The sequence below is a fragment of the Vanessa tameamea genome, chromosome 26 (assembly GCF_037043105.1).
Source record: "Vanessa tameamea isolate UH-Manoa-2023 chromosome 26, ilVanTame1 primary haplotype, whole genome shotgun sequence".
NCBI classification, from domain to species: Eukaryota; Metazoa; Arthropoda; class Insecta; order Lepidoptera; family Nymphalidae; genus Vanessa; species Vanessa tameamea.
The window spans coordinates 3,276,338-3,377,825 of NC_087334.1; the positions used below are offsets into that span (position 1 = coordinate 3,276,338).

Sequence of the window (101,488 nt, forward strand, 5' to 3'; positions counted from 1 at the left end):
CTTCTAAATTAATTAATTTATAATTTGGAATTATTTTAAATTAAAAATAAATTTTGCAAATATGTTTGTTAATTAATATCATCAATGAGAATGAGATGATCGCTTCCAGGCTGTTTCAAATAACGAAAATATTTTTATTGTTATTTTACATAAAATCAATACTTGGTAAAATGAAAATTAAAAAAAATTATAATCCAGCTGAGTTTCTTTCACCGGCTCTTCTCCGGTCCGAGGTGTTAATTTCAGAACCGGTGGTAGATTTTTGACTACCAATAAGTAAGTGTAACACTTCCATATTGAATAAAGATTTTTGATTTTGACTTTGATAATGTGTTTACGAAATTACCTTGTTGAGAAAGTTATTGGGGAAAAAATAAAAAAAAAATACCAGATCATTATATATTCTCATTTAATTCCTAAAACTCATGAGGTAAACAACTCTAAGCTATTTTCGTACCAATCGTTTTTAATCTCAAACAAACTGCTACAGTTATGATTCGTACGAATTCAGATTCAAATAATTACTTACATACACGTAAATTTTGTAAAAACCTTAGAAATTTACTTAAACCTGTGAACAATCCATTTTAAATACTTAAACGGACAAAATACTGTATTCGATAGGGAAAATTAATTTAATTAATAATAATTTACACTATGTAATACTAAAATACATAAATAATTGATTAATTAAAGTTTGTGAAAGACGAAAACGTAAAAGAATCGAAAAAAAAAAACATGGACGTAAAATTAGATAACATAACAAGATAACAACCAATAATGTGTGAAATATTTATAATTATTGCAAAGAAATAGTTTGCGACGAAATGATATTAATCATTTTAAATAATCAACTTTAGGTGACGAAAGAATAAATGAAATTACGATATTAAATGTATATTGTTCTACAATCAGTGAACACACTAGCACGATAAAGTATACAAAATAACTTGAAACGATGACTAAATATTTATGGCACGGCCTTTTATCATATTAAATGACAGAAACTAATAACGAATAAAATGAAAAGTTTAATTAAAATAGACGAAAGTAATTATTATCTAAAGTATAAGATTGTATTGATTGTGTACAAGATAGTGCTTAGGAACGATAGGACAGGACTTAAACTAAAAAAATACTGATACAAGCTAGGAATGGGTGAACTATTAAATGAAAGTTCGTCGAAAATAGTATACATTACGTCGAACATATTACACAGTTCGACGATATTGTTCGTCTAACACTAACATGGGAATGGACTATGCAAGTAGCCGGGAATAAAACAGGAATGCAAAGGTTTTGAAATTATTGTAACTAATACTGATCTGATGGTGCGGAGTTTATTTTAATTTTATCGTTAAAATGAAATATGGCATTTTATGGCTACCTCATGGATCACATTTGTTAGCACTCATTTTCTGTACAACGTCCAATTCGTATAATTTATACATTAATTTTATACCAATATTCGTATAACAATAAGAATTTATTAACATATATTTTTTTTTCATATATTTCTAATCTTATTTACATTTTATAAAAATTGACGGTTTTTATATTTTTATTAAATACGTTCTTTTTTATATAAATTTGCGTGTAAAAACTAATTGTTGTTTGAAATAGTTTTCAATGAATTCTGCACACGTATCGAAAAATTTTTTAGAAATTCAAGATCTTAGATATTCAATGATAAATTTTATAAATTACTTTAATTTATTAAAAATATTTACCGTAATACATTTTTTAATTTCATTGTAAACGATTTCAAACTAATGTATTGTCATGATTTTACCTCCGAGGCACAAAATGGCGTTCTTAACCCAATTTCTTATTGCCTTCATTTATTTTACGAAACCTAAATTAATAATACTATTCGTAAAAATGTCTTTTCTCATGGGGAAGTAATAAATATAAATATTTTTATATAAACTATCATCTACATTGGTCAGGATATTAGGATACACACTTTGAACATGCATTTAATAATTACTCATTTCTAAAATCTCATCGCTTTAAAAACGTATCGTAGTTGTAAAATGCGTATAACTTGCAAAACATTTCAGAAATGAACAACGTATATACAACGCCACGCCGGCGATCCTCGGCTCGCGTGTGCGCATCTTCTCATCGTTATATAAATTTGGCACAATATTTTTTGCCTTTATCTTAAATTTAATCTCAGAAACTATTTTGCATCTAAGGCACAATAATTGAGGACTACATTTCAAGTTTTCACTACATTAACAATTTTATTGTTCAGAGTACCGCAAGGGACAGTTTTAGTTCATTTTTCATATAATATAGATATCGTTCTTTTTGTAGGAATATAAATTATGTGGACTCATGAAATATCAAGAAACACGTATAAATTTACATAAAATTCATTTATATCTAATTGAAACTTTAAGGGAAAGTCAATACATAACATTTCAGTATAAGCCGACACTGCAAAAAAGAATATTTCTTCGATTTATTTGTAGCACAAATTTCTGTCTTCCTACAATAAAGATAAAGTTCGATTTTCACATTATTTAGTCTGAACTTGTTTGTATAAGGTCAGTTGGTCGCACTAGTGGAGGGTCCAAGGTTCGCTTCTTGGTGTTTGTACTTGTGAGAGGTCATTTGAGAGAGACCGAGGACGGCGAAACCGCATTGCAGACAGTGGTAATGTGTCTGCTTCTTGCTGTGAATGCACTGAGGCTCGTAACCACATCCTGTTGAAATAAAATTAATGATTTTAATTATCACATAGATAGAATAAATACTTAAATGTCGGATCAAAGATAACTTATTTTATAGGTAGTTTCACAATCGCTTACCTTTGCCGGGAGAAAATTTCTCGAAGCCAGCAGCTTGTATAGAATCTAATTTTTGATGCTGCCTGCGGTGAGCCACCACCTTATTCGTGTCAGTGCATACGAAGTCGCACTTGAGACAGTGGAAGTGAGACGCTTTGTTTTGACCAGTACCTGAAATTATAGACGAAATTATTATATTAAGACATAAGGTGAGCTTAATTTTTATAGTGAGAGAGATTATATTATGACATGTGTATATTGAAGGAAAGCTATATTGTACATAACAAAGAGATTTACTTTATATCAAAGCTTTGAATTGATTTTGTATCTGGCTATTTGATTGGAAGAAAAATATATAAATCCTTGCAAATGCTAAAAAACCATAACAGGAATTGAAATCAAGTCCGTTGTAATATAATAAAGTAACGAGCGATTCACTAACAATGCTTACCGAATGTAGACGCGTGTGGGCACTCCGGCCTCTGACAGTACACGTTGGCTCGGTACTGCTGGAAGTCGCCGCCCATCAGCGTGTCCAGTCTAAAATCATTATTGAAAGATTACAGTCAATATTATCATTGATATTTAATTGTCCATACAAGTTATTAAATCATCGTTCCGTGTAATTAAAATCCGACTGATAAATTGAAGACTGTGAGTTTAGGGACTTAGCACTGAATCTTCATGTGCTTAATTTGTGTTTATAATTCATTCCGTTTTGCAACAAAAACTAATTATAATCTCAGTAGGATGGGTATCCAATTGACATTGAAGCAGCGTGGAAAAATAATCACCAATTCTTCTCTTCAAAATGAGAAGAGGTCTTAGTTTAGTGGATTATTTACAGGCCCCACTCACTACAGTGTCCCATTGTCAGTCCCGTATAAAAATTGATACTAGAATAGAATAATTCTATTACCTTTCGTGTCTGGCTGTGTGCTGGACAAATCTGGTTTTGTCACAGAAAGAGTATCCACAGTCTTTTCTCGTGCAGTGGAAGTGGGTTTGATGCTCCCTGTAATACAAGTAAAATGTTTAAATGACATAAATGTTTATTTAGTTTTACAACAAAGGCATGTTTTGGAAGAATAAAATTTTGAGATAAAAAACAGTATATACTTTATTCAAACTCTTTTGAATATATATTTATGCTTAAGAATAAACCTCTTCAATTTAATTAATGTTGAACTGACGCCCGTTGCAAATGTAGTTTGAACAGCGAAAGACCGGCAAGAAACTTAGTAGTTACTCTATAGAATCAATTTATTCTAGATGTTCCTGCGACTTCGTTTACGTTTCAGGGGTTGGTCTTCAGGTGGTAGGCATAAATTAACCATTTCCTTCATGGGGTTCAAGCTAACTTCATACCAAAATTCATCAAATTCAATTCAGTGGATTGGTCGTGAAAGAGTCACAGACAGATAATTATAGAAGGATGTTAAGCAAAGATGTTTCAGTAGACTGTTATATTATAGTCTATAATTCTCACCTATATCCACATTGTTGGTAAGCGCAGTCTTCATTGAAACGGAACCGCAAATAGCCTTCTGGGATGGGTTCGTCTTTTAGAACCCTCATGTGCGGACCTCTTGGTGTGTGTGTTCGTCTGCTAACATCAAATAAAGATCATGTTAGACGATTTGTGTATTACATTTAAATAATTCATTCAAATTATAGTTCAAGTGGATCACAGACTACTAAAAATATGGAAATATTAGAAAATATTTTTTTAGATACATTACATAGCTGATCGATTACAAAATGACTGGAGTAGATAATTGAAAACGACAAAATTGCAAACAAAATAGTTCAACTCACGTCTTAGCAATAAGTTCAGCTTCCTTGTCCAGACCTGGTGGTAGACCGTGTGTCTGGAGGAGACTCTGTTCGAGGAGTAGTTCTGGTGGGTAAAGCATCGTTGGGTACAACGGGAAGGCGGAGCCACTAGAAAAAACATTATTAGGGTTAGGGCCGTGGCACGTTGATATATATATGTACTATTTATAATATGATTATGTATATATAAGCAAAGAATCTAAGTATTATAAGGTATTCACCCCTGAGAAAACAATGCAACTTGAGCGAGTCCTGGCAGACCAGCAAGCGAGGCGGTGTACTGTTGCTGCATCTTTAACTGCTCCTGAAGGCTTCCCTTGCGACCGCCAGCCAGGTACTGCTGCAGGAGGAGGCTTTGAACTGCTTGGACCTAAGTAACAAAATAATAGTGTAAATTGGACACATCCTAAGTGCAATGATAGATTTTTGGAAAGATCATATTTTCAAAACTGGTAATGATTGTCTGTTTGGCTTTAACATTGATCATGTTTTGAATTAATTAGATTCAACAAAAAAATATAATAACCTGTTCTGCTGGGTTCGGAGGTCTTTGACTCGGTGAAGGCACTTGTGCATTCGATGAAGACGCAGTTGATGGTAATATGGATATCTCTGGATATTCTCTCTCTAAGGTTTCCTGCAAAAAACACATACCCTGTAAGCATTAAGCAAAACTTCAACACACAAAATTATTAATATCAGAATTCTAAAAATTGTTTGATATATGTATTGTTATAAATATATATATTTTTTGTAACTTACATAACTTACCTTAGTAGCAGCCAAGCCTACTGGTGCAGGCTCCATGTTGTTGCTGTGCTTCTTCACCATATGACTGAACAGTAGCTTCAGATCTACATAAGCTTGACTGCAATGCGGGCAGTGGTAGTGCAAATTCATACCACCAGCGTTTTTGTTCAGAGGACAAGTTTGATCGTGACAAGATGGCGGTATTGTCGGTCCAGACATTTTTGGAGGTTCGTAAGATTTTTTCTGGTCGAAATCTCTATGTTTCATTTCTTTGGACGGCGATGCATCATAGATGCTCCTCGGTGACGGTGATGATGTATTGCTTCGGAGATGAGAGGATGGGTAAAATGTTCCCGTCGCTTTGACTACTGGAATTAAGAGTCGGATTAAAGATTAAACGAAAATAGAACTTGGATATTTATTGGAACTCTTCTAAATAATAGTGTAATAGAAAAATTTAACATTTTTACAAGGAAAAACCCTTACCCGAAACGTTATCCTGTTCCCTTTCAAATTCACTCTTGATAGAGAAGTTAGTAGGAGTGAATAATTCAGCTTGCTCTTTCATAGAGGCGATACTATCAGCCGAAGCCCTTTCTTTGATAGAATAATCTTTGGCTTCCTCAAAAGATTTCTCGGGTTCCGTCTCACTTTTAATGACTGGAGTTCCTCTGCCGTGTTTGTGTGTAGCTAATGCTGAATATTGAGTCAAAATTGCGGGGCAATTGTTCCCTTGGATGCAATGGAAATGTGACCTCAATTGGTTTTTGAAACAACTTTTTCCACCGCATTGGTCAAATGAGGAGAAATAATCAAAACCATCTAAGAGTGGGGAAACAGCATGGGATTCCCTCATGTGTGTTTCCATGGTCATGTGGCTCTCTCCCGTAAAGCTACAGTTGAAGCAGTGAAGGTGAAGTCTTGTACCTCTCAAGTGGCAATTAGGATAATATTGGGCACATGATTCTGGTGTTGTAAATACTTCGAAATGTTGGAATCTAATGCGCTGCAAAAATTAATGAAACATTAGAATGTGATAGTTTGATTATATTTTAGGTATGACATATTGTATGAGACTTACGGGAAATTCTTCAATCGTAGCTATTACAGGCGATTGAATGACTGGAGGTAGTTGATTGCTCTTCGGTAGTTTGAATGATGTAAATATGGCTTGTGGAGTCACCTACAAATGAACACACGTTAAAATTTATTTTTTAATAATGCATTTAAGCTTTTTAAGCTTTAATGTGTAAATTTTACTTACATTATCAGTCCAAACTTCTACAACGCGATTCTTTGGAGGTCTTCCTCTTTTCCTACTAAACATTTCATCTAATGAGCTGGATGGGTTGACCTGTTGTGGTACTATTCCGGGATTTGGGCCAAGGTTCAATTGAGCTTGTAAGTTTGGTGCCAATTGAGACGAAAGGTTTGGTGCCATTTGGGCTAACTGAGCTAAATTTGGCGGAAGATTTGGCAAACTCGTTACTTGTCCGAGCTGTGCTGCCATGTTTGGATGTAGCTGGGCAGATAATTGTGGTGTAAAGTTTGGTGCAAATCTGGCCGCTAAGTTTGGTGACATTGGGCTTAAAATTGCGTGCTGGCGATGATGTTCCAACCGTCTAAAAGGTTGATCTTCTGATGACAGTATAACAGCTCCACAATTTTCCTGCAAATTGATGATATTTAGCTTATTTAGACTTTATTAAAGTTCAGCAATTTGAAAATATATTTTTAGAAAGTGTAGATATTATTGTCACCGTTTTTTAAGAATAACTTACCCAAGTACAATGATAGTGTGTAATGTCCCTAATGTGTTGGCATGCTGAGTTAGAGCATGGGTTGTGCCGAGTGTACGTAACAAAGTAAGCATCCGTCACTTGGTTCTGCTGCTCGTGTTCCATGACATGTTTCACCATAGTACTATGGCAACTGCAAAATATATAAACTCCAGATTAGACATAGAAATTTCCAGATTATTAAAGAAGTTTGCAATTTCTAAATACAGATTTATACTGGACGGCATTTTTCCCTAATTTTATAATTGAAATACCTACCTGTGAGCTAATTTACAGCCATCGGCCAAACAATGGTAGTGCTTATTGAAGGCACTACATTTGCTGCATTTGTCTTCGGCGTCTTTCCCTCCATTGAATGTTTCTATGTACTTCCGCGACACTTCATCCACTAAGGCCTGGTTCTAAGAAATAAGAGGTCTTTTAAAAATGGAACTTAAGGAACAGAAGCATTGAATAAATCGAGCATTATGTTTTGTAACTTAAATTAATAAATAATAATGTATTGTATCATGTAACTTACGAATTGTTGCGGATAATCGTCCATCATAGAACTGGACATATCGTCATCGCCATGAAGATTTCCGCCGGGAGAGTACATGCTGAGGTCTGCCCCTTGCTGCATTAATGCACTTTGGATCATCGATGTCGGTAAGCTGTGGATTTGAACATGTTGTAGTTATTAATAATTATTTATAATGTCTTCTTCTAATAAATATTTGGCAATATTATTACGAAACCTTATTCCCTCACATACTTGTTGGACAAGTTTCGAAAATATTTAGAGACCGGAATTTTAAACAAATCTTCTAATCTAAATACATAGACTTATTAAATATATTTAATATACATACCCAAAATTCATTTCTTGTTCTTTTCGCTCATGTTTCCTCTTATGAGTGAAAATCTGGCTGCTGGAGTGCAAAACATAGTTGCAGTGAGGTCTAATGCAGTGAATGTGGTTACAGGTCCTGCTGAACCTGCAGTCACGGTATGGACAGGCCTCATTCTTCATATACTTCTTGAAGCCATCTTTGGAGAGAGCCTCGTCTTTGATGTGGTATGTTTTGTGTTTCTCTGTAAAGTTTTCGAGTTCAGTGTAATTTTATAAATATATATATATATATATATTTTTATGTTAGAGGTGGCAAACGAGATAATAAGAATTAGTAACGATAAAAAAATCTTGTTTAATTTAAACTTTTTTAGGTTTTCAGATTTACTGTTCCATCGGATTTCATGCACATTCGCGTGCAAAATTAGAGAAAGCATAAGCTTGAACACATATTTGTTAACTATAATATGACCTGCGCAACTTAACGCAACGCCCTTAACAAGAGCTGTCGTGAAATCGATTAATCATGAATATAGGTTGCATAATATAATATATATGTTATTAATGATACACTCACCCATATCAGCTTTGTTTTTGAAGGTATATGTACAGCCAGGTCGTCTGCAATGAAAATGCGTTGTCCTTTGTCCAGCAAAGATACAGTGCGGAGCAGCACAACTCTCAGTGGCTCTGAACCTTTGGAAACCTTCTTGCAGGATAGCGGAATCCTTACGGTGGTAGTTGGCGTGCATTTGCACATCTGATGTGGATATATATACCTGAAATTTGATTGTCTACGTTAAGCGGACTTTAATATATATTTACGGAGACCAATTGTGTGACATATTTTGGCGTAATACAGAGTTTTAATTCCTTCTTGTTTTATATATTTCGAAGAGATATTAGAAATTGAAACTTCTGGTATTTTTAATAAGTTTATTATTGTATCGATGATTTTTATAATGATTGTAAAATAATCTGTTATAGATACCTTATCACAGCCATCTTGTATGCAGTGGTAGTGAGTCTGACTCCGGTTGTGTGGACAATCGCTGAACCGCTCCGAGCAGTCATCAAGTGGTGAATACCGCATGAAACCATGTGCTAAAGATTCATCGCGTTTCTTGTGCCACTGTAAATGGAAATAACATAACACTTTAATCATCTATATAATGTATACAACATTAAGAACTTAGAAACTTGAAACTTGTTACTTTAAAAAGGTAACAACAGAACAAATGCTTCTTAAATGAGTGAAAATATGTAGGTAATACTCATTTAAATGAGTACTTGCTATGTACACTTATTGAAGAAAAGTGTAGGACGCTTTTTACACCTTAACTAGACTCCAAGCTATCTCTCATTATTATCCATCCTCAGAAATAATACAATAAATAAAAATCACTTAACTTTAAAAATAAACAAATAATAATTAGATATTTTTCGTATCAATAAATGATTCCTACCTTAAAATGCCTAATCATTTCCTCCTTCTTACAGAATACTCTGGCAGTGCAGTCCATGCAGTGAAAATGCTCCCGATAGCCCAAGTCCTTGCAATAGGATGACCCGCATTCAAGCGTTGAACTATATCTGTAACGAACATTCAATTCTAAATACAAAAAATACAACAGTGTCTGATATGATAATATCAAACTAATTCTCCATTGTTATTAAACATCTCATAGAGGATTTCTGTAACAAAATCTTTACCTTTTAACATATCTGGAGTAATCCACGGTCGTTTGCATAGAATTCTTTCGAGCTTGATCCAAATGATTCAAGGCTGACAGCAGTCCTAAACAATAAAAAAAAAATGTATTCGTTACAAAAAATACTTATATTATGCTAATACCCAAAACAACAATAAGCGATACATTCAACCATTCCTTTTCCTCCAAACTTATTCTTTTGTTTGGAACAGCCAAATCACCTCCATGCATCATATTCAAACGAACAATGTTGTATTTTCATCGTGTAGGAAATATTTAATAACATCCAAGTCACTATCATTCAAAACGCCGCCGTTTGCGTTTGCGTCTTGAGCGGCGAACATTTTTAGTTCAAAAGGAACTTAAACTAGCTCGTGAAACCGGCCCCTCCCCACATCAAGTTTTGGAGTATCAAATAAATTATTATGGTAATTAATCAATGTTTTCTCCTAGTCACTCTGGGCTATGCCATTGTGAGTGATCGTTGACTCGTCTACATATATTACATCACAAAAGTGTTTTTGTAAATCAACTCTTTTAAAATGGCGGTAGATTTTATCCGTTAATAAAAAATGTTATCTGTTGGTATCAATAGATCTATTAAGTTCTCTTGAATTGAAGTATATCTTCGACTAAGTATCCTATCTTTGATTGCATAACGAGTTAATAGATTTAAAAGGTTTCTGTGAAATTGTATTGTTTATTTATACTTTCAGTTCCAACTTGCTAGATTGTTAATATATTTTCTTAGGTATTTAAAAATAAATTTAAAAACTCCAACACCAGCTCTGAGCTAAATACATTGTAGTAACAGTTATTGTATTGAAAATTTGAATTACTCGTTCTAGTACAATTGGACCTATGGCAGACGTGGCATGTCGAAATAAAACCTCTTCGTATTTTTTACAAAACAGTTTTGAAAGACGAATTAATACCTATACTTATGTAGATTAGCGTTCACAACACAATGGATGTTAACATACAGTTTGATAATTTGGTGTGTTACATAAGACGTGCATGAATACTCGTGATTGTAATAATAGACGAGGGACTAGTGAGAGCAGGTTATTATAAACGAGGGAGAGAGATCACTTGTTCTTAAGTTTCTTGTTTCGAGCGTTAATAGCTCACGATTTTGTAAGTGATTGTGCGAAAACTACATAGAAATGTGTATTGTTACGTCGATACGTGTGTGAAGCGGATTTATTGCTTTTAATTCGTGGATTTGATTTGAATGATAGGTGGAGAAATATGATTTTGGAACAATGGAGCTTTGTTTCAAACCCCAAAATAAAAATTGGACCCTAATTATACTTTTTGTTTTCATCAAAAAATTTGGTTCGTTCCGTTTGATGCGTTAAATACAGCATAATATCGACAAAAACTACATAGTACATTATTACACATAATAAAACAGCAATAAACATTAACAACACAATGAAATATAAACCAAAGAAAAAATCTCGTAATTCTGTTATTATCTAAAACACTCGAAAACTTAAAACAAAATCCCAGACAATCATAAACGAAATCCATCAAGCGTTAAAAAAATCCAACACATTTTAAACCAATTCCGACGTTATGGACATCTAATTTTCTCAAATGTAAATTCACATCATCTCATTTGACGGCTGCCACGATATAAAAATAAGCTCACGGGGAAAACAAAAAAGACAATGGACGCGAGACCGCATCAGATAATATTGGACATAATAAACATTTATACTAAGGTAGTTTTTTAGGAAATTTCGTAAGATATTGTGCCGGTTCATTCAACCGAAACAATGGGGTCCTCATAATGTTCATCGTAATGGGTTTTTGAATTCACTCAGTGGAACCATACGTTGTGATCGAAAGTCCTTAGTCTCACCGGATTCAGAGAATCGGGTGTGTCCTCAAACTTCCTATACTTTTCTAAATAGCTACCGGTTTCGAAATCTTTAATACAATGCGTCAATCAATATTCAATTGAAAGTAACAAATGACTTCGCCTGACCCTGATGAACTTTATATTTTTAGTGTTTTATAGTCAACCAATAAAAAATACCATAATATAAAAACAAGATAATTAATAACACTGTTTTATACAAATGGTATGTACTAACATGTTTATCGCAGGTCGTAATTTAACAATGTAAGTAGTTCGCTTTAAATAATTTTAATTGTTTCGGACATATTCAACTTAGCAAAAATAACCTTAAATCACGATCCTAATCATAAATTTAGAATTCGCGATTGACTTTAAGATAAATACATGATAAATTCAGTGTTCTTATTTTAATCTGTTCAAGATAATTTATGCGTTTTTTTGTTGAGATAAACCTTTTGTCTATTTTGAATAAAAGTAATTATTACTTGTTGCGTAATATATCTATATATATTTGATTACGTGATTCCGGATTTGATGTATAGATATATAATTAAAGTAACTTAATGATTTAAGATCGAGAAATAACGAGTAATGTTAAAACTGTTCTCACGATTCGTAATCTGAATGAATGCAAACTTCGGTTTAATCCATTTCTGACATTTACCGAGCGAATTGATGAATGTCAAAATTGTTTAATCTTTGACTTAATCGTCTTTAACTGTTATTTTATCAATTTGAACTTAAAACGTTCGCATTGAGTCTGCGTTTATAGTTTATTTGTTTAATAAATATCTTATAATTGCAAGTTGGATATTTCTTATAGATAATCCAGTCATTATGCGCTCTTACAATGAAGTAATACAGTTCTAATAAGAGTACATTTATTTTCCCCTTGCCCATCTAGAATCTGATTATTATCAACGAGTTCAATAACTGCATCATCAATTCTTCGCATCCGCGCTCGGTCTTCCATCTCAATTGACATTTATTCCCTGCAAGTATCTCTAAAATGTAAATGCGGTTATACGCACCAACCCACAACTCCATAACTTTGCTCCACCGAAATTTCTCGTTCACTCTTATACCGTTGCAATAAAGTTTATCTTTAAAATTACAAACTGTAAGACGTCCGTGTCTTTCGCCACGTACGTCTGTTGTAACTTGATACATTGTATTGATTGGTTTATTAAGAGCGTGTATAGATACAAGAGGTCTTGGTTAACTGGTGGGATGTTATAGTAAATTTCATAGCGCTATGAAAGAGGCAATGAGGCGGGGCGATAGTTGTATGTACGGACAAAGATCTGGCTATTGACACACACTACAACCACCTACTTTAGGCTTATTAATGAACGTGTACAAATTCATATGTAAATATTCGTTAATGTAAAGGCGTGTTGAAATATTTTAATGACAGCGCAAGTTAATAGAAACTTTTTAGATTTTTAAAACGAGTTGTACTTGTCAGAGTAACTTTTTAATAACAAAGTTTGTATTGACAAAGAAAATGATCCATAGTGCTTGCTTATAATAAATTAAAAACAATTACAACCCCGATTTAATTCAATTGACATTAATAAAACAAAAATGGAAACCACTCGAGACAGAGAGGCATATCAAGAATCTGAAGCCGTATAAAACAAAACAAAACGAAAAATGCCCTCAGATATTATTGATGATAAAGATTACAAAGGAAAATGGGTAAACCAAAAGAAATACAAAAACGAAACATATTTCTGAGTACGAATACATTTATGGAAGTTCCTGGATGTTTAATTGAATTAAAATAGAATCACATGTCCGTTTTGATCACAACGAGATGAATCATAATTTCCATTGTTGATTACGTCAATGTGTTGCCGTATTTTATTTTTCCTTGATAATATTTCGGCTAGATCATTTTACACCTTCTCGCCTTTAATTAAGGCTGACATTGGGTTCGACGTGTCCATATTTAGTGAATTATGGTTAGTTTTATTAAAATATTCGTTAAGAGATCCAGCGACATGATAATGAATTTTTATATCTATTTCGAGTATTCGATCTGATATTGTATGTAATATTTCGTTTTCCTGTACGGATACATATATTCATATCTCATTGTTATTTCGCACCGTGAGATCTTTTTGTGAACAAAAAGCGAGATCGGTTATAATTTAAAATGTATGCCAGTCTTTTTACGCTGATTTGTTTTCTTTAGATTTTTTTTTTTATTTCATCGTTTACGATAAAGGATTCAATTGTATATTAATTTATTTAGTGACATTTGTTAAAGCGATGGGTTTATTTATAGCTTTATGTTGGATCGAAGGTTTGTCAATACTACACGTAATGAGAGGCAGTCTTTGTCAGCGAGATTTGGTGAGGTTATTTTCAGGGTCATTTGAGAAACTACCTTTCAGGTATCATTGTAGAACTATTTCATAAATATTTAAACCATATATTTATGGGTCTCGAAATATAGCCAGTTAATTATTTCCCAGCCAATTAAAAAAAGAATGATCTAATTTAAATTAAACAAGAATATTCGTTTTAATAACATCATACGAACATTTACATTTGTTTTGTTTCTTCTACATTCGAGCTGATATATAAATGGTGTACAATAATAAAAACATTCAAAACTCCTACTTAATAAGGTCATAACTCATCAGCAATTCGCATTGTATCATCGGATACTTAATTATTCTTATTAAGTAAGTAAAGTCCATTAATTACTTAGTAATATGAAGGGAGACGTTTACACAGCGCAGGCGGTCATAAACTCTTGTCGGCGGATGAAAGAACGCAGATAATTATGAACGTACGCATGCGTAGATCAAATCAGGGACCATCGATCGATAAAGGATCGAGATGTGTTCAATCGATTCCCGATTGCTAGTTTTAATAGGAATAAACGAAACTACGAGTATACCACGTGGAACGAAACGATTTCGAATTTAGACTTTTTACAGAATTCTGTTTCTGTTCTATATTTAAATTTGAAATTTTCTGTAGCGATAAATAGTAATCACAATACACAATAGAGACTATAAATCTTCGGCTTTGTTCGGCCATCTCCGCCCCGCCCCGCGCGGTGATTGGAGTAAACGATTCCGCATGATCTTGTTTAGTTTTTGCTCTGTTTAATCTTTCTTGTACTGATGCTGCGTTCTGCGTTACTTTTCGTTTGTTTTTACAATCTCAATCGGAATGGTAGTCAATTAGAACGATCGAAACTGCCTTTTTTGTCTAATTCATCCCGATATGTATCAGAATTGTGGATGGACGTAAGTGTTTTAATTGGTGATGGACCGACGTCAGCTTTTAAGATAATTGTTGGAGCGTTTAAAGTTGTTTTTTTATCGTGTTTCGGATTCTGGACATGTCAAATACACGATTTAAAAAATTATCTTTTTTATCGATCGTCACTCTGGTATTTACTTTGTCGAGAACGAGTTTTATAGCTTAGTTGATACTAATTAGATTTTTAATTCGCTAGTTGCTTTTATATTGTTATTTTATTTTATATTCGATGGTTGAAAAAAATATACATAATTTAATACGTTGAATCCATTCAGTTAAGTCTCACACTTAATGAATTAGAATGAATTTTCAAATAGATTACATCCTGCGTCAATAGACACTTAAGCTAGTGTATACCAGCCTGTAAATGTCACATTACTGTGCAAAAGTTTGCTCTACTCTTAAGGAGTACGTCTGAAGCTAACTCCACTACGCAATCCCAGTTCTGATTGGTAGACAAATACGTGAAAATTTTTATCAGACACATGTAAGTTTCCTCACGATGTTTTCCTTCTCCATCGAGAATGATGAATTATGAACTCAAATTGAGCTCATGAAAACTCGGTTTTCTAGTTTCTTGCGAATTAGTTTTAGGTCAATTACGACCAGCATAGAGAAAATACCGAGCTCATTGATCGATATACTTTATTCAAACGATTTTAATTCAATACATAGTTTTTATAGAATAACTGCTCAATTATTGCAATAATTAATATAGTAAAATCGATATTAACATCTAATAATTATTTTCAACACAACGAGTCTTTTAGTTTTTTTCATCATTAATAAATGTATGACTTTACTCATTTTAGACAATCCAATTCGTTTGTGAATCGATTCTCAAGCAGATGATAATCGAAACATGTTCTCGATTCGAACGAGCTATTATATTTCTCGAGTTAAATCGATTAATCAGAAATCGATTCGACTGCCACTTTTTAATTCCACACAATCTCAATTCGAATTTAAACGTCGTTTATTTGTCAAATGTCAAACTTTAATATAAAATTCTGCCACTGTTAATGAATTAGCAAAGTAAGTAAATACTTATCTATCTATCTGTATAAATGATTGAAACAGCGTCGTGGATTCGAAAATTGCTGAGTCTAGGAATATGAAATTCAGGATAAAGATTTATCACATTCTGTAGGCACCGGGATTTGAAGATATAAACCATTTTTGCATATGTTAGGGATATTTTGTGCTAAGCGGAAAAATGTGTGCGAAAGATTCTATTACGTACTGTGATTATTAATATTCGACATAAAAATGCTACTTAGATGTTTTTGTTCATCATTTCTCAACAAATCTATATCTTCTGTATATATAATAAAATTGGAGTGTCTGTTTGTAGTATTGCAATAACCGCTTTTTACTAAATGCATATGTGTATACATACTGGACTGGACTGGACCGATTTTGGCGGGACTTTCACTGGCAGATAGCTGATGTAATAAGGAGTAACTTAGGCTACTTTTATTTTAGAATTATATATAAAGTCACGCTGCAATGTCCAAATACAGTCCAGTACCGCGCAGCCCTCGCGCATGTCACTCCGTCACGTCGGGTGCCTTAAATATCACAAAAGCTGCCTAATACAGAATTAATAAGTTGTAAATACTGAGAACTGAACAATAATTTTTTTGTTAAATTCAAACACGCACGGAGTCGCGGACACAGCTTGTGTAAAATATAATATAAAAGCATATTTTTACGCAGAATGTCGCACACACAAGCCACAAGCTACAGGCATATAAAGTAATATATCGTTTCGCGTTATATTTCTCGGAAAAACTAAATATTATCTCCGATCTGTTGAATAAACAATGAATAGTAATTTCTTATAAATCTAGGAACGATTTCGCTAAACGCGTATCACGTAGGGAATATAAAATTTACATAATAAACCATTAGGATTCTGACACGTGTATAAAAGGAACTTTACGTGAGAATCTTTTGACATTGATGATTTTACTGAAAAATATTTCATTTATTTAGTACTATATTAGTGATATTGGTCTAGATGCTCTAGTTGTAATAGCGTGGGAGGAGTGAGAGACCAGGCTATCTCGTTCAGAAGAAGACGGCAAGGTGGCCTTGCGTTGCTGAACGCACTTGCGCTTTTTTTGTAAGAAAAATCACATGGTCATCTTTCATCTTTGTATATATAGAACGTAAAGGCATTGTCGTATCGGATTATGAAAATGACGGACGAGCTGGTCCGTGTTTACGCACACACTAGTGTACTGTAATATGTCCTCTGCAGGTTAGACTCCCTTGTAAATGGCCTTGTCCAAAATTTTCTAAGAGATTATCATACTAAATGATGATTAATTTAATTACTTATTGTATGTCGATAGTTCCTTATCAGACCTTCATGAATTACAGCAATTGGAAGCGCTGTATCTAAATTTTACTATGAACATTTATTCACATTCAAAGAAGAATCATATCTACAATTTCTCCTAAAAAATGAGAATCAAACCTTTGTCCACCAAAAGATTCACGGCCATTACACTATACAATTGAAATAAAAAATAAAAACACATTAAATACGGCGAATTATTTTTACAAAGAGTTACGTGAAACGAAGTTGTTTTCTTATATTTCCGTCGGGTCGTAAATAAATAAAATTTAACTCCGCACAAACTTAAGTTATTCGGAGAAACCTAAGTTATTGCAGCCAGAACACGTAATCGAAAATCCTCGACGCCATTCCGATTTTACAGCTTTTTATCTCGACCATGTTTCGGGACCGCAACCGTAGAGTTTAGTATATCATAGAAGTGGCATTCGCTTATTATAATAGCTGTTTAATTGTTAACCGACTTCAAAAAGGAGGTTATTATTCCATGAACGATAATTTTAGTCTGCTATTGACATTTATTAACCATTGCAGATATTAAAGGGTTTTTATTAAGATCTACATATGTATATCAGTTCCAAAACTTTTATGAGTTGTCTTAACTTATTCGAAACATCAATGTTGTCAATTCTAATGTTAATCTTGGTCTATGCAAGTTGTGTCACGTGATAAGAACAATGCATTTTTTTTTACAATCGCTGTGTCTTAAGTCTAACTCAATAATGCATGTTCTGTGATAAGATTTTAGACGTGGCTTACTTATTAATGCAGATTTAAACACTAAATTTTATAATAAATTTAAGTATTTAATGTATTTTTAAATCTTTTAATGTATTGTTGTAATTTCGTAACCAGTGTATCTTGAGCCTCGGTTTGACTGCCTCGTTGATCTAGTGGTCCCGGGTTCAAATCGTCTGCTTCATAGACATAAGTCATTTTTCAAATAATTTTACAAATAGTGAATTAAATCTTCTTGCTATAAAATATTACACAAAAGTAATCAAGTAAATAGACCGGATATCTAAATTTTGTTACCATTTTGAATTTGTGTATTTCAAAGAATTCAATCATTGGTTTTCCAGAAATTATCAAAACACCTCACCTACATGGTCAAGGACCATATACAGTATCGTTTTAATACTCGAACGCAATAATAACGCTCACCTCAAATAGCTTTTTGTAACAAAAAGGACGACGCATGGCCGTATCACATAATGCATTATAATTTTATACAAAGATACAAAATGCGAGCCAAATGAATATGCAAAGGCGATGCGTACGATTGAGTTATTGTCATCGTCTGTATGTGTGCGTGGAGCTTTATTTGCATGAACTTTTCACATGAAAGAAGACGACTTTGTATGTGTGTGTGTTACCTTAGACCGTATCAATTACAGACACAAAAATATACTTTAAACACCAATTATCACCACGTTCCATTAAAACCTATCAAATAGTTATCCAAACGAATATACATTTTATAAAAATGACGTCTGATATCAATATAGTATAATTTTATTATATGCACATTGACTCAGATTTAAAAATAACAAAGGATCGACGAGAAAATCCGTAACACAATATGTATTCAATTTCTTATTATTTTTATAAATGCTTTATTTCGATTCAACTCATAAAGGTCATCGCATAATGAACTTGGCTTAATACATAAAAAAAAAACAACAAAAAATGTACTCCGGGCTATGTTGAGGGACCCTACGTTGCGTGTGTGCGTGCGTTGTATTTGTGAGCGCTGCGCACACGCAGGCATAGGAAGAAATGCATACTTTATGACGTCTGTTCACATTCTGCGCGGTGCCACAAAGAAATTATACGCGTATTAAATCCATGGAGGTGTGAGTCTTTTTTATTTTTTTTATACATATATAGGTATACAATGGCTAGTGAATCCTGGATTTCAATATTGTTCGCTGATTATTCGTATGTTGGACATTTTGAATCATAATGTTGGTACCTATTAAAATTTTAGATTTGAACTCATGTACAGGTTAACTGTTTAGTTATAATTTTTTTTTATATTACAATAATAATAGTAGTGATAATTAATTTTATAATTGTGTTAACAGTCTATAATAACTTTTGATATTCATAAAACCGAATCGACTCAAGTCAGTTAAAGTATAAGAGTCAAATTGACAGACTTGTCCGGCGGTAGAATTTCAACGGGAAGCCAATTTATTTAATAAGGAAATATTAATATGTTAGGAAATTAACGAACGAAGAATAATCTTAAATAAATTTTCGTTGTAAATGAAAACATGGTTGGAATTAAACTTATTAAATGGCCTCCATACATCTCCTGTTCCATTATCCAGAGGATACGATGCTAATTAACAAAGAAACATACACACATGTTGCTTTAAATGATCGTTCTGCATCCTCTCGCTTGTAGGAAGCTTGTAGTGATCTTGATTAGATATAGAACCAATAACAGACTGCTTGTTTCGGGAAACTTCGAGCGTAAAATGTAAACTATTGGTGAAAAAAAAATTGCCAAGTGGCAGATTCAAGCGATCAAAAACGTAAGAACATTTTCCGAATATAAGAACAAGTACCTTCGGTTATACATATAGTCAAGCTTATAAATGTAATTCATACGACAGATCTTTGCGTAAAGAGAATCTTTGGAACTCGTTGCATTTATGGATGTACCGTGCATATTACATGTGACAATTTTCAACCAATATATATTGGAAAATAAACATGTTCGTGTTTTATTGGTGGGATAGCTGGTCCTCGAAGTATTTCCGCGTCAAGCATCACTACTCCACACTTTGGATTGTAGCATCATTTTATACAGGCTTACTCAATAAAGGGTACTGATTGATGCTGAGATCAGGAATTCCACTAACAAATTTTAGATCGAATCGAAATAAAATCGTTGCCGGAGACCCGTTTTCAAATTCTACTAACACGATTCTGATTCGATCGAAGTTGAATCGAAATATTATATTAACCGATGTAAATATATAGAATTTCCCCAAGTTTCAATTAAACTGAGGTCTATCTTTGTAAGGGATATTATGATAACCATTATAATATCAGTAGAATTGCCCCCACTGCGTATTAACAAAACAACTCTTCAGATCTATATCATAATATACATAACTCGTCTTAGGCCATAGATTATATACAGTACAACAATTAATAGGTCTTTTTTAGACGATAATTTATCTCAAATCACGATAACAGAGGAATTAATTGCTTAATTTATAAACACGTGCTCAGCTAAAGGAAATGAAGAGATAACGTTAAGCCGCATTGAAGCAACGCGATGGGTTAATCTCCGAATTTGTCTTAGGAAACAATTAAGAGATCATTATTGAAAGCTATGCAAAGATCTAGATTATATTTACGAACTTTATAAATATAAATTTATAGTGTTTCGAAAATAGTTTTGATATTTGATTTCGATTAGTCGAGATCGTTGGATTTTATTATATTTTTATTTAGTCGCTGTTACCCGACTCCTTCGTTAAATATTAAATAATGTAGGATGGGGTCTTCTGTCTGTAAGGTTTGACTCAAAAAATTGATAGTTTATAACCTACGGACAATTTCACGTCAATTGTTCAAAGTATACCGATACGTCTAGTAGTCTACACTTTTTTTTTTCTGCAACGGTCAACACCCATACGGTATAAGTTCGATTACATGGCATTTGTAAGTCAGCCTACGTATTTGAGATTAAATATAATATTAATTATATAAGTAAGGTCACGGGAAACGCTCAGTCAATTATACTAGTTTAATTTTTTTTTTTAATTTTATTTATATAATTATTATTGAGGTTGTTTTCGCAAGATTTACAACACAATAAAGACCTCCGCTGATAATCGTTTTATTAGTCGAAACATCGATACAGAAGAGTGATTATTATAATCGATAACTAATTAAAAGCTCTATCGATTGATAAATCGATTACGAAGCAATCGAGAGCCTGAATTAGAAAGGATGTGATATCATTCGTTTTATTTAAAAAAATATTTAAGATTTTTGTACTCGGGTTCCGTATGACGGTTTTTTATTTTAACTACTTTACGATGATAAGTTACACTCGAGGTCTTAGTATATAATTTATACTAATATTATAAATTCGAAAGTAGCTTTGTCTTTCTGTTTGTTACTCTTTCACGGCCACACCGCTGAACCGAATTTGATGATATTTGGTATGAAGAATAAAATACATTGAAGGACATAGGATTACTGTTCAATGCCTAAAACCTAACGACTAACCCCTAAAACAGGAGTGAAGATGCAAGCGACCTTAAAGGCCTTCCTTTCCTGAAAGGATGGCCTAGCAGAGAAACGTTAACAGGTTATTATACAACCTAACATACTCATAAAAATATCTATTAAAATCGTCATGTTATTAGATTTTTTGAGGATTTTGTTATACACTAACAGAACTCTAATATGAATCTCTATTTAGTACGGAAACTAATATTTTATAATAAATATTCAGAAAACTTAATAATCGGACAAGATAGAAGCAGTGTTTTAATAACCGTAATTAACAATTTTAAAGTATAAATTATTGCTTTATCGCCTCGGGTTCGTTTCGGGGCCAGTTAGAGCGAGACAGCTGTATGTTTAATATCAATACAATCATAGAATGAGCGAGATAGAAAACGTGGGAAGTATAGACAAAATTGATTATTAATTTCTGATTTTTGAAAAATTATATAATAATATTATTATGGATCACTTAGGGTTACAGATTCGATTACAGAGAGAACTACAAGAGGTACTTACTTTGATTTCACTTACACGAATCATTTTTTAAAATTAAAACATTAATTAAAATTGTATGTGTATTGTATATATGGAAGCCTCAGTCTCTGCTTATAGACAGAAAATTGAATTGCTAGTGAGGAAATGCCTGTCCAGTAAGACTCTTTTTTCTAACTCTATATGAGAAATATTTGTTATACAATAATTGCATTGATATTACGTTCTATTTTTAAATAACAAAGTAATATTATAATTGCAGATCTTACATCGGTTTCTATTTTCAAATTCAATCAAAAATAAAAAATAATAATGAACGCGATATTATGAAATCCATTTAAATTGAACGCGACAATACCGAGTATAGAATTATAAACTCGATTAATATTAAAACGATTGTGTTGTGAGTGACATTGTGCTTGACATTAATTTCTTAGAAAGCCCTGAATTCATTAAGTCTAGAATGAATGAGAATGCAAATGAGTCTGACTAAATAGTCACTTGGTGTCTAGGATCATGTTTTGAATTCAGAACTTGTAACTAGAAATAGGTGTGAAGTATGCATTAGTGTGCATCGAATATATCGATTTTATTTTATAAAATCCATATCGATAATATGGAATCGAGAAATTAGTACCGTTGACAAAACGTGAACCTCGACAAAGTATATTAAATTAATCATTTATTATTACAATACAGTATCAAAACTATGAATATTATTTAAAAAAAGTTTAACGAAATTTTTATACTTTTTTTTTCTTGAAGGCTGATAAAAACTTTATCTTAGTCATCCTTAAAGCTTGTAAATAAGATTCAAAGACTAACAACTACAATCGATGTTAGTCTCCCAGGTGTTACAAAGCACCGCAGTCTCACGACAATAGAGCAAATCGCCGCGCACCGGACGCAATGGAACGAACTATTATACGGTAAATGGGAAACTATTTGCCTATTGCGTGCCCCACCGGCCTCGGAAACTTGGCTTAGGGGGAGCACAGACGAGCGGCTAAGACTAATTTGTCGTATGAACGAAATTGCATATCCGTTGTTTGAGTAAATAATATGTCAAATACTAGTCACAATAAATATATATATAACATAAATGTTGTCTGTCTATCATAATATTAAATTAATTTATTTATTAGTTATCTGATTTCGATAACTATAATAAGAATTTAGGTTATGTTGAATAAAAGAACAAAATAAAAAAAATAAAATTTTTATTTTGTTCTTTTAGATAATTTAAAATTGACCTTCAAATAAATTGACTCTCAAATAGAACAAACGAACTTTCAAACAATTCAACTAACAAACAGTATTGTTTAAACTTTATATAGGTTTATAACATTGCAACATTATTTATAAGTAAATTGTTTTCTAATTAAGATGTTTCGAGGAAAAATAGAACAAACGAACTTTCAAACAATTCAACTAACAAACAGTATTGTTTAAACTTTATATAGGTTTATAACATTGCAACATTATTTATAAGTAAATTGTTTTCTAATTAAGATGTTTCGAGGAAAAACACGCCTAATTCTATAAGGCTCACTACATACTTAAGACAATGAACATAAAAATATAATTAAATAATTTCAAATTTTATTTATAACAATAGACAATTTATAAATCCAAGATTTAAATGACAATTTTAACATCAAAACGCATTTTTAATTATAGAAAAATACTTGGAAAATACGAAACCATATACAATAAAAATATCTCTTATAATACCTAGCCTATATCGTATTAACAACATCTAACCCTATTACCAATTTAAAGCGTGACAAAAATACACATTTAAATGACCTAATACTGGGTCATATAAAGCATTACGAAATGGGTGTATACTAACTCGCTCCCAACGGCGGGACTCAATTGAGTGAATTCGTTCTATTGAGGAGATTAAAGCTGAGGTTTCCACAATTACAGCTGGGGGCCGTCGAGGAAGGGACCTAAAACTAGATGGATTGAATTTAACGTTTTTCCTTGTTAGTAATTTTGATTTACAACATTTTTATCCACTTATACGCGTCACGGTTTGTTGGTTGTTATTTTTATTAACATGAATCTATTATCTTGTCGTGTTCTAAATTTAAACAAATGTAATTTTGTATGAATTTTTATGAATGGAGAAATGATATCATTTAATAAGGATTAATGATGACTTACCTACGTCTACTTAATTAAAAAAAAATTGAATTTAGCAATGGAACACTTAATAATCGATTAGTTTTACTAATGAATATCAGTCAACACAGAACTTTCCAAGTTCAACGTCCAAAAGAACAAATATTTGTTTAGAATCGATAATTAAGACAAAACAGCCGAAATAGCCGATCACAGAATAAATTAGTGGCATGTCACATTTCACGGATACGTGTAAAGAATCCACCGTTTTGTGGTAAAATATTTTAGACTGTGGCGGTGCTTTCGAACTAATATTTTAATTATGTTTGTGGTGCATATAATTATTGGAACAGTTACGTTTTACTATTTGCTCATTTAAATTGAAGCGGGATATTTTTTAAAGGATTTTATTTATGCAAATGTTATATATTTAGATATTTTTTTAATGTTATTCCAACCTTCACTGTGCGTGTTGTAATGCATAAACAAAAAAATAGGCGATGGTGTGTCGATATAAGTTAAAATTCCATTTTTGAATTTAGTATAAATTAAATTGATGCTTGTCATTTGCACCTTGAATTAAAACTTTTCTAATATAAAAAAGAAATTTGATTATCGTATTTTGAAAATTGCCGCCAAAACATGTCAGCCATCAAGTTTTTAAAAATCCGTTTTTATGTATTTGAATTTCGAACGATAATAGTGTTCGTCTATATTTTATAATATAAATTTATTTATTATAAAATCGTATATATTAAGCTTATTTTTAAGAATGGAATACGTGATGTAAGTAGGCAATGCTAAAATTAAACAACATAGTAATTATGCTAATTTAATTATAAAAATACGTATGTTATTTTTTTTTAATTCTATCTTCAATCAAAAGATTTCAACTCGTGATTATATCATGTAATTTTCGTTACAAATATACAAATCAGCTTTTTAAATAATGCGAATTAAGTACGCATAAATTACGTTTTTACTTTAAGTCAATTTATCTAACCAATAGACCAACGAGGAGATTACTTCTTTACATAATCGTATAATAGTAACTGATGGATAAGATCCCACTGCTGGGCGGGGGGTATTCTTTAAATGAAGGATCTGTGTCACTGCATTGGAGCAACGTGGTGGAATAGCCGAGAAGATTGCGGGTTCAAACCCGGACAAGCACTACAGAATTTTCATATGCTTCATTTGTGGTTATAATTCATCTCGTGCTCGGCTGTGAAGGAAAACCTCGTGAAGAAACCTGCATGTATCTAATTTCATCGAAATTCTGCCACCTGTGAATCCACCAACTCGCATTGGAGCAGCGTGGCTGAGTATGCTTCTAATCTTCTCCTAAAAGGGAGAGGAGGCCTTAGCTCAGTAGGGGGAAATTTACAGGATGTTGTTGTTATGTTGACGGTGGAATAACAAGTAAGACCTCAAGAGGAAAGGCAGCCATAAGTGCAACAGTTAGAAGTTTTTTTTTTAAGTTTTATACATCGTAACGTCCGCTAATCTAAGCACGCTCATGACTAATTATGCTCTTAGTGTGAATTAGAACAATTATCGTTGAAAATGTGTCACACTGGAACGTTTTTCTCGTGTTTACACAATCCTAAGGTTTTCTTTTATTTAACACTAGCTTCATAATTGTCTGTATTTGTATTTATTTATGTATTCTAGTGGTTAATGTTGTGAACTATTAATATAACTAGGTATGTTTGTTTTTGGAGATAATCTCCGGAACTAATGATCCAATTCCAATGTTTTTTTTTTCTCAGATTGTTAAATTATTCCCGGGTGGTTTAGGTTATAAATTATATTTATATCATATAATTTTCTTTATTAATAAATTGTCGTGTGATGTTCAGGGTGGTAATTTAATATAACAAAAAAATATTAAAAAGAAAAAAATAATTTCGATTATTTATAAAGTTTAATATTATTTCTTTTGAGTGTTGCCATTTATAAAATGCTGATTTATTTATACGTCTTCTGTTATACGAGAAAGATATGTCGCTACGAATTGAGGCATAGGAGTATTTGCTATGTGATTATATTCGGTATATAACGTTATTGGAGTATGTTTGGTGCTGTGGGTAAGTTAAGGTCGAAAATCGCTTGAATATTAGTAGAGGACTTACCGCTAGCCTGGAGTTTTCTTTCTTGTGAATCATCTCCGTCCATCATCGATTGTTTTTGGAAGAAGTTCTAAAGATTAAAAAAAATATATATATACAAAAAAACTTTTTTTAAATAGTTGTGGTTAAGCCCGGTTTTTAAATAGTGATACTAGTTATGCCTCTTTTCGGAAAATTTAATTTTTTTTTTTTTTGGTAATTTGGAATTACATTTTGTTGCAAGTTTTAGAATCGAACGACTTCTTAAAAATATATATATTTAATAGTAGGTAGTTATTTATAAACCAACCATTTGTAAGTTAGCCAAGTCTTCGAGATTTTTTCTCATCAATATACTTTGCTGTTCGAACTCCGATACACTGTTGCCGGCGCTCGAAGTTGTCGACTGTTCCTGTGGGTAAAAATATTATAAAATAAATTATTAAATTATTTAATATGTATGTATATATCATGAAACGATTTAGATAAAAAGAAATATTATTCAATGAAATAAAAATGTTGGAAAACAAAAACTACAAAGATTTTGCAGGTTCCTCTTAATAGAAATTACATTTTAAACGAATTCTAGTTTTAAATTTAATTCAACCTTTTAACGCCGATTCAAAAGTGCTATTTAGCGCTCACATGAATGAAAACTTGCTTTGATTTAACTTAGCATTTAATTATTACATATTTATTTCTCAATATTAAATTTATAATAATAAATAAAAAGTGTTTTACAACTTTAATACCTGTCCATCTGTGTCTCTGGATACGCTGAGATCCAAGGTTTGGTCTCCATCATCAGAACTGCCTTCCTCCTCCTGGTTTTGAGATCGAAATAGCCTCATTGACTGTTGATTGATAATTTGAAGCGCCCTTTGCCTGAAAAAAATAAAAAATATTAATACTTTTCATAATTAGCTGATACTTATTTAACCTATAAAGTACTGGATCGATCTGTGAATTAACGGAAGAGTGTTGATTGATAATATTCACCTCTGAACTTCTATATCATTGTCTGGTGTCTTCGGAGGTGTAATATTAGTCGACCCCTCGTCTTCCGTAGCCGACGACGACCTCCGGAAACTTCTGTCAGTACCGTCACCAGAATCGTGACGTCGCTTCAGGCTCAGAGGTAGCTGGGTGAACGGTTTACCTGATAAAGACATCATTTGTTATTGCTTAAACAAAAAAAATACGATCAATGAATCATTATTATGTTTGCCATATGGAATCCCATCTTACCTTGAAGTGCCTCCAACGCTCTTATCTGCCCACTTATAGCATCAGCTACTTCGTTTGAAGACAGCCCGTAGATTCCGAGTAACTCTTTCATTGTGTTCATAGCGTAGTCCCTCAAGATTCTATTGCTAGCGTTAGAAGCGTCACCATTCTGCTGACCATCATTCTCGACTGCGTCCTGGTTCTCAAGTCTCTCGTTGACATTTATATTCTGACCTTTAATCTCGTCATCCGAATCGGATTCCCGTCTCCTTGGAGGAGAATTTGTCTTAATTAACTGGGATATAGCGAAAGGATTTTTGGCACAGAAGGTTTTATTTTGTAAATTACTAAAGTTTAATATTGTACGATCCTTGTCAGCGTCTCTGTTCATCTGTAAGCTATGTATATACGAACGCTGAAATGAATCGACTTTCTTCTCGTCTGATAAACTATTTTGGTAATTCGTTTCTATGTTTTCATTTGAGTCGGTACTTAATCTCCTGCTTAGATCGACTGCACCGCCTTTTAATAGACTAAAGTTCTTGACTCCTATCTTAGCGTAACTCGCTCCGTCTCTTTCATCCTCGACTTGTTCCGGAGTAGTTCTGTCGTTTCCATTAACGGAGCCTGTCTCACAGTTGGCGCCGTTCGAATCGTCGGAGAACGTCGTCGCGTTGGGAGCACATCTCGGCTTAAAATTCTTCCGTTTGTTCCTTTTTGGCATATTATAGTATGGAGACATGTCCGTGCTGTGTTCCTCTTGATGGTCGGAGTTCTCCGTGTTCCAGGTCGAGTCATGGTGCAGATACAAAGGTTCCTCCGGTCCAGCCTGCAGTCTTTCGTGTATAGATTCCTGGTGAGCTGCCATCGCAGTAGTCATCGCTCTCGGCCTCCGATTACCACGACTTAAAGCAAGTCCGACCTGTAACAATACGGGACGGTCAGTTTCATAAGATTACAAACAATAAAATTTGAATTCAACACATTTTAGTATCCAATAATAACAGTGATTCATTTTGGTTCGTTTTAAATTGAGACAATGTGTTGAGAAGAGACAATAGTCTTTTGTTGATGCTGAGATTAGCTGAATACTGAAGAATGTTTTGATTTCGTTTTAAAATTTTCTCTTCGTTGTTTGAAAATAATAAATTGATTTCAATGTATGTGTGTGATGACTGAGTTCATTCACCTTCGAACTTTTACTGGTATCGATTGAAAGTTGTATCGATTATTATTAATAGCTACTAGTTGTGCTCCGAGGATTCATCCGCGGTTCAGGATTATGCGTGCCTGTTTCGTACTGTTTGCTCTTGATTGACGTTTATGGTTACTACTGTTCTTCTTTATTTTGTAACATTATATAGTCAGTGAGGTTCCTTAGACAAAGTAATTTTAACAATTCCTAACATCGTCAATGCGCCACCAACCATAGGAACTGAGATGTTATGTCCCTTATGCCTGTATATAAACTGACATATTAACCCTTGAAACCAGAACACAACAATTATTATTTCTGACCACCCAGATATCCTCGCACAAAGCCCTACAACCAAGAAATGGAAATACTGGTATTTGGATAGTTATACAAATATCAAATATAATTTTGACTACTTTGAACTGTTACCATTTCTTCATTATAGTTGAAATCGAATAGGATTTCTGAGAAATACTTTTAGTATCTGCGATAAGAAATGACCTGAGTCATCACACGATATGAAAAATTCTAAATCGGTGTTTTTGGTACATTTAAATTAAACTTTTTCTTGCATTTCCTAAAGCGGTCCGGCGTCAAGGCGGCCGTGGGTATAGAACTTGCAATGAATTTTAAATTAATAGCGGGTTTTTTTTCATTAATTTTTTGTATCGATGAAAAGTTCCCACACGATTAATCTTTATAAAAACGTTGCATGTATATATAACAGTTTCACTATTTATTAAGATAAGGTTTTATTTATTTATATAAATTTAATAGATGCTAATATCATATAAATGTTATAAAATGAACGACTGACTTGGTAATACATTGCAACCAAAAATCAGACACAAATATATAATTCACTCGTAAGTTCAACACAAGAGTTTTTCACTATACCGTATCGAACCTAGTATCTTAGCGTCAACCTTACGAAATATTGAAAACCAAAAAACTTACCAAGGAATTAATTTTCTGTTCCGTTACATCCTAATTGGCTTAGTATGTATTTATTTCAGTCTTCGATCAGCCAACAGATAACCTAAAACAAAAAAAAAAAAACAAAAACTTTAAACGTTTTATTACAAACAAATTAAATGAACCTAATAAGATACTTTAAAAAACTTAATAATTTAGCAATATCGTGTAATAGAAAACATGTAGGTAATTACTCCAGTTTGGTAATTGTATATTATTAAGAAAAAATATGAGATTGCCTTAAGATTATTACAAACAAAGCGGTCACGGAATTCGAAGCTATAATAAAATCACCGAACACGCTAAATTCGCGTAAAATGATACGTATATAAAAAAAAAGCCGTCCCGTTTTCTAGACGAATCGACGTAATTCGCTGTAATTTAAAAAATATAGATAAAAAACACAAAGTATCACGCATCGATCAACTCGCTATGAAATTAATTATATTTAACATATAAGATCTGTTTTCGAGAAAACGAGCTGACGTGCCGTGGCGATAGAAAAAAAAAATAAACTCGTATTCGAGTCGAAATAAGTTACGTTGGTTTACAATTACTCGTTAAACTTACGGCCTTCGGGCGCCGTTATAATCGGACTTGTTATCAAGACGTTTTTACTTTACATTTTTTTTTAAATTATCGTTGTTTGTGACATTTGAATTTGATATTTACAATTTATAAATTTCCGTAACCGGCTTCCGGGTACCGGCGGTATATAAGCTAGTTCCATTAATATATAAATATGTAGTTACACGTCAAAGTGTAAAAAAAAAAAAAACGAAATCAATTTCGCACATAGAATATTAGTTCGGATTGTAACGCGGATTAATGGCCGATTCCAATATTTAACGAATTGTTTTTGTATATCAATAATTTCCAGTTCATTATTTAAGATTTCACTATCCGTTCATAAAACGAATCGTTTGTTGAACACACAATAACCGGACGTAAAACAATACAGAAAAGTGCTCAGAAGTAATTATTGATATAAGTATTACAAGAGTCCTTATGGTGAATAAGTCACTTCCTCCCGACAAAGCAATCAAGTAGAGATTTCAACATGGAATCAGGACGTGTTTATGAAATGATGCAGTCATTGTAACCGTCTTGATTGTCTAGTAGATATATAAGGATTCTCCGTAGGTTCTAGGTTCGACAACGGAGTTGGAATTAATAAACTGGATGATGATGGACTGATGTGGTCGCCTCGGTTTGCCGTCTTATGGATATTAGAGTGCTACAGTATATTTTACGTAATTGAAATCATCCTTGAAATTCGCAGCCGAGGCCGAAATTCTTTCAAGAGGGCAAATTAGTCATAAAAATATCTATTAAGTATAAAAACTAATAGCAACCCATTAATACTTGTATGTAATAAAAATTAAAAATTAATTTACACCACATATTAATGTACAATAATAATTTGCAGTTTCGAAACGCTCGCTTAAACTTGATATATCAAAATAATATTCCTAATACATTGTCCAAGTAAGCTCGTAGTTTACGATTAATAAACATTGTACAACATAGCTCAGGTGTCTTAACCTTAACCGAAGCTAGTGGGTTCAAAACTGAGAAACCGTAACCTAACTAAACTAATCTTTCACGTGATTATAATAAAATAATAATATTAATATCGTGATCAACGGTAGAGGAAAATAAGAAGGGGGGAACACGTCTTGAAGATGGTGGTATCACCTCCAAATCTCAAAAAGTAAGGAGTCCTTTTTGGCCAGCTGTGGGAAATTCATTGGATCGTTTATTTGTTTTATATTTTTACCTGGAATAAATTTATATGAATATTTTTTATATACGTTTTTTTTTTAATTGTACGCCCGATTGAATAATTACAAAAATGTAATTATCTACATAATTATTATATAGAAATAAATTGTTTTAACATGATGTCCATTGATTTCATAAGCTTGAGTTTTTTTTAAACAAAAAGCGTATCTGGAGTTTTTTTCGAGTGTTCGTTAAACATTCGATATATCATTTTTCCAAGTAAAGAATAAGTTAGTTAAGTAAAAAAAGCTGTTATGTTGTAGTTTTTGCGAATGATTTGTAACAAAAAACGGTTTACTAAATAAAAATATGTTATTACGAATAATATCTATGATTTAAGTTCTGCTAAGTTATATAAAGTCAAGATGGGATAAAATTAATTGATATTTACAATTATTTTGAGTAAATACATAAACACCTATCCTATCTACATTGGAATAAAGTGATTAAATAAGCTTCAAACTTTCTTCTAAAGTGGAGTGGAGCCTTATGTCAAGCAATGGGACCCACAGGCTGTTGCTTAAAAATCAAGACATACTTTATTCTAGTAAATTCCTGCTAGAACTTTTAAATCTTCGTTTTAAAAGATTATACCAACAATGACTTGGAATGTCTATGGGCGGTGGTAGTCACTTTCCATCAGGTGAGCCTCCTGCTCGTTTGCCAGATCTAATAAAAAAAAAAAAAAATTACCGAGAAAAATGAACAGATTCAGTATTTACTCTTTTCCAAGAATGACATACCTAAACCTAGATAATAATTTATTTACGTTTGCATTGTTATTATTAATAGTAAATAAAATGTAAGATATGTTTGTTTACGAAAAAAAATTGCGTCATACCCTTAAGCTTAGAACATGTTTCAAATTTCGAACGATTGACACGTATCGATAAAATCCCGTCCCTAGTTGTCACATCACAAGTTATTCGACATCGACAACTAAGAAATGTCAACATGTCACGTCACTCGCATTTCTAAGAAACAATGGATGGATTTAAGTTTTATTTTTGTATATGATTTGGTTGTTTGTATATATTTAGGTATTTATCGAGTGTGCTAAGTATGAATAAGTTTATCGATATATTCTTTATATGTACGTGATAGAATTTTTCGATTATTCGTTATCGATATTCGATAGATGTACCAAACGATTCAAATGTTTTATGAATTCATGTTAAAAATAAAATTGTATTTATTAAAGTCAAAATTATTTAACAAATTGATAAATAGCATAAGTCGGGCTGTAGCTTTAAATATGGTACCAGAAGGTAAATAATTGAAAAGATTTTTAAACCGTTAATCAATCGCGTATAGTAAATATAAATTAGATTTTAGATTTCATATTAAAATTGAGCTTTCTATTAGCTTGATAACTTAGATGTGTCGATACCTTAAATAACTATTAATAAACTTAAACACATTAAATCGTTTCTCTATCGATATCGATAGATAATCTATTTGTTACAGCCTTGAATATTCGTTACAGAATAGAGTCATTGTCTATGAAACAAAAAGTTTTATTAAACTCATTGTCTATGGTTATGTAAAGTGTAAAGGTCATGTAATTGCAATTACGTTCACGTAATTATTTTGTAAGGTATATAATGTAACATTTAGGGTGTCAAATCTATTGTAACTATGACTTTGATTGTACTTTTACTTTTTATATTGTCTTAAAACATGTGTTATATAACTCTATATATCAATATCTACTTGTACGTTTGTATGTAACTGAACTCCTAAGAATATTTGGACCGATTTCGATATATTGTTGTATGTATATGAATGATTATAATTATATACTAATTCATTTATTCATAATATTGTTAATAATTAAACAAAAGCACCATAAATTAACCAAAACCAATACCATTTTGATTTGGATAACAGAATGATTCACAATATTGGTGAAAAACTAATAAGTTAGTTATTTAGTATCATAATGTTATTATATATGTATCTATATATTCTCGTAAAATAAATTCAACGTCCAATTTTTTTACAAACAAAACAGGACGTCGCTCCAATGTAATACACCATACAGCCATGTCATATTGTGTACGAATTTAGTGGTATCATAAAAATTTAAGGCTTATTCTTCCATAACATCAACGAAAATTTAATGAGACACCATTTTATAAATGTATTAAGCTGTAAAAACTGATTTATTATAAATGTACCATTAATAAACTTCATGTAACCGAAATTCTTATGAAAATTCCGCCTATTAAACCACTTCCGTCGTCCTTCGGCCATCTTGTCCGCCATCTTGGTCCCGATCAATATTAATAATGCGCTCGCGCATGTAATTGTGACGGTTTTATTGTTATTATTGGATATTGTTTGGACCAAGGTTGGTGCAAAAAAGGCATGTTAAAACATTTATGGTCTCAGTTAACACGTTTATGGATTTACTCAGCTTGTGTACGTGTTAAGGATAACGCGGCCCTTCGGTGATCTAGCGTCATTATGAATTAATATATATTACTCGAAACATTTATACGTGTATTTAAATTCACGCACATATTGTCATACATAATAATGTTAAATCGATTTGATGAAGTAAAATTACTAAGAAGCTTGTAGTTTTAAGCTTAAAGCGCTTTAAGTACAGAGTACTATTGTAAAGGAAAACAATACATCGCTTAATAAACTATACCGTTGCATTTTATCTTAGCGGTTAATATTCCCTATTTACTAACAATATGTATTCTGTCATGTTTCATAGTTCTTCTTAAAGAATAAAAAAAAATACATTTAAAAAAGATTCATCGTTACCGTCAAACGGAACGAGATATTTGCGTGTAACAACGCAAATAATTAACGTCGTTACACGAACAATTTGCCATTGAAATGTAATCCTTAACACGTTAATAATAAAAACGTAATAAGATCAATTAATCGCAAACATTTTTCTTGTAAACGCATGCGTTCCAATTTCAAGCGTTTCCACTTAAATCCAAATCTTTATTGCGACAATTATTTATTTGCGTTAGAGGGAATTTATAATGAATCTTATGTCATGATGTTGAAGGGTCAATTTCGTTTGTTAATTAAATAATAAGTGTCAAGTCAATTCAGTTGTATGTTTTGATATGAGCTTCTTAGAACAAACTTAAGGTCCTCTTAATGTAACAATAACATTTCTGCGTTTACTTCTCGGGTGTTCGGTTACAATGATTAGTGTCGATTCGCGGATTTGTGCGTAGGACTTTTTATTTGATCGTGGTGGGTCTAGACGCTACACTTGGAATCGTCGACATTTTTATGACAAAGACGTATCGTTAAATGCCCAAGCTAAAATATCATATTAAAAATATAAGGTATTTTTTAAAACGTTTTATAATTTATTGTTAAAATTTTATAAATAACTAGTAATTATGTGTTTTATTTTATTGTAGCTTTATTATTATTTTATATAATATGATTGTTTTTAAATAAATTACGATAAAAAATATCGTGGGCGAATCTAGACGCTAACTCTGCATTACTTTAGTCTAGAAATGCAACGTATTGTCTTACAATAACAAACTCGACAAATTCCACACGAGAGAAATTCCTGCTGCATTAACACAGAAATATTTCAAGTGTACAATTTCATAAACAAATTCACTTTACTGCTGAAATATTATATATCCTATAAATATTTATCTTAAAGAGGCGACTGAAGTGTTAAACATGCAATAAACAAATTTCATTCGACACCAAAAAGGTTTAATCACTTTAAAAAAAAGTTTCAAACGTATTCACATCTAATAAATCTTAAAAAAAGAACGTCCTAACCGAAAAATGATTAAAAGGAAAAATAAAAGCGGTAGTCAGCCAGAAAAAAGGAATTAAAAATTCAAATAAAAGAATGGATTCCTTAAGATAATGCTTATTCATTCCACATTTAAAATCAAATTTTCAAATAAAGGCGAGGCGGCTGATCGAGCGCGACCGAGTGAGATAAACATATAACGGAACGTGTAACAGACAGAGACAGATAGCGTATTATGATTGACAGCTGAGAACGGTTAGCCTTGAAATATTTGAAACATTATATTATTATGAAGTACACTATCTTCGTTCAACACACGAGTAGAGTGGCCATTTGTGTAGTACAAGTAAAAGCTCGATAACGAGCTTTTTATTACTTACATCTGGCATCTGTAGTTGGGTAACTACATATTGTTTTAGTTTTGTTATAAATAGTTTTTAATTTTAAAATGTTCAATATTACAATACAATAGTCCAATTAAATTAAAACGCTTATAATGTTTTGCAATTAAAAATTAATTTAAAATAGATGATATATATTTTTTTATTTTACCTATTTCTGTCTATGTAAGTGTCCAATTTACTCGTAAGTCAACGTCTCATTACCCGTATGTATAATGACGGCGGTCGTCGCCGCTAGATGTTCGTTTTTAGAAACGTCGAGTTTCTCCGGAACACGTTTTAAATCATAATTCGAACGCCATTTTTGAATTAGAACGTTGACTTTTTAAATTTTTGTTTTGTAGCCGGTAAATATGTTTGAGTAACTTTTGAATTTAGAAAAGAGATTTCACGGTATGTTTATATGAATCGATTCTAAATAAAATATGACGGCATAGTAAGTCCGCTTTTGTAATTAGCGTAGCGTAACAAGCGCGAGCCGAGGTATTTTTTTTTTATCAACTTGCTTTTAGGCTGTTATAGGTGTAATGTTACATCTTTAGGTTCTTTGCTTTGAGTTGACAGCGTTTAATAGATTAGCTTCGGCATTCGGTACGGACAGTTAGTCACTTAGAAGTGGCTGTGGTATGTAATCTCTATTATTACGGTCATTCGTTTAATTATGGGCATCTACATTTTTAATCGTTTCAGTTTTTAATTACGTAATGACTTAAATATTTCAATAATTAACTCATGTGCATATTAGTTTTTATGGAATATTTATTATATAACTTTATAATAAACTTGGTTAAATATAGTACAATAATTTACGTATGCGTCGTCGTCGTGTAACATGTTTAAAATTCCCGGAAATATTGTTTTAGCGACGTAACGTAGCAGCTTGCGAACATCCGCTTCCTTGTAGGACGTAGAGCTACGAATCTCGTAGACGCTACGCCTGACAATAAAAAAACATTTCTAAATAAGTACTTGTATGAACATCACATAAATAAAATCTAAATGTTTACTATCGTTGTGTTAATAAACTATAAACGAATGAACTAAATATTTAAATATTGAATATGAATAATAAAATTAGTATAAAATTTACAGCCTTTAAATCTAATGTAAGCTATGAAATCAAAAGATGTCAGCCCTAAATCAACACATCAACGATTTTATTCACAACTAAGTGTTTGAATATTCAAACGGCACTAATCTGTTTTATCGACGACTTTACGGCCTATAATGATCACTTGTGGATCGGCTAACAGCACTCGTGCGAAGACGTTCTCTTTTTAAAATTATATTTAAAATGACATATCATCGAACCGTGACGTATAAACGGACCTTTTTAATTTTTTAAATGTTTTAATGGAGAAATGATTAGTGATTTTATAAATGCCATTTATAATGGCATCAATGTCATTTTTTGAATATTATTCTTGTATGTATGTTTAAGTATATTTTAATTGAATATTTCTGTTGAACGAATGATTACTAGCAAGAACACGATAATTATTATACGAGTACGATAATTTCATTTTAGCACACGGTGTACGATTTGTTTAATAAAATCGTACATTGTATAATTATATATAATATAAGCTTGTAGATAAATATTCAGACATCCATTTATTTTGAAGCAGCTCTTTACATCAACAAGATCAAGAATGCGTCACAATGGTTGCAAGAACGATAACGATATGATTGATCAAAATGCCTTAAATGTACGTACGTCCATTGTAGAATATTAGCGGTGTTTGAGATGAACACCGTAAATATTTTGTTAATAGACTTCTCAATTCATTTGAAAGAAATAAATGACCGATTTTCGTCACAATTTACTCTAAAATAAATTTTTTATATGTTGCGATTTTAGTCTTATTAGTTTAAGAGTTATTTCGAAAACAATCGGAACTTTTATAATTTAACTCGTTTTTAATGTAAACACAGCTCTATCAATTTGTAATCGATACCGGAGTTATTTAATTAGATCGTAATGCGCGTAGGTTGATATGCGTTATCTGTTTTCCATACGTTATTAATTTCAAAACGACGGGTTTTGTATGGGTTATTTATTAGTCGCCATCGGCGGTCGTTTTAGATTATACTAGCTTCATCTGACTTTACTTGAGTTAGATTTATATATATATATATTTTTTTTTTTTATATATTCGACCATAGTATTAACATTTTTTTATAGTTCGTAGTTAATCAAATTTTTTCTTTTTTTTATAATAATATGATTTATCAGTAATAATTAATTTTAATTAACTAACTAAAAGCCATGTCCGATTATATATTTTTTTGCTTAAAATGTCCGATTGTCAATTAAGGAGTAGTAATTACCAATGTAAATCAGGCATGTGTGATTCAAATATAAGCCACAGACAAAAAATAGACATAATATTATCATTAAGAAAAACTTTTTAATTATGTCAGTAAAATTATTCTATACTTAATAATTATATACACAGAAATAGACAAACAGACATATCAATAATGTTATTATATATAGAACAGATTATGATAAAACGCGTAGGTAGTAGAAATTAGTTTTATGATTTTGATTACCGAAAAAAATTAATGAACGATATTATTAAATTAACAGCTCGTATATTTAACGCTGGTAACATTCTGATAAGATTCATCGTTTTTGGACATTATAATGACAATTTCCCGCTTTAATAATTCACAGATTATTTATTGATAGTTGATGGAGACAGATAACATTTAAGTATAGTTTTAAATGTTTTATTAAGATATATTTTTTATTTATGTGCATTATTTGTTGTTTATTTCTAATAATATTTAAAATTCTATACTTTTCAGTAAAAAAATACGTTTCGTATGATTTCTAGCTTGTACCCTCCTTCTTTACCTTTGACACAGTCAGTTTGAAACGATAACAAAATCACCATAATCTACATTTAACATAATCACGTTCCGAATTTAAAATATAAAATTGTGACGAAAGAATTTAAAAAAAACACTAGTGTTCCTCTTATAAATATAAAACACATTCATCGAACGACGATAATTTTATTAACCAGCAACATTAATTATAATCAATATTAATATTCAATTCAATCCGTTGCATTCTCATAACAAAATGTCCCGATTTAAATATGAAAATGTTAATTTAACATCAAATGATCGTCATTTTCCTGTCAACGAAGGTCTTGTACGTTTAAAATGCGTTGGTCTATTCGCGATACGTGCTGAATTATAAATACAATGACTTATTGCAGTAAGGTGTTATATGTTTATTAAAACTATTGCGCACATTCTATTTTTTTTTTTTAATTAATAATTTATTCAAACGTCACTTATGTGACTAATGTCTTTGAATTCAATAGCATTGGTAGGGTTAAATAATTTTGAATTTGGAACATTAAATTTAATCTAAATATGGAACCAAGCGTTGCATTTGGAATGGTATTTTAACTAATTTATTAGGAGACGGTTTTAATGTTATGTTAATTTTGAAAAAAACGATTAAACCAATATATATAAAACTTATACGAGAAAACGCAGCGCGTTTTGAGGAAGGTTTTCGCATATAATAACATTATATGAGTAGCTACGGTTCGTAGTTGCACCCACTTTAAATTTAGACTTTTGCGACAAATATGAATTTCCTTTTCATTTGATATGAGAGTTACTTTGTTAAACCTTAACCTCACAACCGTTATATAAGGACAATAGGGATACGAATTACAAGATTTACAGGATGAACTTTGATATTAAACACGGTTAGAGTCGGGTTGCTTCATATAGTAGGATATCAATATTCAGTATGATGTTTATAATTATGATATCATTGTAAATAGTGATTTGTATCTATATGTATTTAGAATGATAAGTATTGAACTATTGCCATGGTAGTGCTTCTAGATATTAACATATCGGTTTGATGATGTTTAACATACGTTTCAACAATGCGTACTACATTAATGTATGAGAAGATAGACTTCTATGAGGAAGAAAGCGGTCAAAGTTTCTTTCGAAATATTCAGATTTCTTTAAGATTTTGTTTTTGATGGTAAGTCATTACAGCCCATAGACAAGGCGCAATAAGAAATATTAACCACTTTTACATCGCCAATAAGCCACCGATATTGTGAACTTAGATCGTATCCCTTGTGCCTGTAGTACACTAGCTCACTCACCCATCAAAACGGAACACAACAATACTAAGTACTGCTGGCGGTAGAATATCTGATGAGTGGGTGGTACCTACCCAGACGGGACTGCACGTTTCTTTACAAATAATACATAGTAAATATTGTAACATAATTTTTACTATGAATAAAATAATTATAATAATTTAATCGTTTTACATTACAATTAATGACATCATTGTATCATCCTTCAATAAAATGAGTTGAGTCATACGAATCTTATCAGATCTTTGTTTTTTTTTAAACATGTATGCGAGTTTATATCAAAAGTTAGAAAAATTAAAAGATAATAAACTGCTGGGCATAAAATATATATCACGTATTTGACAACTATGTCGCGCTGAAAAAGCCTTTTTTAGTCTGTAGTGGTCGATATTATATAGCATTCCTGTGTAATAATCCATGTATAAAACTTTATTGTATAAATTAATATGTTATCAGAATTTATATTCGTTTCTGAATGATTAATTTATTTTGTAATTATTTAACTTATTGTTAATAGTGTTTATTTGTATGTTATGAGATAGACGAACAAGTTCGGTTTAAGTTTTTTTAATATTTTCGTCAAATATTTGAAAGAGTAAGTGTATGTTCAGCCCTATAATGTTTCTCTATCCAGTATCATTATTTATCAATGTGTTGTTATTTAATTGAACCCGGCTATTTTTATTAATATATGTATGTACCCAAGAATTTAATTAATTTTTTTATGAAGTTTGAATTTATCAATCAAATTTATTTAAAAATCGAACAAAGTCGATCAGAAAAAATTAAGAATATAAAAGTTAAATTGTGATTATATTTTAAGATAGCAGATAATACACGTGTCTTGGACTGTATAACATAAAAAAAAAAGAATTATACAATCGGTAAAAATCGTACATCCGTAATAACTTAATACGATTATCACGAACTGTCAAATAACTTGTTTAGGCAAAGCATTTACGTCCGGTTCGAATTTTGCAATTAAATATTATTAGCTGTTAATCTTATTGCGAAAAGTTAAATAATTGCGGATTTATTTGTACATTAAATAAAAAATTGTAAATTTCTTTTATTTTAGTACAAAGTACGTATTAGACGTTAGCGTTTTGTGGGTGGTCGTGTTCCTTAAAGGCGATTGTATTTTTTTTTTTGATTACCAGGATGACAACCAGGGGCTAAAAGACAAGCAAATCTGCCATGTCTATAATTAAAAAAAATGTTGTTATTTAGGTACGTTGTTTATCTTTGTCGATAGTAATTGAATTCATAATGTTTTTAATTTTATATAAAATAAATATCAAAAACTATGACGGAATAATTTAAATATGATTATCGAAAAACTTTTTCTTTTTAAAATTTAAATTTAGAATAAAGTATTCGTAATTAAAAACGCGTGCTCAACAAGTCATTCGTCAAGCGACCGTCAACGCGACAACTTCAGTACAATTCCCGTACAACGGATGAAGAAATTCCAAGCAAGTTTTAAGATTACAATTTCGAGAGGCTAGATAATTCTCTATTAGCATACAAAGGAGAATTACCGTGCTGTGCGTCCGTGTGTCACAGCGTTTGTTATAAGGCCACGCCTTGTAGCTGTCATATGAAGCCTAATTAGGTATGAGCGTTGGCCAACTATTAGATGTTATGAATTGTTCAAAAAATCTTCACTATAAATTCTCATTTATCGTTAAACATTTTAAACATCGAATCATCATATAATAGCGAAACATTATTATTATTTTATAACTTTTTATTACCGCTTGTTGTGACGGAAAGGAAACAGTGCCAGTTAAAAATCTAAGAAAATTGTCTATGCGCAGTCGATTGACCATAAACAATGAAACTATTCAATATTTATGTAATAGAGCACCAGGAAGACATGGCGTGGTTTACTTCGAAGTCTGTCATTAAATTCCTAACACTTTTCACATTTAAATTCATAAATTTCCGGTGTTAGTGTTTAGTTATTGTCACACGCATCACGTTCGACCGATTGCACACACACATTCCTACAGACATACATTTTATTTGCCTAGCGACGGTTCAATTAACTTCGAGGCGAATACATCGAAACTTATTAATTGCCTATTTTGTTTTGTTACTACTTCTAGGTCAGAGTTGAGTAACGCTTATTTACGTAAATTCCTTTGCGTAATTTTTATCTATTGATCTCTATTTAAAAATAATAATTTACAAAACAACTTTTATAGTTTAACTTTTATCCAACGCAAAATGATCGCTATTTTGTAAATAGAACACGAATATTTAGGACTCAGTATGAAATTGTTATAATGTTTAAGTAACAGAGTACGCAATGAGAATTTCATTTGCTACACAATAGAGCACACACGATTCCAAATTCAAACTTTAAAAAAGAACAGAGCGTAGGTACGCGGCCACGCGAATTTCAAATATGGAACGCATTCTATTCTGATTTCGTATTCTTAATTCGAATTCAATTATTATTTTCAATTACCGTGGGCTGGTCGTGAGTCGAGTCGTGTACCATTGTCCTAGTTTTTTTTATTTAGTGCGAAATAGTTATCTTGTATTTGTGGAAAATATTACATTATAAAGTAATTCAATTTTATAATAGAGGTTGGTAACTTATAAACGGATTGCCAATTAATGTAAAGAATATTTTAATGTCATTATAAAATAATAGATTTTATAGTTAATAGTATTTACAGCATTGAATTAAAATTGTGAAAATGAGACGAAATTCATAAGGAACAAAATTAAATTTAAGATTGTTTTTAAAGTCAGTTATTTTATAAATTATTACTCATAATTTACGAGAAAGTGTTGAGTTCATCCATTGATTTCTATGCGTTATTAGTAGAAAAGAATAACGTTAGAGTTTTTTTTGTAATTTTTTGGTAAAATCTCTACATAATGACTAAGTTGATTATTAATGTTGTCTTGTAAAATAACGATCTCAGTTAAGATGTTCAAACTGATGACGTCACGTAGTAATTCGTTCACAATTTTTCATATAATAGACAGTTTTGGTCCATACGAGATTAACGACCTCACTAACCGTTCAAGTCAAATATCGCAACACTGATATTACCGGTTCTTTAAGTGTAATAAACTATTTTTTTAGTAATCGTTATTATTAGAAAAATACAGTAATATAGATTAACTTTTGAGATTAATTTTAAATTATTATTAAGATTTATTTTGTCTGTGTACGCTTTTTAAATCTTAACCACAGGATGTAGAAATATTGGATATGGTTTTTTTTTTTTAATTATTGGCTAAGAAGCAAATGCTGTATTCCACCATGAAGAAGATCGATACAATTATTATTGTCGTTGTTAAAACGATGTTTTGTTATAAAATAATTAATAGGAACAGAGATATAACAAATTATGTTGGCTGTTCAAAATGAACGTATTCGTTATTAAAAAATATGAATCAGTCATGAATCAAACAAGTCCATGTTAGTAAACAGTAGAAAAAATTAATCGGGTTCATTGACACGAGAGTGTTCCCAGACACTCGACTTTTATGAAGAAAACACTTCAAAACGCATATAACTATTTCCATACTTTAATTACATACACACCCACATTGGTACGCACACACACACACACACAAGTACTGTTAATATAGGGCTGGCGATTGCTACTTGGATGAAAATAATATCACCGCTGCCTATAAATTAAAGTATTAAATAAATAATCAAAGATATAAATTTAAACTTACTTAATATTTTGTATTTCGAACTCCGAATATAATGAAATGTCAGTGACGTATCCAGGATAATAATTTTATAGCAACACTATTTTCAATCACCACATTTGAATTTAAAAAATATATATATAAAAGGGAAATCATACCGATTGGTTAAGGTTTTCTTATCAATTTAAGAATCTACTATATCAATGACGTATTCATACTTAGCTCTAGCCCATAAAACTATTTGTGTTAATGCAAGTAGCAGCCCTAACACATGGCTTTTTAAACGAACCCAGTTGTTTAGGCCTGTCGAATGCATTATAATAGGTTACTTTCCTCCCCACAACGTATCTCTTTATTTCAAAGACTTAATTATTATAAATTACTCTTAAGATAATATTAGATTAAAGTACTGTTTATTTATAATGTATTTGGCTGTATATGTTTAATTGAAAATAATCTCTACCTAATACATGTGATAGGGGTATAAAAATGTTGGAATTTCCAAGTGGTTCAATAATACAAGATAAATACTAAATGAAACGAGCAAAGTCTCGTTATCTACTAGTATCAAATTAAAAAAAAGTAATTAGGCTCTTTGTTCGATTATACTTTTTATATATTTTTAAATATTGTTCATTATACATCTTAATCAACTCAACAAAAACTTCGTCTCATTATTACAAACAATAGTCTACTTGCGAGAAAAAAAAAATAAAGTAATTGCTTATTGTATCTATGGAAACGTTACGGGCAACACGCGCCACCAACAGGAAAAAGAACTCGTTCGACATTCAAATTGGTAAGGAATTTGAATACGCGATTGTCATTGGTTGACAATCAATCATTATAGGTTTTTGAAACACGAATTCCTTCGCGTTTTGATTCGATCTGTTCAATCTTACGTTGCTTATTGGATATACATATAATTATATACGCTTATTAGACGATAGATAATATCGCGTAGGATTTATTAATGGTTTAACTATTTAATTAACTGACAAATATAAAAACTCTTTGGTATTTTCGATGCATCGTTAAATTATTATTATATACGGTACCATACCTAAAGTTGTGTTAGTTTCTTATGTTTTATTGACTACTTGTATTTTTTTGTTTCAGAATCACGCTTACGTTTGGTTTACTATAATGTATATAAGGTCTTAAAATACATAAAGTCTTCATTTTGTATAGAAGATTACAAAGACTCAAATGGGATGATTATATATTATTATAAATGCCCAAAATATATGTCAATTAGAGAACAAATCTCATAATCGTTAGAATCGTCAATATTATTACAACTAACTCAGTGAAAACAAATGATCATTGGCACTACTGAGGGCCCTTAGTGATGTTATTATAAAAAACTCCGAATACATCGAGTGTAAAATCAAACACTCGATGGAAATATAAAATTACTTTTTCTCAATTTCTTAGTATTGACAATAAGATTTGGGAGCAATGCAAACACGCATCGGTTTTTTTACGTTAAAACTCTATTACGATAACGATAAAAAGGATACAGCGTTTGTCTTCTATGAATTAAAACGTTACAAACGATCCTAATATTTAATGTGGTTGGATGTGTTCTTACGGTATACTTTTTCATTTATTGATGGTAGGAATATAAAAAAAAAAATGAAATACGACTGAGTCGTATTCATTGTTCTTAATAAATTGTTATTACTGTTATTAGCCGTGACTGACTCATCGACTTATAAACAATATGAAAATACTTCAAAGCGTTGTTGTTTGAAAGAAACGCAAAACATCTATTTTTAATATTAAGAATATATTCGTTTTTAAATCAGACAATGACAAATATTGAGGCAATAGAAATTTATTTGGACAAATATAATATAATTTAATTCACATCGAATTCGTAACTACACCGATATTGATATTAAAAACAAAACATTACATATTCAAACTACGTTATGGAAACAGTAAAAGTTATTAAAATAATAAAAATAGTAATCAAATCATAACATCAAATCACGTAAATCTCCGAAGATTGCTCAACATTTGACGGTAAAGTAACAACAAAATTACCGACGAGAACGCAAGCACGATAAAATCCGTGAATGTCGGTAATTATGTGTTGTTTCACACAAAACGAGTGCTATCTAGATGGGAATAGATCTGTGGACAAGTTTACATTACAACGAAACGATTTGTTCGAAATTCAATTTATGAATATAATTTATTAAAATTGAAATACTATTTTTGAATTATTTTTTCGTCAAATATTTATTCATGAGTCAACGTATTTTCTATTTCTTTTTTTTTAATGTAAATATTTATAAACAAATTTAACATCCTGAAATTTCTATGTTTATTATACGATATTTAAAGTAAAAAAATAATATCAGATATTTTTCGATACGTTGATAATCTATATTTTATCGATACTAATGTTGCCATATTATTCTCTACCTCGTTATATTAATACCGTTAAACCACAAAAGATCTCATTGCAAACAACTTCTGGCAATTTTTTCAACGTCTCGTCATAATACGAACTGGTACACAGTTTTCCATCAAACCAAAATTTCTAATCGCGTTCTGACATAAGAATTTAGAGCGCTGTTATTACCGTAAGCGCCTCGGGCGTTATCGACTTGTAATTTTATAACGCGTATAAACCTACCTACTTACCTAACTTTTTATGAAGTATCGATGATTGTTATTTGAATAATAGTACAGAAAATACGATATTACGTCGTATTGTAATTGTAACTATTTCTGAATTCGTTTTAGTTCCATCGCAACGTATACAACATTCTATTTAGTTCTGAGAAATCATGTAACATAATTAGTTTGGGGCCTGTCAAGTTATTTATTACTAAATAACGATTGCTTAGATATCTGCGGTCAAGGGCGAACATATGTTAGACTTACTGGCCTCTCTGTTACGCTTTAAATCGATTTTTTTTGATTTTAATAGAAAGGTTGTTGAGCAAACACCATTTTTTGATATACTAATGTAAGAATTAATTACATCATAGGACAATAAACTTCGCGTTTGTAGTTACACGGGTTCCACTTGAACCCGGATAATCCTGCACTAATCACTAGTCGTAATCAAACAAAAATAAAAACCAATATCAAATAAGTCAAAGACACCAATCATATTATTCAATAAGAAATAATTAAGTTCCAAATTTAAACTAACATGCTTTTAGAAATAAAGATAAAAGAATAACCGTCACACTTTAAGATGGCGTTAATCGGTTAATTTGCATTTATTAGTATACATTGGATTCCTATCGGCTATTTATACTATAAAAGTCATTTGTGATGACCACATTATTTATTACTTATATTATGTTTACAATAAATTTTAAATTAAATAATTTAGACACTTTTAATGCTAATTTTAGTACAATCGTAAAATAAAATATTTTTTCGTAATGGTAACACAACTTACAGAATTATTTAAATATAATAGTATGTAAGAATATCTCAAATCAATTATTTTAAAAATGGAATTTGAAGGAAATAACGTTGAATGTATTAAAGTCATCTGGAAAATACGATATAAGAAAAAGCAAGAATAAATAAATTAAATAGAACTTGTATTAAATTCAGAACTAGACATCAAAAAGTGTTTTTTTTTTCAAGTATCTTTGATTGACTTATACAAAGTATAATGGCATAAAATAATAAAATGTGTATCATAAAAAATGATAATTTGCTGTTTGAATCACTTACTTGAAAGCATTTAATTGGTAAGCCAGTAGCCTAATCCCATTCGACTGTCAAAATTAATTCGATAATAAATTCAAATAATAATAAACATATTTATCGTATAAGTTTTTGCTAAATAACAAAACTTATTCTATTTATGAATTTAACAATTAATTCGGCAAAACTGAATAATTCGTAATTCGATTTTCAAAATAAAAATTATATTAGATTTTGTATCCAACGAATGATTTAATTTGAATAATTTATCGTATTCTCATTTTTAAATAATTAACAATTTGATAATTCAAAAATAGTAGTTTCACTTTTATTATGTATCTGTATTTATTGGTTAATTGATTTATTACTTTGATCGAAATCGTGTAAACAAACATAAAATTTACCTAGTTCAAGATATTTGCCGCTTGTTATCGTGTTGTTTCTATGTAAATTGTTTGGTAATATTGAATTATTTGTGTAATAAATTGAATTCGACAATATCTTGCGGAGATATTTGGATAACAAAAATGTATATATTCAAGGTATTCAAGGCAAGGTTCAGCACGTGCTAAGTATGGATAGGAAATTAGATTTGGAATATGTTTATTATAATTTTATTATTATTTATTAATCACGGCCACAATGTGTGTATGTTGTTGTAATATAATAACAAGGTTTTAATTTTTATGATTTCCAAAAACATTTGCAGTACATTTCGTAACAAAAACGAGCTAATCATTATTATTTTGTGTATATTTTGCGTTGTCAAAATTTAATTTAAACTTTGTATTAATATAGAGAAAATGTTCTCAAACTTCATTAATTGTCAAACATCAATATATCAAGTTGAAAACTAATGAAGGAACTCTAATGACACAACGCTTACAATGAAGCTTTCGAAATAATTTGCATTATACAGCGTGACACAAATCGTCCGAGATCATGATTAAGAATAACGTTACATGTCAACAAACAAACAAACTATGTTAAATACATGTGATCGATCCTGACATCGCATGAAATTAATTAACCGATGCAACGTCTTGCGCAAGATTATAGATTAAGAAAAAAACCCGTTCGACAATCCGTCGACTTCTTAGTGACAGATAAGTGATCTATTTACGAAATGCAAAACAATGGGACAGATAAGAAAAGGAATCGGTCACTAACCACCGTTATATTAATTCCTATTTCAAAATTAATACTCAATAACGGCTTTACCTATACCGTTTAGGGGTGATTAGTTAAACAGTGCTGTCTTCTTCTTTCGAATTTCGAATCAACGTTGACAGAAAGAGATAAATCGTTGTTTCACTACAAACCGCAAATTAATATTCATAATTACTGAATTGTCAATGAGGAAATACATATTTGAAATTGAATTTTCGTAGAGATTATATTGTTTGAATTTCATCAAATCGTTTCGTTCGTTTTCAATTATAAAAACTTCACAAAGTATTTTAAATTCATTTACAATTATCGACAAATACGACCAAGGTACAGATTATAAATAAAACATTTAAAATCTTACTTCTTGAATGTCAATAGTAAAAATGTATGTAATTGCTTAATTTCAATTTGTATTCTAAAATATATTGTCATAAAAATAATATTATTACGCTCGTTGCGATCTAATTTCGTAATTGAATAAGACCTTCGCAGCTTATCAATTTTCGACGAAATATAAAATAAATATAAGGACATTAAACACTCAATTCACTTTTTTAAATGTCGAATAAAACAACAGTGACAAAGCATTAGGCTTAATCGTTATTCTATGGCGACCGTATCGTGGTAGCTACTCGCTATGCCAACCGTACCAGTCCGTTATCAGAGTCGTGCATCGGAGTTAGCATTATTTTGAGAAGTAATTATTAATGTTAAGTCGGTTACCGAATTTCAGGTCGTTGCAGCACAGACTCTACCCCCCCGCTCCCACCGCCCCCCTCCCCCGGTCGCCACGCCACAATGAGCTAATGAATAATAGAAAAGTGGCCTGTCCAAGTAGCCGATATTGGCCGCTGATAAATGATGAATGCGTTTTCGGTAGAGATTTTTCTTTCTGAGTAATTATCGATTGTGTGGTCAGTACTTTATTTAAGGCGAAGCGTCGAGGTATTAAAGTGACGTGTGTGGCTCTGGCCGGACGTCTAATCTTTGGTTAAATTTTGAGAATTTCAAAGCTGTATACCTCTAATGGGAGACGTAAATGTTTTCATGCGTACATACGAAAGATAATAACCGGCAGAAAAACCCGAGTAGACGATGATTTCGGTAAAGAATTCAGCGCTCAACGTGCGCGGCCACTTTATTGGGAACTCCGACGTAAATTTGACAAAGGAATTTTATGAACGTATAAATTCGAGATGTCGGTCCGTCATCCGATCGGTACACTTTAATACTTGGCTCAGTTTCGGAGAAACATCGGCTTTTTGCGCTGCCGGAGATCGCAACTCGTTCAATTACAGACAAAATTAATGATTGAACACATTTTATACTTGTTATGTGTATTTCTGTACGCACACACGTACGTATTATAGAGGCAGGATCTCACAATAGGATTACATCGCCATAAATGGATCGGAATAACCAGTTATGACCGCTTATGATTCTCCTATGGGTTGCTTAACATTTTTGTATCTTTTGTTTCGAATAGAACTGTGTTCTTGCATTTTAATTTAGGCTTAGGGCGTATGTGTTCAGTTTATGCGTCGAGGCCTTACGTTCATTTATGTCAATGCGCCCTCGGACTTACGTAGAGCGTTTAATGAAGCTATTATTTCAAGACTCGGTCGATAACTTAACAAAAACGCAAAGTTATTACTAATGATATTTAGAACTATTTGATCTGTCGTCCAAGCGAAGCATAAACTAATTCGAATCGAAGCAAAAAATGTATTAATCACGAATCGGATAAGAAGCATAGATTGAAAAACCGTCGGCTATTCATATGGATGTACCGATTTATCATAATCCTTTATATAACAAATATATTCAAAGTTATGTCAGTAATATAAAACCAGTCAGGTAAAAAACACCGAATTCTTAAAACGCGATTGAGCGGCGCGATCTTAGTTGGAAGCGGGCTATTATCAATCTTTGTGAAGATATAAAATTACTTAACGATATTTTACAACCATTTATTCCTCTTTTATGGATTACCAGACCATTAAGAACATCAAACGGAAGCCCAACAAGTGAATATCTAGACGAAATAAATTTTAATAAACCATGTGATTCGATATAAAACAAGGCGTAAAGACCGGAGCCCGGAGCGAACGGGTCAATATTAAAAAATTAGGAACAATTCAAAAATCGAATCAAATTCGAATTCTAGTTAGAGAAGGACGCTCGTAGGGTTGATGACCCGTTGAAATGTCAGCATATATCAGTCTCGCTCTCACATCCAGCCCCTGCATATCTTTATCTCATTCTATGAGATGTTGATCTTGATACGTCACATTTTTAATAAACGAACTCCATATGACATGGCGCACGGAAATTCGTTCCAATGATTAATATGGCCGCCGCTTACGTATACAAAACTAATACATTGTTTTTAAACGTTATTAGAAATATTGATAGTTTCATGTCATTGCTCGTGTTTGTGATCGTCCGATAAACGATTGGGAGATAGAAAGTCTGTCGGGTATAGAATTGAATGCACGAGAGAGTAGACAATATGTAGGCAGCGAACGCAAAAAAATACAATCCGAATATCTTCATATCTTGTATGTATAAATGTCTATGAGATTATTTGTTTCGATTTTTTATTGTGTATTTGATAAGCAGTTTGCACGCACCGGCGACTATTAATTAGGACGTCTTTGCGGTTGAAAGACTTTAATAACGTAATAATCTTGTCGCCTTTGGCATTTTGGTATATTGCTCGGATTCTTATTTTAATTTTGACGTTAATAAGTACAGCAAATGGACGGACAAAACAAATGAAAAACGAGCGCGGTGATCCAACAAAAACCCCGTAGATGTGTACTAGACATCACACTGAGCCGCGTTTCATTACAACGGAAATAAAAAGTTCATATTTGACGTTTAACAAATTGTTCCTTTTTCAAATCGACCAATGAGACTATTGTATTCTTTCCTAATGGCATGTTCTATTTTCAAATCTCATTCTCTTTTCAAATCTTGCCCGCCTTTCAGATTCATTCGAATTTGGAATGTGTTGTTGCATACGTTTTCCCACACGTCTTTTTGAGTTGTTTGTCTTCTAAATGAGTTGATTAATTAGATGTTGCGTTAGTGCTGATTGTTGTATGTAGTATGACCGAGTCACACTAAAGTTCAAAGGGATATGGAGAGTCACCATCGTATGGAAGGCACAGTTGAGTTCACGTGTACAATCGCGAAGAACAATCGCGAAGCAGCGAAGCGTACAGTCGTACGGCAAAAGTGAAACTGATTTATAGTTATCAAATAAATTGTCGACTCCGCATTTAAGCACGGGTGGGCAGCGAGTGGCATTAAAAATTTAATCTAAAATATGCATCAGTAAAATCCTCGAAATGGCCAAATGTCGCGTATCTAGTCGAGCGGGAGATATTGCCGAAATGCATAAACATCAAAGGGGTTTTTGTTGAAAAAAGATTTAAAATTTTGAAGGGCGCGTCCCCCGTAGTAGGCAAAATGGCGTCCGAGATTATAATAACGATTTTAAAGTCCCCTTCGCTTTTTTATTTTTATATTTTTTTGGAAGGGTTGTGTAAGTGGACGCGGGGTCCGGTTGAAAATTTGACGCTAACACAATTTCTGAAATGGGGTGAAGACTCAGATGTAAAAATTTTGCACAATAAACCGTAAGATTGATTGTTATTTGAAAAACATGCAAAATACAATACATTTTGTGATTTATTTTTATCACAGATAAAAAAGTTTTTTTTTATCTATATATGCATCACGACTTAGTACGAAAATAAATGATAACTTAAAAATAACTAAATGACATACTTCCTATAAAAACTTCCTCATACATCTTTTAATTATATTAAAAAAAAAAAACAAATAAAAATACACGAAAAGCAGACAGACCCGTAAATTAAAGCCAGTTTACAGTTTACATAGATTAGTGTTTCACAATGGTCCCATCGAGTCAATTCCAGACGAAATCTGTAGCAATTGTCGAGACGGCTTATCAATGAAAATAAAAATAAAATCAAAAGGAAGCTACCAATTTGCTTGTTTACTGTAGTACGTTGTCAAATTACAATTCTATTTCTCATCGCTTTGAGTTTTATTTACTGCCCTATTATATGCCCGGCTGAACAGGCAATACTATAGGCTAAATCCAAAAAAAAATGTATATAAAAAAACCGCGAATGTGTACCTACATAATTCGAAAATGGAATAATTTCATATTTCCTCGTCTCGAAACGCAACACTATTTATTTAAAAACGTAATTCGATTTACAAACTTAAATAAAGACTTACTGATCAGAGACAATTTATTGGTGGTAAACCCACTCATCTTATTAGGAATCACTATGTTCCGTTTTGGAGTACGAGTAGAGTAGAGTTTGGGATAAGGCAATGTAGAGGTGTTAGAGGTGCAAGGGGCGTAGAATATATTAGATAGGCATGGTGGCGCATTGCAAAATTTTAAGTGCATCGGCGGTCACCATCATTACAATCAGGTGGTCTTTCCTTATATATATAAAAATGTAACAAGCGTATGTTAAAAATTATTTTTTCAAATATTTCTCATTCGTTTTTAATTTATTAAATTTGAAACACATCCATCAATTTCGAGAAAACGATTTCCATTAGATCACGCCATTTTTAGAATTACGCTCTTAGAAAATTTAAATAAAATAATAAATCATTTTGGCTTGCGAACACTTGGTATTTATTATATTATCTAAAGTTATTTATGTAATAATATATGACAGGTGACATTTCAACATCACGATTCTGAATTTTTAAATCTTATTTGAGATTATGGTATTAATTGATTATGCCATAAAAACCCAAACAAAATGATTTCTTTTTCTTTAAAACAAATTGTAACTAGTTAACGACTGGCTTTGTGTACGCTCTGGGTAGGTAAATTACCATCTCATACTATTACCCAGTCCACTATACCAACGAGGTAGTCAAATCAAACACAAATGAGTTAATGCTATCAATGATTTTATATATAAAATGCTTCTTATCAATAAAAACGATCAATAGGAAGCCTCAAGTCATACATAGCTGTTGTTTATAAGGCACTAGACCCATCTACCATTTTAGGCTTCTACCGTTATATTCTATAATTAACTAATTACAGTTGGTTTAGAAATTGCTTTCATCGGATACAAGCATATGACTGTATATAGAATTTGTATGCAGTTTGATTGACTTTACGTCTTTTAGTGAATCAATAAAGAATCTTATCGTCATTGTTTTAAAACAATGTTAATTTAACATATAAAATGTAAGAAAAATGTTTATTTTATTATTATAATAAAAACTCACAAAGTTGCTGCAACTCAAACATATTGTTACGAAATTAGATTATTAATAAAAACCTAGAAATGTTTTAACTTTAGACATCGAATGTCATAGGAGTTATTAAACGGATATCGTCATAGCGTTCCAATTTCAAATTAAAAAAAGAACAATCGGGAAACGCCAGCACGTCGCGGCGATAACGCAACGGATTCGAAATTTTAAATAGTTCCATATTCAAACGCCGATTTCAAATATGGCTGGCCGATTGTTTCCCGTTTTCGCTGGCAGTTTAGTCCGAGCGATGGTTTTTAATATGCGGGCTACGCAGTTATTGAAGTTTCACAATGGAGCAATATGGCTACTAGTATTACTGGTCGTATAATTGTCACTGCCTTCCTTCGTATTCAAAAATATATCTTAATGGGAATTGATTTTGAATTTTACTACTTTGATTTTTTGTATTTTGATATTTTTTTTTAGTGCATTTATGTTTTGCTTAGTTAATATTTTATCGTTTAATAAATTAAGTTTTTTGGCCAAGTATTACTGCAATAAGAAACTGATAAATCTAAATTTACGATCTGAGTTTTACAATTAATGTGTACTGACATTTTATGTATATTAAAACTTAACAGAAATGTCAGTGGAATACTCGTATACACTTGTCATGCGCATGAGCAATTTAATTAGCATTAACGTTATGCTCGGCGAAGGTTATTATCAAAACATAATCCTAGAAATGTTGCCGCGGAAACGTCGAAGTGATTCGGAAAATTGTAATCAGTATTCAGGTGCTAGATACGATTCCCGCTCACGTATCGGTGAAATTATTCCATACGACATCAAATATGTTATTACGACTTTCTATACCGTTTTCGGCGTATCAAGTGACCATTATCGACCGAAAAATGTATTTTGTTGCTTTTGCATAATCCTATGTTATGGACGGCACTGTTTCATCGCTTACGTTCGTAGAATTACAATTAATTTAATCTAGGTTAAAGGATAATTCGTATTAAGGCAGCGTGTCTTAAAACCGACGTGTTAGAGGCCTGGTAATTATCTACAAGTACCTATAGGCTATAATCGCGAAGATAAAAAGTCAATTATATGTTTAAAGTACAAAGAGAATGCGGTCCTTGCGCCGACTTGGTAATATTAATTCATTGTTAAAGTTATTTTTAAAGTCATCTTGTTTTACCAACAATTATTGAATACCTGCTATTTTAATTGATGTTTGTTCGGAAACAGTTAAAAAGGCAATAATCGCATTGTTACAAAGTATCTCACGAACCAATCATCGAATTCGGCCCGACTTGTTCTGACTTTTTACTCTCTAAATATGGTATTCATAAAATCCCTCGCCTTTTCGTAGAAAAATACCATCGTATAAACGAATTCTTAAATAAAATTACGAACAAAATTCAATATTTCGATGCCCGAAAAAAATGGTTTTCGAGACAATCGAGTTTCCAAAATCATATTTTACTCCGTTCGAGAGTTCCATAAATAATGTTAATGCGGTATAAAAGGCGTTTTTCGATGAATTTATACCCGAAAACGCTAGCGATCGGCCCGGGAAGTGAGTTGTTCATAAATAATTCAGTACATGCGAAACTCTGCCCGAAAAATAAACTTAAAACTTGAAATTTTAACAAACGCAAGATCTCTTTACTTATATGGGAACCATACATCTTAACCTCACTTAGTGTACGGGAATCATTATTTCATCGTTACGTAATAAAAAAAAAAAAAACCAAATCGACCGCTTCAATCCATTTCATATACAATTATTAATGACAATTAATCTTTAATTTAAAATATAGATACGTTTTTATGAATAGACGGACAATGAGAAAGACATGCAAGTCATTTCATACGAATTATGATCGCTTTGTTTCAACTTTGAATGGACAAAAACACGATTTTTAATATCAATACGTTCGCTATCGATTCTCGATTGTAATAATGAAGCGACGTTTTATATGTTTTAATTACGTTCAAGGGATTTTGATTCTTAATGATATCGCTTGAAAGCGATAATTGCTTGTTCGTATTAGTAATCGTGTGGATGCGTCGTCGGTTGTAAATGTCGATTGTAATTGCGAACGCATAGATTTGAGTTCTAATTAAGGTGTTAATGGTATACATATCGCTACGTTTATAATAATTACCGAGGCGATATTAGGCGCGTTTTGAATGTCAAACGATTACTCGGATGATTACGCAAATCTAAAATAGATTACTAAAACATAAGCATACTTGTATACCTACTAATCGATACGTAAGTCGTTTTGAGAATTTTTATTTAATTTAAATTTATAATTTAAAATAAAATTTATAACTTAAATTATTATTCAAAATCGTTTTGAATAAAGAATAAATAAAAGATTAATTTTAATTGTATTATTATTTTTAATGGAATTGCAATTGGTATTCCAAAAGAGAACAACAATTTGAATATATTTGTTTTTTTATGTCACTCAACTAAAAATAAAGTTAAATTTTCAAATCTAGTAAATATTGAATCGAATAAAGGATTTCATCAATTAAGCGGAATACTGTTCTGGTCTCTTTTAATCCAAAAAATATATTCATTCACGTCAAACTATAACCGAAACGTAAATACAAAAGTTTATAGCATACGAGTACATAAGTGCTGCATATGTGTGTGTGTTATCCCTCAGCAACGAGATTACGAAGGGGTGAGTCCAGTTCCATCATCAATTATTTCTGAATGCGCTCAGCTTTCCAATTTTTTTAAATAAACTCAAGGGTAGGGGGACACTAATAAAATCACATATGTGTATCCGCTGTAGACGCGTTTTAAAATATTTCAGAATAATTTTAAAAAATGTTGTCTATAAATAGTTAGGTATTAAAATAAACACAAGTGTTTCAAGCTGAATAATGTTTTAACTTTATATTTGAATAGAAATGTACATTAATTTAAAGTTATTAAATGCTTCATTTACAAAATCTAAATAAGACCCAAAGTTTAGCCATCTAAATCAGTACATTGCATATCTTTGCAGAAGTTATATACTTGTTAACTCATAGTTATTTTTTGTGAGACAATGTGACGTTTTAATCAGAATTAGATGTTTTAATATGTTCAAATTGTTAAATTAACGATTTTCAAACGACCTTTGGAATAAAACAATCGTTTTCAATCGATATTGAATTGAAGTATATTAATTGTAAACGATGTTTAGTTTAGGTTAAAGATAATTTCTGAACCGGTGGTAAATTTTTTAATTATTAATATTTTATAAAAGTATAATGTATAAGTTTCAATCAATTACATCAAAACCTATAACAAGAATTTATTCATTAAAACATTTTTCCAATTAGGATGTAATCACTCACTTCTTGGAAAAGTTCGTGACAATTCAGTCGTTTCCGTTGCTCCTTTTGTGTAAATTTCTTAACACGATTAGGACTGTTACCTGGAAATAAGAAACAAAAAATTAATTTCATGCTATTATATTTGGTAAATTATTTAATTTATAAGAGAATTTAATTATAAAATAAATTGACTAAAAATAATATTGCTGAATTTCTTTAGTCGTGAATATCTTATTTATAACCAATAGTAATCGATTCCAAATTTAAAATCTGATATATAACAGCAGCTACAATTCCAATACAAAGGAGTGGAACGAGCATGACGGTTCAAATATTTTTGAAAATGGAATATTAAGTGAAGCTATTATACGATCGAATGATTACAATTGCTTTTTGAAAGATGGCAGACACGTTACCCTGTTATTAAATTCTGTGTTTTTTTTTTTAATATTCGAAACATGAATTATTTGTGATTAGAAGATCTTAAGATTCATACACGAATAAAAATATATTTTGTTTCGTACAACATTTATTAGAGGAAGCAAAAAAATTGTATATTTGTAACATATTTTTAATATGATATTTTATCATATACCTACATATGATGTCATATAGAGTGAGATATTATTATAATATATAAAATTCGAATCTATATCATGAATTAGAAATCATACACATTTTAGATATATGAACATATTACATACCAATTTAATCATAAGACAAATTATATATTATACAAGCGCATTAATGTTTAATAGAATATTACTTTACGTTTTATTATATTATTATTATTGTTTTACTATTTTTTGTGATTTTTTTAACAGAAAGGCAGACAAACAAATGGTGGTAAAATTCCCCACTCATTAGCGCGTTATAAAACAATATACTATTCCGTAAGTTACTAGTTACTTGTGTTCTCGGTGCACATCGTCATTACAACACGAGCCATAGGAACTAAGATTTTATGTTCCTAGTGTCGGGTACACTGCCTCACTTACTCTATGTAATTTTAGGTTAAAGAGTAAAGTGCAAAACAAAGTTTTAATAATAATGTTTGCTGGTAGAATATCCGGGACCTTAACCACCAATAGGAAACCTTTGAACCAACGGGACTCTTAATAGGCATATTCAGTATGTTACTAAATTTTCTTCTAATATTAAAATATGATATGTCAGTAATAGGTGTCATAAGAAGTCCCCATTTGTAATGGGGGCAACGACTTGCGTATGCGCTGCGTGTGCTGTGCGTCAAGTGACCCCTTAATGCGACTTATTGGTTACTCATAAGTGCACGACTTGTTAGAATAAAGGCTGAATCTCTATTGGATATAGCGCTATACACCGCTATTACGGACTGAGATTCCGTTTTTTACATCATTGCTCACTCAATTATAGCATTATAATATATTTGACTTATTCTACGTATAGATCAAAACTGATGCAATGTTTAAAATATGTTGCTGTACTATATAAGTAAATTAATATTTTGATTCGAAAATCATAAGGTATTTAATATTTTTGAAAAAAATAAGCGCTATTTTTTGGTTAATTAATATTATTTAATTTCTCAGTGACACAGAAATGAGATGCACCTGATATGGTGTAGCGCTACTCGGAGCTATAATTCGGTGGACGGTTTGCATTACATAACGTACTACGTGTATTTGGATACTGCGCTTTATTATTTCCAACTGGAACGATCTCCTAAGCTCAGCTCACTCTCATTGGTTCCTCATAAGGGCTCATTGTGATACGACGGACGCAATAAACACCAAATTGCCAGTTAATCGAGCGAGTATAAAGTTTTATCATACAGTCTCTTATTAATGTCAATAAATTTTAAATTATAACGCATAATAACCGAGCTCTCGATGAACGAGCAATACGTCTTTATCATAGATGTGAAAACGGTGTTATTGAGATTGTCCATAGAGATCCACCCACGCTCAAAATAAAAACAGATCGCGGAGAGTTCCACAAAACATCATTAAATTCAATATTTCGTTTAAAAAGCACTCCACATATCTCGGTCATTAATCACTAAAACTACCGACCTTCAAGGAGAACATCGGAATAAAATCGGCAATCGAAATAAAGCACTTAAAGCGAAACGTCATTATCGCACAACATAAATAAAAAATAAAAACGCGGGAATCGAACGCAAAAATTGAATATCGAAGTCGATTTAAAACAGAATACGAATTTTAAAAATACGAGCACAGTCGAGCGGCATTAATTAAAAATTCTCGGTAGAATATTCAAAAATAGAATTCGCATTCGAACGCTCCTTGTACGGACTTGAAGTTTGAATTTGGAAGCAACAAAAGAAGGAGAGCGCGGGAGCAACCCTTTTAGCGCTGATAATCTGTTCCCCGGCCGTGTTGTGTTGTGCTTTATTTTTTATCTGTTGTCACTTTTTTGTCTGAACCGAGATTGTACACAACATTCTTTACTTCGAAACGAAGCTTTTTAAACTCGCCTCGAGACTTATTCCTTTTTTGTTCTCTTTAATAACGAGTCCTCGGCCGATTTAATTGATGAATGATCGCGAGTTGTATGTGAGTAGCTTTGGAGGTCAAAATGTTGTTTGACATTTGTGAATATATCGCAATTAAATCTAATTTCTTGAATAGTAATTAGTTTACTAAATAATAAAAAATATAAGTATATTTGGGAAAATTCCATATAAGCGTAAAGTAAATAAAAAATGTATGATTAATCAAGCGAAGTTTCTTTACGTGTAATCGTCGACTCGCAAAACACGTAAGATAAAATTCGATCGAACACAGTACTTGACAAATTGTAAGTAATTTTTGAAACGTGAAAAAATAAATCGTTCCGGCACAAAGAGTCTGGTCGCCGTGAATTGTTGAAATATAAAAATTTAAAAATAGAACTCAATCCTTCCGCCCTCGGTCGGGCGGTTAGTGCTTTACATGAAATATTATTTTATGGAATCAACATCTGCGGCCGCGGCGATGTGTGCGTGCGATGTATGAGGGGTTTATGTACACAAGTGAAATTACTTAAAAGTAAAACACTTTCAAGTGGATGGGAACATTTCAAACTCTGTTTTCACTCATGTTAATTTTAGATTTGAGTGCTCTTTCATTATAAAATATATTTGGTTCACTCGTAATGTTCCATTATATTATTATATTTTTTTACTTCAAAAGCATAATAGATTTTCCCTGTTAAACATATTCAAAAGTTAAAATTGCAATTAATATATTATTTTATAAAAGAGGAATTAATTCATTTTAGTCAGGCTTACCTTTATTGTTAACAATAAAGTCACACTATGACGTTATATGCTTTACTAAAAAAAAAGACATGAATAACCACTAAAATTAAATAATAAAAAAATTTAAATGATTTAATTAAAAGCTAGTTCCTTACCGCATAACACATTCCGTTTTACAATCCGTTCAAGTCGTCAAATCACTCGTCGCGGGTTCATTTTTGTGGAATTGGAACGTAAAACGAAACCCTACCATTTTTCAAATTGCGTTCGTCATGCTGCTCCCTTGCTTTTCTATACAAAGAGTTATCAATGTAACTGGACACAAAGAAATTTGAATTTGGAATTTTAAAAAATCTTCTTTGTATGTGTGAATAGTTTTTTCTTAAATTTACCTATCGGGTTTTGTTAAACACGTATATGTTTTCCGATATTCATTTTTATGAATTATTAATAAAATATAGTATTATTTTCTTTTAATTATTATAATTTTAAGCGATGAAAAGTACTTTTGAGGGAAAGAGCTGTCATCGATAATACTAATTCAAACACAAACCTCTGTCAATCATTTGACGCTTTAAAGCGCATTATTGCTTGAATCCCAAAACTATTGTGGGATACGCTCAGCTGTGTTAGTTTTCGGATTATATGTTTTTTGTCTACCCCCGTTTTTAATTTTAACTCTTTTGACTATTTTAATATTTCTGGAACAATTTTTAGTTTAGGGTGAGGGAGTGGGTGTTTTTTGGTATAAAGGGTTCTTTGACTCTACATGCGGGCGACGTTAATTTTATTTTTTAAATTGTATGAAACGTGCGCCTGCATTGAAAGAGTTGGATTTAGTTATGGTATTTTATCTCCTCTTTTATAGTTTTGAATTGGTTTTTATATCGAAATAAATAGGCTGAGATGGGACGCGATTGTTGTCATCTTATTTAATACGACAATGATGGACAAAAAATACATCAATGAAATAATTAATGTCTCATAATAATGTTATGTAGAATATTTTATGTTTTAAATAAATAACTCATTTATAAATGCCGCAAATTGTTGACGTAATTTTATTTTTATTTTTTAATTTAAAAAAAATCATTACTGTTGTATTGAAAATTCTAATATAGCATTATTTTGTTGTCAACTTAGTTATCAATTAAATTTAAATAACTAACTACTTTTAAATAATATTTATATTTTAAATGAAACATTCTAAATGTTAACCCGAACTTTGATTTAAAACAGATTTATGAAATAAACATTTCCCATTAAATTATAAAACATTTATAAATACTATAAAATTTCAATATCTATAATCCAGCACCATTCATAAACAAAACCACACAACCACCAAACGTTAAACGCTAAACTTTATCCTAATTTATAACGATTACGAACCAAAACCGAATCATTAACGATTAATCAAAATGGCTGTCAACATGACGTTTACAAAAAATGCTCACAATTAAAAACGTATAAAAACTGTATGGATAAAAAGGAAGGTATCTTTCGAGGAAAAAAGGCCAGGGTGAATGTCCTAAGGGATCAAGGGAAGAACGTCGCTTTGATTCTATCGTTTAAAGTGTTATACGATGCTGGTTAAACATGTATCGTTCATGTAAGATTCTCTTTTAATTCCTCAATGTATAACGAAATGTAGAGACAGTTGGAATGTCATATTACAGGATGTGAACTCAGAGTCTCTCTTTATGATCATAATAGTGTAAGAGATGGCTATGGAAAATCAATTGTTTATTGATAATTCATATTTGTTCCGATTAACTGTATTGTATATTTGGACAAATATTCTACATCTGTTCGTTATGAAAAGTTATATTAAAAACTATGAAATTTATTTTATAAATAATAAAATCGACTACTACTAAGAATAATTTTAAGATAAATATGAGATTTAATCGGGTTTAAATATAAATATTTTTCATAAAAAAGATCGATAAAACGATACGTAAAATTATTATTCACGAATATAAAAATTATTCAGTCTAAATTTATATAATTTTGTCTAATTTAAAATATAGCGTTCTATATATCAAATTCGACAGTAATTTTAAACAAAGAATAATTACCAATAAAAGTATTTCAATAAGATTACGTAAATATTAAGTATACGATCGTCTCTTGAACTAAAACAATATTACGTATTAGATCGTTAGTAAAAAAGTTAAGAAAACCGTTCAGCTGTGGCCGCGCATTCGAATAGATGCATTAACACGTCGATATTAAGGTCATTGTTGCATTTACAAATTGAATGATTGTTTTTCAAGTGAGTTTTTCATAAAATACCAAGTAACTTGATTGAAATGGTATAATATTTATGCGTCGCCTTCTTTTTATCTTGTTTCATAAAAACTCCTTTGACGAAATGTTTACTTGAACCAGATGTTTATTGAAATTAAATGATCGTTTCTTTTTACCATGAAGATACTTTGGGAGTTATTTTTAATGAATTTATTACCGAATGTAGATTTACTGGTATTGTGTTTTTTCTATGTTTTTCTTTAATTTTGTTACTATCCGCTAACCCAGAAGCAATGTTATTATTAAGCCTTCTTTATTATTAGTAGTAAAGTATTTTTTATGTAAGCCACTAAGCAAAGTTAGTCGCTTGTGGCGTTATAAGGGGTGGTTAGTATTTCTTACAGTGCTAACTGTTAACGTATCTTCACTATACAAAAGCTATGTTTGATTTTAATTTGCATTTCATATAATAAACGCATACATATATAATTTTTATTTTAACGGCTTAATTATTATATAACCGATTTTACTGTAATCAATAAAATGTTTTGTAGAAGCATCGTCAATATATTTTAGATAGCATTAATATAATATGTGTGTCTGTTCATTTCAGAGTAGAGTCATTTTGTACAAGCAGTAGTCAATTTATGACTGTCATAAACTTTATGATGGCGTTGTCAATAAACACTGGAGTTAAATTTAATATTGATGATAAAAATCGTTTCAAAATCTCTAACGTTTATACAATTGTAAATAAATTATTATTACTTACTATTATTATTTTGTATGAAATGTTTTCTATGTGTTAGTAAATAGATTTAAAATTACATCTTTACGTGCACGGTTTATCCAAAGAGTCTGGGTTAAATTCCTACTAAATACTCTTGCTTATTTAATAAATCATAACACATTAATTTCCGCTAATTCAAAATACACGTATTTAAATAATTTATAAAACGATTAGGATTACATTCGAATACTAGAATTCCATTTGAAATATCATTCGTGAAATAAACAATTCGAAATTCAAATATATTAATCAATAAATAAATAACAAATATTCAACATTATCATCTAAACTTGGCGAATTAATCTATTCCATTTTTGAACTAATTACAAATAAATTGTTATTTTAATAACAACTAATGTGTAACGTGACGTAACAAAGTACAAAATCGAACGTTATAACACGAACGTCTCGTGGAAAAACAACAAAACACAAACCGTAAATAGCGGGACGTTTGAGCGTGTGACGTCGATTGCGACGATTGTCACGTTGATGTGCAATATGATTTTATTTCAATCTATTCTCAATTTAGTAAATTTAATTTATTACTTTTGAAATATTAAAAATGCTTATATTTAGTCGCTTAATCGAGTTATTATTATTTGTTATTTTATATCTAAAAAAAATCTAAGTTAAAGATAACCCAATTGTTCGATTTTTTTTATAAATTGTCTTCGCAAGTTTTCCCAACATATTAAATGGATACAGGGAATTAATACAATAGCTCACAATATAAATACCACCATACAAACAAGTATTTATACAGACATTCTCTAAAGCAATTTACTCTTACAATATTAATATGAAAACACATTTATGATCTAGTGTCTGGAGTCTGGACTAACATTCCTCGTTTTGTTCTAGATCTGCGCAGACGCATAAATAACAACAATATTTCGTCGAGACTTAGAATAGTATAATATTAATTAACCTGAGCGTGTCGCGTATTTCATACGAACCGAGGTTTCTGTTCGTTTACGTGCGCGTGCGCACCTGTTCCGCACTCTATTATGTGTTAAGTTTATTGTTTTACATCGTTATTGTTTATATGATTGTGATTTATTTTAAAACATAAAAGGAATTTTGTTTAAATATGTAGATGTTTTGCTTTGACGCGAATAAGTTTGATATTTAATACATCTGCAACAATGCATTAATGTTATTAAAAATAATAGGAAGTTATAAATAAATAAGATCCCTTTATTCATTGTTGAAATATAAGAATCGTCATTAACTTAATGATTTATTTAACAAAGGGATAATTTTTAACATACAAGGAAATCATAAGCAACTTAACAAAGAGAGGGACTCATTAATTTTCAAAAACACAGTCGTGCCGTGCGTTATTACGAACGGATCAATAAATTACAATCATTTGCATATCATCGCTACATGTAACTTTTGCATGCATGTACCTACATGTGCGTGTACGATAAACCATGCGTACGCGATAATAGACTACGCGGAAAGCGAAACGATAAATCTGCGCGCATTTTTCGCAAACGCATAAAATCCGAACGCACTGTAATTGAAATTAAAAACATCAACGAAATATATCTGTCTCTTTTTACCGCGATATGTTTCTCTCTTTCGTGCGGTGCACGCGCCGGTGACACGATTTAATATAAACACCGTATTTAATTTTTGTTAATATTAGAATATCAACTCTATTGATATATGTTACAGTTCATTTTCAATAGACCATCGATGTGGAATTAAGTCTTTTGTTTAACCAATGACACTATTGTATCCACGACGGCGCTTGGAATGCTGCCTGTCTCGCTCGCTCGCGATAGCTCCGTCCCGCTCGGGCACATGTCAATGCAGTTTATTGTCGACGTTAATGGTACTGATTACAAATGTAAATTTTCAGTTCGCGTCGGCGTTGGTCGGCTTTTTTCTCTTGTCTCTTTATGGTATTAAATTGTAGCACAATTATTAATAACTTGTGATGTTATTTTTTATTTTTTACCAATCGTTCATTACTAGTTCTGAAATGTTATTTTTTTGCTCCGGCTTATTGTTTATATGAATTTAATATAAAACTTTTTATCAAAGATATTTCTGTACTCCTTATTAAACATCCCTTGTTAGTTATAACTTCAGTGCGGAATTGTTATTAAATTTTTCATTAAGTACATATTTTTTTTACGTTACGTTTACAAACATAGTTAAAGATTAATTATGAGTATTTGATATTACACAAAACATTATCAGATCGAACCTACATAATTTTGGCTGCACTCGCGATCACATCAACCACAATTAAACATTATAAATCACTGTAAAAAGAACCAAAAATACAACGTACTTATCTATTCGAAACAGTGTACTTTATTTATAATGGCCAATCAAAGTTGGTATATCCATTCGTCGATTCAATCACAAGTTGTTAAGTGTTGGGGTCGTATCGGGGTTCTTTATTAACTGGACAGTACTACGACTGTTTCCCAACCGAATACCGCGTGCGAAGCGTTCTCTTGCCAATTTTCAGAAAGACAGAACTAAAATAATTGCATAGGCGCCCTATTTCGAGACGAGACTAGTGTTTAGTTGGGCTATTCTAGCTATTATTCGGTCGATGAAATGTTAGTTTAGACGTATGGGTGAAAATGTTAGGTGAAAATCCGTTACAATGTAATATAATTTGTCCTATAAAAATTAACTGTCAAAATTTGTTAACAGATTTAAAAAACACAATAACGTGTAAATTTAATATATTTATAATATAGATTAAATATTTAATCGCAACCATTTTAAATAATCATTTATTTATTCACATGTGACAACTATTAAATTATTACCTAAATGACAGCACCTCATCACATAACACAGATACAAAAATATTTTTTAAATATCGAATGCCAGAAGTATGTGTCCTAATTTCAAACAAATCCCTCTGAAATCTATCCTTAGAATAATTACGAGTGATGAATAGTTTGATATGTGGTCGGATATATTTGTAATACATTCGTCTATTTCGCGTCTCGACGTGTCACGTGACATGCCCAGCGATCGCCATTATGTCACATGGAATTAAAAAAGTTATTTGTGAAAATTTATCATGTATGAACTATGAATTACTTTGTATTAAAATATCCATGATTTGTATCAATATATAAAACTTTCTCGTACCCCCTGTGAGAGGTCGTTTATCTTTATACATTGTACCTAAATGTTATACTAAGACAAGAATTACATTTCATACAATTAAATATAATTTTTATTAATTTAATTTAGTAATCATAATATTACTTAAGTGTATTTTTATTTTTATCGTTATAATAAATTCATTTAATCGTCGTGGTAATTTCCATAAATTCCCAGTTTGTATAAAATTTATAATTTAATTTTGGAACAAAGCGTTCTTATTCTATTTTTTATATCTGATTAATCATATAAAATACGATATATTTTTTGTAATTATTTGGGATAGGCAATACGCGGAGGTGGCATCGAATTTGGCATTGGCGGCATATTGCTTGGCACAGATACAATATATTACAGTTGAATGTTTACGTGCATTAATTCTCATACGATTCAGTTGACAATGCATTTTTAGAAAAACGTATTATTTGTGCCAAATTGGGCTAATATATTTATATTTGTGTATATTTACGTTATATTTGTTTTTGTATAAACCTGCGTATGTTGTTTATTTTTCGATACTGACACTTAATTTATATCAAATTTATTATGTTGTAGAGCATTCTAGCATTCTAGATGCTAGTCCGTTTGTATTTTATGATAGTTCAACAAACGTCTGTTTTTGCTAGGCTATTGACTTCCATTGGGGAATTTAAAGTTCAATTCGTTTTAATATTGATAGATCGGTTTCCTGCACCACGAAGACCTATAAAATATGTATATAGTATATACGTTTCCAATATTTAAGATTTATATTGTTGTTACTTTAATTACGTATAACTTTAAGCTCCGCGTTACTTCTAAAAAGATTATTGTAACAGAAATAACAATCGAACTCTCAAAGGTTTGAAGATAAGTGTTAAAAAATATCAAAAGTGTACGAACATTTCTAAAAAAGAATTAAACTCTGAAATAGGTATTTTTTTATAAACTTATGATAAAAAAATCAATACCTACACATTTTTTCCGTTAACATTGTTAACACCCATCAATACGTCATCGTAACATCGTACATAATCTTTATGGAGGCGGCCTTACGTCGGACGATCTCTCATATTTATGACGGCTTCACTTGATTCCAAGTAAACACGCGAGTTACTCGAATCGTTGAATTAACAGATTTAAAATGTAAACCTGCATTTCCTATCGCAAATTAGATTTCTATTAGAAAATAAAACGCAACAGAAAAAATTAGAGACTGTAAGAAAATAATATTCAGAATTATTATAAATCGAAAACTAAACATTTAATAGAATATCGTTCTTTTTTTTAATTAGTTTGATGTTTAAGATGTTCCTACAACAGTCTATCTAGTACTAGCAAGCATGTAAACGCGGCTCATCAGCAACAACCAGACGCGGCAACAATTACATTTGCACACAATGACGTGCAACGACAGAAAGAAAGCAATATAAGCTTCATGCTTTTCTAAATTCGTATACAAAGCGACGTTCGAAATACGAAAACGTATCAACCGATAGCGCTAGAGCGTATGCCAAAATGCCAGCGAGCGACACAAACAATTAGGAATGCGTTCTAATACAAATTCAAAATACCTATACGTAATACAATTTAAATTTGGAATACATTAAACGTAACATCATACCCGGTTTTTTATTCATAATACATTTTAAATTTTGATTATAATATTATAAATAGATAGGTGAGAATTTATTAGAGTTCGTTATTTATAAATTGGTTTAAATGTCACGGGAACAATGGAGTGCGGTGTCTATTTGAGATTGATGAGTAACGAATAATCCTCGTTGTTGTCGGAAGGCGGGAAATGTCTTGCGCAAGAGATCTCGTATGAGAACGTCAGATTACCGAGCCCGTATTATTTTCGGTAAACGATACGTATCTACGTCTGTTCCGAGTCGATGTACCGTTTAATAGTTTAAGCACACGATGTGTTACGGTATGAGTTATGATTAATCTTGACTGGCAAAGGCGATTTCAATCGGAGATCAGACATATTTTTTTACCCGCAGAATTCTAACTAAAAATCGTGATTGAAGTTCCAAAAGCCGAATTATAATCGCTCCCTCTTAATCGCCACTAAAATACGTCTTAAAATTCTAAAGTCGCATTCATCAAAAATAAGAAAATAATTAATACTCGTTTCGGAACGTGAACCGCAGCGCTTAGAACCGAACATAACAATAAAACAATACGGCGCTCGCAAAACCGAAACAAAACACAGAAAAATATGAATTCCGATCGGAACGGGCCCCGGGAAACAAAAGATGGCGGATTTTAATGAAATGAAATAAAATATAAATTCCTTTGAAGCGAGAATTCTTACATTTTTAATTTGCTGCCGCGGAACAGGAATGGAGCTAAAAACGGACAAATACCACATTCATAAACGAGCCGGGCGCTGATTGTGGACGGATCGATCTTAACTAAATCAATTAAACATTCATTTTTTTTATTAAACTAATAAAATTAAAAACGCAAAATACTTTTATGATGTCTATTTATCAAAACTCATTTGAATAAACTTATTGTATTCGAGCAGAATAGAAGTTAAAATATTTAAAAAAAAAGAACACATTCCAAAATAGCGTAATCTACTTTAAGTTAACCATAAAATGAAACATTAAAAACGAAATATTAATACATTTAAATATAGAACGATTTATATTTACCGATAAAATGTAATTTCCCACAATCTATCTATTTATAAATATACAATTTATGATGTAGAAATAATCCAGATGCGTTATTGAGTAGCAGGCGTTACCAGACGGGCTTACTCATGTGTTTTTTTATTTATTTTCTTAAACACTTATGAGTAAATTATGTCAGTCTGAACACGATATCTAATAAAAACTTTATCGACAATCTGGATATTTTACGTTTAAGATGAGTTATTTTAATGAATACGATCTTTGGATTTTGTTTATTAATACAATATACTTACTTACATACATTATGATTTTAAAGTTTTAACTTCGTTATTTTGTATAAGCTTATGAAACCAATTATAAACGATGTTCTATTGTGTGAAATGATACACGTTTATCTGGAAGATGATTTATTCATAAAAATGTGACTGAATTTTTTTTTTTAAGTTATTTAATTGATTTCATTACGTTATATAGCCAATTACAATTAATCAAACCAACATTCCAAATCGAAGTTTGTCTATTTATATTGGATTTGAAAATATAATTCAATAATTTAACAATAGCAATAAAATTTCATATAACAGGTAGATATAAAAATAAAAAATAAAATTTCTAAAAAACAACAAATGTCGAAACTCAACAATTCCCGGAATAACTCACAAAAAGCCGACACAGTTTCAAAACATCAATTCGGGAAGCAATAACATCAATCACGCATCGGAATTGATATGAGATTTTTATATTCGTACGAGCCGTTCCTATTACGCCCGTGAGGACTTTCGATGAAGCTATTGAGTTTTTGACTAACCCTATACGAAACAGGATATACATACTTCAATTAAGAAATTATATTTTGGTACGTTCGGCCCTTTAGGTCCGTAAGATCTTATACGTTATTTTATTGATTTAAGTTTGTTTTTCGATCATTCGTATCAAATTCCTATATTTCAGCGTAAGAAACTCAGAAATAACTATCTTCAGTTGCATTCTAAAATTCTAGAATTTGCGTCCTACTGAATCTTTATAATGTAACACAGTTTTACTTTTCCAGTTGATTTCGGGAATCTATAGAACAATCTCGAATGTCAAATGTCATGCGACGTTGACTCTAAGAAATTTAGTTATTAAGTCAGTTTGCAACTCACGAGTGAGAAGCGAAGTGCGTTCTTGCAGAAAAGCTGTGCTGGTTCAATAAAACCTTCTATCCGTCATGTACAGCGTATTGTTTGAAAGAGTGTCATTAGTTTAGTGATTATAATCGATTTAGTGACTTAAAAGGACATTTTCTTTTAATATTATTCATTATTATAAAACATCTTTCAATAGATACTGTTTACGTAAGTTTGCTAAACTATAATCACTAAACTAATTATCATATCTACGTATTTAAAGAGCTCCTATTGATCGAGAGATGTTGTTTGAACTTACGACTTTTTATATTTGTAGACGAATGATTAACTCTTACATTGTTTTTTATTACCCTGACTCGTTTAATTTGAAGCAAAACAAATAATTAGCGAAAGTTATAATAATTAGTGAAAATAGGCAATTCATTACACACTTAAAATACATAATGATTAGTAGAAAAAATGAAATAAATAAAAAATTTACAACTGAGTCAATTTAAATGAAATAAGAAATCACGTAACGAGATTTTAATAGATAAGAATTATAATTTCGTACAAAAACTCCGGTTATTTAATCTTATAAGACTTTAATCTTTATATGCAAAAACATTAATACGTAATGAGGTAAAATAATGATCAGAATTTACAATAATAATACAAAAACAATTAATAAAAAAATCAAAATATCCTGTATCGTCACCTCAGCACACATTCGCGAGACAATGGCGGGCGTGGCGGACTAGTGGGGGATAATTACCTCTCCCCCCAGATCCCTCCCCCGAGGCTTTCATTGAGCATTGTCTTCGAGATGTGACCTCTGACGCGGTGTTATGTCTCGTCAGAATGAGAGCGGTCCACGCGCGGGCACAGCCGAGTATTATATTATACTCGAGGCTAATTCAAATTAAGAATTCAAAACGGAAGAATTAATTAGTCACATTAATTATAAAAATCTAATTAAAACATACAAACACGTTTTCTCTGGTGCTTTTATAAGGTATAAAATTTGCGACAACACTCTTAATTTAAAATCTTTATATTCCATTTTCAAATTCTATTTTACCATTATTGTGCGTTCCATTATCAATTTTAAGAACTTTGATATTAACAAAATTATACAAATGTGATGAAGCCCTTACGAAAGAATTACAATAAAATTTATAAACGATAATTATTGTATAAATTTATTTCATGATTATCCATAAAATAATGATTCATTATCATAAAAATAATATATGAATACCAAACTTTTCTAAGAACAAATCAATCAATTTGCATCAACCGAAACGGGCACGTCTAGACAATTTTTAACTATCGAATAAATTCTATTGTACTGTCATTTGTATGAAAGGTGAGAGAAATCGCGACGGGTGAATTCTGTACGCGTGTGGTTACGTAACCACGTAACCTGGCCATTGTGTATGCTGGCGCGTGCCAGTGCAACCTGGGGTGGCGGGTCGCATACCTTGGCGTGCCATGTTGATAGTGGTCAGTCTCTAGAAGATATATGTCTTAAGATATCTATGTATTGTTCGCATTGTTTACTCTACCTCTGCTTATGACTTACTTAGAGCCAAACGTATAAACATTACTTTAATTTATTGATGATAAAAAAGCGTGGAGCTAATACTTGCTGACTTCCAGGCAGGATATATTACATACATATATAATTGTATTTAACTAAAAAGACTTTGTATTTTTAAATGTTGAAAAACAGTAACTACTGAGTTTATTGCCGATTCTTGTCGGTAGAATCTGCATTCCGAACCGATGGTAGCTTCACTTAATAAAGTTTAAAAGCCTACTTGTTTAAAGAATATATTTGTTTTTGATTTAATATAGAAAAAATCTTTATCATAAGGAATACGTCCTTAAATAGTTAAACGTAATAGACATATAAATATATATGAACAACATCATAACAAGAAACAAAATGGTAAACCCAAAATATATGAAGCATTAAATTGTACCTCGATATAAATTATTGCCAGTTTGGAAGAACACGTGTAACATTCAAACATTTCAAATTTCGAACGTCAGCGAAAGCTAAAAAAGCAAAACGTTCATATCTTAAACTCGTCGTTCTAAATTCAAAATATAAGTGAAGCAATTGAAAAACGAAACGAACTAACTTCGTATTACAAGCGCGTTCCAAATTTAAGAGTATTCAAATATCGAACGTCGGGACGGATTATGACGTGCAGGCCCGGCTGGAGAACGAATTATGTTTTCCTGCAGACTTAATTTTTTTTAATGTCTAAGATAAACATTTAAACAAATGCGTTTGATGTGTAACAAAACTCGATAAAGAATATTTATAATATTCCATCCGAGCTCATAAAACCATACATCTTAACTAAAACATTCAATCAACTTTTAGATTTGAATAAAATATTACCCGAACGTATAAAATCATAATATCGGACGCAGCTAGTTTCGTTTCGGCGGAGATATGATCCCATTGATTGATGGGTGACCACGCTGCGGGATCAAACTACCAGTTACCGTTGACCCACGGTAAGTGTTAACATAGTGGTCTCGGGGGTCAGAGTAGAATGGTAAGCGCTTGATCTAAGAGTGTTGACCCCGAATGTGTGGTTAGAATGTAGCATGTTTTGGACTTAATTAAAAATATATAAAGTAAGTATTGCATGTCACGACCGCCCCCGTGTTTGTCGAACTTTTAATTTTCAATCAGTGAATTGATTGAAGATAAATATTGATAGAAATTTAATTTTGTGAACATCACACCGAGATGTACTAAATTCAATTTTCGTTGTTGCGATACGTTCATTGTGTATTTTCCATTCGTTACAAATAGACTTAAATTAAAACCAAATACCCAGATACTGACGAAGCTATTTATTTGTATCGGTTATAATGTATTTTAAATTTACCTAGTAATCTGTCTATAGAGAATTTAACCCAAAAGTTCACGAAGAAATAACGGCAATCGCTCTTTGAACTTAAGTTATCTTTAAATAACAATCGTCGAATATGAATCTCATATTTCCGAAAATATTAAAAATAATCTTATTTGAGTGCGAGTAAAAATATAGAAAACTTCGAACGGTATCCGCCTAATTTCCTGAACGCATCAAATGTATCGTTGACTCAGGGCTCAAGAGCAGGCCACAGTTTTCTAAACTCAGATCTAATTTCGAATGTTCCCGTTCTATTTTCAAAACAGAAATTTGAATATGAACCGTCTATTCGATGATGGAACGCTCCCCGTTTGTAATTCGAAAATGAAACGTCTTGTTCTTATTATGAATGCGTTAAGGATGCGCAAGAGCATGCCTCTGACGGTTTAGTAACTGATGCATTAATGCCTCGAATGATCTCTCGTCTTTTTTTTCTCGACGCCCGGAGATTGGTCATTACACATCTGAATATGTGGACTCAACAAAAAGAGTGATCACGTTTTGATAAAAAGTTCCAAGTCTTGTGATGTAAGAGTGGCAAACGTGCTCTTTATGTTGTTAGAATTTGAAGTTTCCGGACCGAATTGAAAGTCTAAACCCGAGGCGTCCGATTGTACTATGTTTAATTGATTTTATTCAAGATAAAGTTGTGTTATTTGAATTTGAAGTAGAGCTCAATATTTGAAATCGAAAATTTTTATATTCGATTCAATTTAAAAGTAGAACGCCAATTAAGGATTAATCTTTAAAAGTTGAATTCCCAAACACGAAAAATCAATTTGCATCAAATGAAACATTTTGTACAATCTAAATTATTTTATAGCTTGTTACTAACTAGCAGATATCATTAAGATTTTTGACGTTATATTATTAATTACTTAAGTTAATATAAACAATCGAAATTCAAATAGTTTTATTTATTTTTAATCGTATGATGATGATGAATCGTACGATTAAAAATATTTTTTTTAATATTTTATTCGTATACTACCATCAATCGAAACTAATCAAATCAAATCAAATCAAGTTTATTCAAGTAAACTTCACAACCAAGCGTTTTTAAATCATCAATATTAAAATACTACCACCGTTTCGGAAAGCAGCCTCCAGCGAGAAGAAACGGCAAGAAACTCGCATAGTTGCTCTTTTCAAATAAACAAATTAACAATGCTCTTTTTTTTACAATAATTAATGTCCTGTGATGGAACCCGAGCCTGAATCCAGGCGTTTTTTTTCTAAAAAGTACTCTTTTAATGAATAATAAGACTTATTTAATAATTTAGTCTTAATAAACTTTTTAAATTTCGTAAATGGTAAATTATTACATTTCCCGGTATCTTATTATATATGCGTATACCATTGCCCAAAAACGTTCTCTTTACCGTATGCAAACGGAAAGTAGGGGTTACAAGTTTATTCTTATTTCTTGTATTAATAGTATGTATATCAGCTTTTATGGAATACTTTTGTATATTCTTCTGTATAAACATTATATTATCATAAATATATTGTGAAGCAGCCGTTAATACACCTATTTCTTTAAATTTTTCGCGTAATGATGTCCTAGAGCTAATATTTTAAATAGTTCGGATAGCTCTTTTCTGCAGAATAAATACTATTCCAATACCTGCTGCATTACCCAATAACAACATTCCATATGGCATAAGACTGTCAAAATTACTAAAATAAACTAGTCTAGCAGTACTTATGTCCGTGAGTTTTCTTATTGTTTTTATTGCATAAATGGCACTACTTAGTTTCCCTGCTAGGGCATACAAATGGGTGCCCCACTGAAGTTTGGAGTCAAGGGTTATCCCTAGAAAGGTCGTCGACTCAACAAACTCAAGCCTTTCATTATTCAAAATGACGGCAGAAGAATTTGATTTGACATTTGGCAGAGAAAACAAAATACATTTAGTACCAAATTATTTATGTAATAGCAAAACTCTTTCTATTTTTAGGTATACTCAAACTAAGAAACATATTTAATACATACATATACACATTCATATATTATAAGCTATTCCTAAGACGTAATTGTGAAGATACCTTTAAATTGAACACACACTCGGACCACAATTTGATAAAGTCATAAGAAACCATTAATAAAAATTTGTGTAACTATGTCATTATTATTTTTGTGTTATTTTCTTTATTTCTCAAGCATACGTCAGTTTGTAATTAAACTCCATATTCCTTAAACAGTGGAATTAACCCCAATTGAGGGATCGCTCTATTTAAATTACTCGTAACGTACAGCTTTGTGGAAGTTTCGACACGTCACTCGTAATCTATTCTTTTGCCTATGCATGATCAACTTTTTAAAAACATAATTTAAATATTTTGAAAAAAGAATTGAATACATTTATTATTTAACATTGGATTAAATAAAACGTAAATAATTATCTATCGCCTATTTATATTATTTATACACGATCGAGGTCGAAGCGTAAGTAGTGTAAAATGGAACTCGTTCCACGTTTGAACTTAAGTTGAAAATAGCGTTTGCATTTTATGTGTAACGGCCTTGGTTCGCAATTAAAATGTTTGAATACATTTTTAAAGGTTATAAAAATAAAAGTAATCAAATATGTTATCTAAAGACTCAGAAATTGTTTTACAAGTTTCGCCGATTCAGGAAATCGAGAAAAAATCTATCAATGAATTTATAATTACCGTATACTTGTGAATCGAATTTAAAGAAAGATTTAATATAACGTTTCCGGTCGTCGCAAATTATCTTTATAGTATTTTTTTAATGTAACATAAATATGTATTTCCGTTTAATTTGCCCTCGTATTATGTTATCTTAAGCCGTTATAATCTCATATTTAAATCAACAATGCAGCCATCTTTAAAACAATGAGCGTTATTGTCTGTTCTTAATTCCATTTTTGAAAAAATAATCCATTTCGCATTTCATACCAAGAGCTTCATTGATTGTATAATTGTATTCAAAATTGTATCTTATTCGTTAAAAACTATGGTACATTTTTAAGAAACGTAATTGCAAGCAGCTGGGTTTTTAATACATTAATTGTTTAAGCTGAAATGTATCTTATCTGTAGGTGAGAAGGGTTAGAATTGCGTACTAATTGGTTAATGACAATTGCATGTGTGGGGCGAAGGAGACGGATATACGATAAGAGAGAGAGGATAAAAAAATGCACGATTCCGCAATGTGTCCGTTTATTATGATAATTGTGAGACGACAAAATCGTATTAATATAAAATGTTACCGCTTTCGATGTGAACATTATTTATCCTGTAAAATACAGAATGTTACGCAGATAACATGATTAACATAATGTAAGTGTCAATGTAATTCGGTCGGATTTTAATTTAGCCTTTGATTAATTAATTACCTAGTTAATTAAGTTAATTGTACATAAATATTTTGGTCATAAATTAAGTTGAAAAACGTAAAAAGTTGTTCGTTCAATTTGTTAAGACATACAAGATAAATAATAAAAGATAAATAATGACTTAATTAACGCTTAAAGTGCATTAACTGTAAAACGACATCTAATTAAATTTTTCTGCAGTAAAAACTCAAAGGACATTTTATTATACTACACAAGGCGTGTCGGCGAAGCACATCGTTGTTTCTAGCTTAAAATAGGAGCTATAACGAGACAAAATTACCATCAAATGTCAAAAATAATAGTTTCCATACCGGTAATGGAGACATCAGTTGAATAAATTGCCAATCTGCAATTGTAAGTAACAATTAATAACCTGTATATGGTTCGGATCGGGATGTGACGGACGGACAGATGTCCGATTGTGGGATAGTGGTGCTTTTAAGATGGCTGCGCTAGTAATGGTTAGAGATGTGTAATAAATGTCTTTGATATGGCCCTATTAATATTACGAATGTGAACACATTTTATCAATACCGTAGTCATGTTAGAAATTTAATTAGATAAAATAAAATAGAAACTAATAAGAAAATGGGAAATTATCTGTATCAGTCAATACTCTGTGGTCGAAAGAACGGAATCCTTCGAAATTGGAATTCCACGGGCGATAAATTTAAGCGACTTCGAAAAACGATTGGCAGTTTTGAAAAATCGAAAAGTCTTTTATCGATAACCGTTTAAGTGTATTCGAATGAGTCACGTGACGTGATTCAATACCATTGTTCTGTTACAATACCGAGTACACGGGTCCGAGTAAATTAGGAAATGTGTTTTTTATTGGAAATCCATTCGGAATTACAATTGAAAGATATATATTATGATACACGTACGTTTCCAGTTAGCACCGTGAGAATATTTGAATATTATCGATGTCCCTTGAGCGGCAAGTACGAAATGTTTATGGACATCAACGCGGCTCTATAACAAAGAGCCAAGGAACACAATAAAATTAAACACAATTGTTTATGGTCATAACTTTTTAAAATATATGAACATTATATTCGGAATATTTACAAGTTACTGCTTCGTACGTTTCCCGGTTCGCATTGTTTTATGATTGTATATTATATTTTATATTTATATAGCGATCACGTTCGACTCACATTGATTGTTTGGTGAGGGTTGTGACGTCACCTCCGTTCGCCTGATAAGGCGGGCTTCCGGTCGAAATCCTGACGGGTGAATGGATGACCGAATGAACGGCTCGCGACCTTATCCGATGAAAGGACGATTTTTTTTTTCACTGATAAGGCTGGGCGTGTCGAATTCGTGCAACATGCATCCATAACTTATGTTTCTGTTGCATTTTTAGGTGTTCAAATTTGGTTAACATGCTGTACTAGTGTTTGCTGAATAACAAAACAGATAATTCTTATTTTACAATAGTAATTTCGTAAGATGTTTTCGCACTATCATAAAGTTAACAAAAACCGACTATAGTTAAGTAAATATTCATAATAAAAACTAAGTATATGATTACAAATAAAATACGAATGATAAGATACGGGATTTTCCTTAATCTTTTGAAACGTAAAAAAAACAGCTTGTTTTATAAAAAGCGTTTACATAATTTACGAAGAGCATCGATGCAAGTAAGGACCTAAAATGTTATGTCATTTTACGTCAAATTAAACACAGAAGTCCTAACCTAATTATTAAAATATTGAAATTCTATGTAATTTTGTTTTATTTCCTTCATAAAACGTATATATTTTTATAATTATGTAAGAATAAATTATTATTATTTATTGTAAAACATTTCAAATTACTTAAATATTGAAATATTAAATGTAAATAAAAAGTGAGCATTACTTGTTATTCCATCGTAGAATTTAAATTTAGAATACCGATTTGACGCAAATGAATAAAAATGAGAAATAAAATATAACGTGACATTTAAATTATTTTTAAACATGAAATGTTATTATTAGTTAAATAATGAAAATGTGTAGCTTATAATAGTTAATATACAAAAATTATAAATTCAGACAAATGTAGATGTATTAATTATTTGCCGTAAAGTTTATACGCTAACATTTATTCACATCATATTTATTTTAATAATGAAAATATATCGCTGAATACGAACACAAATTCTATTCATATTATTGTATGTATTTGTAGCTTACACAAATATAAATAAATTATTAATAACATTCTATAGTAATTATATCGTGGTACGCAGAGGTTGCGATAATTTCTTAGAAGCTAAAATTTATAGACACATATTTTAAAATAAAAAATAATATAATTCATTTATGACAACAGCCTGTCTGTTGATATTTATAAACCGTTCGATAAATAAGGATGAACACTATTGACGGACACACATGTCTTAAGATTTTCTGAAACACAAAGCTCTTGAAACGTAATTAGAGTAAGCTCTGTGAATTTGGTAAATTTTCTCATATACACATAAGAAATATTAAAGATAAACCTTATTAGGTTCAAACTCTTTTTCACTTATTAGAATATCAAATCGTTACTGTTCTGACATGACATTCTGTACAGAATATCATGTCAGCTTAAGAGAGTATTAGGACGTTTGTGTATTAACAGCTTTATATTGAAGTGACGTTAAAATTATCTGTAACTATTCGATCTGTACCTAAACATCTTTGAAGACAGTTGACAATTACTTCCAATCTAATATGTTACACATAACATAATTTAGCAGCCTGTAATTTCCCACTGCTGGTCTAAGGCCTCCTCTCTATTTTTCCAATGGGGTTTGGTTATGGTTATGTATAAACATAGTAGACTCTCATCGACTACGTGCAGGTTTCCTCACGATGTTTTCCTTCACCGCCGAGCACGAGACGAATTATAAACACAAATTAAGCACATGAAAATTCAGTGGTGCCTGCCTGGGTCTGAACCAGAAATCATCGGTTAACATGCACGCGTTCTAACATACAATTTTAATCATTATAAACTCGTACAACAATTTTATAAATAGTTTAATTTCAATTGTTTTAATATAATATATTTACTATTTTAGTTTGTAGGCTTAGTTTAAACAAATATTATATTTCGATTAAAGTAAACAATATTAAAATCGTTCGTTCGAATTTCGAATATTCGTTTAGGGATTATTCTGACTTTGAAACGTCTCTAATATGTTTATCTATTATTAAAATTAATCCTACAATATTTTAGAGATTACCGTGTAAATAAAAATGTAATTTATATTATTTACACTGTTATTAAAATGATTATAGATTTAACACAATAACAAATTTAATCATATTTAAGAAAACTATTAACTCTTTCTCTTGTAGCGTTAAAAAACATTTTAATCAAATTAGTTTGATTTGTTATCATTTATATAAGAAGCTTTAGTGAATCAACATGAAATATATGAACTACAATATTAATACAAGTGAATAGCATAAAATCAAATGGCAGAAACTATCTCATTGAAGTCTGATATTCCGATATAAAATCATGTTATGTTATATATTTTTCCAGGTTTAGAGTTAGCGAGTTTCATCTTAATTACAATCTAGTTTCCAAACCTCATGATTAATATGTTTAAGTAAGAAAACGTACAGTTAGTCGAATATCTTATAAGCGAGTGTCGTACATAAAGACAATATAATAGAAGCATATTGTATATATATAGAATCAATACTAATATTCGCCGAGATAGTTTAAAAAAAAACGGTTAATTTTGATATTTGTATGATTAGATTCTAATGAATAATCCTTCTTCGAAGTTCCCGAAATAATGCGCTGCATAAGAAGATGTAAACGTAAGAAATGATTCTGTTATAAAATGATATATTAAACATACTCCCTAAATTAATTGATGTAAATTCATGCATTTATGTATATTCATGAAACGATTTCAACAAATACGCTTACGTCGTTTTTAATTAATTATTATCTGTGTTAAGTTTAAAATTGAGACGAATTACATTTAAAAATTTAATTATACTTATTCCAAACTAAAAGCTTCAATGTGTAAAACAAATTTACTGGTTTATTAAATATAATAAATGATAATTATTATTGTAACTATAATTTAGTTTTTGAAATAAGAACTTTTATTTTATTTGTAAATAACAATTTGATTTGTCCGTTTATTTTATTGTTCTTTTCAATTTGTTGTGAGTTTTGATGTTATTGTATTTTCAACACTATTTATGCCGAAAGCTGATATAATGATGATTATTTTACAACAAATATAAATTATATAATGTATGTGAGTTAACGTTGTGTTTCTAGCATTCTTTCAGTAATTTTAGGTTTGTTTATACTTAGGTAATTGAGAAAACTTAAACACGAATCCAGAATTACTGGAGATTTTTAAGCTGCCTTATTATAGTCCTAGCTGCAGCTCGCCGTTTCTTTTTTAATTATTTATAAAGATACAAAATGAACTGCTACAGATTAGTAATATATTATTATTATTATCACACAAAAGTAACATACAGCATTCTTTTAGACGTTAGATTTATATTGAATTTGTTGTGTAAATGTATAATTATTTAGACAATAAAAACTAGTATTACTAAGAATATAAGTAATATTTTAACTAAATGTTAAATACTTTCTGCCCCGCGGTGTTAATTACAGATTTTTTTATAATTACTCAGCTCCTAAATGGAAGCGTGATGATTGACCGTCCATTAGAAAGGTACTTTTAAGATATCCAATGTAAATCGCGCTATCATTATTTATACGCTTATTAATAAAAAAAGCATATTTTGTTTATTGCCTTATACAAATTTATTTCGGTTATTATAAAACAAATGTTTTATAAAACTACTATGTTTATATTATTATTTGATGATTACTTATTTAATAATTATACAATTGGTAATTTTATTTCATTATCATATTTTATACGAGACATATAAAATATTTTACATTTAATAATTGGATTTAGATATAAGTATGTACCTACCTATAGACATTTAGATTTAATAACATCTTGATTATTATTAATATATTATAATACAATGTTTATTGATTAAGATGTTTTTAATTACTGTATAAAAATACGTTATATAAGTTTAGTTAATCAAATGTATTGTAGAGACGGTATAAGTTGCATTGGCTTTATTCTAAGTTAAAACATTGCAGTCTGCTTAATAAGTAAGTTTTACTCAATATGATATATCTAAGGTGTATTATTTATTTATGATTTTATAAGTTTAAACATACGCCGTTTTCAACGGTTTACGAAATATTAACAAAAGATAGGTATCTAGTATTCAATACAGTACCGCGTGATTTCTGCACGACCTATGACCTAAACATTTCTAGACACAGATCAGTTTGTAAGATATATATACTTTTGTAGCAACAAAAAAAAAACTAACGGCAATATTGACAGTCAAAATGTATTTGAAAGTATAAAATCTGTTTTAAGACTAACTTAACTAGAGATATACTTAATATTATTAACAAAGTTAGTTTTAAGTTAATTAAATTAACTTATCAACTATGAACTTAACAAAATTATTTAAAAAAAATTGTTTTTCTTATTGATTCGAGTGAATTAATAAAATCTATTCTAATATAAATAACACATTAAATCATAATCAAAATATACATAACTACTAATGAAATAAATAATAGTTTTATTAAAACTAAAGTAAATAAAAATAATAATACGCTTACCTTAATCTAAGACATCCAAACTTGAAAGCAATTCAAAACTAAATAAAAGTCACACACAATGTCACAATGAATCCAAGTTGATCACACACAGCAATAAACACACAGTTTGTAACGAAAAAGTTTGTACTAAGCGTTGATAACTTGGCTGCAAGAAATAAAAGTTATAAACCCGCGCTCGAGGAGCGCGCGAAAAATTCGAAAAAAGAACACGAAGTAAAATTCGGAGCTCGTAAAGGATACAGTCGCGCGCGCCTTACACACGCGACTGAAAAAATTGCCACAACCGCGTAAGACTTGGAAACTAAATCAAAATACTCGATAGGAGAGGGACGAGTCAGCGGAGGCCCCACCCTTCCCCCACCACAGCACGATACGCAAAAACATTCATAAAAACCACGCACGATTCCTCCGCGAAATTATTAATAATGTTTATAACTATACAAAAATGTAAACGATTACGTTTATATGGATTAAATTAAACAATTGCCATATTATAACTTTGACAATGTCGAAATATTTAAAACAATACTCGTTTTAAATTGTACGAATCATAATATAAACACGGATTGTGCTTATCAAAATATACGATTCGTCGGAACGCATTCCGTAACGCCTACATCTATAAATTTCATTGGATTACTATGTATGATGAATACTTTGACAGATGTCAAACTTTTCCCGCGCTCCTGGAAATTCGAAATATAAATTTTGTATGTACGTTTTACGTCGGAGCGACCGCGCTGTGCAGCCGCTCGGCCACGAATACTTCAATACTCGGCGGGTGCAAGAACGGGCGAGTTCATTTTTTTTCTGCCAAAAAACGTAAAGGGTCTTCGGTTGTTCGGCGTAGGGTTAACTGTGAGGTCGGACGAGATGTTTTTATGAGTGAAATTGGAGCGTAATGCAACGACGCGACCTTCGACCGATTGGTTTACGATCTGATTGATCGCATATGCAGCTCTACTTTTAATAATTAGCGATGATTTCTTTCAATGGCGAGTAACGTTACGATAAGTTTAGTAAAATTTTGTACAAAAAGCAAATATCTGTCAGTCATTTTATTTTATTTTTAATGATTTGTACTTAAGTAGGTACATAGCGTGTTTTTTTTGTTATATGAATATAACTAGTTAGCACGTATCCGAGTGCTTCTTCCTTCCCTTCATACGAGTCTGCTAGTAGAGTTTGCGATATGAGTTAATATATCTGGGAAGACTTCGCAGCTTAGGGTCAAGCATTATTAGTATGAAGTTAAATAGGAAACTTTGTTAATAAAAGGGCTATCTATTTTATTGACGCGATCAAATATGCAAAATTCCTTTATAATATTATTTTATCAATAAACTGCAAAACCTAAAGATTCTGTCAAGTTGCCCGAAATCATGGACAATCTGAAGTTAGTTTTCGAAGACGATAGCGTATGTAACGTGTTTTAATTCTTGATAGATATTCTTAGCGTAACAATGAAAACTTCGATAACAATAAACAATATAGCTATCCATTTAAATCAATGTTTGTTTTGCTGGATGTAATTCGCTGCTGACTATCAGAATTACTTTGTATTTCTCAGTAAAAAAATAAAGTAAAAATAAACTTTTAAGTTGATTCTAACAAAATTGATTCGATTTCACAAGTTAAGTCTTCGTTTTTTTATCAATAATATAAATAAATGTAATAATAATATTATAAAATTAATAAATCTCCAATGAAAATCAACTAATTCTAAGGCCGAGGTTTTTTATCATCTATATATTATTTTCGAGAATAATATTCTTCCTTTTTTATTATTATTTTATGGCACGAACTTTAATTATTTATTTATTGATAAATTTAAATTATTAAATGTTAAACGTGGTAAATGATCTGTGGCTTTTTTATAGAATTGAATACTTTGAACCGGGAAGAAGGTTATCTTTGAGAAGTCAAAAACTTGTGATACTTAGAAGTTAATACTTATTTGCGTTTACAATTGCGGTTACAATGCTTGTTTACTATTTCTTACAAATAAATCTATTTTGTTGTTGTTTAAGAATAAATGATTATAATTATATTTGTTTAGAAATAAGCCATTTTTTTTTCAATCAGCGTTCCATTTGGTTTTTGATAACATTTTAAAGGTAATGTATTAAACTTTATAATTAATTCCGAAATATTGCATCAAGTAATATTTTTTTTTCAGAATAAAATTGTTATTAAAAGCTTATGTTATTCTTTTTTTAAATACATACTTTTTTTATTATTTGAATTAATACTCTATTAATTTAAAATTTTAAAATATTTAATAATTGTTGATTTAAAATAAGAACACTATTTTTAACAAAACAACAAAACTCTTCCTTTCATAATTATTAACGTAAACTTGCTCCAATTACAAAGCCACTCTGATTACTAATTAATAATTTCCAAACCGGTGCTGTGGTGATGGTACTTACCTAATTATTTAACGGTTGAGGACCGGTTTTATAAAAAATAAATGGGTCTCTCGCTCATACGTTTAGTATGTATTGTATTGTATTGTATTGACGGTGACTGTGTTCGGATGGTATGAACAATACATTAGAAGACCTAGAATAGTGTCTTGTTTACATATAGGTGGCTTGTCAAATGGGTGTTGGGATTTGGTCACCAATTCCAACCACTCGTGGACATGGGCTCTGTAAGATATTAATCAATTCTTGCATGGCCAATTCGTCACCAATCATATAATTTAAGATGTGATGTACTTTGTGCGTGTAGTTACACCGCCTCAGTTAACCTTCAAATTTGTCAGATGTTATTTACACAATATGTTTATAAATTATAGTCTATGTGATATTCTGATGTATGAGCTATATTATTGTTAAGTTTCATTAAAATTGATTCAGTAGTTTTCGCGTGAAAGAGTAATAAACATACATACAAACTTTCGCCTTCATAATAATAGTAAGGATTTACGTACAAATGATCTACATGAAAATGTTTACTTTTCTACGTTTTTCTAACTTATAAGGTTACAAGATATTAAGCTGGGGAGCCCCTATTAAGTTACAAAGTTAACTTTTACTTGGAGTTCACACTCTTCCACATATAAAATAAAAAGGTATGATTACAATCTATTCTCAAAAACTAGGAAACATTAATAATCACGTAGAATTAACTTCATAACCGACGTGTTAGATATAAAATACTATATCCACGGAAAAATATGTTTTGCCAACGGATAGACTCGTCTACTAAGTGTACTAAGTATATAGTACAGAAATAAAATGATTACAAATACTATTGTTTGTTTTTTTTATTAATATTATAACCGAGCTTAGAATTATAATATGTTACATTATTTGGGAGTAAATAAAAAATAAAAACCGCACACTCAACCAAAAAAAGACTCAAATTTCAATATTATGTATTATTTACAAACTTTTTATTGTACTATTCTGTAACAACAAACGCGAAACTCATCACAGAACACGGTCGTCATAATAATTCACAACTGATATGTTACATTTAATCTAATAAATATAACATTTTTAACACAGTTCACAACAAACAATAAACGGATAATCATAATTAAAAAAAATTAAAAAATTAAATATTAAAAAAATTAAAAAATTAAATATTTTTCACCACTACTAACACCCACCCACACACACACACACAAATGTTATGTTCACAAAGCCAAGTTGTCTGTTTCGAGCGACTTGACACTTATTTGGCGGTTTAGTGAGCAACCTCATCATGTAGATATAATGTAACCAAGTGCGCGCCTTTTAAAAAATACCCTCTTTTTTATAACGCGCCCATAAAAGTATAACTTAAAAAACATTAATTACTTAAAAATAAATCATATAAATATAAAATATTAGTCTTATAAATGGCGAACTTATGTCGGCTTTAAGGATTGGAAACGAGATGTTTTAACATTCTATAAATTATCTGTGGACATACATTCGACATTATAAATGCATAAGTAACTGTTACATCTTCACGCTTAGAACGCTGAACCGATTTAGATTTAATTTCGTATAGAGATAGTTTGAGTATCGAGGAAGGATATAGGCTACTGTATTTCACCCCTCGAGGGAATATAATGAAGGTGACGGCTTTACGTACAGTTTTATAAATTTCGCGCAGATATTGTATGATTGTCTGTTATTTTTGTACAATCTTGTATAATAATTTATATTAATTATGACTCCTTATTATGATATAACATCTATTTTTTCTTATGAGAAATTTATACTAATACATATTATAAATGCAAAAGTAATTTGACTACCTCTAATACGCGAGAAAAGACGCAGGCGACAACTTGTAATCAATAAATAAATAATAAATTGAAGCCATATACGCATCAAAATAGCGTATCCCAGTGACTCAGTTATGACATTCCGCGAATGAAATACGCAGTGATGTACAGAATTCAGTTCTCTATTAAATCAAAATCATTTATATTATTGAACTAGCTGTGCCCGCGACTTCGTGCGCGTATGAATTTAATAAAAAAGTGTGACTTTATAATTATTTTACATATAATTCTAAAATAAAAGTAAAAAAGCCTAAGTTAATCCTTATTACATCAGCTATCTGCCAGTGAAAGTCCCGTCAAAATCGGTCCAGCCGTTCCAGAGATTAGCCGGAACAAACAGACAGACAGACAAAAATTTAAAAAATATTATGTTTAGGTATTTGTACCGTGTATACATACATATGCATTTAGTAAAACGCGGTTATTTTAATATTACAAACAGACACTCCAATTTTATTATATGTATAGATGATTATACTTACCGATTGTCAAATTAAAAACTACCCCCCTAGTAACATAAGTCAGCAATGCATATCATAGACTACAGATTACAGAGTACTTACGTTACGAGTTTGAGTTTTATTGAGTTTTTTCAAATTAAAATCTGAATATGCATGTTTGAATGCTTAATCTCAATAACTATGAGTCATTTAAATATAAATGTACCACCGGTTGGAAATGATTTATCTACCGTGAAACTTTCAAACTCAGTAGGTATTTTTTAAAGTGTATCAATTGTTTGACAGGCATGGAGTAAAGTCGCAGGACACAGCTCGTAATTTATATTTCACGCGCAGCTCAAGCCCCTAATAGCTTTACCTAAAAGTATTTTGAGATTTTCTAACCAAAATTAATGTTATATTCCGCTTTAAAATATATGTTATTCAATCTAAGCCGCGTTCAGGGGTGACTGTATATGAGTTACTAATGCAAAAAAAAAGGAAATAACTTAGAAGTAATCAAATCAATTCCAAATAGTATTTATCCATGTAGGTTCTTAATGTAAATACGTATGAATCGTCAAATTACACTACTAAATTAAATATAAAGCTGCTATCGGCTTGGAATATGTAATTCATTGCAACTCACTAACTTCTAATTTTAGTTTATTAAACATTCAAAATCAATCAATATACCTTACTTAAGTAGGCTTTTACAAGCGTTTTTGATCGTCAAATTACAAAACTATAAGTAAAGCTACTACCGGTTCGGAATGTAGATTCAACCGCGAAGAAACGGCAAAAAACTCAGTAGTCACTCTTTTCCAATATTTGAGATACATTATGTTAGTTAAATACAATTTTACATATAATATATCCTGCCTGCAAGTCAACAAGTTTTAGCTGCACGCTTTTTTATCATCTATATAATCTTTTTTATATGTTGTAGGTAGGCAGATGAGCAAATGAGCCACTTGATGGTAAGTGGTCACCACCGCACATGCACCACTAACCTTGGAAACTAAGACGTTATGTCCCCTATGCCTGTAGATACACTGACTCACTCACCCTTCAAACCGGCACACAACAATATTGAATACTGCTTTTTGACGTTAGAATATCTGATGATGGGTGGTACATACGCAGACATGCTTCCACCGAGCTCTACCACCAATTATGTGTCAATGTCTTGTCATGAAACTATGTACTAAACGAATTTAATATTTCAGTTACATAATTGTCGTCATAAAAATGATGTAAGCAGGCCGTTAAAACAATTAATTTAAGCTCTATTGTCACTCGAAACATTCCAGTTTCGCACAATATATTATTAGGTTCGATTCTGTAAGGCGAGAAAATGTCAGCGGTTATTTTTGCGCACAACATAATGTCTCGGATTGTCAGCGCGCGTGCGTCAACGCATCCATGCGCGCGCGCAGCTCAGCGGTGCAAGTATTTACTAAGATGTATTTTTTTATTTATTAAAACTTTATCAGATTATAATTATCGGATCAGTGTCAATATCTTTTAGGTATATAATTACTTTATATTTTATTATATACTATTTTTTATATTTTAAAGCTACATAGTATATGAGTAAGTAAGCTCATTTTTTATATACGACCTGAAAAAATAAATACCATTTATTATAAGTGAGAGAGCCTTCTGATTTTCTGGATTCTCACTCCCATCAGACACTGTCAAGGCCACTAAAGGTTGTGTTAAAAAAAAAACAACTCTCTGTTAACTCTGTTAACTTTTCAGTATGAATAAGCCGCGTTAATCGATTTTAAATTATGAAGATAACTTGAAACAACAATTTACGAATATTTTATATAAATACTAGCGAACTGCCCATGTTCGCGCGACCTTAATTTATTAACAAAGAAAATGATATGACAGAAACATATTCTTTCCTTATAGCGATCAGGTAATGTCACTTCTATCAGTAAAAAAATATTCGAATTGGATCATTAGTTCCGGATATCAACCCCTACATACAAACAAACCAATTATTCCTCTTTAATTATACCTCTATAATGTCTGTATAATGTTAAAAAAATCGATTCAATTCTCTCATTAAATTCTTCTAGCTAATAATAAAAATTTAAAGAAACCATAAGATCGATGTATAATAATGTACAAAATTCTATATAGAAAAACTGTAGTTTTACTTAGCGGTAGGCTTTGCACAAGCTCATTTGGGTAGGTACTAAATACTCGTAACATATTGTACCAAATCACAGCAAATCTTTGTATTTTTGTATTCCGACTTGAAGGGCGATAGAAGAGGCACAAGGCAACCTTGGGAGCTAAGGAGCTTAGGAGCTAAGTTGGTGACGTAGGGTGATGTAGGGAAAGACTAATATTCCTTTCAGTAGCTATTTCTCTGACCCGTAATGATCACGTACCAAGAGATGGGCATTTAGACAGTCTAACTACCTATTTTAAATACTAATCGGTGAACTATTTATAAAAAACTTAAAATGTTCTGTTTGAATAGTGAAATAGGATATTATCAATTTCGAAGTCGCTCGAATCAGACGAATATTACGACGAAATAAATAAAGACATATCATTCGCGTGCCAAGTTATAGTCTGGACGTGACAAAGTGCCATATTGACAATAATGTTATCATATTTTACGTAATTACTTCGGAGCCAAGAATAGTGATTACCTTGTCTATATAACGATAACTCATACACATTAACCGCTTGTAAATTTCCCACTGCTGGGCTAAAACCTCCTCTCTCTTTGAAGAGAGAGGAAATAAGACACATGCAGGTTTCCTCACGATGTTTGCCTTCACCGCCGAGCACGACATGAATTACAAACACAAATTAAGCACATGAAAATTCAGTGGTGCTTGCCTGGGTTTGAAGCCGTAATCGTTTGTTAAGATGGACGTGTTCTAACCACTGGGCCATCTCGGCTGCAGACGATTTTAATTAATTCCACTGTTTAAAATAAACCCGTGATAAGGCTATGTACTGAATAATGCCACCAGGTGATCTTTGTCACCAAGATTTGACATAAACTTGATCATCATCGAAGCAAGCCGTCCAATCTGTTGGGTCATTCGTCTGGCCGTAACGGTAGCATGCGCAAGCGATCCCTTTGGTAGGTGTTCCGGTGGCACCGGCGAGTCTCACATACACTCTCAATTCATGTGGGAAAAACGCGCGAGAGCGTTTTTCAGCGATAACAAAAGGCCATCAAATCGTCGGAAGTCGTGGAAAAAGATACATTCATACATTACATTAACAGCCTGTAAATTTCCCACTGCTGGGCTAAGGCCTCCTCTCTCTTTGAGGAGAAGGTTTTGGAGCATATTCCACCACGCTGCTCCAATGCGGGTTGGTGGAATACACACGTGACAGAATTTCGTTGAAATTAGACACATGTAGGTTTCCTCACGATGTTTTCCTTCACCGCCGAGCACGAGATGAATTATAAACACAAATTAAGCACATGAATATTCAGTGGTGCTTGCCTGGGTTTGAACCCGAAATCATCGGTTAAGATGCACGCGTTCTAACCACTGGGCCATTTCGGCTCTCAGGAAAAAGATACGAAGAATATCAATTTGAAGAACTGGAGTGCGAGCCAAAGACGATCCAGCTGATCAATCTTGACAAGGCTAAGACCGCTGCTGTAACGCCTTGGATGAATGTTGCTGTTTCGATTGTAAAGGTGAATGAGCCAGTGGCATTACAAGCACAAGGGTTATTTAATCTTTGATCTCAAGGCTGAGCTGTTACTTAAATTGATGAAGATGTGGGGTTTTTGGTAGTTGCGCAGAAACAAGTTTGGTTTTTGGCTATTTTCACAAAAAAAAAATTAACATAAATGGCGTAAGTAACACTATTCTTTAAAGGTTCAAAATGTCGTCATTAGTTAATACGTCAACCGTCTCTCGTTCTTAGGATCGTAGACAATAAATAACATGGCGGTTTATAAAGATATTATATAGTTATACGTGATATTAAATAATTATTTAATAATAATTACTTTCTTTTTTTTTGAAAATCGAATTCAAATTGTGTTTTTTTTATTATTAAATATAAAATATGTGAATTTAAATATGATTTTAAACAAATTTTGTTCTATCTAACTAAAATCGAACCGTGTCTTTACAATAAATAAAAGACGATATAGAATTTAAATTAAGAACAGTTTAAATAACAGTTCTGAATTATTTTCACTTTCATCTAAATAATAATTACAACCATCAACTATTTCTACCACTGTAGACTAATATTTAACCATAAAATGTGCTTGGAGACATGTTCAACTATGAAAAATTATTGATCAAATTAATTTCAACCTTATTTCTTATGCAATAAGATCCAGCTATAAAGAAGTATAAATATGAATATAACACCACTAGTTTTAAATATGCGATAACATCAAAATATGATATAGAATACTTTCCAAAGTAACACGTCCACCGCACTCGACCGCATAATAGCGTGCATGTGTGCTGTATCACACACGAGTTGTGGTTCGTGTTGACGATAAATCATATGAATGTATTTGTGATCGGACTTTGATAGGGATGTTACTATTGATAATTAATCGATTGATTATAATGTTAAAATAAAAATAATAATTAATATTGATTTAATGCAAAACATATTAAGTATATTTTTCTAGTTTAAAATTTTTTTAGACCAATGACATAAATACTCTTTATTTTTCATAGAAAAACCATAAAAAGAACTAAGTTAACTAAGTAATACATATGTGTATGAGTAAACTATATATTTGTAATATCATTTTTAACACCTATTAACTTTCTTGTCTCCAGCTTCAAAGGGTTGGAATTATTTTGGAATATAGTATTTTTTTATCATCATAATAATTAAAGCTATAAAATTAGTAAATAACTAATTTTATAGCAATCATAACAGTAACAATAAAACTAATTTACATATTTGTCTTTTGTACAAGAAAGTTTCCAATCGCTTAACCAAATCACTTTTAAAATACATAATTAAATTATAGTCTACCTGTATTAAATTTAAAATAAAAAAAAAAATTGGATCTAATACATCGATACAAAATAAAACAGCTCAACCGTAATCATGAATGTGTGAGTTATTAAATACGTTGTTATCAACTAGTGTGTGTATCGTGTTGCATTTCTTTCTCGTATTGTAATTTATTGGTCTGTAACGAAGTTAATTATTGCGATTTTTGTATTAAACGTTGGAAATTATTTTTAGCCTCGACATATGGATGTGCTTTTTACTAAGAAATTGTTCCAATGTTTTTAATAATCGAACTCGACAATAAATTTGATTGTTCAAAACTTTATTAAAGAACGAGTCGAATTTATGAATTCAAATATGGAATGACGATTTTATGAAAATTAAATGTTTATATTAACGACAATGATTTTATTGTTGTTTATAATTTATATTAAAAAAGAGCTGCTTTATATAACATAATAATAAATTTATTTTTATTTTGTTTTGGACGTTCGATTACGTTCGATTTTTAAAATCTTTTTGGGTCAGTAGCAAAAATAGTATACCGGTGAAAAATTTTATTTATGTATTAGTTATAGAAAAGTTGATCAGTTGATTTCATTGCAAATTGTCATAATATAGTTTAATCAAACAACAATAATTATGTGTATGCAAAGAAAAAATGTATTGATGTACGTATTGTTCTGAGTTTCAAATTTAAAGTACGAGTTTTGATGTTTTTGTGGTATAATTTTTGGTGTATAATGTTAAATAAATTTCTTGAACCGTTGCTGTTGGTAGGGTATTTGTAGTCTAGAATATATTTTGATTTAAGATAGGTAAACTAGGTAGGTCTAGAATACATTTTGATTTAAGGTAGGTGATTTTAATTAAAGATCGCGAGATCGAATTCTGCCAATTCCTCTATTTTGGTTAATTTAGCCTAATTTGTATTAATAATTTATATTGTGGCCGATATCATATGAGTATAGAAAAACGTAGTGAGGAAACCTACATGGTCGGATTTGTATCCAGCGATCCGCATGGGAGCAACGTGGAACACTAAATTCCAAATCCTCGAGGATCCTTTGCCTTGTACTTTACTTTTACTTTTTGACTTAAGTTAAAAGTAAACATTTGCATGTATATTATCGCTCAATATTATTCGAAATATAATGTCATCATTTTATCTTTTTCATGTTTCATTAAATGTTTCTGTTGTTCGCCAGTATTTGTAGAACTTTTTCTAAAAAAATTAGCGTGCATCGTTTTCAAACATTTTTAGTTTATTCAGTTTCATAATTTTAATACAAAAAAAGTTAAGCCTAATTTCTTAATATTTCTTTAAATTCCGATTTTCAAACAACAATAACAAAATTCTAAATTGACTAGCATTCTCATTTGTGTTCTAAATTCGAAATTTGAAATGAATTTATCAAAACACGTACTTATAAAAAACAAACTCGATCAAAATAAATTAATCTCCAATAATTGAAACATTTACATAATAAATGACTAATTAAGCACGATTAAAAAATAAAAATTCAACAAATTTATTTTTTCATTAAAGACGATTCTGCAAACGTATTATTCGAATATGGAACTCTTAAATGAATATAAAAACTTGATAATCAACATTTGAAATATTTTTCACAGTAAACAAAAGAATACGTTCGAATATTAAATTTAAAGGCCTGTTTTTATCCTTGTATCACTTCTATTTTTAACATTTCATCCGCTCTATCCATATACAATGTTTATTGGCCTGTATTTTAATCATTTTGATACGGTTTTCACCATCGTGTGGAGCGTGTCTTGAAGAAAAGTTGCTTTAATTACAACTTAGAAGCCAAAAGAATCAGCAACAATTTGGCATTTTATAATGAACTTTAATTTTAAATTATTGAAATTATTGTTTTCCGTTAATGTTTTTATGTTATGAGAATTATTTTAATTATTAATCTTTTAACAATGAAACCTGTTTGGCGCAAATTTATGAATTATTGTTAATACCTAATAATCAATTATGTATTATAATTATAGGATTACATAAATCGCGTCCCAGTAGAGTCGGTACACGACGCGTGTTTAAAAGGGGATAAAAATAAAACTGCAGAACTTGTTCTAGCTATTCGATATAATAGTAATTATGGCGGATTCTTGATAATCGATAATTGAATTCCGAACTTATACAATTGCAAAAAATAATCTATTATAAACACTTTTACATCGTATAAGTTGATGCAAATTTGATCTTTATGTCATTTAACAATAAAAGCTAGTTTGGAATAAATTGAGTATTATAATTAAAATAATTATCACATGCGGTATACAAGAATAATTATATAAATAAAAATATATTACTTCAATGAATAACGTAGTACCCATAATATTTCAAGAAAAAATGGCTGTGACGAACTCTGATAAACTTTGTAGAACTGTGGTCCAATCTAGATCCATCTCAAATTATACGACGTTTGGTTTTCAAGATAATACTTAAATTAATGACTTTTTTGTATGCAATCTAAATATCTTTACTTAATACATTTATAATATTAAATATAACTATTTCTAAAATCAACATTCATAATAAAGCATATCTTTTATAATAACGGCTTTCAGTTGCAAAAGGACGTATGATACGTTCCGAGCCGGTAACGAGACGAGCTAACACCATCCATTTATATTAGAAGTTTATATTATTTACTAAGCAGTTTTTATACATTTAATATTATATAGACGAAGGTATGTATATATTTGAGTCAAATAACTGTGCTCCTTATTTCCTAAATCTCATAATCCGACACGATTTGAAAGTGGGCTGAGTACTACTGAGAATTTCGGCTGGAAAACTCAACGTGAATCCAAAATCTCAATATATGCACCATTTTAAACTCAACACTGAGCCAATCATAAAAGTAGCGCGATTAGTAACCAGTTATTATTACGCAATATATGTGAAATTAAATTAAAATTAAAAAAAAAAAAACTATTTAAAAATATGATTTATATTATAATTATATTTTTCATTAATTGGCTCAATTTATATTTGAAATGATTAAAAAATGCATAATTAAAATTAAATTAATAATTACAACAGATAAGTAATTTCTCACGCGAATTTTTTTAACTGAAAACGTTCGAAATGTAAAAAAAAAAAATATTACTGGATCGAATTTCAAAATACACGGGGTTAAGCTCAGTTCACAAAGATCGACCTCATCAGGAAATGGGGTCACATAGTTCAGTTTTATCAGTTTTTTACGAAAATAATAAAAAAAATGATAGCACTTTTAAACGTATTACGTTTAAAGTTCGTCGAGCGTAAGGAGATAACCCTAAAATTGGGGTGAATCGTGGGAAATGGTATCAATGGGGTGGCTGCGACCGCGGATTGAAAGGAAGATGCCAAGGTTAATCTACATTATTATTTTTTATATTTTTTAAATATCATTTTTAAAGACTTGTTCTAAATTTAAAAGTTATATTGTTTATAATAAAACTTTTTTTTTTTATAAATTTGTCTAGAATTTATTTATGCAAATTAATTATTACAAAATTATGTCAACAGTGTCTCGGTTGAAAATTTTGTGATTATTTTATTTTATTATTTTAAAAGACATATAATTCTGTTATATACCTTACATACATATATAATTATAATATATATATATAAAAAATACTTTACATAATATGAGTTTTATGTTTTTATTTATATTAAATATTTAGGAATTTGAGATTTTTATAGAAAACTAGTTGTCGCCCGCGGCTTAGCTCACGTTTTAGGGGTTGATCGACAGGTGTAAGGTATAAAAAAGGAGAATCATTTTCATACAAAATTTCATCTAATTCGGTTTAGTGGTTTGGCCGTTTGTTTCTATAAAATTATTAAACAAAGTTTTAAAAATGTGCAACCGATGTCAATGTACTATTTCTTTCAATAAAATATAACAATATCGGCACTTAACCCTTTTCTTAACCTCCGGTCGAAGTGACCCGCGGTCGCACACATATCCTGTTACATAAAGAATTTCACATTTCTGGAATTTAACCCGTATTATTTGCGAAATCGAATTCAATTGTTGACCTCATTTTTTTAATAAATACACCAAGAAATTCATTGTACCCATACAATAGTGTTTCGTGTGACTTCTGACCCTGATGACCTTTTTTGCACCCTGACCGATCTGGTCAGGAAGGGGACGACAATAGTGCGCCGGACAATGGCTTCTGATTGAAGAAACGCGAAAAAACACAACAATGTCTTAAAATACGGTAAAAAATATTGACACGTGTTTCAAATATGCTCGTTGTCCGGTATTTTTGAAATATTTTTAAATATAATAATTAATTATTTTTAATATTTTATTTAATTGAATCACAAATATCTTAAGACGTTTCTTTTTTGAAAAAAAATCTTATTATCAAATTACAAAATCAGGAAACGTTCTTTTTTTGAACAAAAAAAACTAATATGACCGTTATTGATAACACAGAATCGTCTACAACGGTAAAATGTCTATAAAAATCTCGAATTACAGCAAACAGTTATAAATCAAGCGTCGAAAAGTGTTCGAAAAAAGTATCTCACGGCTCGTTCATCTGTTACTTCCTAAAAGGGGTGAATTGTGAATTCCTTTAAGAATCGCAACATCCACGAAACTCGAACGGTACCCTCGCGAATACCAACGGGATAAAAAACCGAGAATATTTCATCTTTCGGGAAAAGGGCACAACTCTTTCCCATGGGTCTTAACCTTGGTGATTTTTTTTTAATAAATTTTGAGACACCTTTGCCATCTTTCCAGTTTTTTGTTAGTTTTTTGCAAACGATAGACATAAGAAGGGTCGAGCCCTTTGTCCTTGCCCTCCGCTTTGTGTCCGCGTTAAGATATCGCAGGTGGGTCATACGGGACCCCGCTGCTGTTTGAGGGATATATCGTGAATCGTGATTTTAATATTAAAATTGGTCTTAATAACATTTTATTGTTCAAGCTTTTTTAATGTTATTTAATGATTGTAATATTATTCTATCATATCAAGATTATCATTGTTATACATCACCATCTGTAATCAAGTAAAAGATTTAGACATACATATGTCACGATAGTCGCCCTCAGTTCAATCGAAAAATAATGAATTTTATTTGTGCTAATTTCTAATCTTATGGTATATCTTATTTTTTTATACTTCTTATCTCTAATTATAGCTTATATTTAATTTATATTTTTAATAGCGATTTTCAGGGTGAGTGAGCCAGTGTACTACAGGCACAAGGGACATAACATCTTAGTTCCCAAGGTTGGTGGCGCATTGGCGATGTAAGGAATGGTTAATATTTCTTACAGCGCCATTGTCTATGAGCGATGTTGACCACTTACCATCAGGTGCTCGTCCACCAATCGATATCATAAAAAAAAATTGTGCCGAGACTATTTCGCCAATGTCACGTGCGATGGAGATTGAACAGTACGATCGAGATTACAGGCTCAATTTAATTTTGGAGCCAACTTTATTACCATGATGCCAGTAGTAGCTGTCACGCACCGCTTGAAACTTGCCAAACTTCATATTATTTTAGTAGTGTGCGTGTGCTTAGTGGCTAACTGTTGGCCTCTACTTTTTTCGATGCGTACTCTGCTTTGACAGTCTCTTTAGACGCATAAAAAACAATGTTGGTATGCCTTTGATATATCTTTTAAAATGTTTTTTTATTTTATTTTAGTGCGCCTTTTGTTTAATTACCAGGCAACACCACAATTAAGGCATACACTAAGTAGATTAGAGTCAAATAACATCAAAGATAACTTAACTTGACTAAGTATTACTGATGATAAGTTCACGATCGATCTTTCGATTTATTCATATCGAAAATGTATTTAAATATACGACTGAAATGATTATTACATCAACAAACGATATTATCGATGTATTATGAACCTAATCGAACGACACTACTGAGTCTAGAGACGAAATATGGAGCATAGATTTATTTTTAAATGATAGAATTGAGAGGGTTAACTTTGTATGAAAGTCTTTGTATTTTACGTATACGTTGTCGGAATAAGCAGTGAGACATGTTATAAGCTAGCTAAAAGTTTAAAAGTAAATTAAGTAACAAATCATTTAATTTAATTACCAGTGATGTATTCAGAAGGTTAAGTAGCCATATAAGTGTGTAAATTAAAGGGGTCAAATATAGGTTGTTTTTTTTAATTAGATTTGCAACATCTGAGACAAAACCAACCAAAAAAAAAAGCTTTAAGATGGATCCCAATGCCAATGTCCAACGTAAATGTCCATATAATATTTCTTTTCTTTCATAGTTTCGAGATATAATATGTACGAGAACATGGAATTGACGCTTGTCACGTCAATAGTCTTAATTATCAAGTCTACTTATATGATATTATATGATTATTTTGGCCCGCGAATTCGCTCGCGTTTTAATGTTTAGTTGTCAGGTATTTAGGCATACAAAATACCCTATGTCCTTATTTGAAGTCAAGTTTGCTTCATACCAAATTTTTCATATACATATCGGTATATTTTGGCATATGTGATATTCCGATGTATAAGCTATATTATTGTAAAGTTTCATTAAAAATCGTTCAGGAGTTTTTGGGTAAAAGAGTAACAAACAAACTTTCGCCTTTATAATATTAGTAAGGACTAAATAAAATTACTTCACGAAACGCGCTACGTCTTTTGGGATAAGGTACATATATGTATAATTTATTCCAACCATAAGAGGAAAAAAGCCAAATAAACAACATTTGACAGCAAATCGACGCGATATCATTGGTCGAGAGCTTGATTAATCTACGATATTCACTATTGGATTGGCGAAAAAATATCGTTTTGAACGTCGACGAAACTGTTATCGGAATTTTGGAAGTAAAATTATAGTGGAAATAAGTAGTTAAGTGTAACAGTGTTGTATTATAAATAAAGATATATTAATCATAAACTCTTAGTAGTGCACAATATAGCAAATCATATGGAATACGTAAATCTAAGGTTTGTTTATCTTGTCTCCTACTTCCATTGGAATAGACTGTATATATATTGGTTTAGTTTTTATCAGTTAACATTTTCCGTTGCAATGTCAACTATGTTAAACTAAGCGGTTTGACAATTGTATGGAGACGGCAAAATATACGTAGCCTTTTCTTGGAAGATGAGTAAAATCGGTAGATGGTGTTAATTACATAAATATCCTAAACGATTTCGAGTCCGTCAACTTCTTAGCGCGCTTTAAAGTTTGTTTGACGAACGGTCTTCAAAGCATTCCAATTCGCTTCATTAATGAATAATTTTCGTAAGTGTTCATGTGCAAGTACCGGCCATTTTCGCTTAACCGTTTAATTAAATCAATAAAAAGCCCTTAACGTCCTGAGTTTCAACTGTTTAGAGCAATCAAATCGTCAACGCGATTCACTAAAAATGAATACAATGATGCTAAGGCTCAAACCACACTAGCGATTTCATTGCGTCCAAGTGTAACATTTTTAATTACATATTTAATTGTATAATATTCATATTATATTAAATTGATTGCTTTATATTTATTAATATACATTTTGTGTAGCTCGATTTTATTGTGAAATTTAAATAATAATCTATGAAAAATACTAAATCATTTTTTCCTGTTGTCCTTTTTTGGTGATAAGGTTTGGACATTACTCCGCCATTTTGGTCCAATGCATGTTGGTGAATTGGTAGTAAAAGCATTTCATTATTTAAGTTATCAATAATACTTACTCTTATTTCATTTTAAGAATAACACAAATATTTCCATTAAAGCGTCATGCTGTCGATTCGATAACTCATTAATTCATTCTTAACAAACATTAACGAGACTTTAAGCTGCTAATGTATCTTACTAATTATACTAATTTTGTAACTTTAAGTAAGACTAACTGTTACTAAATATGTATATGATAAATTTAAATAATATTTTATTTTATTTATTGTTCGTAATTTTTAATCCGACGAGTCCCTTTCAGTTCGTCAGTTTTAAAAATACTTGGCAAAACTACAATTCGATTGGCTAACAAGAAGCCCACGAACCGGAATTGACGTTGTTTGATCTGAAAAGTCTTATTTTCGATAGTATGTTTATGCCTTATATACGTGTAGAAAAAGTGGGCCATCGAAATAGGCATAATTACACTCAGCTTAGCGGGCGGCGCGCGAGCAGATTTTACGAAAATTACGCAATGTAAAAACGTCGTATTTGGAAACGTCTCCTCAATGTGACGAGAAGAAAGACTACGTGCGAAATTGGTATTTTAATTTATCATATATCAAAGAGAAGATCGATAGATATATAATTTTTTTTTAATTTACGGTAATATAAAAAGGTAGAAATTATACAGTCCACAAAATTATTATCAAAGCAAAATAATAAAAGTTGATTTTAATTTTAATAATAAATAAATAAATACCTACTACTCTAACTACTCACCAAAATTGTAATTCATGATTGTTAATAATATTCATGTGTTTATCATTAATGTTTATCAAATCAGAAGACAACGCGCCGAAACCGAAGCGTTTTCAAAAATGGAACGCAAAAATGTTTGCCGCGCTTTTGCCGGCATAGTTCTCGAACGGAGAAATGTCAGTTTTGTTTAAATTTTGAAAATTAATAACGACCGGCCGCCGCCACATTTTTGCTCGTCCTACCGTCGGTCCTTTAATTAGAAATATTTCATGATTTTGGCTTTTTCTGTCGAGCGAACGTTTTGATATTGAAGTATTTTTAATCTGCTGTCGGTGAAACATTGTGTCCGGAATAAAAAAAAATGTTTTCGGTGTATTGCTTAAATTATTTAAATATTCCTCACGATTGGAATTGTTTTTGTTAAATAACGACATCAGATAATTGAAAATTCTATATTTCTAAAATGTTAAATGACACTTAACGTTTGTTCTACTGCTCGTATATTTCCAGACGGTTAGAGAAATTACGAAAAGTATAAAAAAAAGAGGTTTTATACATTTTTTAGCTTTGCAGCAGGCAGTAACATGACACTGCATTTTGTCAAAATATTACATTGTAGCGACACTTTTTTTTAAATTACCCCTTTACGTAGTTTCCCTTACGGCAAGGGTTGGCGCGTATTATTACAAACATCTTTTTTTTGCGACGAGATATAAATCTAATGACACGGCTTAAAAATAAGAAACTACGATAGACTTAACTGTTGCCGTAAAAAATGTTTACGTATACTATAAGCAGCTGCTAAATTTCATTCTTAATTCAAATTCAAATATTTTTTTTTATTGTATTGTCTATAAAAATTTAAAAGACTTAAAACTATTAATAAGGTAATAATTTTTGATGCAATCAATGTTTTAAGTCAAGTATGCTTATTTTAACGTCGATCAACAATAATAAATTGTTAACAAAAGTAGACTTAACTACAAAGCAAAGAATCCGTTATTTTCATTAATCCATATTTCGAAGTTTTAAATGCGTCTTCCATTTTCGAACGGTTTCTTAATTCAAAAGAAACTAAATTCTCATTCCGGCTGCGTCGTGCTCTAAATATAAAAACTCTTTTTTTGTCAAATATGGAAGGGTTAAGTTAAAAACATTCTATTTTTGAATTGTTAAAAAGTCTACATTGTATGGAATACGTCAAAACTCCGTAGCTAATGTAGTCAATGTAATATTTTCAGATGAAATCAGTTTACAAACAGC

General features: G+C 31.0%; 1 protein-coding gene across 6 annotated transcripts; it reads right to left on the reverse strand.

The window, feature by feature from the left end:
* Positions 1-392: 392 nt before the first annotated feature.
* LOC113393585 (zinc finger protein castor homolog 1) lies at positions 393-82,917 on the reverse strand. 6 transcript variants are annotated; one of them, XM_026630573.2, is made up of 28 exons: positions 82,793-82,917; positions 82,075-82,219; positions 29,620-29,701; positions 27,489-28,389; positions 27,240-27,399; positions 26,993-27,125; positions 26,551-26,652; positions 26,265-26,331; positions 9,729-9,813; positions 9,482-9,608; positions 9,007-9,147; positions 8,593-8,794; positions 8,035-8,257; positions 7,704-7,836; positions 7,442-7,584; positions 7,166-7,316; positions 6,649-7,053; positions 6,466-6,567; positions 5,871-6,390; positions 5,397-5,752; positions 5,161-5,271; positions 4,856-5,004; positions 4,617-4,742; positions 4,288-4,407; positions 3,718-3,813; positions 3,241-3,338; positions 2,820-2,969; positions 393-2,714 (listed from the first exon to the last, which is right to left on the reverse strand). In XM_026630573.2, the coding sequence occupies exons 4-28, from the start codon at positions 28,345-28,347 to the stop codon at positions 2,557-2,559; spliced, it is 4,917 nt and encodes a 1,638-aa protein (XP_026486358.1). In that variant the 5' UTR covers positions 28,348-28,389; positions 29,620-29,701; positions 82,075-82,219; positions 82,793-82,917; the 3' UTR covers positions 393-2,556. The 6 variants fall into 6 exon arrangements, with proteins under 6 accessions (XP_026486358.1, XP_026486373.1, XP_026486401.1 ...); XM_026630588.2 differs by lacking the exon at positions 82,793-82,917 and having other exon boundaries at positions 5,397-5,749; positions 82,075-82,356; XM_026630616.2 differs by lacking the exon at positions 82,793-82,917 and having other exon boundaries at positions 3,250-3,338; positions 5,406-5,752; positions 82,075-82,356.
* Between the last annotated feature and the right edge of the window lie 18,571 nt (positions 82,918-101,488).

Bases quoted from the DNA above. Each gene is read 5' to 3' on its own strand.
- LOC113393585 (XM_026630573.2), bottom strand. From the start codon at position 28,347: ATGACTACTGCGATGGCAGCTCACCAGGAATCTATACACGAAAGACTG. The intron at 8,795-9,006 runs GTATCTATAACA...ATCAAATTTCAG, and splicing joins TACAAGATGGCTGTGATAAG to GTATATATATCCACATCAGA. The intron at 4,743-4,855 runs GTGAATACCTTA...TGTTTTTTCTAG, and splicing joins GTTGCATTGTTTTCTCAGGG to TGGCTCCGCCTTCCCGTTGT.